Source organism: Natator depressus, chromosome 1, assembly GCF_965152275.1.
Source record: "Natator depressus isolate rNatDep1 chromosome 1, rNatDep2.hap1, whole genome shotgun sequence".
Taxonomy (NCBI): Eukaryota; Metazoa; Chordata; order Testudines; family Cheloniidae; genus Natator; species Natator depressus.
The window spans coordinates 135629696-135773874 of NC_134234.1; the positions used below are offsets into that span (position 1 = coordinate 135629696).

General features: G+C 43.2%; 1 long non-coding RNA gene across 1 annotated transcript; it reads right to left on the bottom strand.

Annotated features, from left to right (window-relative positions):
• Positions 1-25788: 25788 nt before the first annotated feature.
• Positions 25789-81135, bottom strand: LOC141983203 (uncharacterized). The gene is made up of 3 exons (XR_012638316.1): positions 81015-81135; positions 42126-42177; positions 25789-26431 (listed from the first exon to the last, which is right to left on the bottom strand). It is a non-coding gene; the product is annotated as an uncharacterized LOC141983203 (long non-coding RNA).
• Between the last annotated feature and the right edge of the window lie 63044 nt (positions 81136-144179).

Consider the following 144179-nt stretch of genomic DNA (forward strand, 5'->3'; position numbering starts at 1 on the left):
ACTTTCTCCTTCTCTGGGTTCAGGGTCCTTTTGGCTCCTTTTTTATATGGTTTTAATGTCTTCAATGTCTCAGTGCATGGAGCAGAGGGATCTAGGCCATTTAACATAGAAAATAAGTTGTATTTTGTCCTTTCTGCAATTTTCACAATGCTGCCATGGCAAAGTCAAAAGGATCCATTCATAAAGAAGAGAAAACACCCCCCCCCATTTATTTTGGGACCCAGAAGAAGGTCAGTAATCCGCTATTGGTCACAAAGAAAGACTGGACTGCAGGGTCTGGTTCACTGATGAGCTCCTGGGAGAGCACCTCTGTGATGTTCCTGTGGTGTTATCTGGACTGGTGATCTGCTAGGTCACTCCAATCCTCAACTCTGGGAGCCAGCCTTACCCTGCTCTGCTGTGAGAACCCCCACTCCCAGGCTATTCACGCACAGCCTCTAGCATGTGAGCTGCTTGGATTGTGCAACCGAATGACACTAGCCAATATCTCCGGTCCCAGACACAACCCTAGCTGCAACGCTGCAAGCTTATATGAGTTCGTCAATTTAACAAATACATTTATATGCACCAGGTTTGTTATCCCAAGGGGAGTCTCTGACATGCTTCAAACCAAATGCACTGCTTCAGGTGGAATAAACAAACGGATTTATTAACTATAAAAGGTAGATTTAAGTGATAATAAGTCAAAGCATAACAAGTCGGATTTGGTCAAATGAAATAAGAGCAAAACACATTCTAAGCTGATCTTAACACTTTCAGTGTTCTTACAAACTTAGATGCTTCTCACCACAGGCTGGCTGGTTGCCCTTCAGCCAGGCTTTCCGCTTTGATCAGTGCTTCAGTCGCTTGGTGGTGATGTCTGTAGATGGAGGTGGAAGAGAGAGAGGAAGAGCATGGCAAATGTCTCTCCCTTTTATCATGTTCTTTCTTCTCTCTTGGCTTTGCCCCCCACCCTTCAGGGTCAGGTGAACATACCTCATCGTAGTCCCTGACTGACCAAGGGAAGGGGGGGATGACTCACTCCAGAGTTCAACGGACCCTTTGTTGCTGCCTAGGCCAGTGTCCTTTGTTCCTGTGAGGCTGGTCTGGGTTTGTCCCATACATGCCCTGATGAGGTGTGAACTGCCCCTCTGTTCCTGGAGAGTTTTGCCTGGGCTTGTTTTAAGCCAGGAGGACACATTTTCAGCCTCATAACCATACACATGAAATTACAACCTATAACGTTACTATAACATCACTATAACAACTATGCTCAGTGCATCATGAGCCTTCCAAAGACACCCGACATGACAAACTTTGCATTGGATACCACACAATCATATTATAAGGATGAACATGGGGGTGCAGGGTGTTCCCCTGAGGTACAGAGTGTCACAACCTCAAACACGATTTGGACCTCAGTCAGTAACCACATTATGTCTCCAGGACCCTTCATTCCCCTTTTACCCTCATGTAGGAGCTAGCCTAGTGCAATCGCTCTGCTCTCCTGAGTAGCATTACCTCTCAGAGTGCAGCATAGAGTACTGAGATACAACAGAGTTAACAGAGTTCTACTGCTCTCTTATAACCTGATCGCCCACTCAGCCACTGGCATCCTTCCTGGCACACCTAGCCTTGGACTAGAGGAGCCCACAAAGCAGAGGCCACAAGCAAGCACCCCTGTGTATATGTGTGCAGCCATTCCTGAACTAGACACACTACAGCAAGCAACCCCAGAAAAGGAAGTCAGAGGAGAACTGGAGCCATGAACATCCGCACTCTACAGCCGTCTAAAGGACAGGGTGCATGCTGAATGCTGCTTCGGCATGCTACTGCAACAGGATGCTCTTTCTGTGCAATGGAAGACTCCAGGAGGCCTTGTGAGGACCAATACTTCTTGGGGCTCCACCTAGGGCAACATAACGCCATGTGTCAAGGTTCCTTCCCCACTCTGAACTCTAGGGTACAGATGTGGGGACCTGCATGAAAGACCCCCTAAGCTTATTCTTACCAGCTTAGGTTAAAACTTCCTCAAGGTACAAACTTTGCCTTGTCCTTGAACCCTATGCTGACACCACCAAGCGTGTTAAACAAAGAACAGGGAAAGAGCCCACTTGCAGATGTCTTCCCCCAAAATATCCCCCCAAGCCCTACACCCCTTCTCCTGGGGAAGGCTTGATAAAAATCCTCACCAATTTGCATAGGTGAACACAGACCCAAACCCTTGGATCTTAATAACAATGAAAAAGCAATCAGAATCTTAAAAGAAGAATTTTAATTAAAGAAAAAGTAAAAGAATCACCTCTGTAAAATCAGGATGGTAAATACCTTACAGGGTAATCAGATTCAAAACATAGAGAATCCCTCTAGGCAAAACCTTAAGTTACAAAAAGACACAAAAACAGGAATATACATTCCATTCAGCACAGCTTATTTACTAGCCATTTAAACAAAAGGAAATCTAGAGCATTTCTAGCTAGATTACTTACTAACAAGTTCTAATACTCCATTCCTGTTCTGTTCCCGGCAAAAGCATCACACAGACAGACAGACCCTTTGTTCCCCCCCACCCCGCCAGCTTTGAAAGTATCTTGTCTCCTCATTGGTCATTTTCGTCAGGTGCCAGCGAGGTTATCTTAGCTTCTTAACCCTTTACAGGTGAAAGGGTTTGGGCTCTCGCCAGGAGAGATTTTATAGTTCTGTCTACAGAAAGGTGGTTACCCATCCCTTTATATTTATGACACCATGGTATTCCAATGAGAGCAGTTATTAGCGGCCACCATCAAGCCTCGAATGCTGATGAATGTTAGGGGCTGGTGTATGCGTGTATTTCATTTTAGAGGAGACACTGAGTTAAGGTGCCATTCGCAGCTCAGCAAGTCCCCCAATTAAGTACTAAGCACCACTGGTACATTTTAGTGGGGGGAGCACTGCTGACAAATAGGTGAAAGAAAGAAATCAGCTACAGATATAAAGGCATCACCAGGACCCTTCGGAGAAGTGTGTATTATGCAGGCTGCACCAGGCTTGCCAGCATGGGTGGAGAAAGTGCTGACTTGGTGACAACAGGAATGAAGAAATTCTCATTCGCACTGGGGCTGAGCTAAGGGAGCAACAAAAGACAGATGTCAAAACATGATTTATCTTGCAACACAAGTTTGACAATCGTGCTGGAAGGCATGACTTTGAGGCTTCTTGTATTATATTTAAAGTGGAGAGTACAAAATGACAGGGAAGATATATATATGGAGCAGATGAAGAAAAACTGTCACCAAATACGAAATAAGTAATCAATAGAGATGGAACTTTGGAAGGTCACCATCAAACAGTAAATGAGCTCATGGCCTGAGACAAGACATAGCAGATTATTATGTGAACATAGTAGTTACACAATGATCAGCTGAACAAATGCAGAATGACTTTTAAAACTTTCAGTAGGCAATCTCAAAAAACATCCCTCTTTCTGAATCCCAGGAAATAGCAGCAAAAATAACCCAAGAGAAGGCAGAATGACCAAGTACCTCTGCAGCCTTCCTATGAGAAATTCCTCTCCTATCTTACCCACCCTCAGACAGATTTTTGAGTAAATAGATGGACCTTGCACTGTGCTTCGATGGTCAATAAATTTGGGTTATGGGGGACCAAGCAGAGGAGTGAATTGCAGAGCAGAAGGCCTCACTCTGGTGGAGCCCTGCCTCCAGTCCCGTGGAGTTCATATCCATGGACTGTCAGGGAAGGATGAAAGGTGGTCTCCTAGGTAGCCCAAATTCGGATTATGTGTCATGGAAGGTTGGGGTGTCGAGCGGGGTCACCCCTGTTTGCCCAATGAGGGGTTGACACGCCCATCACACACACATCCCTGCAAGTCAGGACCAGATAACAGCCCTCCCTCTTCTTCTTTCCCCTCTTTTTCTATCATTGACTACCTCATTTCACAGGGAAATAGCTTCCTGATTAGGTAGAGTATCGGGTGTTCTTCTCCTTTCTGCTCCTGAGAAAGCATCACTCCAAGGCCTATCTCTAAGGTGTTGGTCTGAAATATAAACCCCTTCAAAAAGTCTGGGCAGAAAAGGACTGGTTCTCAACTTAATCAATCCGTCCAGGTCTGGAAAGCGTTTTTGCAGTCCCTAGACCACTATTCCCTCCTAGGCTTGGAGTTTTTCTATCATGTCCAAAAGGGGAACTGCTAGGGTTGCAAAATCAGGTACAAAGCACCTATAGTAACCGGCCAGCCCAAGAAACTACCTCACTTGCTTCTTGGTTGAGTTTGTCAGGCAGTCCCTCAGTGCTTGGACCTTATTCATGAGTGGATGCAACCGACCCAGTCCCATCTTGTATCACAGGTACGTTACCTCCCTCTATCCTAGGTAGCATTTGGATGGTTTCACAGTTAGCCTGATTCCCCAAGGGCTTGCAACACCATGGTGAGATGTCTTTGATGGTCTTCCCAGCTGGTGCTGTATATCACTATGTCATCAATATAAGATGCTGTGTATTGGTCATGTGGCTGCAACAACTGATCCATAAGCCAATGGAAGGTAGCCATGGCCCCATGTAATCTGAAAGGCATAGTTGTAAACTGGAAAAGGCAGCATGGTGAAGGCTGTCTTCTCCCAGGAGGCCAGGGTCAGGGGAATTTGCCAGTACCCTTTTCTCAGATCCAGAATAGATATAAACTCAACATTCCCTAACTTCTCAAACAGCTCATCTATCTGGGGCATAGAGTAGGCGTTGAATCGGAAGATCACATTGACTTTCTGGAACTCTATGCAGAAGCTCATGGATCTGTCAGGTTTTGGAAGGAGGACAATGAGGCTCCTCCACTCACTGTGTGACTCTTTCATGACCCCAGCATTGCCTCAATCTCTTCCTGGATGGCTCCCCACATCATCCTGGGCAGTGGCTGGTGATGGTCTTGCACCTTCTGCCCTGGGCTGGTGGTTATATGAAGTTAGTCATATTTGTCGGTCCAGGGTGAGATGATAGTACGGCTGTATCTATCGCACAGGAGCTCAGTTGCTGCTGTTCCTATCCACTGAGCTCCTGTCCGATGGATACAGTTGTTGAGTGGGAGGGGTTCAACGCTACTGGCCCCAATTCTAGTTCAGCGGGGTAGAGAGCAATCAACAAGCCCTTCTGAGCCTTCCAGGCCTTTAAGAGGTTGACATGGTACACTCAGGTGCTTTGTCACCACCTGGGTAACCAAACTTCATAGTCTACTGGCCTGACATTTTGGATCACCCCTGCCAGTTGGCCAACATCTTGAACTCGGACAGGGGGAGCAACAATAGTACCTGGTCATGGAGGTCAAAGGTCTGTAGCTAGATCCCCTGGTTGTATCTTTGCTCCTGGGTCTCCTGGGCTTTTATCAAGTTCCCATTAAACCTGTCCATTTAACCATCAATTTAAGGGTGGTAGACGGATTTCTTTAGGGCACGAATGTTCAACAGCCTGCACAACTCCACCATTATTCAAGATGAAAAGTTGGCCCCCCCAATCCATTAGTACCTCCTTTGGCATCCTGACACAGGGGAATATTTTCAGGAGTTCTGTCGCTATGGCAGTCACAGTTATTGAATGCAACAGGATGGCTTCAGGGTATTGGGTCGCATAGTCTACCACTACCAATATGTGGTGGAACCCTGACCCTCATTTCTCTAAGGATTCCCATCAGGTCCATACTGTTCCTTTCAAAAGGCACTCCCACCACTGGGAGGGGGATCAGTGATGCCTTTATTTATCCATTTAGGGCCAGCACGTTGGCATTCTAGACAGGAGGCACAAAAATAACTCACTTCCTTGTGAATGCAGGGCCAGAAAACTTTATGGGCCACCCTCTGTAAAGTCTTCTCCTGCCCCAGGTGTCCAGCCCATGGCACTGAGTGAGATAGATGCATCAGATCCCGTTGGAACTTCCGGGATACCAGTAGCTGTTGCAGTACCTCTTGGGTTTGCAGATCCTTGGTCATCTGGTATAAGCAGTCATTGTGGACTTTGAAGTGGGGCCCTTGAGGTATCTGTTGATCGTTGCCCCCTTCCTCCTTGGTGTTGGTCATTTGTTCCCATGCACAACTCAGTGTTGGGTCTTCCCTCTGCTCCCTCATGAAATCTCCATTGACCATCAGACAATCATGTCCCACTTCCTTCGGTGCATCGCTCTCTACAGAGTGTGGTCCAGGGCCTTTGAACGGGTCAGGGGGCTCTCCTTCTGGCTCTTCATTCTGCTTTGGCCTAGGAGCGCCCTTAGCCATGGTCTTGGGTTTGTTTCCACTGGCAGTCAGATTCCCCACTCCTCCATGACCTCCCCAAACCATGCCGTCATGTCCCAGGACCAAGGGGTATGCTAGCATCTCTGCTGCTGCCCTGGCATGTTTCCTCATGATGACCAACATCTAGCTTTATCCTGGGGGTGGGATATGGCTGTACATCCCCGTGGATGCACTGCAGATATATCGGAGCCTGTGTCCAGCCGAGTGATTCACTAGTTTGGCCTGTACAATTATCTGGCTGCACCCCGAGTTGACCAGACATGTTACCAGGGTTCCATTTACCTGTATAGTGATCAGAAGCTTTGGCTGGCCTCTCTTCTGGACCCGCGAACCTGCCACACAGGCCTGGCCATAATTACAATCCATGAAGGTGCAATCACTTCTGAAGTGCCCCTCCTGGCCATACTCGTAACATCTGTCTCTCATTGTCTCCATTGTGGAGTTCTGTCATGACAATCCAGGCCCGTTGGGTGGGGTTTCATCACACTCATGGTCTTGTGCTGGGGTTGTCTCTGTGATCCACTGGTTGTCAGCAGTGTAGTACGGGTCCACGGTCCCAATGGCCTGGAAAGTCGACAGTTCCTCTGCAGCAGCCTGCAGCACACATCCTTCCTCCTCCTCAGGCAGCCCTGACTGAGCTGGGCTGCCTCCTTTTATCGGTCTCCTCCACCTGCAGAACACACAGGAGGAGCAAGGGGGCATGGTCTCCTGGGCCCACAGTAAATGGTCAGCCCTCATTTGCTCAGTGAGGGGTTGATACACCCTGTCACACTATGCACTTGGAAACAAAAAGGAAGAAAGTGCAGCCTACAAACTACAGGTACATTATGCTCAAATTGGCTTGCACCCTGAGCAGATAGGCTGCCTTATTCCACACTCAATGAAACAGAACATATTTCAGTAATCCAAAGACAGGGATATCTGAAACTATAAGGTTGTAATTTATTTCAAATCCCCGAATCGGACAGAAACATTTTCCAGGACTTTTTTAGTCTTGTGTATAAATGAAGCCAGGTAAAGTCCAGAACAGGTGGTTACAGAATGCTGGATGGTTCTCTGTAGGTTTATATTCTTTCTCCATATTACAAGGAACAAGACCGGGAGTCCAATTTTGTTTGTCCTCTTTACAATCATTGTAGAACCTAGGGCATAATAATTAGAAAGAACAAAGCCATCTGAGGTTTGTGCTACACTAGATGGAACTTCAGGTAACCCTCTATACTAATGATGTTATGCTTAGCATTAGAACACCAAATTTTTGAAATACTAATGCCCTGAATGAAGAAGAAAAATTTGGAATGAGTTTGGAGTTTAAAATACATATATATAAAAGAAGCTCTGAGAACAGATATAGCAGCTAGTGATAAGGTCAGTATGAAACATTCATTCTAATTTATCATAAGATAAAAATTCTCATAGGGGGTTGGGAATATAGATATCCCACCCCAATTAGAATATTTATTTGAATGGATTTATATTCTACTTCTTCATCTTAAAGATGACGTAGAAAGTTGGATGGATGTATTTGTTTCATGGTTAGGAAGAATCACTCCATTCAATGGAAGGGAATGCAAAGACTTTGTTGATGATCCAAAGGAATTTCTTAATTCAATGGAAATAACCAAGAGTCTTGGAATTCCCAAACATTAGAAGCTACTATTAAACTGAGCAATGATGGGCAATTATTGGCAGGATTTGAGCTTTGCAGTCGAATCATTGGATTGATGAAAGCAAAAACTCTGCTAGGACAACTGTTTTAAATACATACAAACAAATAGATTGACCCAGGAAATTATTTATTAATAATTCAATTACTAAACTTGGCAAATCTGGAATCCTGTGGATTCAAAATATGGTCTGACATCATTTCTATCCTTTATGGTGCATATGCAAAAACTAGCACTACAGTAGGTAGTTAGATGGCTGTCCTGCTGCCCATTCTCACACCCTTTGCAGGAAGGGTTTTTTTGGTTTATAGCCCAGGAAGCACAAGGACTATAGCTGTGCTCAGGTAGTGCTAAAAATAAGATTATTAACTTGCTTAACTAAGCACATGTTAAATGCTTTGCTGGAATGGGACCAGAGTGCTCAGCACCTTGCAGGATTGAGCCATCAGTACACGGCAGCACAAGAAGGGGTAGAAGAGGATACATCCCATTGCACAACCATGGAGCAGCTGGGCACAATCTAGCCCTTACTTTTGTAAGGTAATTAGCCAGTTTTAAAGGGCTACCACTGTGCAGGTCTTAAAAAGCAAAAGTAGTTGTGTGCTACAAACATTGTTTGCTGTGTGGATCAAAGTGATGGATGAGTAGATTTGATAACAAGGCTGAAAGGGAGTGCAAGGAAAGATCCTTGTGCACATCTCCTTTATATTCTTTGATGCTGCTTGAATATAAGAACGGAGTGTGACAGTTATTAGGGACACAGGGGCTTTCTTTGAGACTATTGGATCACCTGTATACATTTTACATGTATCTGTATGGGCTAGACTTTATATTTTAACTCTATGGAGGAGTTACAGGGGTTTCCCACAGGAACTAAAATCACTGGGGGATAGTTAATGCAAATCCCTAGGCAGGTAAACAAGTCTGGAGAAGACTTGCCCCCTAGGATAAATTGCATAGACTGATTTGAATTTGCTGAAGTAGGCTAACAAAGAACTGAGAACTATTAGAAAGTGACCAGCCTGGCACGGTGAGGGAGGTCACTGGAACTGGTTGATCCAGGAACTGATTGATCCAGGTTGGTTGATCCAGGAACTGATGACACTGTGACCAAGAGAGACACCCTGTGGGAAGGATTTGAAGTATTTTGTTACAAACAAGATCTTCGTTTAGAAGATGAGTGACTGCCAGTGCAAGTCTTTCTATCCATTTCAATCTGATTTAGATCAAGATATACAGATGGAAACTCAGTTTAAAACTTTTTTCTTTCTGTATGCGCATACTTTCCTGACCTTTTCCACTAAATATTCAAATTTAATTAATGGAATGGAGAATTATATTTTTCAATTAACAAGATCCAGTGGCTGGAAGTTGAAACCCGGGGTGGGTTGATTTAAACCAAAACTATTTAAATAATCAATTTTAATCATGATTTAAATCAACAAGCAGGAAACCTTGATTTAAATAATTGATTTTAATTGTGTTTACATTTGTATTTTTAGTTATTTTCCTAAAGAAAAGATGATTTTCATTGGTTTGTAATGATGACATTATATTGATTTGCAACTAAATTTAGTGTTTGCTCTAAATTTGGGGCTTCTTTTTGATAACCAGGAGGGTACACTATATCCGTATCTTGCCACCCAGGCAAGCTGGACTTAGTGACAGATAGTTGCTATACACCAAAGACAATAAAATATTCAGGTTATTCCCAGTCCAAAAGGACCAGTCACTTACCCCAGGTCAATTTGCACCTTAGATTTCATACCAAAGAAAATGATCGTAGCCAATCCTATAGTAAACTATCTAAGGATTTATTAACTAAGAAAAGAAATGGGAGTTATTACAAGGTTAAAGCAGGCAAGCATATAGACACAAATGAGTTACAGTCTGTAGTTCCAAAAGGTGACAGAGTTGTAGCAATTATCAGCTCTGAATCTCTTTTAGGGCTAACCCAGGTTGACCTTGGAGATCTCTGCTTCTGTTTTATAACTCGGACCTGCGAGAGTCCAAACAGCAAAAGAAATGAAAAATTTTCTTGTCAGTTATTTTTATTTCCTTCTTCTAGAATTCAAGGTGCTGGGATGAGCCCTTTTGCACTTAGCCTCTTCATGAGTCCAAGGGGCCATTAACAAAATCTTTGTATTGTGATGTCCGACAATGGTCCATTTAGTTCTGATAGGCCTTCTTGATGGGCAGGACATGATCCCTCCTGACTGGATTCACAGTTTCAGAGCAAAGATTTTTTTACAGTAACAAAGCAAAAACTTAAATATTACCATATAGCAGGTGATAAAGAAATTATAAATGAGATTAATGAATGCAGCATTTTACAAGAATTCCATAAAGTCTAAACACTAAATACATTTTTATAAGTCCAATACCCATCTTAACCATACTAACACACAGGTCAAACAAACTGGTTTCCAGCAATGATTTTTTCAGGGCTTGTCTGAGACCTAAAACCTTAGCAAGAGCTGGCATCTGGTCTGCCAGTATCACAACATGGATGGAAATTAAAATTCAATTAAAAATGCACAGAACAGCATTTTAATTTTTTTATTAACTAAATCTACCTTAAATATGCTGGATACATAAAAAAGTAAGTTTATCAAAACATGTTTTGCATTTAAAACGACTGCTTTATCAAACAAAGGATGTATTATCTGTTAGTGAATTGAACTGATTTTTTCTGGTCATTGTGTCCTTCAACATTTTAGAACTAGGAGACCTCATCCTCCACACTTAGTTTTCATTCATAGACTGGACGAGGTCATAGACAGGCTTTCATGCTTTTTCAGCTCCCAGCTGGTTTCTCCACTTTGAATGAACTAGTCATTGAAGTGAACTAGTTGAATGAACTGAACTGAAAAAAAAATCTCTCTGCACCTACAGAAGAGGGTACTGCTATCAAGACCTGGTTTAGCACCTCAACAAACTCTGGTTCCAGATGCTTAGCCAATGATTACTATCAGTTCAGTGGTATGACTTTCTTTAAAACTTGGCAGCAAACATGTACTGTTTAATATTATTTTTTGTAGACAACATGTCTTCCAATCTTCTCTCGCTCTGGCCATCCTTCGCCATGCTTGTCCATATCTCCTTGTTAGGAAATCATCCCACCTCTTTGGAGGCCGACCGTGTGGCCATTTCTGTTCTCACGGATACCACTTGGATATAGCTGTGGTCCATCTGTTGTCGCTGAGTCAGGCCACGTGTCCCGCCTACCACATTTTGCTGAGCCTGCTTTCAACAACATCTCGCACTCCAGACTGCTGCCTAATTATTTTGTTGGGGATGTGATCAAGGAGCAAAATGCCCAAAAATGTTCGTTCCATCGCCCTCTGTGTGACAGACAGTTGATGTTCTTCAATCTTTGTCAGCAACCATGTTTCACTGTCATATAACATTGCTGGAAGCACGGTTGAGTTAAAAAGATTTGCATGAGTTGTTCTGTTGATCTTTCCTTGGAGGGTGTCCTTAATATCATTAAATGCGCACCGTCCAAATTTTTTTCTGAGCGACAGTTCGCCTTTCTGATCGTGGCACATGTTGACCTCCTGGCCCAAATAAACGTATTTATCAACCTCTTGGATCTGCTCTCTTCCAAGCGTTATTCGGGTTCTTGGCAGAACATCTGATCTCATGTATTTTGTTTTCGACCGGTTCATTTTTAATCCGACTTGACTACTTTTCACATTCAGTTCTTTAAGCATTCTCTCAAGCTTGGCTGTATTTTCGGCTATCAGCACTATATTATCTGCGAACCTGAGATGGTTTAGCCACTCATCATTGATATTAATCCTGCCTTTCTGCTCTTATTTTTTGTATTTAATTTAAACAATTTTTGATAGATTATAATAAGATCAAGGCTTAACATCGGTTGTCAATTTCAAATTTTATTTTAAACAGTTCTTTTTAATAAATCTGCATTTAATTTAAATAATAAAACATTAAAGTCCAATTTCAATAAAAACAATCTGATTTTTAATATCAATATTTACTCACCCTGGTTATAACTAGACAAATTAAACTAGAAATAAAGCACAAATTTCTAATAATGAGATAACAACTTGCCTACAAATGTGGTAGATTACCCATGACTTGGAATCTTTAAATCAAGATTGGCTGTCTTTCTAGAACAGTGGTTTTCAACCCATGGTCCATGGACCACTGGGGGTCTGCAGATCATGGCTAAAGTTTCCAAAGAGGTTCGCACCTCCATTTGAAATTTTTAAGGGCCCGCAAATGAAAAAAGGTTAAAAACCAATGTTATAAAATATATGCTGTATTCTGACCACAAATTTTTAGGTTTGACGGTAGAGCTGAGCTGTTGGAGTCATGGCTGTGGAGATTTGTGAGGCAATGAAGACTGCAGTTTACCCACAGGTGATTGGCATTGTGATGGGGCGTCTGCTCCACTCTGGTGAAGAAAGGGTTAAAAGCAGCCCTGGGGAGGCTATTCAGCAGGCAGCCAATCAGGGCAGAGCAGGCACATAAATAAAGAGAGCTTCAGGACAGAGGAGTCAGTTCCCTTTTGGGAGCTCAGGGAGAAGAGACTCTGTCCCTAAAGGGCTGAGGGAACCGCCAGCACCCTGGACAGAGTAGTGCTGGGCTGGGCTGGGCTGGGTCGGGTCGGGTCGGGTCGGGTCGGGTCGGGTCGGGTCAGGGGAGCAAGAGGGAGCTCTTGTCTCACTGGCTGAAAGAATGAAGCCCTGATACAGGGGCAGGGAGGGTGCTAGGGCTACCTTGAACTGACCCAGGAATTGGACTGTGGGGGTTGAAGGATATGTAGTGTGTGGCTGCCACCCAGAGTATCCTTGGATTGGGACCCAGAGTAGTGGGTGGGCCTGGGTCTTTCTCCTCCTGCCCCTCACCCCCACTTGCCCCTGAGGGGAGTGGCCAGTAAAGGTCTGCAGTTTGCCACTGAGGCAAATGGCTAGAATCTTGGGTTGCAGTCAGCCATGGAAGTGAGTGGCTGGACGGAGGACTGCTATTATCTCGGAAGGGGGGAGAATGGAAAGGGGCACGGCTGGAGGGCTGTATCCTGAAGAGGACACCGTGATCCTTGAGGCGACAAGGGTCCAGAGCAGAAGTAACAGCAGGTGATACACCACCGGAGGAGAGCGCCCTGCAAAAAGTCTGAGCTAATTCCCAGAACAACTAGCAGAAGGTGCCACAGTGGTGAGTTGGAACTGTTACACGTGGTGGAGAATGTGGGCACATGGTCACCCCTGATACATGAGGAAGAGAAAGGACTGTGGACTATTGCCTGTTTAAGATGCTCAGAGTGGAGACCATGGGGATGGACTCTTATTGGAGAGCCTGGGTGGTCTGGCTTGTCGAGCAGCAATGGGGGTTGTACTGGCTGCTGTGGAAGGGGTTCCATGGTACTTACTGGAGGCCAGGCACCATGGGCTGGAGGCCAGTGTCTGGGCCAAGAAATTGTTTTGCCTGTGGGCGACCTGGACTCTTCAGAAGGGAGTGCCCATACCGGGATGGAGCGTGGAGGCCCCACCCAGAGACTAAGGAGGAGAAGCCTGATAGAGGCCTCTCTGTGAAGCAAACAGGAGGGCAACGGACATGTTGGGCCTGTAGGAAGCCAGGGCACCTGAAAAGGCAGTGCCTGTATGGGACTTGCAGGGCCCAGGCTAACCCCAAGGGAGGAGCTACGCCAGGGATAGGGGTGGAGAAGGCCGTGGCCAAGGGAAAGCATGAGGGGTGCTTCCAATGCCACCAAGAGGGCCATAGAAAATGTCATTTCCCCCTGAGACAGAATGGGGGGATGTCTGAGACACGGGCTTGGGCTGAGATTGGCCAAAAGAAAGTGGCAGTGAGGACTGGGACTCTCAGAGAAAGATCAGCTGGGGCAGAGTGGCCCCAGATAAAAAGGGGAACCCACACTGGCGTGGGATGGGCTATGGTGGGAAAACAAACAGAAGAGGGAACCCACACAGGAGCTGAGAAGGCTACAGCAGGGACCCAAACCCTGGAAGAGGGAAGCAGGTTGCTAGAGTTGGTGGATAACCTGCAGCAGCAAAGGGATTCCCTGAGGGCCCAGCTGAGAGGAAAGCTTGAGAGATAGAATGCACTCTGCCCTGCCCCCCGCCGGGAATTGTCTTAAGGGGGGAGGGTGTGTGATGGGGCCTCTGCCCCACATTGGTGAAGAAAGGGTTAAAAGCTGCCCTGGGGAGGCTGAGCAGCAGGCAACCAATCAGGACAGGGCAGGCCCATATATAAAGAGAGCTGCAGGGCAAAGGAGTCAGTTCCCTCTTGGGAGCTCAGGGAGAGGGGACAGTTCTGATGTGATAAGTGCAGCAGACAGCTACCAGTGCATAAAGGGGGGACAGGGTCAGGAAAAAAGGGTTCAGTACGTTGTGGGAATGGGGGTGGAGGACTATTGAAACTCAAGATATACATATCCCTTGCCCCCATTCATACTGCAAACTGGCACAGGATGGGGCCAGGCCACAGCTAGCATGTGGACTTACCCACATGCCTCAGGCATGCTAGCTTGCTTGCCCCCTGCTTACCTTGAGACATGTGCTTCAGAGGTTCCAGTGTGAACAATGGGGAGGTTATGGAACAAGTCCATGCATGGAAATGTGTACCATCTCTACTGTAGACATCCCCTAGAATGCAGCTGGGCAGGATACATTTTCTGAAGTTTGCCTATTGCTAATCTTTTTTTTTTTTTGAAGTTTGTCCCATTGTGTTGCTTGATTTCATTAAGTTTCTTAAAAATGTAACTTTTTTAAATTGTATGGTCGTAGTGTTTTGTTTTTTAATTGGTACCTAAGGTTAGGCTCCTGAGTCTCTTTAGGCACCTCAAGTGGCCTGACTTTTCTACTCTGCAGTTCCCATAATTATAGAAGCTTGACTTTGGAGACCCATTTTTTAAAATCTTGGCTATTAAGTTTTGGATTTTGACTTGTAGTATAATGTACCTTCTTGTTTGCCCAGTTTTAAATAGAGGGGATATACCTTTTTAATCCAGGGGTGTGTAGTTTATTTATGCTTTGGCAGACTTGCTAGACAATTGTAGTGTATTCATGTAAGAGGTCTGTCTCTTTAATTGCTCTGTTTACCTGTTTGTTCTAAACATTGGTCGGTGATACAAAACATCAGCAGGTTAGTGTGTTTAACAAACTCTCCTAAAGAGCATCAATAAACATTTTAAAAATATCTCCTTGAATACTAGGCCTGTGTGTCTGTTTATCTGTTTGCTTAGGTATCTATACCATGCTCTCTGTAGTACTGGAGTGGGGACAGACATATGAACCTTTAAATAGCTCTTGGAGAGTACTTGGAGAACTACATGACCTACCCAGTTCCTCATGAGACAATTTAGTTTCTTTCTCCCTTAATCAATACAGTGTAAATAGGGCCTTACCAAATTCATGGTCTGTTTTGTTCAATTTCACGGTCATAGGATTTTTAAAATCATAAATTTCATGGTGTCAGATATTTAAATCTGAAATTTCACAGTATTGGAATTGTGGGGGTCCCAACCCAAAACGGGATCGTGGCAATGCTATTGTGGGGGGGTGGGGTCGCAGTATTGCTACCCTTACTTCTGTGCTGCTGCCTTGAGAGCTGGGCAGCCAAAGGGCAGCTGCTGGGTGGGAACCCAGCTCTGAAGGCAGCACCACCAGCAGCAGAGCAAAAGTAAGGGTGGCAACACTATACCATGCCACCCTCACTTCTGTGGTGTGGCTGGCGGCAGCACTGCCTTCAGAGGGGGACTCCCAACCGACAGCCATGGAGCTTCCTGCAGCCTGGGGAAGTTCCCGGTAGGGTGCTAACCCTCCAGGATTGTTCTGGAGTCTCTAGGAATTAAAGATTTAATTAAAGGTAATGTCATGTGACGAAACCTCCAGGAATACATCCAACGAAAATTGGCAACCATCGTTCCCAGAGATGGGTCTGACTCAGCCTCGAGAGCAGACTGTGCAGAAGAAAAGGAAGTCCTATCCCTCCCCAGCCCATGCAGGACTAGCAGCTGGAGCCCAGCAAACAGTAGGAGCCCCTGGCTGGGGCACCTCCAGCCTTGCCTCTCCTTGGCTCCAGGCCCAGCCCTTGGGAGTTGAAGGGGCCTTGAGCTGGCTGCGGGGGTTTGTGTGTGTGAACACAGCAGCCCCCAACCCTGGTGCTCTCGGCAGGTACCCACTCTCACCCACCTGTAAGGCCAGCCCTGCCCCCACAAAAGTGATTACTGCCACCCTTACTTCTGTGCTGCTGCTGGTGGTGGCATTGCCTTCAGAGCTTGGCTCCCGGCCAGCAACTGTCACTCTCTGGCTGCCCAACTCTGTGAAATCTGATCTCCCCCATGAAATCTGGCTATTGTGGGGGAGACCAGATTTCACAGTCCGCGACACGTTTTTCATGGCTGTAAATTTGTTATGGCCCTAAGCATAAAGCAGTTTTTTACTTTGAAAATAAGAGTATTTTCAAGTACAGTAAACAAAGCAAAGAAAATCAATCCAGAATATACCTTGGATAATCAAGACAGAAGGCAATCACTTTAAGGCCATTAAGCAACAGCTGATGACAAAACTCTAGAATCAGGTAGGATCCATTCCATAATTATTACGTAAACAACAAAGGGAAGCCATTCACATATAATGTAGTGTTATGTATAAAATATCTTGGTGTACTGACAACCATTGACTGGATGGACGTATCCAAACTGGTGAACAAACTTCAGTAATATGGAAGATATTCAGACCGCCTAAGGACAGACTAGGGGAACTCCAAGGAAATGATGATGAAACTAACAATCTGTAAATTTATAAAGAGCATGCCTATACTACTTGAGAATGTTTGAAGAAAAATTGATTCTATGAATGTTTGAAGAAGGATTGACAGAGCTGTAATATTTATGACATGATTATCCTCCCTCTTTGTACTTTATACCCAACAAAAGCCTGAGATCCAAATGCACTGAACCCTAAAATGTAGCTCATGCCCAACTTTCTGGTACATTGTATCTGTAACTTAGCTATGCAAGCACAGCCCGTGAAGAAGAGTAATGACCTGGACAGGCCAGCGTATTGAGAATATCATTCTTTTCCAGTGGTCTTTGTGATGTATTGTCTGCCTCTTTCATTGAGCCTCCTGCTGCCATGGGAGTTCACACTATTCCTCCCAGAACAAGGTCCATTAGCAGCAGGGTTACTATTTATCAAAGACAATTTTTATACAGGCAATTTTCCAATTGTGTGCATCTAGTTTTATTTCTAAAATATGACAGTGTATATACACAAGTTACTGCCCTCAGGCTATTGGCAAGACATCAGTATGTTCCTTGACGTCACAAAGTTTGGGCACATTATATACAACATTGCAGAAAATATAGTGATTAAAATCCTGTTATCAAAAACTTTGTTCTCTGACGACAATGGTAGCAACTTCTTCCTCATTACAGTTGTCTTTCTGAAACTGATCTGTGACTCCCATTATTTAGTCTCAGATTCCTGATATCAGAAACTTGGACTTCATATTGGCAGTCATTTGACTGATATTTTAACATTTCTTTTCTTATAGACTGAAAGGTTTGGAGGAATCTGGTGGTATTAAATATCCTAGCAACATGTGGGACTTGACACTGAAAACATTTACCTTTGCTTTCATTTCCAAGAACACTAAAAATAGTTGAATAGACAAATGACCCAAGGAGAGAAATGTTCTGAATTCAATGTAATGATTCAGCCTTTCTTCAGTGATAGTTATGATAACATAAACTAGGCAGCAGTGTTTATAGTTGCTCACCATTGATCCCACATCTTATTCAGTGTCTTTTCCAGAATGTTGCACCTAGAGTCCTTGAGCCATAATGTAGTTTCCAACTCACTTAGCAGCAATTGTTCACGATCTTCCAACTCTATGTAGCAACTGCTAGGGTTTTTTTGATATGGTACTGTGCACAAAATCAGGTTATAAACTTCCAGTGCTAATTCTAGTGAACCAACATATGAAGGGCTGCAGCATGGTTGGTGGGCTGGTCTTTAGCCATTTCTGCAAAGACTTTTGGTCTCACTGTAAAAATTGCATATGTTAATAGTCTAAACACTTGCGTTTCCATTTTTCAACATCCCTAATAGGAGGCAAGAGGAATAAGGCTCATTCCTAGAGACTGTCAAAATTGAACTGGATGCCTTGAACACCTGCAAAAGGCTAAGTGCTCATAAATTACCATTGTTTACGACTCCTCTGAGCTCCTCTACCTGAATCTGGAAAATGTCAAGACTTATGAATCTTATAGGAGGGGCAGCTTTGCTTATAATTGTGTCTGTTAGTCTTCTTATTGTTTCTATCAATATCTGTTTCTTCAGATTGCCAGTAAGGGGCTTTTTCTCTCACAACGTCACTGGCTGGAATTTGTCAATGCTCTGAACAGTTCCTCCAGACCCTCCCCCCCACCCACTTCCTGTCATCGCTGAGAGAATAAACCGAGTCAAAATGCATCATGTATTTCCAAACTGTGGTATTCATAAGCTGTTAGGTAGGTCTGGTAACTCAAGCATGCTTATTTATTCATCAGTGGGTTATGTTATACTACTAATTGTGATATTGGGAACCGTACCTTTAATTGGTGTAGCTTCCCAGATGGGAAATCTGGGGAGGGGCACTTCAGAAGTCTATGTTGTGTTATACAGAGGCAGTTGGAACTATGTCATTGAATAAAGAGGCTTTTTTTTTTCTTCAAGTACTTTGGGCCCAGAGGCCTGAATCAAAAAAGGCACTTAGGCATTGCAACACTGAGCATAACGGCACCTAACTTTCAGGCACCTAGAAAATCACAGAAGCAACACTACAACCCAGTAAGCCTGAGCTCAGTGCCCTGGCTCCCTATACAATGAATGGGGACAGATAAGTGCTTTAGAAGGTAATCCTCCAAAAACAATACACTGGTGAGGGGTGCTGCCTAAGCTGGCCAATGGGAGATGCCACTGAAAGGGGTGTGTCTTAAGCCCCTCCCCTTTCTCAGCTATAGGTGCCTATTAAGGCCAATCTGCAAGGAGGTGCCTATTTCTATTTAGCAATCCACTACCAGGAACCCCTGTCCTGGATTCAGGAGGCTCAGGTGCCTAAGTAGTTTCTTGTGGGAATGAGTTAGGCACCTGCCACACTCCACAAAAAATGGCTGGAGGAGGTGGTAGCGCACGCCCAAAACTTTAGCTGGGGTTAGTGCACTCACCAGGGATGCGGGAGACCCAATTTCAATTCCCCCGTGCTGGAGGGGGAGAAGGAGCTTTGGGATATCCCACCTCTCAGGAGGGGGCTCTAACGCTGATTTGGGGAATATGGAGTTTAATTTAGGTGACACTTTTTTTTAACCACTACACCACTGGCTCTAACCACTGGGCTATGGGGATATTCTGATGTGGGTGCTCCCCCAGTCTCTCCTGGTGAAGCTGTTCCACTCTGGGTGAATAATGAAAGAGTAAGTGGAGCAGGGGGTCAGGATCTGGGGGTCTTTCACCTCCCAGGTCAGTGCCCTAAACCATCAGGCTACAGAGTCATTTGTTCTATTTCTCTGGCCCAATGGTTATTTAAGTATTTATCCACAGTGGAGCATCACTGGGCCAGAGAGAGACTGTAGTCCGGAGTTTAGGGCACTCATCTGGGAGGTGAGATACCCTGGGTCCAGTCACTCTGCTGCTCCAGTCACTCTTTCATTATTTACTTACAGTGGAACAGCTTCTACAGGAGAGACTGAGGGCGTGCTACATCAGAATATCCCATAGCTCAGTGGTCAGAGCACTCTTCTGGGGATGCCTGGTCAAATCCTTTGTCTCCTGCTCGCGGAGGGAGGAATAGAACCTGGGTCTTTCTCATCCCAGGTGAGTGGCTTAACCACTCGGCTAAAAGTTCTACACCAGGCACCAGCTCCTCCAGACAGATTTTGAATGGGATCCGATCTGGTAGGAAGCCTCTGAGCATGCCTAACAAATGGGTCTTTGCGTGAAAGATGGGTGTTCATCTGCCTATTTTCCCCCAGGTTGCGGATTGCTCTGCAGTTTAGGTGGAAGATGTCTGAAACCCTAGAGTGTGCATGCTCAGAGACAGCCTATTAAAACAGGAATGGGTAAGTATACTTAGTAGCTGCTGCATTCAGATTATCCTCCAGCCACTTCTGTGCCTCTGCATAACCAAGCCCCTCATAATTATAAGAGAAAAGTAATTAAAGGGGGGCGAGGGAAACCATGAAACTCTGAAATTCTGGGTGCAATCTGGGCTCCATTGAAGTCATTGGGAGTTCTGCCACTGTTTACGGTAGAGCCAGGATTGCACCCAAAGTATTCCCTGTTGACTGGAGACAAGTGAGAAAAATACATCTTTCTTTGTCCCTTACAATTATGCTTAGGTAGCTGGTTCTGGGCACTCTAATGAGAGAGAGAAAGAGAGGACTTTGCACTAAAACCTTGAGTTTAAAAAAAATCATGCTATCTGTAGCTGCATGTCACAAGACTGTAATATGTATATGAGATTGCATTTCTTGTGAGATGTAGGTTGCTATGGAATCCTTATTTCTCTTCATAGTTTAATTCTACAATGCAAATCACTCAAAGGGCTCTGGAAAGATAGAAATAGGAACTCACGATTTTCAGGCTGTTATATTAAAAATGTTTTAATATATATGTATATTAGAAATTAAATGTATCATATACCTACAAAAGACAGAATATGAGAAGTTTAGGTTAGCAATTTAATTCTCTCTTATCCCTAGATATCCCTTCCACATGCTTTATTGTTAATATGGATGTAGCAATTGGGTCCAGAGGCCTCAGTGAGGATCAGGGCCCCGTTATAATTGTCTTTGTAAGTGCTTCTACAATATCTTGGTGCTTGCCCTGCAGAATTTACAGTCTAAGACTAGAATATCTGAAGTCCTGTCTAGCTGTTATCCATTTCCTGCAGGCCCTATTGTACAAGTAAATCTTTAGGAGGACAGGATCATGACTTGACAGGCTTCTTTGGGGACAGTTTTCCATGAATAAAGAGCATGTGGAACAGGTGAAGGCACTTGTGGCAGGAGTGAATTTATGATAATCTGGCATCATTGGTGAATTGGAGGGCTTGAAATTGATTAAATAAGCTACAAGAGTAGATAAATAGGGAGGGCTGAATGAGGATGAGCCTTGGAGTAACAAAGTTGTGTTTGATGCTGAAGAGAATGGGGAGTTAAGGAGTGTGACAGGATCAGAGCAATGGGCCAAGAAGACTATCTGAGTAGCTGCATTTTTGAATGGGTCTGAGAGGAACATGGTAGTTGTCAGAAAGTCCATAGAGGAGGATGAGGTTGCAGTAGCCTAAATGAGAGATGAAGAGGCCTGGGCAGGAAATTTGCCAGTGCGGACAGAGAAAAAACTGGATTGCAGAGATGTTATGGAAGAAGAAACACCTAGATTTAGACAGGCTAGATTTGCAGGTCTGCATGAACAGGTGTTTATCTATGTTAAAACACCACCCCACCCCCCAGCATGCAGTCTGGGACTGTGGTGGGCCCGCTCTGCACTTCTGACTCTCCCCCCTCCCTTGCTCCTGCTTGCCCCCTTGCCCCTGCTTGCCAGGAGCCAATCAAAAAAAAAAAAAGGAACAAGAAGCTGCTACAAGCGACAAGCCAAAAACTAGCCAACAAGCAACTCACAAGCCAATTAAGTCAAAAACAAGCCCAATTTCTGCATTTTTTTTTTCCTTGCAGGTTTGGCATGTCTGCCCAGGACAACTGATTTGGGCAGGTAGGGCTCATGCTACAGGGCTAAAAATAAATGTAGACATTCAGACTTGGGCTGGTTAGCCCGCATTAGCCAAAGCCAGTTCCTTAACTGGTGTAAAGTGGCATAACTGTTGAAGTACACAGAGCTATGGTGACTGATCCTGGCTGAGGATCTGGCCATGAATCTTCATTATGAACATCTTCTACAGTAGTACTAGAGCAGTTACTCCAACGTGCAGGAAGCAACTGCCTGCAGCTACTGTGTGCTGTTGAACAGCCGCAAAATTGTAGCAGTGGTTCATAAAATTTGGAATATTTAGCATCAGGTCCGTTAAAATGCAGGATATATTCTCAGATCAAAGCAAAACAGAATACTACCCCAAAAAAGCCAGCAAAGGACTTCCTTGGTGGGTGAGAATCTGAGGATCTGACACTTGCTATTAGCTCAGCCAAACAAATTATGCTGAGATTGAGAAAAACACAAAAAATCCCACGTAAAATGACAATCTTAAACCTTGCTCAAACCAGAGATTAAGGGGGAGTTAGGGAGTTAGTCACCTACATGACAACTGTACCTTTGAAAATCTCCCCCTCTCCCCAGGAACAGTAAATTGAAACAATGCTGAATGCAAGTTTTCCTTCTCTTTATTTGAGGCTTAACCATACTCGGGACCAGTTTGGTATAACTGATTGCTGATACCCAGACCCAGTAACCATTTCATTTTTGTAGCATACACAAGGCCTGAGAGAATGATTCCAATCAGAATGATGGAATCCTGGTGGGTAAAGTATAGTAACTGAACACTGGCCAATTAGGTTTAATTGTAATTCTCTATGATTTTTTTATAAAGTAATGGAAAGGTCATCAGTAGAATTTTGTTTGTCTCTCCCCACTCACTCCTTAAGAGCTATGATCTCAGAAGGTCTCGTTGTGAAGCTCATCTCATTGCTGATCTCAGTGGATGTGATATAACTAAATTATCCTAGCTGTACAAAAGGAAAAGCTTTACAAGCAGGGAGAACACTGTGAATCACTCACAGAAACTGCTTCCTCTTTGGCCAATATTGGCCAAGGCACTAAGTGCTAAGCACAAAATAAAATCAGCCTGACCTGTGTCACTACACCTAAAGATGCCAGCATTCGTGTACGCAGGGCTTTATCTCTCAGATGTATCGTTGTCTGGTCACTCTCGCAAGAAAGATCAATTTACATTTGACTTCATTCGAGAGACTTTACAATTAAATTTACAGAGGCAGATCAAATTTGCTATTAAATGTATGAAGACACTGTGTTTCTGTTACAGATGAAAATCTTCCATAGGATCCACATCTCCCCAGCTCTGCTTCATGCAATTATTATCTTGTGGCTGGAAAGGATTGTGAGTCATTGCTTCACATGAAGTAGCTGTGCCCCAAGATATAAGTTTAACTGCTGACCGCACTCAAAAAAATAGATAATGGGCATACAAATCCCCCTCATGCACACAAGATTTTCTGTTTGGAATGTTGGACTATTTGTTCCTTTTGAGCTGGGCATCAAATCAAAGTGTCTAGAAATTACGTTGCCTATAAGTTCCAGCTCTCACTCCACATTGGACTTTTATCAATATATTTGGAACATGAGAATGTATATAAATAAGAAACTGCAGGCTTACAGAACATGCTGAATGTATGACAGCATAGCCTCCATTTCATGTGTATTCTGAAATGGAATGGTCAACTGCCCCAAATTCCAGAATCTCCATAACTTTTCTTCCACATTTAAGTAAAAATCTAACCCACTCAGGTCAGCCACTCTCCCTCTCCCCCAACTCAGTTTACAAACTCAAGTATATTTTTCTTTTCTCCTCTATATTGTTCAGTTTGTTCGACTGACCGGTTGAGAGTTGTTAGGGTCTGAGTGTTTGCCTGACTATCTGTGAAGCGCCTATCACAGTTATGGGTGGCATAAAATGCCCACCAAGTGCACATGAGTGATACGTATAATAAATCTTATTCTGATCAAGTTGATTATTTGCCAACATTTCCACAGACTGCTGAAGTATAGATGATTATTTTGGTCTGTGTGAGGTCCCCACTAATTCATTCTTACCCTAAGTATCAGCATTAAAATAAAGTTTCTAATTTTGTATTGGAAAAAACACAAAGATTGACAGAATACAATCGGAAATTAAAGAGAGCAAACTGAAAAAGCTAGAACAAAAGAGCACTGGATCAGAAGGTCTAATCCACTCCATTCTGCTCTGCTACTGGGTTCAGAGCTCCATTTTTTCTTTCCACTTTTAGTTCTGATAATTATGAATGATAATTGCAGTCCTTCTGGGTGGACTCCTGGGAGAAGGCAGTGTTGTGCAAAGAAGGAGCCTTGGTCTTGACAAGCCTACCTTGGCCCAGGGAAGGACTTCTTGTGAGCTGGATTTTCTGACCTATCTACTGATTGGTTTGGCTAAGTGCCCTATCTGGAGCAAACACCATGAAAGAAATGCTCTGGCCTCAGTTCCACACAGCCACTGCACGGTGGAAATCTAGGAGTGGTGACAGGCATGCTCTCTAGATGCCTAGGTTGACTCAGTGGGGAAGGCACAAGTCAGGGCTGCAGTAATCTGGATGACTGCAGGCTGCTGCTATCCTCCTCACAGAATGAGGTTTTATCTTCCTAGACAGACAAGCATTGAGTGGGCTGTGGGGTGTACTCTACAGTGAGCCAATTCTTAGTGCTTAATTTATTAGTAGAAATCAGGTGGGCTTCTGCTGAATACAGCCTTTATCAGTGGATGCCATTAAAAATGTTTTTCTTTGTGGAGATGCTCTGCAGCAAGTCAAGTATTTGTACATCACAGGATTGTATCATATGATGCAAGCAATGCTACAGAATAGAAGAGAGCTAATCAATTAACCAAGCTGGTTTTTAGCTGTTTGAATTAACTGAAATGACTTGCTCGTCTATTCAACACTTACAAGTATTTATGCGCTCAGCACTGACACACACACCTGAAACAGAAAGCTATGCTTTGCTACTAAAGGACCTGACTCACTCCACTTCTGTGCTAGTTAACTCTACTGAAATCAGTGGAGTTACTGGAGCAACACACAGGTGAATTAAGACAAAAGAGAGCAGCATGGCTTTGTTAAACACGTGGGGCTGGATTTTCATGTGGTTAGCACCCACCCCTGGAGTGAACATTCAAAAGAGCTCAATGCGTGAAATCTGTTCTGAGTAAGGGCTAGTCTACACTGGCAACGTTAAAGCACTGCTGCTGGGAGGAGAGTGCTGGGAGAGAGCACTCCCAGCGCTCTAAAAAAACCACCCCCACGAGGGGCGCGGCTCCCAGCACGAGTGCACTGTCCACACTGGCGCTTTACAGCACTGAAACTTGCTGCGCTCAGGGGGGTGTTTTTTCACACCCCTGAGCGAGAAAGTTGCCGTGCTGTAAAGTACCAGTGTAGACAAGCCCTAAGAGCTGAGCTTCTTTTGAAAACCTGGCCCCACCTGTGGGTGCTTCGCACTTGTGAAAATCTGACCCAAAGTGGCAACAGATCGTTCTGCTGAGAGATGACTGTTTTTTCAAATTCTGGCAGGCTGCTTCATCTGAAGTGTTAATAGCATGCAAATTGTTATGTTCAGAGTGTGTTGAGTGGAATTTAAGGTGCTTGTTAGTATAGCAGAAAGTTATTTCTGGTGCTACAATTTTGTACACTACCAGTGGTGTTTCAGAGAGATATGAAACCAGGCAATTTTGTTTGCTGCCGAAGTGTAGCCAAAAATAAAGCCTCCACCTCACTATGCAATAAATAAATGAAACCTTAATTATATTATTCATACTGCAGTAACCCAAAGTCTACTTAAGTTAAGACTACCAGATAAGCTTGAACGGGATCCAAAGGAGAAAAGGAAGAGCTTCTTTCATTTGCGTTTATCCTGAACGTTATGCCAGGATGTGTGTGTGTCAGGGCCAGATTAAGGCATAAACTAAGCAAGCTACAGTTTAGGGCCTCGCAATATGAGGGGCCGCTAAAAAAGGAAAAACTGACTCCATTTCAAATTTTATCAAAATCGGTTAATAAATAAAGGAGAGATGAGAAAAAGAAGATGCTCTCTAAATATAGACATTTGCATTCAAATATGACAAAAATATACATATCTGGCTACACAAATACACTTACCCTTCACTAATTGTTTGTTATTGACAGGCAGGAGGCCAGGGCTGAGAAAAAAACAATAATTGCACTTTTAAAATTAGTATTTGTAAGAGTAAGTCGGCTATCAGTCTCCTGAGGCAGCGTTTTGTTGGCCAGCTGCTACTGGCCTAATTAATAAAATTCTGACCGTGCCTTCCTAACTTTTGTAAATAAATAAATAATCTCACTGCCGATAAAACTGGGGAAAATGTGAGGTCGGAAACGGCAGTGTCATGAAGCAATCCTGCCACGCTCATATTCATAGTATGGGACTCGTCCTAAGAGTGATGTCATGCATAGATTGATGTCCTTGGCTGGTAATAGCCAGAAGGCTGCCATCTTTCGGTTACGGTCCAGCACGCTCAGCTGTATAGTGCCTTCGCTCCTGTTTTTCTTCGTTTTCTTAAGTGTTAGTGTGTTCTTTCTCCTTTTGATCTGTACATACGTACAATTGTGCTCACCGCTTTCTGCTTCATGCACTATCCATGCTTCACATGATTCAATTTGCAGGTGATCTCTTATGGACTTGGGTCAAGTGGATCTTGAGGAGGATAAATTTGTGTTAACTTTCCTCCATCAGTTTCGGGAACCTTCATAGTAAATATCAGAGCGTGCTGATGAAAGAATAAATAGAGGGTTTTGAGAGAAGTGAAGAAAGCTATACATATATATCAAAATATTCTGAGTACTTAGTTTGAAATAACTTGCTTACCATGTGCATATATGATTTATAGGCTATTAAAGCCTATAATATTCATTATATTTGCTTGAACATAGGCTAGTTTTTCTCACTTTCACAATGCCTGTCTAGAGATTGCCAGTCTTTTTTCTGGTAAATTCTTTCTTTCTCTTTCGTGCATATAGCTTGTTGTCACTCTGTGTGTCCAAGGTGTTTACTTGAGATTAATTAGTGGTCCTGGGGAAGACAGAGGATAGAGAAGAGAATACGAAGAGAGATGTCTGCCTAGAAAATGCTGCAAGAAAAACCATCTGCCCTAAGCATCCTGTGCATCGAATGTGACAAACTCCATAGCTTATCATTTGAGGACATCATCAATGACTTTGCTCTCCAAAAATCACAACAGAAAATGGTTTAAATTTCAGTGTTAAAATTAATGTGATGTGCAAATAGACATACTGCCGGTTGTACTGCTTCCATTAAGTAAGCTGGTCTGTGTAACTATAACTGCTTTTGTGTTGCTATAGATATACAATTTTCAGATCTACTAATTAAGAAATCATAGATGAAAATTTGTTAATTTGAAAAAATTTATAATGCAGACAGGCTTGCAAGATGTGTTTTATTTAGATTATTATTCTATTTTTACAATTTTGCCTTTGTATATATGCAAATATAAAGCTTTTGTGTTTATATATTCAATGTCCTTTCTGTGAAAATAATAAATTACTTTTTTATGGTATGGGGTCTCTTACCCTTGACATAGTTTAGGGCCTCAGAACGTCATAATCTGGCTCTGGTGTGTTTGTGTGTATACTGAGCAGAGCTATTAATGTGAATGAGGGTTTCAGATTTGATTTTCACAATGATAGCTAATTTCTCACATAAATGACTTGTGGAACATGGGTGCTCTTGAAAATTTTCCCCAACATGCATAAGCTGAGTGTGCAATTTATGTAAATTGTTCACTGATTCCAAACAACAAATAGAACAAGGCAAAAGAACTAACAAATAAGAAAGTAACTGTTCTGTCATGAAAGGAAAGGCCTAGTAATGGAATAGCAGATGTACTGCATGTCAAAAGAAGCACGTCAAAAAGGAAGTTTACAAGAAGTGGAAGATTGGAAAAATGACCAGGGAGGAGTATAAAAATATTGCTCAGGCATGCAGGAGTGAAATCAGGAAGGCCAAATCACACTTGGAGTTGCAGCTAGCAAGAGATGTTAAGAGTAACAAGAAGGGTTTCTTCAGATATGTTAGCGACAAGAAGAAAGTCAAGGAAAGTGTGGGCCCCTTACTGAATGACGGAGGCAATCTAGTGACAGAGGATGTGGAAAAAGCTAATGTACTCAGTGCTTTTTTTGCCTGTGTCTTCACGAACAAGGTCAGCTCCCAAACTACTGCACTGGGCAGCACAGCATGGGGAGGAGGTGACCAGCCCTCTGTGGAGAAAGAAGTGGTTCGGGACTATTTAGAAAAGCTGGACAAGCACAAGTCCATGGGACCAGATGCGCTGCATCCGAGAGTGCTAAAGGAGTTGGTGGATGTGATTGCGGAGCCATTGGCCATTATCTTTGAAAACTCATGGCGATTGGGGGAGGTCCCGGAAGACTGGACAAAGGCTAATGTAGTGCCCATCTTTAAAAAAGGGAAGGAGGATCCAGGGAACTACAGGCCAGTCAGCCTCACCTCAGTCCCTGGAAAAATCATGGAGCAGGTCTTCAAAGAATCAATTCTGAAGCACTTAGAGGAGAGGAAAGTGATCAGGAACAGTCAGCATGGATTCATGAAGGGCAAGTCATGCCTAACTAACCTAATTGCCTTTTATGATGAGATAACTGGCTCTGTGGATGCGGGGAAAGCAGTGGACATGTTATTCCTTGACTTTAGCAAAGCTTTTGACACGGTCTCCCACAGTATCCTTGCCAGCAAGTTAAAGAAGTATGGGCTGGATGAATGGACTAGAAGGTGGATAAAAGCTGGCTAGATCATTGGGCTCAACAGGTAGTGATCAATGGCTCCATGTCTAGTTGGCAGCCGGTATCAAGCGGAGTGCCCCAAGGATTGGTCCTGGGGCCAGTTGTGTTCAATATCTTCATCAATGATCTGGAGGATGGCGTGGACTGCACCCTCAGCAAGTTTGCAGATGACACTAAACTGGGAGGAGGGGTAGATATGCTGGAGGGTAGGGATAGGATACAGAGGGACCTAGACAAATTAGAGGATTGGGCCAAAAGTAATCTGATGAAGTTCAACAAGAACAAGTGCAGAGCCCTGCACTTAGGACTGAAGAATCCCATGCACTGCTAACAGACTAGGGACCGAATGGCTAGGCAGCAGTTCTGCGGAAAAGGACCTAGGGGTGACAGTGGACGAGAAGCTGGATATGAGTCAACAGTGTGCCCTTGCTGCCAGGAAGGCTAACAGCATTTTGGGCTGTATAAGTAAGAGCATTGCCAGCAGGTCGAGAGACGTGATCATTCCCCTCTATTCGATATTGGCGAGGCCTCATCTAGAGTACTGTGTCCGGTTTGGGGCCACACACTACAAGAAGGATTTGGAAAAATTGGAAAGAGTCCAGCGGAGGGCAACAAAAATGATTAGGGGGCTGGAACACATGACTTATGAGGAGAGGCTGAGGGAACTGGGATTGTTTAGTCTGCAGAAGAGAAGAATGAGGGGGAATTTGATAGCTGCTTTCAACTACCTGAAAGGGGGTTCCAAAGAGGATGGATCTAGACTGTTCTCAGTGGTGGTAGTTGATAGAACAAGGAGCAATGGCCTCAAGTTGCAGTGGGGGAGGTTTAGGTTGGATATTAGGAAAAACTTTTTCACTAGGAGGGTGGTGAAACACGGGAATGCGTTACCTAGGGAGGTGGTGGAATCTCCTTCCTTAGAGGTTTTTAAGGCCCGGCTTGACAAAGCCCTGGCTGGGATGATTTAGTTGGGGACTGGTCATGCTTTGAGCAGGGGGTTGGACTAGATGACCTCCTGAGGTCCCTTCCAACTCTGATATTCTATGATTCATGCATTGAGACACACTGGCAGAGCTGTGAGGAGAAGTGTACGGATTGCCTGTGTGACATTTTGACTATTTCTAGCTATAATGACTGAATGCACTCCAAAATTAAAATCAGAAACAAATTATTTTTGTGGGGAACACTGTTTTTTGTTGGGGGGTGGGAAGGAACCAAAGGAATGTTTCCTGAATATTATTAGCATTTTTGTATTCTGCAGATACAATAATAAAAAAGAGAAGCCACGGGATTCACTAATGGAATCTGTTGAGATTAGGTCTAGGGAAAATAGACAATTACTTGCAAAAAGAACTCCCTTTATTATACAATAAAGAAACATCAACACCACATGCTGAATCAAGAATTCTGTCTGGAAACCTAAACAATCCCTGAAGAAGCACCTTCTTTGTGTGCCAAATTGTGCCTGCTCAGAATGGGGTATGCTCAACTGGTGCAAATCATGTCTTTCCTTGCCTGTCCTTGGGCATTGCAATAATGCAGCTACACTGGTTGCTTCCTCCTGATGGCTGAACCAGGGCTATTATCCCAAGAACAGAACAGACCTGAGCACACATTTTCTATACCAATTTGTTGAAGCACTGGGGGTTGTTTGGGTTTTGGGGGTGCGGGGCATTCTGGGTCCTGTCCCAATGCACTGTGATGCATGGGTTCGCATCCCAGCAATCCCTGTGCTTCCGTCCACATTTGGCGCCATCTTTCAACGTTTTTTGTACTGCGAGCTCTGTCTTCCCTTTCAGTCTGCAGGAATGGAGCCTGAACTGCTGAGGAGTATGCTGACGAGTCTCGCCAGCACGCCACGTTTGGCAGTCGAATTATTCCTTATGATCCAAAGTGACAGTGAGGGCTCCGACGATGATATCGACTCGAGTAACTCATATGACACGAGTTTGCTTGTGGCACTCACGGACATGCTCACCACTGTGGAACGCTGCTTTTGGGCTCTGGAAACGAGCACTGAGTGGTGGATCACATCGTCATGCACGTCTGGGATGGCGAGCAGTGGCTGCAGAACTTTTGGATGAGAAAAGCCACTTTCGTGGGACTGTGTGAGGAGCTCGCCCCCACCCTGTGGCGCAAGGGCATGAGATTGAGAGATGGCCTGATGGTGGAGAAGCGGGTGGCTATTGCAATCTGGAAGCTGGCAACTCCAGACAGCTACCGATAGGTCACTAACCAGTTTGGAGTGGGAAAGTCGACTGTTGGAATTCTGTTGATGCAAGTTTGCAGGGCCATTAATCGCATCCTGCTCAGAAGAACTGTTACTCTGGGTAATGTGTGTGACATTGTGGATGGCTTTGCACAAATGGGTTTCCCTAACTGCAGAGGGGCGATAGATGGCACAGCTATTCCAATTCTGGCACCAGCCCACCTAGCCTCCGAGTACATTAACCAGTAATGTCTGGTGCCCTGCACGGGAGTGAAGTGCAGTGGTTCCAATGTTAGTAGGAATCTGTGTTTGCTACGCTGACTTGCAGTGCCTGTTTCTTTCCTGAGCTAAGGTATCTTTTACTTTATGCAATAATAAAGAATGCTTTCACCAAAAAATTCATTTATTGAAAAGAAACACAACTGCTTGGGACACAGAAGGGGCGAGGGGGTGGGGTGGGGAACGGTACAATCACAGATTTGCGTATGTCCTGTTATCATACTCAGCCTTCCTGTCTGGAGTGCTGTGCAATGAGTGCTGCACTTCAGGATGGCTATACTGCATGGTGATGGGGGGTGAGTGCAGTGGGTAAGGGTCGTAGTTTTCAGGGCTGGGTGGTGAAGCTACAGGCGTTGGAGGCAGCTGGTGGCGGTAAGAACCCGGATGTTGGGGAAAGTGGGTTGGAGGTGACATGGGGACACAAAGGAAAGAGTTTTGGGACAAGGGCTGCGGGGGGGGGGGCATGGTAGTGCTCCGCCTGCATGGCTACAAGCACCTGGATCGAGTCCGCTTGGCGCTCCATTGTGCTTATCAGCCGATCCGTGCTTTGCTGCCAGAGCACCGCGCTTTTGTGCCGGCACTCCTCATTCTGCTGGCAGATCCTCCTTTCACTGTCCCACCACTCCTGCACTTTTCGATTTTAATTACTTGAATGCTGCATTACTTCATGCAACATGTCTTCCTTGCTTCTACGTGGCCTTTTTTCTGATTCTTTGGAGCCTTTCGGCCGGTGATAACACGGACGGCTGAGATCTCAAGGTTGCATCTGTAAAGGCAAAATGCAACACTTAACAGAGGCAGCATTGTTCATACCAGACAGAGCAATGATTCCCCCGTACTTAAGGCCAAGCACAGTCTACACAATAGCATAATTTGCCCATCCCAAAGCAAGCGCACATAACCCATGGAAGCCCCGAAATGGTGAGTAAGCACAGGGTCAAGCGTGACTGACTGTTTCACGGCTGTACTGTCCTCTGGGTTTCTGTGCTTTGGGGAGAGCCAACAGTGGCAGGGGGCCCCCTATACTGAACACTGTCCCCACATTTTCCACAGGAGTTCATCCTGGATGATATCTTGCTTCCCAGGTCACCCTCAGCAGCGAGGGAGGGTCTTCTACTGCAATGCGGATTCTGGCCTGGTCCATAGGCAACTTGCCTGTGTGCAGCAATAGTCCCCCCGCCCCTCATGGCATAGTGGCGTGGACAAGTTAGCCTTACTGGGACAAGGAACACAGTGGCTCTCCCGAGAAATCTGCGCAAGCACATTGCCCAAGTCCTGAATGAGACCTCTGAAGAGATCATTGAGGCCAATTATCATGATGTGAGAGAGCACATCAGTGCCCTATTCTGCATCTGCATGCAGCCCTAACCCTCCTCACCCCAAGAGCCCGCGCCGAATAACTTCCTTCCCAAAATAAAAGCCACTTACCGGGAACCTCTTCTGGTGTTTGTCCTTCCCCAAGCACCGGCCGCCGTGACTGGCTACCTTCCTCCAGGCTTGAGAACAGCTCCTGGCTGCATGCATCTAGGGATTCCGGGGTTTCTTCCTCCGCCTCAGCACCCTTGCTTCCACTTTGCTGCTGCTCCTCCTCCTCCCGCCTTGTTGAACTGGGCTCTGAAGTGTCCATGGTGGTACTCGGAGTGGAGGTGGGGTTACCCCCAAATATCGCATCCATCGCTTTGTAGAAATGGCAGGTCGCAGGGGCAGCACTGGAGTGGCTGTTTGCCTCGCAGGCTTTGCGGTACACATTCCTCAGCTCCTTCACTTTAACCCTGCACGATCATGGCCTCTTTCCATCATGTCCCTTGATATCTGCCTGAAGGTATCGTAATTCCTCCAGCTGGAGCGCAGCTGGAACTGGACAGCTTCCCCCCCACAAACACTGATGAGGTCCAGCATCTCACCATTGCTCTACACTGGGGATCGCCTGGCGCGTGGAGGCATGGTCACCTGGAAAGATTCGCTGAGAGCACTTCACGCCTGGCTGAGCAAACAGGAAGGGGATTTTCAAAATTCCCAGAGAATTTAAAGGGCAGGTCTGACGGTTGGTCACCCGAGGGCAGGGCAGTAGAGTTCAAAGTGATGACCAGAGTGGCTAGAACAGGCATTGTGGGACACTTCTGGAGGCCGATCAGAGCGCACTAACAGACCAGGGCGTCCACGCTGGCCCGGCAGCATTCCAGCAGGGGTGCACAAAACGTTATTCCACTCGCTGAGGTGGAGTACCAGGAGCGCTCTAGCTGCGGAGTCAGAGCGCTCTACGTGCCTTGCCAGTGTGGACAGGTAGTGAGCTAGTGCACCCGGGGCTCCTTTAATGCGCTGTAACTCGCAAGTGTGGCCAAGTCCTGAGAGTGAGGAGAAGCACACAGCAGCTGGAAATCTCCCACTGCTCCTGGCAGAACCCAAACTGCACATTTCAGGCCCTGATCCTGCAAGCTGTGTGTGACTCCTGTGCCCATGCATAGCCCGGCTGACAATAGGGCTCCACATGGGCACTGGGGTGTGGAACCATTACAGGATCAGAACATAAATGTTGTCTGTGGTTGCTGACTTTACGTATATTTTATAAGGTACAAATATTCTGATGGTGATATTTCTGAGCTGCATTCAGTTCCATCGCAAGAACAACATGCTCTGTGTCTTCTTGATTCAAGCCAGCAGTACAAGTCCAGATGCTCCTCCAGGGTTAGAGAAATAGTAGACTGGATTTAATCCAACTGTAGAGTGAAGCAATAATATTCCTCATTATTTTTAATCAGTTTTCAAGTCTATTGGGGATAGACTTGTAAGCCATTCATTTAAAAGATAAGTAGGAAGGAGATATTAAATAAGATGCTTTGCTAGATACTTGAATTTAACTTGACAAATGAATGATTCAATCTCCTCCCACCAACAAATCTTTTAAATAAATATGGCTTCTTCATAGGAAATGGTTGATCAAGCCAAACCTCATCACATGTCAGGGCTTTTGATTCAAACTTGATTATCCATCTTGTTCATTCTTAAATAGGAGTGGGGTAATATTTGCAGGTCAGGGGAATTACCCACTTGTGGGAGACTCCAGCCCCATCTTGCTAAATGAGTAATTTAAACTGGTGTTTAACAATTCAAATACCATCTTAAATCAGCATTTCAGGACCTATACAACTTGAAGTGCTTAAAAAGAAAACTTCTTTTTCCTATTGAAAACTGTATTCTATAGGGCTATGGCTTTGCTGGAGGTTCTGGGTAAGGGGCAATCTGTAGTTAGAGACTGTCTCAGGAACAGAGTAGGAAGAGGATTATTGAGAGACACAATCAGGTCCCTGATTTGCCCTTGTTCTAGGCCAGGGGAAGTAATCTGAGCCAGTCCTATACCTCTTCACTCAGCCTACACTACAGTTGGAGGTGTGATTGCAGCATATGTAGAAATATCTACATATCCCTCTAGAAAACTTCCAAAACTTCTGAAGAAACAAACATTTTTGATACATTGTTTTCCACCAAAATTTTTTTTAAATTGTTCCTTTTCAAACCTAGTGGAATGAAATCAACTTTGACATTTTTCATGATTTGTTTTTTAGCATTTTTCAACCAGCTCTTCTAATTTCTAACTAAGAATGAAAGCATGTGCAAAGCAAACATGGCAATGGGATATTACAGGGTTTAAGGCAGTGCAGAAATTGAACCTAAAAATTCTTGTTTGAAGGTAACTCTTAACTGTTTCCAAGATTACCAGGGGACTAAAATAAACAAGCAGCAATCTATAACTTGTGTTTTTCCAAAACCCAAGCAGAACTCAGCCTTTGAGAGTCTTCTGTTCTGCTCTAAATCACACATCCACATTTTGTGAGTGGATTCTGCATCTAGCAAAATAAGTTCACCCTTGCTTACTTTGAACAGCAGGGTCAAAACAATTCACACTGCTCAGAAATGCAATCTAGAACTTGATTTGCCTGGCAAAAGGCAGAAATTACATTTGAAGTCAGTAATGTATCATTGTTTGTTTGTCAGGTTAAGGTGATAATAAATTGTGAAAATTAGTAGTGCCTACCAAGCAGCAAATGAATATTCAAAATTAATTACACTGATTCTGTGAATTGTAACCTTTCAGCCAAAGTGGGATGAAGAACAGAGAAAGGGAGTAGATGAAGGAAACTGAAGGTTGCCCCTAAAGAGCAATATAAATTGCTTCTACTGTTTATTGAACAGAATTTGCAGGAATGCAGTAAACTAATGAAGAGAAGGAGAAATTGTGCACAGAGGAAATTAAGATGAGACTGTCAATTTAAAATGATATCTGTGCTGTCCAGATCAAACAGTAGTTGACTTGAGTCTAGTAAGAATGAAGGCAAACAATAGCACAGAAAAGGGGGATCCTCTGGTGACAGGATGGAATGCACCAAGCCAAGGAGTGTGGGTCAGTACATGAATTTTGGATGGTGGTGGGCATTAGTAAAAATTTGGAGGGTTGTTGTGACTGGGTATAAAAGTCATTCCATGATCCTTGGCGAGATGTTTGCAGCAATGCTGTACTCCACTCTAGTGACTTCCCTGAGGAAGAGGTACTGCCAAGCTAGACATCAGCAAGCTTCTTTTGAGGGGTAACATGTCAACAAGAGGTTGCCGCTGGGAGTGCCTCCTTGAGATGAAGAAATCAGGTGTGACTGAATCTAGTTAGGCTCAGAACCTTAAAGATGGGTTCTGAATTTTAACCAGAAGCCTGAACCACCCATAGGAGCTGCCCTTTCTGAGTTGTCTGCCTTCGCTGGATTTCATCCTGCTTGTCTGGAGCTGACAGACTCCATGAGAAGAATGTAGCCAGACTCTCTGCTGGGTAGGGTTCTTCTGACTGAACTAGAACCTTGTAAACAGATCAGACCTCAGAGAGGCTGCCTTCATTTTACCTGGACCTCCTGTGAACTTTCTCTCTGGTTGCTCAGACCTTGGCTTTGCCACAGTGTTCATATAAGGCAACATTCCTGACTCCGCTGCTGTTCCTGATGCCACGTCTACACTACAGACTTTGACCGATGCACGTTATGCCCGCATAAAGCTGCAGCAGTTAGTGTATCACTTGTGCACGTGCACACTTGGCTCCTTGCGTCGGCGCTGCACCTACTCACCAGGAGTGCTTGTGTCAAAGCACCGTGCGTAGGTATCCCAGTCTGCAACCCGCCACTGTCCAAAGCCCTGTCTTTGGAGAAGCTTTGGCAATGTATGGTGGGGCAGAAACAAGTCACGCAGGGGCGACTGGTAGAAAGCAGCTTACATCAACTTAAGCTTGTATCATAGACCGTGCCTTGGAGTTATAAAGAGGGGGCATAAGGTGAGGCAGCAATAGCAAAAACTGTATTCGTAAAGTCTAACATAAAAATGAGCGAAGCAAGATCTGAGAAATGAGAAAACAAACTGTAAAGCTGGACTGTACACAACACTTCCACATGTACGGGAAAGCACGTCCAATACTTTCTTTTCTACACCTGTTGCTTCAGGCAGTCTTACAAATAGGCTCTTGCGGTCATGCTGAGACTCAGTGAAAGTAAAGGCCCCCCTCTTGGCATGCGATCAGCCCAGAGGAAACGGTGCTGGCTTTAGGCTGCTGACCTGGGAGGGCTGTAGATAATGTTGCGATGCCATTGGAGAGAGAATAATGCTGATAACCCGGTTTTGATGTAAGGGGAGCGATAAAAATATTGTTCACTGAATGGTTTGGTAGAATTTCAGAACGTTTAGAACATGGGAATCGAAAAGGCTTTTTGTTAATATGCAGCCTGTTCGTTGTTCATAAAACTGCTTCATCAGCAAACCCTTAAGCCGAATCACTTCACTGACAAGCTCCACTAGGGAATACAAAGACACCTGTACAACAGCCTTTCTTTTCTTTTTTGCCGACTGATTTTTATCCATGCGGCAAAGTGAGGGCCAGACCCTTAAGTCCCTGGGCTGATGCAATGGCAGGGCAAAAAAGCACCCTTAAAGGGACACCCAAGGAAGCAGAAGAATCTATGCCACCCATTTCCCCCTGTTCTGTGGATGTGGTGTGTCAGAGAGAGAGGGTACAATGGGCAGCACACAGCACACTGCCTGGTCCTGGATGAGGAGTTCTGCAACAGGGCTTAGAGGCACTTTTCCTGACCCCGTTTCAACTGCACTGAGCACAAACATTGCCACTGAGGACTGAGCCCGGGGGGGGGGGGGGGGAGGGGGCTGTGCTATCATGAGTCTTGTTTAGCTACTCAGAGAAGATTAATACAAAAAGCAAAGAGTGAAGTTCGTCTTTTGCTGGCTTCTCTCACAGGGCAAAAGAGAAACTATTTTGCGTTGCTGTTTCATGAGTTTTGCAGCCGCAGTTGTGGCTGAGTCCTACATAAGCCACGCCAGGGTGGAAGGCTCTCCCTTCCCCTCCCAATGCACATGTGGAAGGGTCAGTTGCAGTCTAGTACTTTGAGGATTATTCCCTCCTCCCCCCCCCACCTAAAATTTAACAAAATTGTAAATGATGGCTCATTTCCTATGGAAAGGTCTGAGCTCTGATTATCAGCAAACATGCAGTGTATTAAAAATCAGATGTGTGTTTGGACTGTGATTAAGCCCGTAGTGAAGCATGGAAAATGTCAAGAAATGCAATGACTTCTGGAGATTATGCACACAGGGAAAAGGAATTCTGAAGCAGTCTTGTAGGAATTATTTAAGCTCTCCTCAGCTGCCAAACTTTATTTAAAATGGGTCCTTGTTAGAGTTGGTTGGAAGGTTGTTGTTTTTTTGGACAAAATGGTTGTTTGTAAAAAATGGAACTTTTGGCAGGAAATGGTGAGTTTCAATTAAACTTTTGGTGGGAAACTTTCTCAGGTCTCAGAAAGAAAAGGAGTACTTGTGGCACCTTAGAGACTAACCAATTTATTTGAGCATAAGCTTTCGTGAGCTACAGCTCACTTCATCGGATGTATACTGTGGAAAGTGTAGAAGATCTTTTTATATGCACACAAAGCATGAAAAAATACCTCCTCCCACCCCACTCTCCTGCTGGTAATAGCTTATCTAAAGTGATGACTCTCCTTACAATGTGTATGATAATCAAGTTGGGCCATTTCCAGCACAAATCCAGATTTCCAGCAGGAGAGTGGGTTTGGGGGGGGGGGGCGGTGAGGAAACCTGGATTTGTGTTGGAAATGGCCCAACTTGATTATCATACACATTGTAAGGACAGTGATCACTTTAGATAAGCTATTACCAGCAGGAGAGTGGGGTGGGAGGAAGTATTTTTTCATGCTTTGTGTGTATATAAAAAGATCTTCTACACTTTCCACAGTATTCATCCGATGAAGTGAGCTGTAGTGCACGAAAGCTTATGCTCAAATAAATTGGTTAGTCTCTAAGGTGCCACAAGTACTCCTTTTCTTTTTTCTCAGGTCTGGGATGAAATTCCTGGTCTTGGAGAGAGAAAGATTCCCCAGAACAGCCACCAGCTCAGTTATTAGGGCTCAAGCTGGGATGTGAAAGACCTGGGTTCAAGTTCCTTCCCCATATCAGGCAGAGCTGGGAATTGAACCCAGGAGACTTCTACATCTCAGCTAAAAGAACAGGAGTACTTGTGGCACCTTAGAGACAAATGTATTTGAGCGTAAGCTTTCATGGGCTACAGCCCACTTCATCAGATGCATTGAATGGAACATATAGTAAGAAGATATATATATATACACACACACATACAGAGAACATGAAAAGGTGGAGTAAGAGGCTAATTCATTAAGATGAGCTATTATCAGCAGGAGAAAAAAACTTTTGTAGCTATAATCAAGAGGGCCCATTTAGACAGTTGACAAGAAGGTGTGAGGATACTTAACATGGGGAAATGGCTCAGCAGTTTCTGAGTTTTTGAGAAACTGCTGAGCTTGAATTAATATGCAAACTAGACACCATTCACTTGGGTTTGAATAGAGACTGGGAGTGGCTGGGTCATTACAAATATTGAATCCATTGCCCCATGTTAAGTATCCTCACACCTTCTTGTCAACTGTCTAAATGGGCCATCTTGATTATCACTACAAAAGTTTTTTTCTCCTGCTGATAACAGCTCATCTTAATTAATTAGCCACTTACTGTTTGTATGGCAACTTCCACCTTCTCTGTATGTGTGTGTGTGTGTATATATATATATATCTTCTTACTATATGTTCCATTCTATGCATCAGATGAAGTGGGCTGTAGCCCACGAAAGCTTATGCTCTAATAAATTTGTTAGTCTCTAAGGTGCCACAAGTACTCCTGTTCTTTTTGCAGATACAGACTAACACGGCTGCTACTCTGAAACCTACATCTCAGCTGACTGCCCTGACCTGTTTTGCGGTGGGGCTGCCTCTTGCCCCTATGAAAAATATGGAAAAGTCTTGGTTTTGTCCCATGCGGAATGGGAAATCTTTTGAAATCTCAAACATTTTCATGGGATGGGAAAATCTTTTCTCACCCAGCTCTAGTTATTTACATTTCAGTTAGTGTTAACCAACTGGAGGCACGCAATCCTACCCTGGATTAAATTTTCCTTTTGGCTCATCATTCTGTTTTCCTCCTTCATGTGTGTGAGGGGGATGAAGGGGTGGGAGTGGAAGGGGAAGGTGAACTCTGGAAAATATGGACAAAGTGAAATAAACATTGTAAATCAAGGTATAATTATAGGTCTTTCAGACAATTTCAGTTACACTATAGAGACAAAAATTCCATGCTATAAAAAGCATTTTGGATTTATAAATAGAGCAACTAAGACTTGTCCATATAAAGTTACTGAAAAATGGAATATTAAAAAAGCACATAGAATCATAGGTGTTGGACACTCTGGATTCTAAATACTGTAGATCTTTTATATCTCTGTGCCCATGCACGCTTGCTCTCTATTGTACATTAGTTAGTGTCTTTTCCAGGATAGTTTTAAATACCCCCAAAAGAATTGCAGTTGTAAAATCTAAATATCTGCACCATTAACAATCTGGTTTTTATTATCGGCTGGGTACTTACAGATAAATGTACTTGGCTTTGTACTCACAAATTAACTGCAGGTGCAAGAATGCAGGCACAAATTTTGCTGGCCAACCTGACCTTACAAAAGGAAGGCCACCACTTGGAAAATTTGCTCCCGAGCGTCAAATAAACGCAATCAAAGTACTCAATATCTGCCAATCTATGCATGGGAGTACTCGGGGTGATTATAACAAGGAGTCCTTGTGGCACCTTAGAGACTAACAAATTTATTTGGGCATAAGCTTTCGTGAGTTAGAACCCACTTAAATGAGTGTGAAAATGAGAGAGCTTTCTTTCACACTTCCAAATCCATTTGCATGCTCCAGACTTGATTTGCTCAGGCCATGCTTGAATATTTAGCCCTCTGAATCATTTTATACCTCTTAACATAGATGCTAATTTATAATAGGGCTAGCCCATCTCCCCAACTTTAGCAGAGCCCTGGCCTGATATTGCACGGTTTGAAGTCAATAGGAGCTTTGCCACTAATTTCAAATGAAGTAAGCTTGGACTCTCTGTGAGGCTGCAAAGGGAAAGGCCACTAACTCCAACTCAGGCAGCGCTGACATACCTCACTTTCTGCCCCTTACGATGTTTTGATGTTTTTTTTCCCCTCCAGTTAGCAGGACATTCTGCAGTATTTGGCTCTGAATAGATATCAACTACTTGACACCACTAGGATACTTTGGTCGTGAATTGACACACCCCAGCAGTCCTGTTTATCTAGCTACTCTATCAATAGCAAGACAAGGAGAGTGGGGTGGGAGGAGGTATTGTTTCATGGTCTCTGTGTATATAATGTCTTCTGCAGTTTCCACAGTATGCATCCGATGAAGTGAGCTGTAGCTCACGAAAGCTCATGCTCAAATAAATTGGTTAGTCTCTAAGGTGCCACAAGTACTCCTTTTCTTTTTGCGAATACAGACTAACACGGCTGTTACTCTGAAAATAGCAAGACTGTCAGCAAGCAATGTATGGAATGGGGAACTGCTCAGAAAAGCCAGACTCATGGAGTGAGGCAACCAAGGCACTCTTCCGTCTGTGCACATCACTGTATGCCAAGGTAAAGGCAAGACCTAACAGAAGCTCAGGCTTTCCTTCCATGTCTTAAGGCGGTTGCTGACCTGCAATGATCTCTAACAGCCTTGGTTGGGACTGAACCTGAGATCTCCAGGACTGAAGCATTGACCGCTACAGCTTGAGGTACAGGGCAAAGACCGCTAGGTCATGGCTGTTGCACACTTATCCTTTGTGGGTCAAGCGGGGGGGTTGTGTAACCCATGCTGATCACTCACACTTCATCTCACTACCCAGAGACTTTCAGGACAGACGTCACTAACTATCTCCCATGTGGTATTGGCCAAGCTGTTCTGGTACGCTGTACTGCAATGCTTTTGCTCTAACTTCTTTCCAATGATAACGCTGAGTGAATGATCCATGGACTAGCATCTTTCAGTGATTCCTCAGTGTCCTCCTCTTCCTGGCTCTTTCCATGGGGCTCACTCCTTGGCTCCCTCCTCTTCTCCCTGGATGATCTCATCTAATCACACAGCTTCACCTTCTGAAGTGACACCAGTGACACCAGTGACTCTCAGACCCGCTCCATTCCTCCCTTGTCTCCCCCCTCTTCCAATCTTCCCTCTTCCTGGATGCCCTGCCTTTGCCATGTGTCAAAGTGGGGATTTTGGTAATATTTTTATGATTCCCATGAGTGCCTCAGTTTCCTTCTGTGCTTTGCATTCTTATGAACAGGGTGTAAAGGATTAAAAGCTGCTCTTGGGGCAGAGCAGGGGACATGAGGAGGTTGTCATGTAACTGTCTGAAGTTGGATGAATGCAGTCATTAAAGGGCTGGGTGAAACTGACCCATATCAGTGGAGGATCCTGAAAGACAAGGGAAACCCCAATGGCTGGGACATTCATAGTTAGCCACTAACAGCAAGAGGAAGGGGGTTTTCCCCCCACCCCTCTGTGGGGAAGCAGCTGCTGTGACGGGGGAGAGGCTGGGAAGGATGGCCGTCTCTCCCCGGCAGCCGCAGCCCTGGAGCTGGGGAAAGTCACCTCTTTCTCTGGCCACCGCAGCCCTGTACATCCCAAATTCCCCCCACCCCCTCTTCTCACCCCACTGCCCCCTCCCACCTATCCCTATTCCCCCCAAGGCCACCACCTCACCTTACATGTGCGTCTTCTCCAGGGTCCAGGCACCGAATTAGCAGAGCCACACCTGCCAAAGTCTAGATATTAACATCACAGTGAACATGTCATAACATGTGTGGTCAATAACTATACACTTCATACTTAAGTATCTGAGCCATCTTATCCAGAGTTGCACATCTTATATGCATTGGCTCAAGGACTACATTTTCTGGCATATTCTGAACAGTGCTGAGCACACAGATTGTGCGCAGTGAATAACACAAATCATGACAATAATGGTTGACTTTATGGGCTCTGTGGATGCAATTTCTGTTCTTTGTTCTGGAATTGGCCTGGGGACAGCTGAAACCCTAAGAATTGGATGTATAATCATATCTGATACTCATATGACACTTTCTCATTCCTTCCTTTTCTCAAATTCAGAAAAAAAAATGGTTTTCAGTTAAAATCTAAAATTGCATGGCAGGCATTGCTGTACAACTCAGCCTGGGGCAGAACCTGCCACCCCTTGGCGATTAAGTGCTCTCCTCTCATCTGACTCACATTCTCTTTCTTTCTTCATCCAGCCTGACCTCTGTGCTGCTTTTGATACTGTCAATCATGACATTGTTCCCAATCATCTGGGACCGTGTGCTGGAGCCTCAGAGAACTGGCCTTCTTGGTTTTGCTCCCATCCATCAGAGGCCTCTTTTTTGCAGCATGAAAGCCAAGAGAAAGGCTGGTTCAGTTAATAGGGAGCTAGCCCTGAGAAACCTGGGTTCTACTGCCCCTCTCCCATGGACTTCCTGTATGACCTCAGGTCAGTGCCTTAGGGACAGAGTTTCAAAGGTTTTTAGGCACCCAAAGATGCAGCTAGGCATCTAATGTGGTTTACAAAGCACCAAACCTTCTAAGTGCTTTTCAAAATCCCATGGGGTGCCTAAATACCTTTGAAAATCTGGCTGTTAGTCTCTCTGTGCCTCAGTGCCCCACCTGTACAATGGGGATAACAGCACTGCTCTACCTCGCCAAGGGGCTGTGATGTGAGGTGCTCAGATACGACAGTGATGGGGCCACATGAGTACCACAGGCAGAGTGGGAATGTCTCTGTACCACTGCTAGCCCTTCCCTGGGTTTTGGCCCCTTACTTCACTTATGCCCTTCACATCTTCCTCTTTTCTGAATGTAACGATGGCTCAGCGGGCTTGGCTGTATTTCTTCTTAGTCCCCTGTGTTCTCTCTTCAAACCCCCTTACCCTGAGGGGTTCCTATTTTACAGGTTCATCTAAGGCAGTGGTGGGCAACCTGCAGCCCATCAGGGTAATCTGATTGTGAGCCAGAAGTCATTTTGTTGACATTGATCCTCTGCAGGCATGGCCCCCCGCAACTCCCAGTGGCTGTGGTTCCCCTTTCCCAGCCAGTGGGAGCTGGTTGCCCACCACTGATGTAAGGACTTCCAGATCCTTAATTTAATTACCAGCCTTTTCTTATCTTAATCACCCTGCCTCTGTTTGTAAACAAAACACTGACTCCCTGCCCCAAGGACACAACCTGGGAGAAGCACCTCTCTGCAGAACTCACATTCCACACTAATGCTGAGCAGTTAAGCCTGGGAGCCCACCTCCTGTATGAAACTCGGGGGCAGGCAGCAGCCACCCTCTGCCCTACCTAACTGATGCCCTTGCAGCTTGGCTATGATTGCACACTGGGGCTGGGCACAGCTTGAAGTAAAAAGATGCCATTCCTGCATAGTCTAAGGAGCAAGTTGTTTGCAAAGGCACCTGATCAGGTGTAGCATCAACTTTAGCTTCATTGCTATTTGAAGCAGGATCCTCTTTCCTCCAACCTAAAACCCCTTCAAGGGATAAATGTGAACAAGGAACTATGAGGTGGCCTGAGAATGCTGCCAAGGCATCTGGAGGCAGACGTGTAACTGGCAAAGATAATATTTCAACTTGAGTTGTTTGCTCAGACTCTCCAGTGAGCTCTCTTGTGTATGGCTTATTTGAAATGAATCATCTTAACTTGCTTTTATTTTGTAAGTATTGCTCCCAGCTGGCTTCCTTTCATGGATAGTGGGTTTCTTTTTCCTTCCAGGACTGTTAAAATTGAAGTGTGAGCAGAAACCACACCGCAGGTGATTGATTGAAAAAGACGAAAGAGCAAGAAAATGGAGTCTATAAGGGGCAGGTAAGAGGTGGGGCCATGGGCTCTTTCCTTTCTCCATTAGGCCACAGAGTGGAACTGCCTGTGCGGGGGGATGTCTGTGTCATCCTAATCTAATGCTTACTAGCAACATTTGTGACTTTTTTTGAAAAAAATGCAATGTTCTCTCAAGTGACGTTCCTCGTAAGTGACTGATAGATGTTCAAAACTACCGCTTCGTGAAGCATTTTCTCCTTGAGAATTTTTTTAGTTTAATAGTATTGCTGCTAGCATGGCCAGAATTTGCAGACTGTGTGGAAATAAGAGGAGAGACTACAAAATGCATCAGGTTGAATTGTTCTTTTTGCTGGGTGGCTTCTCCCTCTTCCTCTCCAGCTCAGCCTCCCCTGTTTCTTTCTCCTTCCCAGTCTACTGAGGCCTTTCCATGTGCTTCCTTGGCCTATTACTTCCTGCACTGGGGCCATGATGACTTTGCAAACTCCATGTTGAGGCCCATGTGGAGTTACAAAATCCTTGGGGTTCATAATGTATGGGTGGGTGAAATTCTAAATATTGCCCTGTCCCACTTCCCCAAAAACTACCCAAGGACACCAGTTCTCCCCATGATCAAACCAAATTTGAGCATCTAGGCCAATCTGACTCACAGAAATGATACATTTTAAAAAAATTAGGAAAATGTTAAAGTAGTAAGATCATTTCACATCTGAGCCATTGTATCACCCACATGCCTCATATGATTTGCCTGTACAGAAACATTCTACTCAAGCACGAAATCACTGCAGTGTAACCTCAGGCAGATTGTATCTAGATTTGTCAAAGTGAGCAGTTTAAAGCTGGCAAGTTGACTGAAGTGAGGTCAAAATCAGGATTGAAATAAGTCTTTTGAGTCATACCATGGGGAATGTAATGTTTCTCCATAATCTTTCAAGATAATATGTCAAGTCATGTTAACTTCCCAAGGCGTATCCATCTAGTTAAAAAAAGGCAGCTTTTTTCACTCTCCCGATTTCTTCTCAAAGTCTATAACAGTGTTTAAAATGTGTCCAGCACCTCATTAAAGAAATAACATGAAATGAAAAGAGCTACCCACAGATGTGGCCAGATGGGATTCTGTAACTTTTCCAGTTTATAGTGGGGTCAGGATAGGTTAGCATTCACGGCAGGGGACTGGGTATCAGGAGACCTGGGTTCTAATCCTCGCTCTGCTATTGACCTGCTGTATGGACTCAGGCAAATCCTCTTGGCTCCACATAGTTAAGTAATAGCACTAATTTCTAACCAAAGCAAACTAAAGTCGGTTCCTTGCATGGGGAAAGAGACATCTTTCTTTATTACAAGTATTCCCTGAATAAATAGTTTCTCTCTTCTCCCGCTCGCCCCCACCGTAATGCTGCCTCCCATGTGGTAGCACCAGAAGCTCTGAATGATGCCCTCGGACTAAGGGCTTCTCTATGCTGGCACTTTACAGCGCTGCAACTTGCTCACTCAGGGGCGTGAAAAAACACCCCCCTGAGGGCAGCAAGTTTCAGCACAGTACAGCGCCAGTGTGGACAGTGCCCCCCCCCTCGTGGGGGTGGGGGGTTTTAGAGCGCTGGGAGCGCTCTCTCCCAGCGCTCGGCCGCGACTACACAAGCCGCATTAAAGTGTTGCCGCACCAGCACTTTAACATTGCCAGCATAGATGAGCCCTGAGTTTATAATTTCCCAAGTGCTTACAACAGTACTATTTGATCATACTTTAGGCACAGGATAGCTTATCAGCTATTTGAAATTATCCTCCTATGATAGCCTCTGGGTCGCTGTTAGCAACTGAGAGCTCGGGCCTGTTCTACTGCTATTTGTCACCTGCAACGTTCAGTACAGGGAAAAAATAAGTCACAGCAATCACTGCCCTGAGCAGGGGCGGATTAGGGTCTTTCGCGGCCCTTGGGCCAGAGCAAGTGGAGGGCCCTCCTCACCCCTTCTGCCTGCAGTCCTCCTCCCTACCCCAGTGCTCCTGCCAGGGAAATGGGGTCAGGGCACGGGGGCTTGACCCACTCCCATCCGCCCGGCGCTCCTGCCGGGGAGCAGCAGGTCTCAGAGCCTGGGTCTACAGACTCTGGTTCGTGGGGCTCATGCTGTGGTGCTAAAAATAGCTGAGCCGGTGTTCAGGGTTGGGCTCTAAAGCCTAGAGTGAGGGATGGGCTTCAGAGCTCAAGCTGCAGCCCAAGCCCAAATGTCTACACTGCTATTTTTATCGTGAGCCCTGGTCTGTAGACCCGGGCTCTGAAACTCCCTGTCACAGGCTGCTGTATGCTTCGTAGGCACACCCTCTGAGACACCCAAAGATTAAGGCACTGGGACTCACTAACTACTGGGAAATGCTGGGCCATAATCCAAGTTTATTTTTAAAAAGAAAAATATTATGTAAAATCACCAGCTCTCACCCAGACAACTTGCTACCAGCCCACTGAGTGACTAGGGACAGCAGTATTCTTTCAACATCTCATGAGGCTATGAAATTGAAGAACACTGATAAGCTATGCCTTTGTCTTCCAAATGTTCCTTGCATAATGATAATTGCTTTGTCAGTAGAAGGGCTGGGATCCTGACTGACAGAATTGCAGCCTGTTGCATGCTCTAAAATGGAATCAAAATGAGAAATGGGTTGAGAAGGCTGTATTCAGCTTATGTTTAGGGTAGAGTTTGGGGATCTAATGCAAAGACAAATCAAGGCCAGAGCTCATAGAATCATAGAAAATTAGGGTCGGAAGAGATCTCTGCTCAAAGCAGAACCAACACCAATTAAATCCAGTTCAGCTTCTGAAATCCTGCAAGCTACTTGGGCAGCCTAATATCTGGCTTTCTCAGCTGAGTAAGAGGAAATTTCTCATAAAAATTCATCTCATTCAAGAGGGGCAAGCCCAGATGGCCAGCACCAATGGGCAACTTGCCGGCACTTCACCCACTCAGACTGTGGCCCCAGTATAAATCCAGACCAGATGCTGCTAAGGCTTTGAATACCTCAAGGTTGGAGCAGGTTACTAGCAAGGGTGGAGGAAGTGTTTAAGAGGAAGAGGGAGGCATTCTCCTATAAATCTACCTATGCCCAGCTAACAATACCATGCTGTGCATAGGCACCTGTGAGGTGTTGTACTCGAGGGGATTCATGTGTTTAAAGTCTATCATGTACATAAGTCTTTGCCAGATCTGAGCCTTATGCCCTGATTCAGAAAACACTTTGATGCACAAATAAAGCTGGAAACATTAGTGTACTTCCAGTGAAGTAAATGAGATTATGCTCATGCTTAAAGTTAAGTGTTGGCAGATTGGAAGCTCACTGAGGTAGGGATCGTAACTTCGCTGTTTTCTGTGAAGAGCCTACCACACCTCTGGAAGCTAACATTTAATAAATAATAGTAAAATATGTAATTATTTGTGTTATAACACAGCAACAGTTTTATACTTTGTGTTACATTTGCTTTATTAAAACTCTATTTGTATTTGATTCACAACCTGAGAGTATCCTTCAGTAATGTTTGTACTGAAAGATTTAATTTTTCTAAATTAAATGCCATAATAGAAGAAGAAGAAAAGAAAAATAAACTGTCTAGTGACTAGTAACAAATAAATAGCAAATTGTCTGTAGGAATCGGTTTGGACTCTTTATTTCCTGTTTATGGAACTTCTACTTTGATCAAACAATTTTCAGATGAATTCAGTTCACGGTTCAGAAAAACTTAATATAATCTACTTGGACATTGGAAAAGATAATCCCAACTATACATACAAAATGATGGGGTCTAAATTAGCTGTTACCACTCAAGAAAGAGATCTTGGGGTCACTGTGGATAGTTCTCTAAAAATATCTGTTCATTGTGCAGCAGCAGTCAAAAAAGCTAAAAACATTACCCATTAGGAAAGGGATAGATAATAAAACAGAAAATATCATAATGCCATTATATAAATCCATGCTTTTCACACACCTCGAAGCATGAGTACTGCATGCAGTTCTGGTCGCCCTATCACAAAAAGATATTAGAATTGGGAAAAGTACAGACAATGGTAACAAAAATAATTAGGGGGCTAGAACACCTTATATATGAGGACCGATTTAAAAGACTGGGGCTGTTCATCTTAGAAAAGAGATGACTAACGGAGGATATGATAGAGATTTATAAAATCATGAATGGTGTGGAGAAAGTGAATAGGGAAGTGTTATTTACCCATTCACATTACACACAAACCACAAGTCACCCAGTGAAATTAATAGGCAGCAGGTTTAAAACAAATATAAGGAAGTACTTCTTCATATAACACCCAGTCAACCTGTGGAACTCATTGCCAGGGGATGTTGTGAAGTATAACAGAATTAGGTAAGTTCATGGATAGGGCCATGAATGGCTATTAGCCAAGCTGGTCAGGGACACAACCCCATGCTCTGGGTGCCCCTAAACCTCTGACTGCCAGAAGCTGGGACTAGACTACAGGGGATGGATCACTCAGTAAACTGCCCTGTTCTGTTCCTTCCCTCTGAAGCATCTGGTCCTGGAGTCCTGTAATTACATGCAAATCTATGTTTTCATTTAAAAAAAGTAGTGAGGCCAAGATCCACAAAGGTATTCAGGCTCCTAACTTCCATCGAAATCAAGTAAGTTTAAGTACTAACAAGTTCATCACTTAAACAGTGTTAAAGCAGTCACTTATCTAGAGAGCAGTGAAAATGCTTCTGTTAATATTCATTTTCTTATAGTGTAAGTTTAGACTTCAAATGCCCAGTTATTCTGCCTGCACAAATACATTACTCAAAAGCTGGTCTTTAATCCCTAACCTTCAAAGGGTCCAGTCCTGTATTGCTTGCACACTCCAAACTTCCATGGACTTAAATGGGAGTTCAGGGCACATCAAGAATGTGGTAGCAAGATCAAAGTAAATGGTTAAATATGAAATGGCACAAACTCAGATGACTTCAGAGAATGTGTACTAAAGGTTAGCTTTATATTATATCTGTGTCACTGATTACTGGGCTTAATGATAAAAATTTAAAGCACTATCAGAACGCTCTTTTTCCTCATTCTGTTTTGTAAATCCACCTGCATGTGAACATACAGTATCTTCTGCCTCTCTTGAAGAAATGATCTGATACAAGCTTCACACCTCTTTGTGTCGGCTGATGTTGATCAGATTTACAATGAGGGTATGTAATATTGTGGCTCTTCACAATCAAGCATCTCACAGAATCATTATGTTTCCAGGATGAAAAATGCATAACGTCAACCACAATCATTTCTGCCCCTTCAAGTTTTTTTCCTCTATTATGTTATGCAGTGTGAATGTGCTAGCAGAAGATGGAAAGGAAAAATATCTGAACATCTAATATATATCCCATCAACACTCATCTGGAGAGAGACTGATGTGTGTAAATTACAGTACGGGAGAGATGGTTTTCTCTTTCTGAACATTTCACATTTCGCAGCTGACAAGATTTCTGTTTTATGCATATTGCCTTAGGTATTACAATAGAAGCCGCAACTATTTTGATTCTAGCTCTCAGTTGCCAATAATTTGCCCAAAAGGTGAAAGTTTTGAAAGATTTTTCAGCCGGTCTCTTCCCAAAGGTGTTATATGAAAAATAAAGTGCTCAGCCTTTCTTGAGGATGAAGGGAGTGAAAAGAAAGGAGAGCTTTCCCATTGTAAAAAAAACGCAGTGAGACATGAAAAATGAATTTTGGAGTAGCAATAGCCATCATTCAGACATACTTTTCAATACTCTAGTTTTTACTAGAATCGGTCAAATTATGAGGAGTTGAACATCTCCATGAGGTGCAAGCACAGCGGACTTTTTTCACTCAGCTTGTAAAGAATGCAGCTAGGAAAGGTGGTGCTGCGTATGCTTGCATGGCTAACTTAGCTGCACAATGAACCGTTGAGTACACATGTTTATGAGCGCCTTAGGAGCAAGCTGGAGCCCTACTCTAAAGCATCTTAGGAGCACCACAACTGGGGAATACTTAATTCAAGAACTATCTTCCAAAAGTTTGATATTTCCAAAATGTCATTCATCTGAAATGATTTGATTTAGATTTTATTTGAAGAATGTTTAGCTCATGCGTTGCTTGCAAACTAGTTTGCCATGACTTCTGCTGGGTGTATTCACGCTACATAATTTGCTATTTATGCAATTCATGGTCCTACACACTTGTGTGACAGGGGCCCTCACTGTGGATTTTCCAATTCGAAAAGGATTTCTCACTAAGCAGCAGCAATTCAGCATTGCAAGTTGCCAGAGAGTGATTGCCACCTGCTTCTCTATTGTCAGTGCAGCTCTCATTCTGGTGTTCCTGCGCTGGAGGGCTGGGCTGAGCTCAGCCCACAGATCCAGAAATAGAAGAGGAGTACTTGTGGCACCTTAGAGACTACAGCCCACTTCATCGGATGCATAGAATGGAACATATAGTAAGAAGATATATACATACAGAGAAGGTGAAAGTTGCCATACAAACTGTAAGAGGCTAATTAATAAGATGAGCTGTTATCAGCAGGAGAAAAACACTTTTGTAGTGATAATCAAGATGGCCCATTTAGACAGTTGACAAGAAGGTGTGAGGATACTTAACATGGGAAAACAGATTCAACATGTGTAATCACCCAGCCACTCCCAGTCTCAAATTAATTGTATCTAGTTTGCATATTAATTCAAGCCCAGCAGTTTCTCGTTGAAGTCTGTTTTTGAAGCTTTTCTGTTGCAAAATTGCCACCCTTAAGTCTTTTACTGAGTGGCCAGAAAGGTTGAAGTGTTCTCCTACCGGTTTTTGAATGTTATGATTCCTGATGTCAGATTTGTGTCCGTTTATTCTTTTGCGTAGAGACTGTCCAGTTTGACCAATGTACATGGCAGAGGGGCATTGCTGGCACATGATGGCATATATCACATTGGTAGATGTGCAGGTGAACGAGCCTCTGATGTCGTGGCTAATGTGATTAGGTCCTATGATGGTGTCACCTGAATAAATATGTGGACAGAGTTGGCATCGGGCTTTGTTGCAAGGATAGGTTCCTGGGTTGGTGTTTTTGTTGTGTGGTGTGTGGTTGCTGGAGAGTATTTGCTTCAGGTTGGGGGGCTGTCTGTAAGCGAGGACTGGTCTGTCTTCCAAGAACTGTGAGAGTGAGGGATCAGGAGTGGCAAGACTGAAAAAAGGAACACACTCTCAAGAATGGGCAACCCTGGTTCAGTGTACTTTTTCTTTTCTCATGGCTGGCTGTGGCTGGGTGAGATAAACACCGCTGCAGACTTTTCGTCTAGCGCCGTGACCTTGGACTGGGGCCAGCATCTTATCATCGGACTGAGTTTGCTAGCTGCAGTGTTGAGTTAACCCGTTCTCTGCTCTCTTCCTCCTTCCCACTTTGGGCTCTCGCAGCCTGCAAAGGAATCTTCCACTCCCCACTCACACTTCTGACCTTCCCCAAAATGCTTTGCGATGCTTGCAACAGCGTTAGCAACATGCAGTGCTGATCGGCTTTCCCAGGGAACCCGCTGAGGGGGGCGGGCCGTAGGAGTGTGACAACACAAGTTATGTTCGCATACAGCCACTGAAGTTTGTATGTCACTCAGGCGCATGCATACGTGGCTGCTTGCGTTGGCACTGCATCTACTCACCAGGGGTACTTCTGTGCACCACAAGTAGGTATCCCCAGGTTCCATGTGCCACTGTCCAGCACAAGGCCTTTGGGGAAATTTTTGCAATGTGTTGTGAGACAGAAATGACTAGCCAGGGATCTCCAGCCCATAATTTTCATGCCTTTTTTTAAAAAAAAATCCCACAAACCTGCATGGCACTTTTTGATCTCTGCTATCCCTGGCAGAAGCATGGAGCCAGCAGAGCTCTGGACTATTCTCATGAATGTTGTAAATGCAAGACATGATTTTCCTGTATTTGCAGACCCTCAACAATGGGGTAAATGATGATTCCTTCATGGATAGTTTGCTGAGAGGCACCGTGAAAAACAATTCAAGGTGGTGGGTGGCATTAATGGAGTAGCTGCAGATGGTGGAACATTTCTTCTGGGCCCGAGAGACCTGCACTGACTGATGGGAACACATTGTGACGCAGGTTAGGGAAAACAAGCAGTGGCTGCAAAAGGTCACAGCAGGATTGTCTGGCTATGTGGACTCTTTCCTCAGGCCCTACACTACCAGCACTCCCAGCTATCTTCGAGACACCACTGACTTCCTGAGGAAACTACAGTCCCTCAGTGATCTTCCTGAAAACACCATGCTGGCCACTATGGATGTAGAAGCCCTCTACACCAACATTCCACACAAAGATGGACTGCAAGCCATCAGGAACAGTATCCCCGATAATGTCACGGCAAACCTGGTGGCTGAACTTTGTGACTTTGTCCTCACCCACAACTATTTCACATTTGGGGACAATGTATACCTTCAAATCAGCGGCACTGCTATGGGTACCCGCATGGCCCCACAGCATGCCAACATTTTTATGGCTGACTTAGAACAACGCTTCCTCAGCTCTCGTCCCCTATTGCCCCTACTCTACTTGCGCTACATTGATGACTTCTTCATCATCTGGACCCATGGAAAAGAAGCCCTTGAGGAATTCCACCATGATTTCAACAATTTCCATCCCACCATCAATCTCAGCCTGGACCAGTCCACACAAGATATCCACTTCCTGGACACTACGGTGCTAATAAGCGATGGTCACATAAACACCACCCTATACCGGAAACCTACTGACCGCTATGCCTACCTACATGCCTCCAGCTTTCATCCAGACCACACCACATGATCCATTGTCTACAGCCAAGCTCTACGATACAACCGCATTTGCTCCAACCCTCAGACAGAGACAAACACTACAAGATCTCTATCAAGCATTCTTAGAACTACAATACCCACCTGCTGAAGTGAAGAAATAGATTGACAGAGCCAGAAGAGTACCCAGAAGTTACTTACTACAGGACAGGCCCAACAAAGAAAATAACAGAACGCCACTAGCCATCACCTTCAGCCCCCAACTAAAACCTCTCCAATGCATCATCAAGGATCTACAACCTATCCTGAAGGACGACCCATCACTCTCACAGATCTTGGGAGATGGGCCAGTCCTTGCTTACAGACAGCCCCCCAACCTGAAGCAAATACTCTCCAGCAACCACACACCACACAACAGAACCACTAACCCAGGAACCTATCCTTGCAACAAAGCCCGTTGCCAACTGTGTCCACATATCTATTCAGGGGACACCATCAGAGGGCCTAATCACATCAGCCACACTATCAGAGGCTCGTTCACCTGCACATCTACCAATGTGATGTATGCCATCATGTGCCAGCAATGCCCCTCTGCCATGTACATTGGCCAAAGCAGACAGTCTCTTCGTAAAAGAATAAATGGACATAAATCAGACGTCAAGAATTATAACATTCAAAAACCAGTCGGAGAACACTTCAATCTCTTTGGTCACTCGATTACAGACCTAAAAGTGGCAATTCTTCAACAAAAAAACTTCAAAAACAGACTCCAGCGAGAGCCTGCTGAATTGAAATTAATTTGCAAACTGGATACAATTAACTTAGGCTTGAATAAAGACTGGGAGTGGATGGGTCATTACATAAAATAAAACTATTTCGCCATGTTTATTTCCACCCTCCACCCCCCACTGTTCCTCAGACATTCTTGTCAACTTGTCAAATGGCCCACCTTGATTATCACTACAAAAGGTTTCTTCCCCCTTCCTCCCCCCCACTCTCCTGCTGGTAATAGCTCACCTTATCTGATCACTCTTGTTACAGTGTGTATGGTAACACCCATTGTTTCATGTTCTCTGTGTATATAAATCTCCCCACTGTATTTTCCACTGAATGCATCCGATGAAGTGAGCTGTAGCTCACGAAAGCTTATGCGCAAATAAATTTGTTAGTCTCTAAGGTGCCACAAGTACTCCTTTTCTTTTTGCGGATACAGACTAACACGGCTGCTACTCTGAAACTCAACAAGCAGAGCTCTTAACATTTCCCTCTGCAAGACCTCTCCCTTTCCTCTTTTCTCCGTTGCTGTAGACCATCCTCCCTGTCACTCAGGCTCATAACCTGGGCATCATCATCATCAAGTCTGCCCTCTGTCTAGCTCCTCACATCCTGACCATGTATAAATCCTGGCACTTCTTCCTGTGTAAGATTTCTAAGATCCAGCATTTCTTCTCTTCTTTCTCCTTCATTCACACAGCAAAATCTGTCTAGACCTTCATCTTTCATCACAGTTATTGTCACGTTCTCCTTTCTGGCCTTGACAAATCGCATCTTCCCACACCTATATCCATTTAAAACGATGTTGCATTTTATCATTTTCCTGGCTTGCTGCTTCAACCACATCACCTGTCTTTGCATCCCTCCACTACTACCCCTTTTCCTCCACATTAAACTCATACTACTTGTCTTGCTTTTTAAGGACCTTTGTGGCTTATCTCTACCCTACCTAACATCTCTTATGCTTTCAAGACATCAAGCCCACCTTGTTCCACCAGTGATGCCAGGTTTGATCACCTGCTTAAAATTTTTCCTACTAGCACATTGGTGCTTTTTCCCCTGCCTCCCCTGGCAGAAGATCCCCATAACTATCCACATAGCCACTTCATTGTTCTCCTTAAAATTCCTCCTTTAAATTTCTTCTCTGCCATGATGCATACAAAAAATGTGACTGGATAGGCAGCCAGTTTGCTGTGGCCACTGTTTTTCATGATGACCAGTATTATGTCTCACTGTTTCTTTGTGCTCATGTCTCAGTCTCGGTCTGTCTGTATCCACCTACCTGTTGTCTATATTTGTATATCTTGTCCCTCTCCTCAAGAACTTGCAATCAATTTCTTTGTTAGCACGATGGAGCCCTGGCCTCTAGGCACTATTGTAATACTAATAATACGTAATTACATTACCTAGCGTGACACTTTTAAATGTCAGGTTTCAGTACAGTAGCAAAGAATATATTCACCTACAGTAACAAAGTAATGTACCTCTTTAATATTTCATGATCTGTGTCAAATATAAATGAATGGCTGGTGATAATCTTTGTACTACAAGAGAATGTAATGCAGGAAAGAGTCAAAGGGTCACCTTTCCTTTGAAAAGGTGAAATGAGAAGATTATATATAAAAATGGTCATGGATCTCATTTCTTTTAATACTTCCCAAAAATTAGATACTTGAAACACATACTATTGCTTCCAGAAGTGCCACCAAAGCAACTGAATCTACCAGATGAATATTGAAATCTGTCACTTGGGACTATGCAGCTATTTTTCCACCTACAATAGGGGTAATTTTTCTTTGATGTTCGTGAATAAAAGACCATGTAATTTTTCCTTTTGACGTGCTCTGAGTGCTCCATGTCATTGAAAAGACTCTGATAATCATAGTCCTGGCCCAGGAAATCATTAATCTACAATGTTTTTACGTACAGTTTGACACAGTAATTGTCACTCTTTGGACTGTAAAAGTCTCATGCTTAGGTAGCATGACACAAAATCAGCTTAACTGTTGAGAAGGAAAGGTAAGATTGAGTTATTTGATAGGATGCTGTGAGGCTTGCAGTATTTGCCATCTATTCAAATATAAGGCCTGTGCCTTCAATGCAGTGTCACTAAAAATGAATTTGGTTTATCTAAACGGGCAGGGGGAGGAGGTGGGAAGGGACACACTCAAAGTCCTGGTGTTTCATAAAAGAATACTTAGATAATTCTTTTTAGCAAAACCAGAGTAATTATAGGTGAAAAGATACAGAAAGACTCATAGGCCCAGATCCTCAAAGGTATTTAGACACCTAGGTTCCTTTGAAATTCATGAGAGTTCGGTGCCTAAATTTTTTGAGGAACTGGGCCATTTTGACCTGAGTGGGCTTTGAATAAGGTTTTTAATTGAAAACAGAAGCTTGGGAACATGAATATTTTAATAATTCTATTGCTGTGAGGAAGATACACAGAGCTGTTATTTTTCATTTAGATTTTTGTTGCTGAATTTACCTTTGATCTGTAATACGTGTAACTTTTCTGTCAGGGGGTGGCAGCAGCAACAAGGGCTGGGTTCAATATCTAAAGGGTCCTCTTAACATTACAAAATAGAACTAGTTCGAGCCCCAACCGAGCCATCTGGGAAAATTAAACACCAACCATGGGTGCCTCTCAGAGGCAATACTTCCTCACTCGCAAGCATTGTGTCTGTGTATAACAGAAGAAAACGTTTATTAATTTGGGAAAACACTGCAACAATGATTCAAAAGCATGCAAACCATCATTAAACACCCACCTCACAGCACACTGGGCAGTGTCCTTTGCCTCAGTTTCCCACCTGGCAGTGCAAAAGTCCAATGTACAAATGTCCCTTTAACAGAGTGCTCCACTTTCCCTCTGCCACTCATAGTTGGGTTGTCCAAAGTCAGTGAAGTCCCAACATTCAGGAGTGTGTTCACGTGGGTTCACTTCCCATCCTTAAAAGAGAAGGGGTCAAGCAAAGCCTCTGCTGGTGCTGCTGTTATCTCTGCTGCCTTTGGCACTGCTTTCCGTGTGCCGCCACAATGCTGTGTTCTGAGATTCCACCACTTATGCCAGTTCTTACTGGTTTCACCAGGCAATAGGGAACCTCACTACTACCTCTGCACTGCCTTTCATTGCAACACTGTCCCCACACCAGCACTAGGCTCAGCCCCTAGCCCTGGTCATGAGTGACTTCAGCTCCAGTAATCAATGGGCAGAAATGAGGACTCTCAACTGAGTCTGATCAGCTCTGGCTTTAAACACTGGCAGTACCTAGGACTCTAAACAAAACTCCAACCTCTATTTGGATTTGGCATCCCAACCCCGTTTAGCAAGTCAGGTTAAATTTAGGGTGGCCCCCTCAATCAGGGAATTCTAAGTACAGTTCTGCTGCCTTTTACTCATACAGTAAGGATAAAAACATTTCATTACCCCTGCATTTAAAGTGAATTTTAACCCAAAACAGCCAAAATTGAGCACTTTGACAAAGCACGTCTGTCTGCTGGTCACCTGGGCACAGTAAGTGTGTCTATGCAAAATACGTCTGCTCCTGAGGTATTTTCCCCCGCCTCATCACTAGATGTCAGCGGAAACCTCATTCAGACCCTGCTTACATAGGTTATGTTCTTAGTTTTCTGTCCTCTTTACTGGCATCTGCAAACAGTGAAATGTTCAGATTCAGGGAACCTGCTATTTATGTAGGTTTATGCAGGTAAATTTTAAAATGGAGCGATTAAGGCCAGACGGCGGGTAATGCTCAGCAGAGGAATGAGGACAGCCATTAACATCACAAGAGGAAGCAGATCAGCAGGGGCAACTGAGCATTTTCATAGTTATGTACTAGGAGAATTCATGTTCCTCATGTAGTTATGGCAGAGGGAAGCGGGAACCTCTCCCAGAATAGATAGGGGCTGGGCACAATAAACAGGGCTGAAAGATAGGGAGGCCTGTGTTGGCCGGTATGCAGTTTGACTTCAGTGTACACTGTGGCAGTAGAAAGAGAACACGGCTAGCATTGACAGGTGACTTGGAACGGGTATGCATTCGGCAGTGGTTCTCTACATAGGCATGGCGCCCTGCCCCACCACCACCAATCACACTCTACAATGTGTGTATAACAAAGTAACTGTACCTAATATAGGTTTTGTTATCTTTTCAATGCAGTTATTTCTGCCCTCATAGATGAAGCCATGGGGATGGCAAGGATGCCTAGAACTGAGGTAAGTTTTGTTGAGGTAAAGTGGAATATGCTCTCCTCAGACATCCTGAAGTACTTCTGGTGCTGACCTACACTTTCTATAGAAGTAAGGATGATATGGACCAATACCTTTTTTTGGGGTGGATGGTGGAATTTTTAGGTGGACTCTGACCGATGAAAATTTAACAGGTGTTTCTGAGGTGGCTCTCCCAAAAAGCACAGACTTCAAGCCCTAAGCCCTAAAATGTATCCTCTGTTTGGTTCTTTATAGTCCATCTAACTTGAATTTATTGCCAAACTCCTGATCACAGGAACACTCACAAACATTCGGTATTGTGTTCAGTTTATCACCATTGGGATTACTGTCAAATATTCTGGCCAAATGAAGTAAATTATACACCTATGTAACTAGTTAAGGAAGGTCAACCAATTTAAAAGGTGGTTTTTATATGCTACATGATGCAGCTTCACAGCTCTAACATTAAATGCACATTAGTCACCGTTCTGGCCTTAAACCTACATTTAATGGATTTGTTTTTTTTCCTCTAGTCGCTTCATTTCAGTGCAGTCCACAACAGACTTTATTCCTTTTTATCCACCACCTTTGTATGTAGCTAAATTAAACCACTGGTCAGTTGTGATGTTGACTAACACTTACCTCTATGGTGAGGTATCTGCTAAAATAAAAGAAAAAACACCCAGTACTTTGGACATTTGCTACCTGATGTCTAAGCCTAAAATTACACTTTCTGCAGTAATGTCTCATAAATGGAGCTCAGATAAAATCTAGGAGTTTATATTATATGATGTCCTGAAGGGTTGCAATTTCAAAGCATGAACAGTTTTATTGCTAACCTCACAAAGCTAGATTTAACACTCCTGTGTTAAGCCTAAATAATGATCTTTCCTTCCAGAAGCAGAGGGGAGTATAAACTAGTGGATATGGCCATGCTTGTGAAAGAAGGGAGAGCCTGGTACTAGATGCTTCAGAGGATGGTGCAAGAAACAATATAATTGACAATTGCAGTATAAGTGACCAAATGCCAGTTTCTTAATTCTCTTAATTAGTGGTTTATCATATGCTCTGAAACAAGAGGATTTATGCTGTAGCTGCTTTTTTAAGCTTTCTTATTATTCATACTGTCCACCCTACATATTAATCTTTCTTGGAACCATTGGAAGGAATATTAAGGTTGACACCATTTAATAAAGGCTTGTCTACCAGTGAAATCATTCCTGATTCACTGTTTCTGATTTATTTTGGAATAAGTACGTCCATACATGGAGTTAGCATGCCAATAAGAGCGTCTTATTCTGAATTATCTTAATCCTTTTTGAGGATTAAGCTAATTAGGATAAGGCACTCTTACTCTGGAATAAGAGAATCCACACCTGGAATGAGTTAGGAGTAGTTAATCTGCTTTATATTCACGCCCTACTTTATTCCATATTGTCTTTCATGTGTAGACAAGCCCTAAAATAGCTCTTTTGTAAGAACTGTATCCCATGTGGTGCTTAATCAAATGCTGCTCTCAGACCAACCTCTGCAAATACAAAATGATTTCAAAACAGGGAGCCAGATTTTGCCTTCAAGTACTCAATATAATCCCTAGTGATTGTCCCTGACTTTCACTGTTAACACCAAAGTTCCTGTTTTTCTGTTTCATTACCTTAATATTACATGAATGTAATCCCCCTCACCCCACACATTTTGTCTTAAAAGCATAATAAAAAGTCTAAGCCCATAAGAGCTGACATGGCAAATCATATCTGTGTGCTTAAAAACTTTGTCCAAAAATGATACAGAACAACTTTTACATTAGTTACTTTGCCAACAAAATCATTACTTTTTCCCCATGATACCCAGAGACACTTAATCCCAACATGACTAGAGATTTTCATTTTCACATAAGAGATTGTTTCAGCATTGCTATAAACATTCCTGCTAGTGAAATGAATGTTGCCATTACAATCATAGCAAAGAGAGAGAATCCTACTATCTTCCCATTTGAAGACACATTAACTTCTCTGTTGTGACTACCAGTGCTTCTATTTAATGAGAAATCACTTTGATTGACAACTGTATACAGGATATTGAGCTGAAGTGTTTGTTCATTGACTTTAGTGCAGCAGGAAAAATACTTATTGCCCTTCTTATCCTGTTAAATAATGATTATGTCATATTTTATAATACATTATTGCAACTATCATTTTTTCTTTATCTGTGATGTTTCTTGGTACTAAAAATTAAAGGGGCCTCCTCCCAGATTGTAGTTTTTATTTCACTTGTGTCAGGTATCTAGAGAGATGAAGGATGATCATGTGGTTAGGGTGTTAACCTGGGACATGGGAGACTCAAGGTCAATTCGCTGCAATGCTACAGATTTCCTCTGTAACCTTAGACAAGTCACGGAGGGCTTGTTTACACTACCGCTTAAGTCTATGTAACTTATGTCACTCAGGGGCGTGAAAAAGCCACCAACCTAAGTGCTGTCCACCCCGGTGCTAAGTCAGCGGGAGATGCTCTCCCGCCAACAGAGCTTCCACCTATCGCTGAGGTGGAGTAATTATGCCAATGGGAGAGCTCTCCTGTTGGCATAGCACATGTTCACCAGACGTGGTGCAGCTGCGCTGATGTAGCACATGTGACAAAGTTCCTCCTCTACCTTGGTGGGTCTTGCACTTATTGGCAGATTTGCTCGCCTTGGAGCTTCACGGCAGCCCTCAGTTTGGCCATTTTCGTGAACCCACAGTCCAGGTCAACTCCTCCTGTATCTGACCAGGAGTTGGGAGGTTTGGGGGGAACCAGGGCCCGCCCTCTACTCCGGGTTCCAGCCCAGGGCCCTGTGGAATGCAGCTGTCTAGAGTGCCTTCTGGAACAGCTGTGCGACAGCTACAACTCCCTGGGCTACTTCCCCATGGCCTCCTCCCAACACCTTCTTTATCCTCAACATAGGACCTTCCTCCTGGTGTCTGATAATGCTTGTACTCCTCAGTCCTCCAACAGTATGCGTTCTCGCTCTCAGCTCCTAGCACCTCTTGCTCCCAGCTCCTTACACGCGCACCACAAACTGAAGGGAGCTCCTTTTTTAAACCCAGGTGCCCTGATTAGCCTGCCTCAATTGATTCTAGCAGCTTCTTGATAGGCTGATTAGAACACCTGCAGCCAATCTGTCTTAATTGTCTCCAGAAGGTTCCTGATTGTTCTGGAACCTTCCCTGTTACCTTACCCAGGAAAAAGGGACCTACTTAACCTGGGGCTAAAACATCTGCCTTCTATTACTCTCCTGTAGCCATCTGGCCCGACCCTGTCATACACAGTGTGTAGACAAGCCCTTAGTCTCACTACGTCAGTTCCCCACCTGTAAAAATGGAGGGAAGCAAAGTTCAATAACTTTTAATGCATATTAAGAGTAAATATCCAGTACTGGAAACAGACACTCTGAATTCCTTGAGCTATTTATGGGGGTTAGCTGGATCTTGCAGGCCAAATCCTGCTTGACTCATTCACAGTAGCAGTCTCTTTGAAGACAATGAAGCAGACAAGCTGTTTGTTTGGCCCTACTCCTGTATAATGGTAGAGAATAAAAACCTCAAGGAAGAAAATAAAAAGAATAGCAGGGACAAAAGGTGTCTGAACAGTGATATTGACTTTTCCTTTCCAATGGATTCTCCTCTCTCAAACCAACTTAAATCAGAGAATGGACATAGAGCATTCTGTAAACAGATCGACAGCTTTGCAGCACACGGGTCCATTTTTGATGGTCAACTTTATGCTTATATTTAGTTCCAAACAATCAGTAACCAGACTTTATGTTACTGAGTGAGTCTGGTGAATTGGGAAGCAGGACCAGATTATGCAGAAAAGCTTGTTAGAAAAAGTAATATCTGAGTTCAAAGACACTAATTATATTCTAATTTTCACCATAACAGTCACAGTGCATGCACCAAAGCTACTACTCGCACCTTCTGCCTAATCCCAAAAGACAACTTTTTATTGGGGCTTCCCTGCAGTCTCCACAGTTACCCCTGCAAATGGTGGGCACACACAGATTCAGCAGTCTGACATTAACCAAGGTACAATCTAGACTGTTGAACAGCTGTCTCCTCTCAATTCTCCACCCTGGGGTGCCTTTTACACTGCTTCACTGCGAGAACAACTACTCCTGGTCTGCTCACACACAGTCATGAGCCTGTAAATTACTCCCAGCTGCATTATATGTGTGTTATAACCAGCCACTCATGAATTACATTACAGGGCAACACAAGCAAACTCTCAGTCCCAGACATTTCCCCCAGAAATGTGCATTTCGTACTACCCAGCTCTTTCTTCTGGACAATACAAGCTCTTAGAAAGTCTGTCATTATCTTAATAGAAAATGATATGCACAAATCCTGTTATCTCAAATAGAGGTTCCCAACCACTTCAACAAAACACACTGGTTTAGATAAAACAATAAAACAAGTTTACTACAGGAAAAAAGATTTTAAGTGATGACAAGTAATGAGGCATAAAAGTCAGGATTTGGTTACAAGAAAATAAAAAATAAAAATGCAACTAATATTTAACGTAACAAGCTGGGTGAATTCAAAGTAAAATGTCTCACTCAATCTCACCATGTGCTTTTGCAGTCCCGCTGGCTGGAATCTTTTCAGCAAGGACACCTCCCCCACTTCAAAGCTGTCTCTTTTCTTCAGGTGTTGTGGCTGACATGGATATAGAGAAAGGGAGGAATAATTTGGGGCATATGTTCCCATTTTTTATAATTTTATTCCTCTTGGAGAATGATCTGCAGCTGGGATTTGAAAGTGTGTTGGGACAGGAACTTCCAGCTGTTCCTTTGCCAAGATGTAAATTTCTCACTCACACCCTTCTTCCTGCCAAAGAATGGCCACTTAACCATTTGATTTTGTTGACACCTCGCTGAGGCATCAGTTTGCATTTTGTCTCTGAGGAACTGGTTTGAAGCTGTTTCCACAGACTTGGAACATGTCTTATCCAGTAGAACTTTTTAACATTACATACAATTTTGCCACACATATTTGACCAGGGCAATAATGTTCAGTGGAATACGAGTTTTCACATGATACCTCCCTAGACATACATTGTACTAAATTTATCATAGTCTTGTAAAAAAAAAGGTGAACATAGGGATATAGACTATCACAAGCAGCACTTTGCAGATGCAGATACCTGAGCCCACTCTTCAAAAAGTCACACTCTCAATTTTGAACCATTGAGACCAGTGTGTTTTGTGGGTGCAAATGCTAACACATACATGTGCATATGTGCAAAGTACGCAAGATGGCTTATACAGTTTTGTATAAACAAATATGAAGCCAAAGGAATTAAAACTTACATCTGTGACTGAATGGACCCCTGTATTTACACCCTACACACCATTGTAATAATCTTTGCATAAAATACACCTTGTGAGGTATCGTTTGAAAACTAATAACTCACTGGCCAATAATATCATGGTGAAATATATGTAGAAACATTTTAGGTAAAGTTGTGAACATAAGCTGAAATGTGATTACCAGACAAGTCTGGGGAGTGGATAATACTTTCTCAAATACAAAGGATGAGCTGATGCCTCTAGCCAGGTGTCAAAGGTGATGGGCAATCACCTATCGAGTCACCATTCTTTGGCAAGGAAGAAGGGCAGGAAGAAACTGATCTGCATTTTAGCAAACAACAGCATGAAACCTCTTCCAGCATGAGACTCCTTGTCTTCATCCTCACAGTGGGAATGAACATTGTTTTCAGGGTTACCCCTAGATAATTATTTCAAAGGGGGACTAGACTATAAAGTGAGGGCAAAACACCTCAAGTATCTCTCCCTATCTGTCTCTCTTTCTTTTTCACCTAAGACAACAAAAGAAGTAGCCATTTGACTTTGGGGGAGATCCTGACCTTAAATTTGGTCCACCCTGTTGCTGGGGGCATGTGGTAGGAATTGTATCTTGAAGCAAGTCTAGTTAGTTAAGCTTTGGCACTGGAAAGTGTTTCATCTTTCTTTCTCTTGTAACCATTTCTGAGGTTAATGCCTTGTACGTGTACTCACTTAAAATCTCTCTGTGTAGTTAAATAAACTTGTTTTATTCTTTAATCGAAACTAATCCAGTGTTGTGGTTAAACTGGGCTGTGTGGTCACGCTATTTAAAGTAGCAAACTGGTGGACATTGATCCCTTACAGGGCCAACAGACCTAAAATATCTGAACTATCCGCAAAAGGGCTGGACAGTGCAGAACACATTCTGGGGTGGAATCTGGGACTGGAGTGTGTTGGGGTCATCCTGCAAGTAGTAACCAAGGCTGGTGGAAGCCAGGGAGCGTGACTGGAGCGTGCTCGCAGGCTGCAGCTACACATAGACTCTCCAGGTCAGTGCTTAATTTGTAATGAAAGAGGTGCCAGGGCTCAAGCAATTTTTTTACTTTCATAACTGACATGGCAAGACCAGAGGTGTGGGGGCTATGAACTGCCAAGACTGGAGGTGCAGGGGCTCAGCCCTGACAAGCTCTGGCACAAATTAAGCACTGCTCAGGGTGTGACCTGCATGCTGTTTGACTGTTTGTGCAAAGCCTACATTGGGAGCTGCAGCAGCAAAGAATTGTGAGGCACCCCAGCTTGCAGGGCAGGTGGTAACAACCCCTCACTGATCTGGATTGCGCCTTGGAAGGTCATAACACCCTAAGGCACTCAAAAGATTCTTGACCCTTCCCTCATCTAACTGGCAGACAACCTGAGGTGAAATTTGACACAGAGAATACCGTAGATTATATCCCCTGCTAATCAGAACTTCACTGCCAGGTATTGGTCTCAGTCCTTTAAAATGTATCTTTGCTCAGAAAGGGCAATATAGCAATTCCTTTCTGCAAATATAGCAATTCCTTTCTGCACCAATTGATTTCCTTGTTTTGTCAATCAGACACATTATGGACCCAATTCATCATCACTCCATTACACCAATTTAATGCCAGAGAGGGGAATCAGGTCCTAAATATTTAATGACAAAATGATTTTTTTAGTATTCACATTGCAGAGCTAGTTAAAGTTTGGAACAGTGAAGCTATGCTTGATGCTGTCTCATGCATCAACAAGTAGCCCAAAGCAGTAAGCCTGGCACAGAAAAACCTTTGAGACTTGCAAGACAAGGAGTATGCTGATTTGGGCCCACATTTGCCAGTGAATTCTGATTGCATGATATTTATATTGGTGAAGCTGTAAAATGCAGAATATGCAGAGTTTCATGTTCAGACTTTAGGTCCATGAGAGCCCTAGCAAGCCTTTCCTGTAAAAACGGAGCAAATTTGATATGGACGCTATTAATGGGTAATAAAACTTGCAAAGATTCTCATGTTCCATGTTTAAGACCAGAAACCAGCACTCGCAGTGCCCTCAGTCCACCAAAGCACTTAAGAATATAAGCAGTGCCATTGAGAGTCTTTTCACTGACTTCTGTGGGTATTGGATCTGAGTTACATCAGTTCAAGCACTGATAGCAGAAGAGATCCCTCAAACTCCTATTTGGTTTATGAACAAGGAAAGGTCTGATTCTCCTCTCATTTACACTGGAGTAAATCCACTAAGGCCAATAGATTTCCACCTGGTGTGAGAGAAGAATCAGGCCTCAGACCTTCTGAGTCTGAGAAATCTGCTCTGCCTTACACCTTAACTTTCTTTTTATTTGTGTTTGACATTTCTGAGGCTAAGTTTTGTTTCTGATGATTAATCTCTGATAGTGGGCTGATGAGATGAGAAGATCCTGTATAGAATGCCTGTAACTGTATGAAAAATTGAGATGGAAAACTCCACTGATAGCTAGTTAGTGGGACAAGTGAAGTTGCTCGCTGCGAGGTGATACATTAGTGCATCAATAAGACTAGATTTTACACAATGATTAAACCCAAAATAATTCATCACTACTGTTTGTGTTTATCAAGTCTAAAACAGATGACTGCTCTCAGGGCAAATGACTTCTCTCCCTGCAATGAAAACAAAAATAAATAGCTGAATCCAATACTCCCTACACATCAGAAATTTCCAAAACATCTCCAAGCATTTGCCTTCTCATTAACTCTGTTAAGCCTACTGACTATGGAGTGTCACTGTTGCAAATTTTGAATGATGCAAGAAATGAAAAATACCTGCTTTTTTTTTTGTGGACTGGTTTAGACAAATTAAGAATCAATGTAACTCTTCCCTGAATATTAAATGAAAATCTGTCAAGCTCTTTTTTTTGTCAGGAACATTCACTGGGTTTTAACACAAGATAAAACTTCCTTATGCTCAGCTAGGACTGGAACTAGGAGTACCAAAATCATACAGGCAAAACAAGAAGACAGACCCCATGTATTGATCCTGGGAACAAACAACAGCAAATAAAAGCTCTGAGCCTTTTCACCTCGCAAGCCAACCCGTGTGAATGCTCAGGGTATTGTCACTAGCTGCCTGAGCACTGAAAACCAAGATCTGGCGATTGTTACATTTGTCATACCATTGCTTGTGCCGGTTCCTAATAGAGCTACACGTGACCAGGACAAAGTAAGAGACTCGATCAACTGGAGGGAAGTGGGAGAGAGAAAATTTTCTGTCTACACTTCTTTACGTTGGCAAGGTGTTCAAACACTGTGATGTATATCGATCTGGACAGACAGAAAGCCCTCCACTTACTTGTCACACCCATTGTGTGACAGTGAATGGTGTAGTAAGACGTGTCTATATAAGTATTTGTGGTTTAAAAACATATATTCTAGTTTACCTTATCATTTTTTCTTTCCTAACTGGAGTGAGAGGCTTTGAGTCTCATCTCACCTCCATTCCTGTAAATCAGGAGTAACTCCACTGAAGTCCAGAGTTACAGTGGTGTAAGAATTGGGTATGGTCACTACAATATCTTCAATCCCCTCTTTCACAGACAGAGTGAGGGGAGACTATCCTACCACCTGGCGAGTCCCTCCTGGTGTCTAGTGGCAGAGGTAAGGGTACGTAGGACACAACTGAATAAAGGTGGCTAATGAGGCTTTCTACTCATGTCCAAAGTATAAGTTTGCATTTTCCCCCTTATTATTTTGTCACATATGTACAACAAAGAGCACATAACTGCAGTTACTGCATAGCTCTTCCAAAGGATTATGATTAGTTTCACAAAGAAGCAGAGGTCCTGATTCTCCACTGCCTTACATTGGTGTAACTCTATTGAAGTCAAAATGCAAAACTCTAACACAGTAGAGTAGCAAACTCCAGGTTCTCAAAAAATGCTATTTTCATACAGCTATTAAAAGTGGGAGTGTATCATGTTACGAGCCTTGCAACTGAAGTTATAGCTATGACAAACAACTTATCTTCTGTGGCTGTCTTCACTGACAAAAAAGGGGTGTGGCTTTTGGTCTGCATTTTGTTGTTGTCGTTGTTGTTTTATTATGGGATAATTAATGGGGGTTAGCTCTCCTGCTGTAAAAGTCTAATGGAGACAAGGCACTGCAGTTTTACCATGAGGTAAATGAGGTAAGGTGAACCACAGGATGGGGCTATAGCACTGACCCACCGAAGCTATTTCATGGTAAACATTGCAAGTGTGTTGTCTCCACCTAGGACGTTACAGACTGAGAGCTAGCCGGCATTAGTATCTCACTGCGTTTATTTTAAAAAAATTGAAACCACCAGCTTTGTGTCAGTGAAGGCAAAGCATGTATTGATCCAAGAGTTAATAACAGCCTACTGGAGTGCCTGAGAAGATAAGCCATGTCATGCAAGACTGGAATCCTAATAAAAGCTTGTGGGGATGAGTCCTGTCTAGGTTCCTTCCCCACTCTGAACTCTAGGGTACAGATGTGGGGACCTGCATGAAAACCCCCCTAAGCTTATTCCTACCAGCTTAGGTTAATTGATTCACCTTAATGGGCCATCAACACGACTGATTGTCTTGATGTAAATCTGTCTTGTGAGTGTTATTCAGGAACCCAACACCTTTGAGACACAAACCATAGGAAATATTCATAACTTCAGATACAATGATAATACATGCATATAAACAGAATACCACTGGAAAAGTTATAATCTATTGAACAATGATATCTTAGGAGGCATACTTTGCATAAGATTTATCACAACGGTCTACAGTGTTGATACATCAGTGGTGATTCGTGTAAATAGTGTCATCTTTTTTTTAATACAGAGTCACAGACAATAGATGGACTGTCTTTTTAAATAGTGTAAAATAACTGATGATGGCTGAAGTGGAAAGCATGGAAACACTTTTTTTCCATTATAAAAATCTGTCCATCCTTTTTCGGAACAGCTCCAATACTGAGATGACTGGCATATGAAAATACGTATTGTTCAAAAGAAGTGACTTGAAGTGCTCTGGCTGAACAGAGATGTATGAAGTGACTTACCCAAAGGCACACAGTAGGTCAGTGGTACAGCTGGGAACAGACCTCCACTGAGGGCACGTCTACACTGGCAACGTTAAAGTGCTGCCGCAGTAGCGCTTTAACGTGGCTTGCGTAGTTGCGGCAGAGCGCGAGGAGAAGCTCTCTCCCAGCACTCTAAAAAAAATCCCCCCACAAGGGGAATAGCTCTCAGCGCTGGTGCACGGTCTGCACTGGCACTTGACAGCGCAGAAACTGGCAGTGCTCAGGGGGGTGTTTTTTCACACCCCGGCGCGAGAAAGTTGCAGCACTGTAAAGTGCCAGTGTAGACAAGCCATGACTCTCTGTCCAGTACCTTATTTCTATACCACACAGCCTTCCCTTCAGTGAGTTTTCCTAGAGCGAGTACTTCATGGTTGGGCCAAAGATAAATGGGAGTGTTGAGAAAAATAAGTAAGTTTCAATTAATATGTAGGGGACACACCTTGCCTCGTGAATTAGCCAGTCCAGTTGCTTGAACCATTTCTCATTCATTAATATTGATAAAAAATTCCATGAGTGGTTTCAATCTGGCATTCAGCCCATTCTAGCACTGACAGTGTCCTTGTTAGAGAATACTTAACAATGGATGTACCATCTGGTGCGATGCTATGCTGCTTCAAACATATTGACTGAAGTAGAATTAAGTGCCACTTCTCATACAGGAGCCATCAGGTCTTAATGATCTAAAATAATGTTTTGGCTGATTAACACACAATGTTCTAAACTTCTTTCATTCAGACATGTTTCTTAGCAGATTCATTTGTTTCAGTGAGTAGTTGTGTTTTGGGTATGGCTTTTCCCCCCCATTTTCATTGTGCGTTGCTGCAAGCCTCATTATGTTTATGTCACTGGGCAAGTAAACCACAGTCGGGGGTAAAATCCTTCTCTATTTTGATGCAATCCAAATGCAAACTGTCTGTCTCTGAAGATAGCTGTTGATTCTTCTTTTACTACTTGGATCTTTCACAGACATTAAAAACTATTAACTGAATTCTAAAATCCTTACTCAGTCCTTATTGAGGCAATTCTAACTGAAACAAAAGAAGTTTCGGAAAATAAAAACTTATGGCTTGATTGTACCTTTTAGACATGGCCCCTAGTAAGGGGTAGTGAATAATTGCCCCATCTCCTGGGGAGCAAAGGTAAGTGCACCGAGGCTGAACACCCACTGCCCCATTCTTTCTTGGCGTGCACCTCACACCCCAGGCACAGATGGCTGGCCAGCTCTGTAGTCCTGCTGTAGAAGGGGGAGGCAGAGTGCTGGTTCCACTTCTTCTGGGGCCGTGTGATGCCTCAGGAGACAGTAGAGAAGGAGCAGTTCCTCTGCTCCCCAATTTTGCTTGGCCCTTCCACAGGCCACAAAGGCACAGAGGTTCCTCATGCTGTTGACGCAAAAGGCATGAGGCAGAATCTGGCCTGAGAAAGCATTTCAGGATTCAGCCCTGGATGAACAAAACTGGACAAGAAGCACCTGTGAAGCATCGGGCTCTGGCCCCTGTCGGAAGACAGGATACTGGGCTAGATGGACCATTGGTTTGATCCAGTATGGCCATTCTTATGTTCTTAAAATTCAAAGGATGTTTGGCTCTGGGGTGGGGCGGGGAGGGGGGGGTTGGTGCCATGCTATCCCAAGTTGAGTCTACTTCATTAACATTTTGACTCCTGACAGGAAAAAAAACAAATGTGTAATATTCTGAGATCAGCTGCTGACATTTTCAGCAAGAGTGCAGAGCTGGAGTTTTGCCAGCCCTAAACTGAATGTGAATCTCAAAGTTCTGCTCCTATTATTAAATTTGGTATGCCTGAATGGGTCCAGAATTAGGCAAATCACATTCATCTGTCTGTTTATAATTGTGCTTATGGTGCAGTGATAATTGCACTACAGCTTCGGTTGTGTTATAGAGCTCAATTTTAACATGCAATTTAAAGCTTTATTTTGTAAAAATCTCATTGAAATGGAAAAAATCAAAACATAGAATATAACCCTTGAACACTATTTGAATTTTTCATTGTGCTTTGACACAGAGCAAATCAGAGTTTAAAAATCACTGCTTTGGGGCTATTTCCTGCCCCCCATTAGATTGTCTCACTTCCGCTTGCAAGAAATCTAAGACATGCTGGGATCTGTCCTTTGGCCTATACAGTTTCTCCTCATATGCCAAAGTCCAAGAATATCAGTTATACATTGGGAGTGTTTTCTAAAGAAATATTTTATAATTTTTTAGCCATCACAGAAAATGTGTGCCAAGGCAAACCCACTGAATTGTAATTTGTCTACAGATCTGCCATGGCCCAAACATCATCACTCACTTCCAGGGGAGGCTTTGAAGAAAAAAAGAAAAAAAAAAAAGACAGACCCACCAGCTTCATCAAACCTGCACTCTAGCTCACAACATTAATACTGCTGAGATCATTAAGGCAAAATAACTGTCTGAATGCATGGAATGTAGAACTGGGTGAATAATAGGGTTTTTGGTTTGCTGTCAACGAAAAACAAAAGTTTTGTTTCAAGTCAAACTGAAAATGAAATTTTTTGGTGAATCAAAAAGTCAAAAACTTTCTGACTAGGGTCGAAACAAAACATTTTGTTTTAATCTAACCTGTTTTTTTTTTATGATGACTTTGGACATTTTTACAAAAACAAAGGACTACATTCACAAAACACCAGGGGAGGGTGGGGGAGGTTATTAGCATGATTTCCTTTATATCCTTTAACCCAGTGGTTAGAGCAGTCATCTGGAAGATGCATGTTTAATCCCACCCTGCCCTTCTGCCTGATGTGGAGAAGGGACTTATGCCTGGGTCTCCTCTATTGCAGGAGAGTGTCCCAATCCCAGGGCTATTCAGGTGGGGGTCTCTCTTAGTGTCTCCTGGTGAAGCTGTTCCACTGTGTATAAATAGTCATTGGAGCAGGGATTTGAAGTTGGGTTTTCTGCAGCCTAAGTGAATGCCCTAAGCACCAGGCTTCAGAGACATTCTCATGAATGCCTATGACTTGTCATTTTGAATTACAATGGCTAGTAATTGATCCAGGGAAAGAGACCTTGTCTGCTGGGTTCTCTGCCAGATGAACTGCATAAACGCTGATGATGCCTAAGTAGTGGTGTGGGACTTAGTCCCCTCATGCAAAGCACATAGAGAATGATTGTGTATTTGGTGAGAAGATAATTTGGGGTCACATTTAGGAAGAACCACTAGTTTATCCATCTTAAATGTTTTGCTTCTGCGGCAGAGAAATTATAGACTTCACATAAGTTACCAAAGCTTACAAGCAATCTAAAGGCTAAAACCTCTGAGGGAGAACTCAATGAGAGAGCTGCTTATAATGTTAAAGAGGCAAATAGGAGGTTTAGTGCCAGAGGAATATGTATGGTGTTTGGTGGTTTCCCTCACTCAACTGGTTTGAAGACTTTTTAATAATGTCATTGTAAGAAGAAAGTATTACATAAGCCAGCGGGTCTGTGAAGATTCTGTTGAGGGATAAAGCTAGAGGTAAAACAAATTTGAAGATTGACATGGTTAACCAATAATTTATGCTCAAAATAAAGAACATAGGCATGGAAGAAGAGTTACAACTACTGGAGAAACAATGTATTTCTTAAATAGTCACCTTTGGAAAATGGAACTTGGGCTTCTAAGTCACCTGGGTGCTTTTTGAAAATTCTATCCAGTGTTGTCTTTTACTTCTGACCTATTTCCAGGGAGACATCATGTACTGATGGGGAAAGCTGAGGCACAAAGAGATTGAGTGACCTTTCTTAAGGTCATTTAGCAAGTCTATGGCAGACCTGAGAATAAAAATCACCAATGCTCCCTGCACCAGTGAGCTTAGGATCAAAACTGAGTGGAAGCTGAAAGAAAGAAAGAAAGAAAGAAAGAAAGAAAGAAAGAAAGAAAGAAAGAAAGAAAGAAAGAAAGAAAGAGATTCAAAGCAGAAATGCTTTGATTTCTGTTCACTTACCAAGACACTTGAGTGTATCTTTATGCTGCTAAACTCCTGCAGAAATCCTTGAAAGCTGTAACAAATTTTTCCCCCCACAAATTCAAACTGTCAAATAAACCCCTTTAAATTCCATTGGAAAATCTTACAAAATTCAAAGGTGTTTCTATAGAGATAGATCCTTAACTTTTTTTAAAAAAAGGAGTTCTCATCCATTTAAGTATGTTTTGAACCACTCGTTTTATTTTTGACAATGACAATTCAGCAGCAACTAGACAACATATCCCCTTACTGGCAGAAATTTAAAGGAATAAACAAACTACAGGTCCAATTCAAAAGTGCTTGCTCATTCCTTACTCATACAAAACTCTCATTGCATTGACTTAGGAAGTAGAAAGAGGATTTCAGAACTGAATTCAATTTTTAAAGTTTTTCTCTTACCCTTTACTGTGTGCAACGCTCAAACTTGAAAAAAATATTTATTTTCCTACCAATTTTGATTTTTCTCCTCTTTGTCTCTAATGAGGAAGAATCAATATGGCCATTTAAAAATATTCTGCAGGAAGGATGCTGATGTCAGCAGAAATGTGCACACGTCTGGAAGACATTTTCAGTATTTCATTGTTATTATAAATATTTTGATGTACAGTATTGCACAAAAATAACTTTTATTTTTAATTTCTTGACAAGTGACTGGTGGCAGTTATTGTTTTTTTCATAGGCTGGAGGTCACTTTCTGAACACAGACATAAAATTATCACTATAAAACTCAAATTTTATTATGCTCTGGACAATACTTTTTGGCTCCAAATATGCTGTTAATTTGGTTGTCATCGGCTAAGCTTCTAAATTCAAAAGTCACAGGTTAATGTGTTTCTTAGCCAGTAGGTGAACTGTGTCAGAAATTATGATCACACGAATAAATGAAAAACAATCAGTTTTTGCAGTCACTTGTGTTCCCTGTAACCATGTCATTCTTGCCCAGAACATTGTGGAATACTAGCTGGGGTCCCTGGGAGTGTTTAAAAGTAATTCTTATTTTCATGTCTGAATCACTTTGATGAAATTGGTTTGTGGCTTTTCCGTATTTTAAATAAATGTTTTTGTGATCACAGTGTCCCCATTGACCAGTAGCTGGGCTGGGGATCATATGAGTCACTGAAGGGAATTGTTTTGTTTTTATCCAAGAATTGTAATCTCAGTCTTGTTCTCTTCCTTGAGCTACTAACGGCTGTTTTAATTGTACAGAGCTCTTATAACCCTTCTGTGTGCTAATGTACTTTCAGTTGGTTTAAAGATGAGGTACAGGCTGACACACAGTGCTATGCTAAGTATGATTTTACCTGTAGCATTTTATTATTAGAAAGATATTTCAAAATGTAAAATCAAACCTTTTTTTGACCAGTGTCCTTTGATCTGACCAAGTCTGCATTTCTGATTACATTTACAGTCTGTACATGATGTATTTCTGTAGGGTGAATAACACTAATATTCAAAAAAAATTATAAGCCCAATTATTTTAATATGCTTATTATTTCCATGGAATATGTCTTCATTTTTACATAATTTTTGTTTCCTGATTCCAAGGGCCTGCACTCTGTGTGTGCACCCCACCACACCCCTGACCATACCAGCCCTGAATGCTAATGTTTTACAGCTGCTTTATGGTGTGCAAGTGACTACGCAAAGTTCAGAGACTCAGATCAAGAGAATCATCCATAATTCCTTGTCTGCTATCCCATTAGACTACAGAATATGAAGGCATGGTAGAGATTGAATTGCAAAGGTAACTTCTGGCCCCTAACCACTCGTAAGCCACTCAATACATAGAGTGGATAGGGAGAAAACTTCCATGACAATACAACAAGACACTAGAACTGTGGTTTAAACTAGGCCGCAAGTCTGTTAAGTAACATCTGGGAACTATCCATCAATAACTCATGCAGTGCAGATCATCTTTCCTATTGTAATCCATTCCACCTGGTGGAGGGCTGGCATCAGCCCCACACCCCATTAACCTGGTACGTACATGGTCACTGAGATCCTACTCCCCTTTTATGAAGGTTAAAGGGTTGGGATGTGGGATTGTCTCTTCACTGTACCAGACACTAGGAGCCCCAACTCCATTCCCATCCTTTAGGAGATGCCTTCTCCTAATCCCCTTCCAATTCTAGTTTAAGAGGGAACTGGACTGCTACTGAACAAAGCACCTGCACTGAGCACCTGCCAACTTGCAACAACATGATTTTTACAGCTTAACGTACTCACTGGGTCCCTGGGCTGCTGAGAGGAAGGCAAATAACCCCACTCTGCCCAGGTCAATCGGGTAGTGAGGGAAAAATTCCTTCCCAACCTCCCAAAGGGTGACTAGCGTGATGTCCACAGCACGGCCCCCAAACCTGGTCCTACTTTAGTCCCAAAGGGGGGGGGGAAACTTTTCTTCCTGAGGCTGACTGGAGCCCCCAGGCACGGGGAGGAGTTCATCAGCCCTCACCTTGGAGGCACAGGAGCCAACAGACTTATGCCACACTTTCTGTCCAAATAATCAACCAGAGAGCCCCCCTCCTCAAGCCCACTGGGAGGTGGAGTGCACCTGAAGACAGTGCATTCCTTAAAGGGACCAAGGGTTTTCTTTCCTCTGCTGGCCAAGACAAAGGCCCTCTCCCCACCACCACCACCTGTGAGGCTGCAGGGAGGTGACATTTCTTTGTTTTCCCAGGTGCCGAAATGTTTCCAATAACTATGATTTTTGGAAATGACCTTTTTGTATCCTAGGCTCATTGCCCCCCAAAAAAGCAGATTTTGTGGATGTTCACATTTCTGTCTTAACTCATTTAAAGGGGACCTGCAAAGGGAGCAAAACGTCGTTGTGGGGGGTGGGGTCAGATTCTTTTTGTTATTGTTTTTAAGAGGTGATGGGGTGAGGGATTGATTTGTTTAGTTTTTACATTAAAAATTCAGGTCCTATCTAATCTGGAAGACTGTGATAACTGGACAATTAGCACAATGACATAAGAACCAAGAGAGTAAAAGACAGAGCAGTTCAGAGGGGAAGGGATCAGTGGCCTTGGAACAATTTTTATAGTGGGGATGCTGACAGCCACTGAACCAAATTGTAAACCCTGTATACAATGGAAACCACTTCAAGCCAGGTGGTGTGGCAGCACCCCAGCACCCCTGGAAGGGATTTTATAGTCAGATTCCATAAACAGTTGGTTTTGTATTTATCAGCACCTGCTTAATTTCAGTGACCCAGTAACACTTCGAATAAAGGAAGACTTAAAGACGCAACACCTTCACTCTTTCAATAAGGAAGTTTGCAAGCACCATAAACATCCCTGAGACTTCAAGGTCCACCAGAAAAAACAGAAAAACAAACAAACTTGACATTCCAGATACTTCTAAGCAAATAATCCCCTTTCAGGTCTTCACATCATGACTTATTTATGTCATAAAGAAGTAAAAGGGGCATGACTTTAAAAAAATAAGTCCTTTGCAAGTTACATTAAAGATTTTTCAGACCTTTTCCATGTCTCAGTGTACTGGTTAGCTGTTGTAGAAAGAATCGTGCATAAAGAGACTCCCCTCCTCTTCCCCCGTGCGCCCCCCTCCCCCCCCGTCTTTGGGCTGACACTCTTTAAAAAAAAAAAAAACCACCCAAGACCATTCTCTCTGATAAATGATTATTGGCAATGTCACTGAGAGTTAGAGTACATCACATCTTCTCATGTCTACATCTGTTTTGATGAATGTGTGTTCTGGGAAGGCAATTAGATAGCAGATAGTAACTTTTCATAGTGTCATACAAATGTGTAAACTTGCTAGATAAACATTGGCTGATATAAGAAAATAGCTTTAGGGTATATTTTGTAGTATCAGCCTTTCATTTCTTATCAGAGAAACTGGGCAGATAACTGTCCTCAGAAGCTCAAATCACAGTTATAAATATAATAAATAAAACCTTTATTTATTATTATTTCTTTCACACCGAGTTACAATACAATAGTTACCCAACTGGAAAAACAATCAAGCTCATCTACAAATGCAACAAAGGGACACCTTGTTGAAGCTTTCACACAATAAACCAGTCTGGACTGAGTTTTGTATTAATTCAATACACAATATAAATATGAGATGAAGTTTAAATCCCTTTAGCTATACAGTTTCTGGAGCAGTAAAATTTATGTGGCATAAAGAAAACTATAACTGGTCAGGAATTTTTTGACTAGAGATTTTCTGTCAAAAATGCTGATTCTTCAAAACTGAAACTTTCAAGGGGAAAGGGTCAGCTTCAATAAATCTTGAATTTCCCCAGGCCAGAAAAACCCTTTCCTGCCCATCTCTAGTTAATAAAAACACAATTGGAACACCGACTCAAGAACTGAAGAGTGTATTTCCCCACCCAGAACCTAAGACGTGTAGGCACCAATTCAGTAAAGCCATTGGGTCTAGTGTTTTAAAGGTAGGTAGGCATCTATGAGGATTTTCAGGAGTGCCTAGACACCTAACTCCCATTGAAATCGATTGGAGTTCAGTGCCTAAGGGCTTTTGAAAAGCCCACCATGTGCCTATCTGCTTCTCTTTCTAAATCTGGCCCTTAGTCCTTGTCTCAGGAAGATATCCCTATTCAGGACAGTGCTGCAACATATTTCCATGCTTATATAAGGGGACTGTTGCCCCCTTACTAACATTCAGTGGGGGTGTTTTGGTTGGCTAGCTCCCAGTCCTAAAAGGGGAAGAGTCGATGGGGAATCAGGACCCTGAGACTGACAGCCCCCAGGAACAATGGGGAGAGGCCAATGCTCCACGTCAGCCTGAATGACAGGGAGAGCAGGCTAATCAGGGAGTCAGGAGGCCAGGGAGGTCCCGTCCTCCCTGAGAGCTAGAATTGCCTGGGTCAGACAGAGTGGGGTCAAGCTAAGGAAAAAGCAGGGGCCCAAGCTAAGCTGAGGAGCAGAGCTGGGCCAGATCCAGAGGGACCAGACCCTGTCCTGGGAGCAGAGCTGCAGCCCCAAAGTCAGAGGCACAGCCCAGAGAGAGCAGAGCTGCAGCCCCAAAGCCAGAGGCACAGCCCAGAGAGAGCAGACCCTGTCCTGGGAGCAGAGCTGCAGCAACTAGTGCCAGAGGGGCCAGAAAAGCAGCCCAGGAAGCAGGTCAGTGCTGGGAGCAGAGTCACAGAAGCAGCCTGCAGAGCAGACCTGTTCTGGGAGCAGAGGTGCAGCGAGCAGAGCCAGAGGGGCCAAGGAAGCAGCCCAGGGAGCTGGAGGCAGAGCAGCAGCAGCAGCAGCAGCAGTGCTGAGACCGAGTGGTGGAGCTGGGGCTGGAGCAGTCCGGAGCTGGGTGCGGTGAGCAGCTGGGGAGAGCGAGGGGGACCCTGGGCAGTGGGCCCAGCACAGGGAGACGCCTCAGCCAAGAGGCTTTGCAGGCCAGGCTTGGATCGTAACCCCGACAGGGCGGGGGCGACACTGGGAAGAAGGGTCCTACCACTTAGAGCCTGAGAGCATGTGGCCACCACCAGAGCAAGTGTCCAACCCACAGCATCCCTGCAGCACAGCCAGGGGCTGGGCAGGAGGCCTGGGACTTACAAGGAACAGACTGTGAACTGCCCTGACGTTCCAGAGACACTGTTTGTGATGTTCCCTGCCACAGAGCGGGGTGATGTGTTTCCTTGAACCTTTCCCATTTTTCCTTATTCTTTTTAAAATTAATTGTTGATTAAATAACTTGCATTTGCTTTAACTTGTATGTAATGGTCAGTGGGTCAGAGAAGTGCCCAGTGCAGAGAGAGTACCCCGGAGTAGGGACACCCTAGCTCCTGTCCTAGGTGACCACAGCAGGGTTGGGGGTTGAGCCCCCCAGGAATCCTGGGCCCAGCCTTGTTGGGGTTACGAGGACTCTGGCAGACAGGAGAGTGGAAGGGGAGTCCTCAAGGGCAGGGAGGCCACTGGGTAAAGGAAGTGGGAGCGAGGACTCAGATCCTTTCGCTAGCCCACTTCACCAAGGTAGTGCAGAAGCCAGGAAAGTTCCCCACAACAGCGAGACTATTCCCCCGCTTACACTTACAGCCCTGATTCCAAAAGTGCTTAAGTCCTATAAAAGTCAATGGGATTTAAGCACATGCTTAACAAATTGTGGCCAAAATACAGACTCGATGCATGCTTTTGAAATTGTACATATAAAGAAGCTGTGCAAGTGGTGTATTTGTAGAGTAAGAGTGCAGGCAGCTTTGGAACACTGATATTTGGACATGAGGCATACTGTAATATGTTTATGGAAAGAGTTCACCTAAGGATTAATTCACTGGTTATCACTAGTGATGAGTGAACCGGGTAGAATAAAATAAGGACTGACCTAACTTTTTACTGTAAAGGAGAAGCAAAGTAAAGCCAAACTTCCTGAGACTCAATGAAAAAATGTGATTCATTTTTTAAAACTTTTTTAAAAATTAGCTTGGTACTCAGACTAGAAGTCATTTAGCACCATTGGCTAAATGAGACAAAAGCACCATTTGCCCTCTTTTGAATGAAAAAAATATTCCAATATGTGTATAAAAAAGGAGCAGGAAGCTGGCAGGGTGTTCTTTGTGAAGGCTTGGAGACTCTCCAACTTGCTTCCCCCCGATCTGAAATAACCTGCATTTGGTAAGCTTCTGTGCTGCAAAAGACATGTTTGAGTAGGCTTTGGGAGAGAGCTGAGGGTGTGCTTCCTAGATGATAAAGGGATGGAAAGGAGTCTCTGTGGGTGCCTGTCTGGCTACGTTCCTGCTGGAAAAATTATTCTAGTGATGCTGGGATTTCATCATATCATGGTAAAGATGTTAGGGATCCTAGACCTGTGGATAAGCAGGTTTTTTAAATAGCTTTAATAGAAATTAACATTTTATTTTCTTTGGCTCTCAAAGTCACCTGAACAGTGCTCGTATTACATTAGTCCTACATAAATCTAGCTTTTGGTACAATGTGCAGCTTGGAGATGGGAGGGTTAGTTTCAGCTACTAACATTTGGTATCGTCTCATCATCTGAAATATTTAATAGAAATATGGAATATACACATGACGGCCTAAGCCTATGTATGCCCCCAAACTGCAAATTACAAAGCCAGAGTCTGTAGTGTATTGATAGGCTTGGAAGGATTAGATTTGTGTCAGTAAATGTTGATTTCACTGAACACAAACAAACTGATGGAAAAAGATTTCCATGAACGATGACTGAAATTTACAGATAGGCAAAGTAAGAAAAATGCTGCTTAAGAATTTCTTAGAGTTTGTTTTAAGGCTATTTTGTATATTTTGACATGTGACATAGACAATTTGTGTTTTAATGGTTATAAAGCTTTCGTTTTTTGAAGTTCAACATCTACTGTCATTGAATAACTATTGTCTGACACTGCACCATAATTTCCCACAACTGTGAAAATGTAAATAGATAAAAATAAAATTATAAATAGACATTGATTCTATCCATCAAAATTATAAAAAAAAATAAAAAATTGAATTCTGCCAAATCTATGTATTGAGAACTGTGTTGGAATTGCAAGCTATTACTTTAAGAATCGGGGGTGGGGGTTCCTAGTCCTGCTTGCAGGCTAGGGAGCTCTGTCGTAAAGCATCTAGGAGCAGTGGTCAGTCTCCAGCCAGCCAACCTCTAGTAAGATGGAGTGAGGTGTGCCTCTTTTTAGGGAGCAGCCTGCTTTGTCTCTCTGGTTTTGGATTCTTGTGAGTTATTGTTCTGAATTCTAAGAAATAACGTGTGATGTTGCAACCTTTCAGCAAGAGATTTGGGTTTTATCTTACTTCTCTGTGCATACACTGTGAACATAACAGAGCCACACCCCTAAGATATAGGAGGAGAGGGCTTTGGGTTCAGTCCTTACTAGAGCTAGGGGTGAAATCTGGATTCAAACTCCCCCCAAGATTTGAGGGTATTCAGGTACAGAGTTTTGGATCAGCTGGCTACAGCAATAGGGATCATATATGGTTCCAAATGTTCTCAAGGTTTGAGAGTACTCAGATCTAGAGTTTCCAGGCACACTGTGACAGGGACACACACCTCTTGCAAGTGCCTCCTGTCAGCTGCGTGTGATGCTGCAATCTCTCCCCCACCTTTCTGGCACCCCCTGTAGGTTGTTGGCCTCACAATGTGGGTCTTCAGTGGCTCAGCCCTCCAGCTAAGTCACACAGTTAATAGACGGATGGAAGAACCTCTTCCAGGGTAACAGAGTTCAACAAATGATTGGCTCTCTCCAGATTCTTCAGCCCCATCTCTGGGCCTGGTCAGCCCTCACCAGGGTTTTCAGCCCTGTCTCTGGGCCTGTTTACATTCCAGCCCCTTTCTCGTGCTTTTAGTAAAGAATCTTGTCCCCTTTTCAGGACTCAGGCCACTTCCCCACTGGCCAGTGGGGGACCCTGGCCCGCCCACTACTCTGAGTCCCAACCCAGGGATATTGTAAGCAGGAGCTAGAGCCTGCTTCCCTTAATAGTTGCTGCTCCTGCAGCATTCCCCGGACTGCTTCCCACTCAGTCCCATCGTCTTCATCCATTAGCTCAGGGTTATAATCATTGGTTCTCCCTGCCTTATCCCTGCTTGGGCAGGGTTTCTTCCAGGCCTCTTTGCCTGGAGAGTTTCACAATTTTCTAGCCCTTCCCTCACCCTTCTGGTCCCAGCCAGGAACTGACCTGCTCAGGCCCTTCAGCTCCTTTTATCTGAGCCTGCTGCTCTCTGATTGCTTGCTTCCTTGCAGCCTTTCTAGGCAGGCCTGGAGGACCCACCTTCACTGCTCTTTTCTGGGGGAGGGTATGGTAGGACTGCAAGACCTCCAGTAGAGGGCCTTAAAAGGCCTGGCATACCTCGTCACACACGGAGAATATAACCAGGTATTCATGATGTTGCTTTGTTCTGCCAAAGTAAGAACATGATGATATGTTAAAGTATATATAAAATTCCTGTGAATGGATTTATAATAAACAGTGCAAAGTGTCAGTTCCCAGCAAGCGAAATAACATTGCATGACATAAATTATATACTGTTGGGTTTCAACCAGCCAAAAGTAAATTGCAGGCTGTCTAGGCCTAACAACAGAAAAAGGCACACTAGGTATGATAAACTTCCTGGGGAAATTTCTGCCAAATTTGGCCGCAGAGTATAGTACTGAGGACACTATAAAGCTAACCCAGCATGGCCAGGAGCAGGAGTCAGTGGAGCTGAGGCCTATTTTAAGCAGCGAGCCAGCGCCAATGTTCTTGGCGCTGAAGAAAAGAACCAGCTGAGGGTGGCCGTGGCGTGCACCGTGGCAGGAGAGCGAAGATGTTTGGCTTTGCTGTGGCATATGCTCGGCAACTGACTGGCTGGAAACTTGAAATAAGCTCAGACTGAAAGAGAGAATGGGCAGGAGCGTACAAGAAAATCCTGGGCCTGACTCTGCCGTGCCGGCCACTCTGCGTGGTGATGTACAAAGTAGGTGTGCCAACCTTGGTGGTACCGCTCCATCGCACAGTGGGGTATTGGGCTGTAATCCAACCTTTACTGCCTTCCTTGAAGTCAGCTTATTACAGTCTCTTTAGTTCAGTCACAACTACTCATTCCCCACTTATTTCTTGTTCCTCATCAAAGGAAAACTTTCTTTCTGGCCCTGCTCACAATCCTAGAGAACCCAGTACTTCTTCCTTCCATCAGAGTGTCCTGCATTCCCCACTCACTCAAAAATCCAGATGTTTCCTCCTCATTCTGCTATCCGATTATTGACATTCTTTTCCAGGTACCACAACCTATCATCAGAACCTGTCATCAGCTGGTTGTCTGAAGCTTAGAGTCTGGCTTCTGTTGAAAATGACAAACTAGAAGGCTTTGTTCCCACCAGTCATAATGCAAAAAAGGAAACGAGAGTGGGACCAGCTGGAACACCATTGACTTAAAGGAATATTCCTCCCCTTCACTGTAACTGGAAGGTGCAGAACCTGTTTGGGAGTATCCACAATGGAGGGAAGAAACAGAAAAACTTCTCTGTGGTCCCCATTTCAACATGTTGGAGACCCTGGGTGGAGGGCAGTGGTAGGATGGATGATGAGGCAGGAAAGCTGGAGAGGTTTGGAAAGGAGAATAGTGAAGAAGCAAAGGGGATACAAATAGGAAGCTGGATTTCAGTTGCCTAAATGGAACTCATTTGACAGCCTAACTGCAAACCCTAACTCATTTTACTGAGTTCTTAGCAATATAATAAACATAAATCCCATGCTGAGCAGACATGGAATTCTAGCAGCAGACAGACAATGATGCCACATATTCCAGGCATGAATTTGAAAAATGTGGGTAAACTTAGCCTGTCAGAATCAGACAAATATATTTTATATGCACTAGACAGGATCCGTTGAGTATGGGTATTTGCAAAGTAATGCATTAGAAAAGTTTCCAGAGGCTTCTGGTCACATCAAGAACAACATGATAGCTGCCTGCTGTTTCAGAACACAGGTCCCCTGACCATTTGGAAATGACATATAGAACTAGAAATTACATAAACATTATCCCAAAGTGACTATGAGTTCCAGAAATAAAAGAACATATTTCTGCACTGTATTTGATTCAGTGTCTGGGTGGCTTCTGCTGAAAGTATGAAAAGTAGCCTTTTCTCCCCCAAGATAGTAGCCTTTTCTTCCCCAAGATCAATAGCTACTAAAGAACTGAGTGAAATTCTGAAGAATTTTAGGGAAAAGATTAGGGGACTAAATTCAGAGATTATGCAAACAGTGGCAGGCACCCCACAGTACCTCTCAACCTTACAAGGCCCAAATCTATGATATGATGTGTGATAGGGACCCAAAATGAGAGGGGTGCACAAATTATTTATGCAGAAAACTTGAAATGTTGTGAGATTTCTTCCTTGTATAACCTCTGTTTCATTATTTTATTTTTGATGTAAATAATTTTCACCAATAAATGAAAAGACAACATTTGTTTAGCGTAGAGGAAAGTTCAGGACTAAAATGAGTGATGTCCCTTCAGAATGAGGGACATGTCATCAGAGGTATATCTCTTACTTTATCTTATGTTGTCTTGGTGTTTGCTTTCCCTGCTGCCACCCTCTTTCCCATTATATCAGCATATGAATAACACCCAATTACTAAAATGTAATTTAGGTGATCTTTGAATTTGGCCCAGTGATTACCAAAAGGAATCTGCAGGTGCCTTAAAAATTTTCAAGGGACAAAACCAGATTTAATTGCTAAGACTGATGAGAAGGTAGAATAACAAGCAAAAGAGCTGATGACACAGAAGACAGGGAAATCATCAGGGAAAGAACCATTACTTCTTTATTGGAGAAATCATCTATCTGGCTTGCTTTCTATAGAGTGCTTCTCATCATATCTAGACTGGGTACCATGGTATCTAAGCATGTTAGTCATGAATGACCTAGGCAATAGCATATATAAAAATAATTTGAGGATATGATAATCCTGAAAGTGTACAAAACTATGAAAAAGTAAAATAAACACCTTTTCAAGAGTCTGGATTTTTGTTGAAAAGTTCTCCTTGAACACACACATGACCTGCAGAGACTTCAGCAAAAACTGAGAGACTCCCCAGCTCCCTCACCTGCTGCTACGAGATTTCAGAATGAAAGAAAAAGGTCTAACCCCTGCATGGAAGTAAGGAAGCAACTACAGGTGATTGAAAAATGATAATAATTTTTTGTGGAATTTTCTTCATTTTTCTACATTTTCTATCAAAAAAAGACTCCCCAGCTCCCTCACCTGCTGCTGCGAGATTTCAGAATGAAAGAAAAAGGTCTAACCCCTGCATGGAAATAAGGAAGCAACTACAGGTGATTGAAAAATAATAATCATTTTTTGTGGAATTTTCTTCATTTTTCTACATTTTCTATCAAAAAAAGACTCCCCAGCTCCCTCACCTGCTGCTGCGAGATTTCAGAATGAAAGAAAAAGGTCTAACCCCTGCATGGAAATAAGGAAGCAACTACAGGTGATTGAAAAATAATAATCATTTTTTGTGGAATTTTCTTCATTTTTCTACATTTTCTATCAAAAAAAGACTCCCCAGCTCCCTCACCTGCTGCTGTGAGATTTCAGAATGAAAGAAAAAGGTCTAACCCCTGCATGGAAGTAAGGAAGCAGGTGATTGAAAAATGATAATAATTTTTTTGTGGAATTTTCTTCATTTTTCTACATTTTCTATCAAAAAAAGTTTGTTGGTTTTTGACAAAAAATGAAACTGAAAACTGTTTTAAAAATCCAGAAAATATGGGGGCTTTATTTCCCCCTATCCTTCCCTTGTTTCCTAGATGCAAAATTCCTTGTGCCTTGAAAGCTGCCATTCTTCCCCTGTGCGTCTTCTCTCCCCATTGATGGCCTGCCTCCCTCTTGTGCCTCTCCTCCAGATCCCACCCATCTCTAACTAACTCACAATCTCCCTATATACAAGCAAAAACTAATATGATGTGAAACTTCTATGTAACACAGCAACCACAGGCAAAATAAAGCAGAAATTTTAACCAAAAGACTGCAAAGAAATAGTGATACGACTTTGTACCTGATGGTATCAATGTAAACTTAACTTGTTGTTTTACTGTTTTTAATACTATTTCTATGACATTTGACAAGCTTTCATCTGCCTGGATAAAGGGTCGTCAGTATTTGTATTTGTTAGAGATAGTGTTCCAAGGGGTGGGGGCGGGGGAGGGTTACACATCCCTTCAGCCCTCAGACTGAAATGAGAATTGGCTCATTTTTCATTCTCACTGAATCAGTGGCATTTCTAAGAGTTAGCACCTGGGATTGTTGCTATGCTATTAATGGATTAGTTTGGCTGATTAGTGACTCACTGTCCTAATCAACCCACACACCTTTGCCAGCCACTAGCTTCTATTAGGGTCACTGTTGAGATGTTGATATTTAAACACTGCAGATGACAAATAAAATTTTCAAAACTTGGTGTCTAAAATTAGGCCCTAAATCTATATTTAGGCTGCTAGAAAAGGCCACAGTTCTGTAAGGTACTCAAGCATGTGAATAGCTTCATTGGACGTTGAGCACCAAAAGTTGCACATTAGCAGATACCATTTTATAAGTAACTGAAAATGAAGGAGACCTATCTGAGCAGTATCAACTTAGAGCTGGTTGGAAATTTTCCAACTAAATGTTTTCCCCTCAGAAAATTCTGATTTCATCAAAATTGAAACATTTTGTGGGAATATGTCACTTTGATGAAATTTCATAGGAAACCTGCCCAGTTTCTTGCCCGCCCACTTTCCCAGCAGCTCTCGTGGTGGGAAGTTAGGGCTTTCCAGGCCCCTTGGCAGAAGGCAGCTTGGAAGACAGGGTCTCCCGCAGCTTCTCGGCTCCTTAGCAGCTCACCAGCTGGGCTGCTGCACAGCTGGGACTCCCAGGAAGTATGGAAGCACATTTTGTTTCTGAAATACTGAAACATTCAGACTTCAGGAACATTTCCGTATTTCCAGACTTCCAGTTATATGAAAAAATTCAAACTGCTGGATTTCTGTCCCAATTTGGGATTTCAACCCAAACCACCACCACCAACACCACCCTCCCGCCCCCTGCCAAAAAAAAAAAAAAAAACTATCAGCCAGCTCTACTTAGAATTGATCAGCCTTTAGGTTGGCCAACTGGAATATACCACCCCAAGCCCTCAGAGGTGCTGGAACTCACTTTGCTTATGGAAAGAAATAATCAATGCAGAAGTCTGCTTTTGGGGAAAAAAGTGTTCCTGTTGAGGCACCAGTCATGGAAGGACTATAGGGCATTTTTATGAACCACCACTAGGTGAGTCACAGAATTGCCTTTTCTATTTCCTTCAGGATTCCTCAGGTCTAGAACCCTGATGCCTGGGGAAGAAATATCCAAACCACAAAGGCATCTATTTATATCTAATTAAATTAAATAACTAAGCAAATGCATAAAATAAAATATATAAATCAAATTAAGAGTTAATATCAAATCAAATGAATCTAATTATCAGGTTGATAAACCATGTCAAATAAACCAACAATTCCTTACAGGCTGTATGTAATAATTTGGAAAGGCAGGAGTCTTGTTTAGATATGAGCCCCCAATCAACAGGGCATTATCAGTTTCAATGACAACTGATGTATTTACGTTACAGCCAAATGGCTAATGTAGGGAGGATCAAATCACACCCAACATTGACACGACAGCTCTGATGCCAATTAAGGCAACATCCCCAAATTATTGGTGGTTAGGTAATAGCCAGTCTTTTCCCCTGCCCACAACATAACTGCAGACTATGTGGCTCTGGGAAGAAGGATAAAGGAGTCTGAGGCACAAGTCATGTTCTCGTCCATCCTCCCTGTTGAAGGAAAAGGCCCAGGTAGGGACCCTCGAATTGTGGAAGTAAATGTGTGGTTACACTGGTGGTGTTGGAGAGAGGGCTTTGGATTCTTTGACCATGGGATGATGTTCCAGGAAGAAGATTTGCTAAGAAGAGATGGGATCCACCTAACGAAGAGAGGGAAGAGCATCTTCACAGGCAGGCTTGCTAACCTACTGAGGAGGGCTTTAAACTAGGCTTACTGGGGGATGGAGACGTAAGCCCTGAGGGAATTGGGATACCGGGAGGAAACACAAGGAGGGGGGTGCAACAGTGGAGGCCTCCTGATTAATCCTGAGAAAGTAGGGCAATCAGCTAGTTATCTTAGGTGCCTGTACACAAATGCAAGAAGCATGGGAAACAAGCAGGAAGAATTGGAAGTCCTGGAACAATCAAGTAACTATGATGTGATCGGAATAACAGAGACTTGGTGCACTGTCACTGAAGGGGTATAAACTGTTCAGGAAGGACAGGCACGGGAGAAAAGGTGGAGGAGTTGCACTGTATGAAAGAGAGCAGTATGACTGCACAGAGCTCCAGTATGAAACGGGTGAAAAGCCTGTTGAGAGTCTTTGGGTTAAGTTTTGAGGTAAGAGCAACAAGGGTGGTGTCGTGGTGGGCATCTGCTATAGACCACCAGACCAGGAGGATGAGGTAGATGAGGCTTTCTTTGGACAACTAACAGAAGTTTCCAGATCACAGGCCCTGGTTCTCATGGGAGACTTCAGTCACCCTGACATCTGCTGGGAGAGTAATACAGCAGTGCACAGACAATTCAGGAAGTTTTTGGAGAGTGTTGCGGACAACTTCCTGGTGCAAGTGCAGGAGGAACCAACTAGGGGCCGTGCTCCTCTTGACCTGCTGCTCACAAACAGGGAAGTAGAAGTGAATGGCAACTTGGGTAGAGTGACCATGAGATGGTAGAGTTCAGGATCCTGAAAAAAGGAAAAAAGGAGAGCAGCTGAATATGAACCCTGGACATCAGAAAAGCAGACTGACTCCCTCAGGGAACTGATGGGCAGGATCCCCTGGGAGGCTAATATGAGGGGGAAAGGAGTCCAGGAGAGCTGGCTGTATTTTAAAGAAGCCTTATTGAGGGCACAGGAACAAACCATCCTGATGTGTAGAAAGAATAGCAAATATGGCGGGCGACCAGCTTGGCTTAACAGTGAAATCTTCAGTGAGCTTAAACACAAAAAGGAAGCTTACAAGAAGTGGAAATTTGGACCGATGACTAGGGAGGAGTATAAAAATATTGCTCAAGCATGCAAGGGTGTAATCAGGAAGGCCAAAGCACAATTGGAGTTGCAGCTAGCAAGGGATGTGAAGGGTAACAGGTATGTTAGCAACAAGAAGGTAAGGGAAAGTGTGGGCCCCTTCCTGAATGGGGGAGGCAACTTAGTGACAGATGATGTGGAAAAAGCTGAAGTACTCAATGCTTTTTTTGCCTTTGTCTTCACAGACAAGCTCAGCTCCCAGACTGCTGCACTGGGCAGCACAGTATGGGGAGGAGGTGAGCAGCCCTCAGTGGTGAAAGAACAGATTAAGGACTATTTAGAAAAGCTGGACATGCACAAGTCCAGGGGGCCAGATGCAATGCATCCGAGGGTGCTGAGGGAGTTGGCTGATGTGATTGCAGAGCCATTGGCCATTATCTTTGAAAATTCGTGGCAATCAAGGGAGGTTCCAGACATTTGGAAAAAGGCAAATACAAAAAAAGGGAAAAAGGAGAATCTGGGGAACTACAGACTGGTCAGCCTCACCTCTGTCCCCAGAAAAATCATGGAGTGGGTCCTCAAGGAATCCATTTTGAAGCACTTGGAAGAGAGGAAGGTGATCAGGAACAGTCAACATGGATTCACCAACGGCAATTCATGCCTGACCAACCCAATTGCCTTCTGTGATGAGATAACTGGCTCTGAGGATATGGGAAAAGCAGTGGACATGATGTACCTTGACTTCAGCAAAGCTTTTGATACAGTCTCCCACAGTATTCTTGCCAGCAAGTTAAAGAAGTATGGATTGGATGAATGGAGTATAAGGTGGATAGAAAGCTGGCCAGATCATCGGACTCAACAGGTAGTGATCAAAGGCTCGATGTCTAATTGGCAGCCAGTATCAAGTGGAGTGCCCCTCTTGGAGTGGAGTGCCAGTCCTGGAGCCGGTTTTGTACAACATCTTTATTAATGATCTGGATGATGGGATTAATTGCACCCTCATCACGTTTGTGAATGACACTAAGCTGGGGGGAGAGGTAGATACACTGGAGGGTAGGGATAGGGTCCAGAGTGACCTAGACAAATTGGAGGAATGGGCCAAAAGAAATCTGATGAGGTTCAACAAGGATAAGTTGAACCTATCCACACAGGAAAAACCTCTGACCTGGGTTTGGAGGTAAGCCGCTGCTAGCTGGCCCAGATGTGGCAGTGGGTTAGCATGCAGGTTCCACTTTAGAAGTGGATGGAATCCACCCACTAGGCAGTGAGACACAAGCCAACTCACTTGAGTGCCAATCCCTTTCCCATAATTCCCCTTGAAGCACAGACAAGGTTTCCTGCAATTGACAGTTGACTGGGAAAAAATCCTAGAGCACCTGGCAAAAAGAAGAAGATTTAATACATCCCCAGATGCACACAGAGAAGTGCAGAATCATTGAGGACAGAGTTCACAGGTGGTGCTTTGCTATGGGAACGCTCACACCTGAGATAGGCTAGCCCAGGTGCCATTCAACCAGGTTAACTGTGCAGTGTAGACAGCCTCTGTTTTTGACCCAAAATTCCATCCTCCACCAGAAGACCTTCCCAACAAAATTTTGGTTAAAACTGATACACTTCCGTGAAAAGTTTTGTGGTTTGACAAATCAACATTTTCTGATTAAAAGATGTTTTGTCATAAAAATCTCCCTACCAGCTCTAATTTCCATCACACCAGTCATGCTATTTTCTCCAGCTCACAAACACAAGTACAGAGCTTTAAATTTCAGTCTGTCACCCTCAAATACTCTTCAGGGACCTTGGCTACTTTTCCTTGCCACAACAGATTTTACCTCTCTATCTTCCCTCTTTGATTTTGAAGCACTCTCTCCTTCCTGCTTGGGGAACACACACACATTTTCCCTGATCCCTGCTGAGGCTACATCCTGGTTTTTCCTGCTTTTGTACAGACCATAAAACCTTTGATAATTGTTGTCATTTTATTTCTGTGGGTAACCTAGCTGTAACTGCCAAATCCCAGACTGTGATCATGAAACAGAGGACTTAACGTCTCATCAGCAAGCAACTAAGGCCCTGCTCCTGCAAGCAGTTACTTATACGCTTAACGTTACTTGCAAGAGCAGTCCCATTGACTTACATGGAACTGAAAAGTCATATGTTTAAAGTTAAATGCTTGCATAATTGGGGCTAGACTTGTTACTGAATTCAAACAGCCATTGCCTAGTCAGGAAAATTGAATGCTGGGCTCTCATAGTAACCAAGTTAAGCGTATGCACTTGGAGAGCTTCAGCTTCCTTCAGCACGTTAGGGCGCTGGCCTGCTCTGATCTGTTTCCTAGATGATATGTGCCTGTCCCTGATTGGTGGTTAAAACAATTCCTGTGTGAGCCATAACCTAGTTTCAGACATAACCTATTCTCAGTCTGTGTCAAGGACTCCCACTGACCTCAACGAACACTCCGTACATGAAAAGGACCTACAGACGAGAAGCTACCAGGCTCAGGTCCTGCCCTCAGGGAATAATCCAAACTCAACATCTTTCCACTGACTTCAGTGCTCATTGGATCAAGCCCTCATCGACAATGATGCAACTACACTGACTAAAGTAAAGTTGCCGGGGTGCAGCTCCGAGCAAAATTTGGCCCATTTTAAAAAGGGACAGCTCCCTTTTTTTTAATTATTTCTCTTTAGAGGGTAAAATAGGATTAATACACAGCAGAGACACTTCTAGGTTAAATCACAACTGCTAAGTTACTGTCATGGTCAGGCTTTGTATTCCAAACATGGGGGATATGAACATGAGTTGACACTAGAGGGGACAAGTCAGAAAGTTAAAATGAGAGTTTTCTTCTGTTTAGAGGAAGAGAAGAAAATCATGTTATCGAATTTTTGGCTGTGAGGGGATCAGAGTAAACAGCTGATTTGTCTTCAAAGTAACAGTGCTTTTGAGAGAAATGAAGGAAGTTGCTGTAAAATCTTATCTTAAAATGACACATAGGGCAACCCACGGTGTTAAAAACACTTGGATAAAATTATTTGATCATGACGTTGTCTGAAGGGGGAAAAAAAGGTACAGACATCCCTGAAAATGTTGCTTTATTATTTATATTTAAATAATGCCCTTTATTCTCCAACATGCGCATAAATGATCAGCCATGGATTCACTGTGTGACCCTAGACAAATTATAGATCCTGTTCACCTGTTTCTCCATCTGTAAAACTGGGGGCATGTCTACACTAAAAACTTTAGTCAACTTAATATTAGGTCAACTTAATTACTGCGATGATGCATGCCCACACTACCCTCCTTGGGTCGGTGGTGCACGTCCTCACCAGGAGCACTTCCACTGTCCTAAGAGGGGCAATGTAGAGAGCTGAGATCCCAGCTTCTCCCCGCAGCCCCAGCTGGGAGCAGGGGCAGAAGCCATTGAGGGGCTTCTTGCCCCTGGGGTATGGGGTCCAGCAGCCCTGGCTTCCCCACCGGCCCCCGCTGGGAGCCAGGCAGCCTTGTCTATTTTATGGCTCCATGCTGGAGCCGTAAAATTGACAAGGCAGACAACCTTCCAACCTTCCCAGAAAGGTGTGGAGGTGTGAAGCCCGCCCAGACTTCTCCCCCCGGCCTCCCATCAGGAGCAGGGACCAGCTGCCTTGGGCAGGGACCATTCTCACCCTAGCTCCCAGCCCAGAGTGGGATCCAGACACCCAACTCTCCACGGGAGCAGTTGGGGGGGCAGTTGGGCTCTAGCTGCCCGGCTTTTTTGTCAATTTCACAGCTCTGATATAAGTAATAGTGTCTACACAGACCCTGCTTCTCTCTAACTACACCGATATAAGCCCTATGCCTCTTGTGGAGAAGCTGCCTTACGTTGACCTAACTGTGTAATGTAGACCAGACCCCAGGGATAATAATGCTTAGCCAACTTTTTCACAGATTCCAAAGCCAGAAGGGACTGTTGTGATCATCTAGTTTGACCTCCTGTGTAACACAGGCCATAGAACTTCCCCAGAATAATTCACAAAGTATATCTTTTAGATATTGTTAAGGGCTTTGAGATCTGCAGACAATAAGCACTATATAAGTACTAAGTACTCTTAATTATAAATCAATATTTTCATAATGTGACAGCTGTATATAAGTGCTTCCTGCTGGCCAAATCTCAGAACTAAATATTACTCCTGGGGGAATTCTGCGCCACTGCGTCTTCACAGAATTCATGTCCCCTGCAGATTTCTTTGCTTCCCCTCAGAAAAATGACGGACGGGGAAGCAAGGGGAAGCTGAAAGAGCAGTCATGAGCCTCCCCTGAACAGCACAGGCACGTCGTTTCAGGCACCAGGAGCAGCTGGCAGAGAGGTAAATCACTGTGGGGGCAAGGCTGGGTATGCCCCGGCTGGTGGCTCCTACCCAGCCCAGTGCCTGCTGAGACCCCACACTTGAACCCTCACCCCAACAAGTCCCACTCCCCCTACACCACCTTGATGAGCCCCCCACACCTGGACCCCCACCCCACCAAGCCCCACTCGCCCAGTAACTGGACCCCCACACTGAGTCCCCCACAACTAACCCCCCCCCGCCAAGCCCTATCCCTCCACACCCAGAACCCCCTGGCTGAGCTCCAAGCACCTTTACCTGGATCCCCATGCAGAGTCCCATTCACCCTGCACTCGGAACCTCCCACCAATGAGCCCCTGTGCATCTGGATCCCCCACACACCTGAACCCCCCACTCAGCCACCCAAGCCCAGATTGCCCCACAGAGAACCCTCTCAACTCACACTTGGATCCCCCAACACTAAGCCCCTCCGCATGTGGATCCTGCTGTGCTGAGCCTGCCTGTCCACACCTGGTGTGGATGGGCAGGGACCCGGGGTGTTTCTGGGGAGGCCTAGCCCTTACGCTGTGTCAGGGCTGGGTGCAGCCTCACTGCTGAATCCATGTGCTGGGACAGGAGGCTGCAGGTTGATCTCCCATCTCTGTGCAGCCAGTCTGTGCTCCCAATGCCATCCTGAAGCTGCCACATTAATTTGACAAACAAAATTTGCAGAATTTTAAAATATTGTGTGCAGAATTTTTCAAGGGGGGGCGGGACAGTATTCCCTCAGGAGTACCATATGTGCTACCCTGCAAGAAGGCCCTCTCTCTGCCTTCTGGACATTGTTTAGATTCCAACTCTTCCCAAAAAGAAATTTTGAGGACTCCTGATGGGGAGTGGGGTAGAATGGCATTCTTAGGCATGAGACATTCTTAGAGCTCAGTTGGAACAGATATTTTGTGGGCATTAGGAGGTGCAAGAAACAACCCAGGCTTAAAACCCATAGGGCCAAATTCAGCACTAACCTTAGTGAAGTTTCTCCAGGGATGGATATGGCTCATATGTCCTCTTTTTTTTTTCTTTTCCTCTTAAACACAAGTAATGATTTGATGCCTAACAAAGAACTAGAGAAATTGACACAGGCAGATAGGGAGATAGAAAGAAAGCCAAAGAGAGCCTAAAATGGTTGCGTTCTGTGGCAAATCTACAGAAGATAGCAGACACAAGAGAATGTAGACTCCAGAAGGCAGAATGCCAAATTTTCTACTCAAGCCTGTTTCTGAAGCCATAAGATTTTCTTTATAGGGCTAGAAATTATCTGCAATATTTTGAGCTGAGGTTCAAAATGCAGATCAAAATTTTGTATCTAGGGCCTCTCGCTATAAAGGTCCAAGTCAGACGTTCAAACTCCAGTAACCCTCAGTTCAGTGGGAAGTTTAAAATCTGGGCCCAAACGATGATCTGAATGGGGGTTTATCTCCTATTTCTTGTATACAGCTGTTTTATTGCTGTGCTCCTCCTCTCCCTTGCTTCTACTCCTATATTCTTCTCTTCCTCCTGCACTTAGGACTTGTCTTCACTGCAACCGTCAGTTCAAGTTAGTACTCTGCTGGATCTCCCCTAGCTCAAGTGAGAGTGATATTTACTGCGAAATAACATTCAAGCTATACCCAGAGACTGACTTAGCCGCTGATGAGTTGTTGTAACTCAAGATGCCACACCCCCAGTGCATTAATAGTAGACCTGGGCAGAGACAGGTCATTCTGCTTCATGGCGGGTTTCAGGACTTTGAAATTTGGTTTCACTCCAATTAGGAACAAAAACCAAAACCTTCAAAATTCTCCAGAAAGGGAAAGCCCTAGGATCCATGACTCCTGAGCAGTCTGGCTGGGTGGCTACCCTGGAGCCAGACTCTGGAAACCCCGCGGTCCCAGGCTCAGATACACTCAGGCTGCTAAGGAGCTGGGTGGGTAAACTGGCAGGAAACCAGGCAGGTTTCCATTAGAAGTTTCGAAAGCTGCCTGCATCTCAGAGAAATTTCATCAGCAGCAAATAGTCTCCACAGAACATTTTGATTTCAACGATTCAGTAAATTCTGATGAAAAACTATCTCATGGTAATTTTTCCGACCAGTTCTAATGACCAGCAGGAGCATCAGCAGCACTTGTGCTCTAACCCCCTCCCCCCAGCAGGCGATGTAGCTCCAACTTAAATCTCCACTTAACCTGAGCTAGAGATTTGTGTGCGTGGGTGGGAGCCAGGTTAGCGGTCAAACTTGAGCTATACCATGAGCTAATAAGTAATTGAAGACAAGCGCTTAGAGTGGTTTCCTCTTCCTTGTTTCCCCTCTCAGCCCCAGATTGGGTTGCCACCCTCCTGCCAACCTAAATTCAGATTGTTGTGTCTTCTCTTGATGATCTTAATGCTGCTGGAGGCAATGCAAGAAAGGCAGGGGGCAGCACAGAGGCAGAGCCTCTCCAGGAGCGGGACTGCACTTGGCCTCATTTAGTCATTTTCTCTGGCCTGCAGGCTCAGGAGGAAGGAGAAGGGAATGAACCTGTAAACTTTCCAGGGATGGTGGGGGAAGAAGAGTACCCTATGTATTCCTCTTCCTCCTAGAGAAATATACTGTTACGGTTAGTACTTTTGTGAGGAGGCAGGGCCATGTTTCCCAAGTTCTCACCTTCCTTGCCCTCACCGACCTGCTCTCAATGACTGGACTCCCGCAGGCAACCCAGAGAGGGCAGGCACTGCTTGCTTTCCCTACTCAGGAGCAACTGCCTCTGTAGTCCCAGTTTCAGTGCCCGTCCAGGGTAGGTAAGAGGAAGCCACAACTACTTGAATAATGAAAAGAGCTATGGGAGATAGCATGGGTGCTCTAAGCAACTGGAAAAAGAAAATAGCTTGGCGTCATGTGCCAACTCAGGGGCTGAATGCTGACTCTGTTAACTCTCTTTTGCAAGACTGAAGACCTTGATTAGACATTTTCTGGAACAGATTGCCAAAAAAGGAGAAAGAGCATTCTTCGGCACTGGTGGCAGGTTAACTATTAAACCAAACAAAAACAAAAATCCCAAGCGGCAGATCCTCAGCTGCTGTACATAGCAAAGCTCCACTGACTTCAGTGAAACGACACCAACTGAGGATCTGGCCTTAACTGGAATTTTAATCTTTGTATCACCAAGGGTTCCCATAGCACCCATCACCATAGCATTTAATTCCTTAGATAGTACGCATTAAAACAGTAATTACAAACAAGCCGGCCCTGTGCTTATTAAGTGGCTACCCGTCTGCCAGCTCCTTTCAGATGCTATTATGAGACCTAGAGTACTTGACATTTAATTCACTGTAATATAGCAACTGAAATAATCAAAATGTGGAATTTTAAAATCAAAGGTCCTTGATTATGTAAAAGAGATGATAAACTTGGCATGACATTTTATGACTCCTGTAAAGGGCAGGTGAGATCATACCTAGGGAGTGGCTCAGAGGACAAATACGCAAGAATTTAATATAGAAAGTAGAAAGTAGCCATAGTACTCCTACAAAGCCCCTACTCCTTCTCCACATTCACAATTCAGTTACTTACACATCCCTCTGGCTGCGTTATAGATATCCAAGAGATAGGGAAAGTGTCCAGTTGTTTGCAGCAACAGCATTGCTGGTGGAAAAGGGAAAGTCAGGATGGGCCTCTGCTAGAATTCAGGTGGTAGGATGTTTAAGGCTCTCTGCATGGCGATTAAGTGGGGACATGGCTAGATGATACTTCAGATACCTTAAAACTGTTCTAGAGAACAACAAGCTCAAACACAGCAAAGCATGAACGGACTCCAGTGATTGTTTATAGCTTCCCCATGCCAGTCCACATAGGTAAGGAGTCTACTCACCACTCCAGATATGTACTTTTCTCTCCATAGCAGTGATGCAAAGCAGCATTATGTGATCAGCAAAGAGTGCCTCTTCCCAGAGGGAGAGCCCAGCCAGATATGAGGGAGGTAGCATTATTCCTCCATTAGCTAAGAGGAAGAAATGAGCATGCTCAGTGTGCTCCCCACTCAGTATCCTCCTGACATAGCAAGCAAGATTTTTCTTGGTTGACTGTAGGTTAGTCAGCCAGGAAAGAATTTGAAATGAGACAGGATGCTCAGTGGTGAAATCTTCCCATCAAGAGGGGTTTACTATTTATATCACATCCACTTGGACCTAATCCAATGGCCATTGAATTCAATGGAAGTCTCCTTTGACTTTGGTGGGCACTGGATCAAGCCTTTGGTTTATGCTGTTGCCCTACTACAGCACTGGAATTTGCTAGTGCAGACCCCCTGCTCCCATGTGGAATCCCACTGACTTCACAGACCAGGGACAAGGGAGACCTGTGTGCAGACATTCATACTAGTAGTCTCCAGTTCACATGGTCAGCGTTCGTACATTTATGGTTGAAGTGGATGGAGCAAACGCACAGTAATAGATGGGCAGCATGTTTTCTTCTGGCTGATTATTTTACTAAGTTCAGTAGCCTTGTGATGTTTAATTAGCCCCATACTCTCCCAGGGCTAGCCAACAGAGTACATCATGGTTACTCTAATTTGAAGAAACTATGGTACAGTACATATAGTGTAACAGAACTAGAAAAGTGTTCCATTCACCAGGAAATACACTGGATTATATAGAAAGTGTTTTCTGCAGTACCCGCATAGACAGAAAACAATATTAGAAATGGAGATAAAACTAACTGAGAAACCAATTCTTAACGTTACAGGAAAAAACTCCATTAAAGTTCAAGCTAAAATATAGTGAAATGCAATAATCTCAAACCTTGTGATTAGAGAATTCAGTAACAGAACATAATTGTAAGGGGCAAATACTTATCCATGAACACAGTCCAGGTAAATGAACTGCATCATCTGGGTTCTGTAGAGGAGGAAAGCTCTTCCCTGGGTTGCAGTAATCTCTGTGCATGCCTCTCCATGGAGGATTACATGTCAAAGATCCACCACCATAATCTATTCTGAAATTCCAACTCTATGTCTATGCACAACAAACCCACCCAGAGCTGTGCTCCACACCACATGGGAGTGTAGCTCCCCGCTGCGGTTTCCTCAGCTCCTCATCACTTATGTTCATGGCACACAAACAGAAGTTAGAGTATTTTATGTTTCCATCTTTCTAGAAAGTTGCAATGTAACACTGCTCTATTTCTTAGAATCCAGAGCCTTAACACAGAAGAGCCAAAACCAGAGACAGAAAACAGGTTGATCTCTAAAGCAGAAAGGCACCACTCACCCCACCTTGCTTTAGGCTGGCTTTTTGCAGACTGATTGCTGCTACACCCAGATCATGCGCTTCCCTGCAGAGCTCCCTAGCTTGCAGTAGGACCAGGAAAATATCATGAGAATTTAAAGTGATAGACTACAATTTTAACAGTTTTTAATACACCATAGTCACTTCCACCCGGTCTTATACCTCAGCCAAAAATTATTCCCCCGCGAGAAGAACTATGCTGTAATCGAGAAGGAAGCACTCGCCGTGAAGTGGGCGCCTGTGACGCCCTACGGTACTACCTCCTTGGGGCTCTGTTTACACTAGTCATGGACCATGCCCCTCTCCAATGGTTAACAAGAATGAAAAACAACAATCAATTACTGCGGTGGTATCTGGCCTTACAGCCCTATGCTTTCACCATCCGGGATAGGGCTGGTAAGGACCATGCGAACGCAGACTTCCTGCCCCGCCTAGGAGGGACGGAAGAGCCTGGCCCCAACGAGCGGGAGCCAGACTTGGGGGCAGGGTGTGTAGTGAGCCGGTGTGGCTACCTGCCACCCCGGAGAGGGACGAGCCCATCCGGAGGCCGGGGTGAGCAGAGCTAGGGAGCTCTGAGCCCGCCCCTCAGAGGGTCAGGTGGTGACCCAGAAGTATTGTTATACCAATAAAATAAAAACCAGCAGGATCTTATTACAGGGGAAAAGGCAAAATGCCACATTTATTGTGAATACAGAAAGAATCATAGTAAGCAGTTAGTTATAGCTATAATATTCCATTCAATTTCATATTTATTCACACATTCATTCACACACACACACACACACACACACACACTGGTTCTGCAAGGTTGTTGTCATGGTTACCAGCCTTAGAGTTGCTCATGCCAAGCCACTGGCCAGGTGGCCTGGACATGAGAGGGAGCAGGGCCTTGTCAGATGCACATCTGATGCTCCTGGAAGTTGGTTTGCAGAATCAGACCCCAAAGTTCTCACTTTCTAGAGTCCATTTTTATAGGAATTTCTTCCTATGCCAGTCTATGGGAATTGCTTCATCATGCTGTTGCTGAATCAGTCAGCAGATGGCACATTCCTGACGGCTCCGTGCTGCCAGATGTTATCTTGTTCTTCGGTTCTCCCATCCTTGAGGCTGTTGGGTGGATTCCAGTCTGCCCTCCGGGGGTCCTCTGGTTGTTTCCACTTGACGCCTTCTTCGGCCGATCGACACTGGATTCGTAGGCTGGCACCTCCCTGATCATTCAGTTATTATCCACACCAAGCATCCATCCACATACACCCTCTATCTCTATTTTAATCACAATTGTTAACAAAGTAAGATAAATACAACAAAAGGGCGGGGAGTCTCTGGGCACTGTTTCTGTTGTTACAGAGTATTGCTTTGTCTCTCTCTCTGTGAGTAGTTGTTGTTACAAAGTATTGCTTTGAGAACAGACTCTGTTTTAGGATGTACTAACACAATTAGCAGCTTGCAAGTTTCACACAGAGAGGGAGAGAAACAGTAAAAATAAGAAACCAAAAACCAAGAGGCCTCTTAATTAGTAATACCCTGGAATTTAAACTATGGGGAATCAAACTCATTTGTGATTTTAATACAGAACTTCTTTAATATGATCCAACAGTATAAAGGCTCGCCCTCAAAGCTCACTAGAGGGCCAGCCAGACACCTCCAGCCTAGCCCGCAACTGGGAAGCCCCTGCGGCCCAAGGTGCACGCCAGGACTGGCCCGACCTGCCCTGTGCCCGCTACCTGGAGGAGTTGCCAGGCCTGCCACTCACCCGCTAGCCCAAGAAACCCATGGTGCTGGACCCCCCCAGCCATGACTCAGGTACCACAAGAGGGGGAGTCAGGAAGTAGCCCGGGGGCAGCCGACCCTAATCTGGCTGTAGCATTGCCAGAGCCCATATCAGTGTGTTGCAACCAGGATCCCCACTGACACAAGAGCGGATCTTCTACAACTGTTAGGGACGCGGGCTGGGACGCAGTGGAGTGGGAGGGCCTGTGTCCCCCCTGCCACCCAACTCGTGGGTGGCAGTCTCCCCCTCTCCCAGACCGTTTGGAGGCCTGGGCTCACTACTGTTTATACAGTCACTGCTCAGCCCTGCCTGAGGGCCTGAGCTCCTGACTCATTATTGCCCCCCCCCCCCCCCCCCAACCTAGGCCCTGGTGTAACTGTACTTATTTTCTGCCTCCACAAGAGCGGCCAGGGAAGACTTCCATGGCCAAACTAATTCCCCAATCCTCAGCTATGTGCAGTGACCCAGAGAGGGTCGAACCCTGGCTAGCCCCTTTACAGGCATATTAAAATATGTCACCTCCCATTGGTCAGGTAGGTAAGTAAGTACCTGAAGTGGTATCCACACCAAGAGTGTGAGAGATATCCACACCGAATGTGTGTGTGTGTGTGTGTCAGAGAGAGAGAGGCCAATTTCTGTGCTTACTATATTTTAGGTGCAACCTTGGAAAAGATTACAATAAATCTAGTATATGTCATTGGTTTAAATCTTATGAGAATACTTATCTGCCTATGTAAAATTCTCTGGCTGATATGTCTTTTGTGATGAACAACTAAATATTTTCTTTTCAGTGAGACAAGAAATAGGATTTAATCTATCAATCCCTAGAACTTTCCTTGTTAAAGGCTGAGAAGTGATCTATCTAGTATTTAGAGAACAAAGAATAGCAAATAGGAAAATGGTCAATTGGATAATACATGGAGGTGAGATCTAAAATACACATATTTTGTACTTTCAAGAAAGTGATGAATGGTACCTCAGCCAAGATACTACTCAGAAAGCAATCTTAATTCCACTTGCACAGCACATGTTTCTAGACTTCTGACAGATATTTATCAACTCAAACAAAGTTAAATATACATCATTTCTCACAGCTAGTTGCAGGAAGTAGCAACAGTAAAAAAACAAATGATAACCTGCCAAAACTTTTCTTCTGTGAAATCTAAAGCAGAATAGAAGGATTGCTGCCTTACAGGAAAATTCAAACAAACACAGGCTACCTCTAAAAATTATATACTGATTAACCACTGAATTGCTAAGTCTCTTATTCTTGGGTGATACAGGTCTGAGAGGAGAATCGGGCCCATAGGCTTTAGGACTACATAATATTACATAAATCTCATTCTCTACATGTTTTCTGCATATATACAAACACGAAAAATAGCCTTAAAACAGTAATTCTTCCAATGCTCTGCCTCTTCATACTATTTATTATTCATTCGCCTTTCCTATGATGGCCCTTTTAAGGACAGTCTCTAGGGCCAGCATGCAGACGTTACTCTTTCAGCCCAGCATCAAGGCATTTAGAGGGGTGTAGCTCCCAGAAAGATCATGGGAGTTATAGGCTATAAGAAAGCTCATTTGCTTTTTCTGTATCTCTAATCACTGAGCTCTAGAACTCCCTTTGTCTGATTTATCGACATTACCAGTGTAACTTTAATTCCACAAGTTGACTTTCAAAGAATTTTCTCTAGAAACCTGAACAGGATTTCAACAAGCATATCAGCAAGAGTATCTCAGAACTGCTGTATGCTTGGAGTCAATAATGGGATATCTTACCCATCAGTAAGAGCTGTTAATGGCTGAGGACTGAAAAGAATCTCATTTAATGATCAATTCAAAAGGAAAGAAGTGCCAACTCCAATTTCATTTAAACCTGTGTGGTTATGAAGGATTTAAAAGGGACCTGAAAATGTTCTCCCAGCATTATGAAAGAGTGTATTCTGAGAAATAGACTACTGAGGCTTAAGCTAAATCAGATTCAGTCCTTCAGGGAGGATATAACCACATGAAGATACTGTGCTCCTTCCCACACTAATATAATTGATTGTACATTATGTACAATGGTTTGTCTGTCTTTTAAATAAGTGGCTTAACTTGGAAGCTCTTTACATTATACAACACAGAAATGAGAATGCTTTATATGTGGCTCTTGACTCATGCCAGTGGGAAGACTGTTAGCAAAAGAAAATCTTGTAAAAACATCTTAAGGTAAATTTAGAGCTAATGAAAAGTTCTGGCCTGACAGCTCTAGAGAATGAAATCCTTTATTTATCCACAGAACGAGTACAAGAGAGTAATCATGCAAGTTTCCCCACACTGCCCTCCAACACTGTTTCCTCCTTCTACCCGCCACCAGCCCCGATCTCAGGTGACCACATCTGAGGGGAGCAGATAGTCTCAAGTCCATGCCTATTCAAATTTTGGTCTCCCTACTGTCAAAAAGAATGTTGTTTGCAGTGATGGTTTTGTGAGGTGGAATCCTGTCCCACAATGAACTAGACTGGAGTATCAACAGCCTGCTCCTATTCAAGTTAATAGAAAAACCCATGGACTTAATTCAACAAAGACCACTGAAAAGCCACAAGATGGTGGCAACAGGTTATCATTCCAACACCAACAATGTGGACCATATTTAAGCTGCAGCCCTTGAGGTGAAAAGCTCTATATCCCATTATCAAAAAACCAACCAGGCCCCCAGATGATGTTTGTAATGCTGATCATTTTGTGTTTCTTAAAACATCCACAAAAGGGAAAATGCACACTTAGAAGTTGATCAGCAAGAGAACTTTCAATGGTAACCCAGGTGCTAACTCACAAGACTTTCCTCTGGGTAACTAGCATGATTTAAAAGCCAACCTGAGAACTTGATTTCTACTATAGAGTTGACACCAGTAATATGACCATGGTCATCCATCTCTGCCATTTTCGCCTCTGTTTCTGGCTTCTCTTGACTCGGTCTTTGTAGCCATTGTCACATAGTTTTGAGCGCAACATACAATGGTCGGTGCCTGTGCAAATAATGCATTCTCCTATTGTCACTACATCATTAAGATGAACGAAATATGTACAAAATTCTACAATGATCTCTACTCCTCACATATCAATGTCCAGCATACACTGTCAAAGCAGCAGGCTACGGAAGAAGTTCCCGATGTTATGTGAGAAGAAATCGAATATGCAGTTTGTAATATAAAGAAAGGGAAGAGCCCAGGAGTGGATGATATTTGGCCAGAATATCTCAAAGCAGGGGAAGATACTCTCTTCAAAGCGTTGGCACAACGGTTCACCATCTACATCAATAGCAAGTGTGTTACAGAGGCATGGAAGAAATCAAAAATACTACTGATGAAGAAAGGCGATCCAGAAGAATTGAGCAACTAACATTTGATCACACTCCTCTCACAAGCGTATAAGGTCTTCACCCGCATCATACTCAGATTAAGAAGGATCTTGAAATGCATGAAAGTAGAGAACAAGCTGGTTTCCGCTCAGGGTATTTGAAAATTGATCGCATCCACTTAGTTTGGCAGCTCATCTAAAAATGCAAGGAATACAAAGTACCATTGTGCCTTGCATTTGTTGACTACAAAAAAAGCATTCTAATCAGTGGATTAATGCTGTACTCAATGAAATCAGAATTGACCCGAGGTACATTGACCTGCTGGAAGAAATTAACCGCAATTGTTCGACAGAGATAACATTATTGAGTGTCCCATGCACTATTATTGTACGTAGAGGAGCCAGACGAGGCGACACAATTTCAACGAAGCTGTTTGCAGCAGTACTGGAGTCGCTGTTCAAGAAATTGAACTGGGAAGAAGGAATTAGAATTGACGGAAAACAGTTAACGCATCTTCTCTTCGCTGACAACTGTGTAATATTGGAAAAGGACACAGTAGAACTGGAGAACAAATTGCCGCAACTGCAAACACTCTCACAGGATATCAGGTTGGAAGTGAACATGTCAAAGATGAAGTGGATGTGGAATGAGCATTGTACAGCAGGAATTATCACTGTAAATGGGAAAGTAATAGAGGAGGTCGACAAATATATTTACCTGGGTCAGCAGCTGAACAGCGACAACTCATTCGAAGGGGAATGCAATAGGACAAGAAAGGCAGGGTGGGCAAGGTTTAACAAAATAAAGACGTCTCTATCGGATGATGAACTGCCCGGGAAGAAAAGGAAAGAACTGCCTAACTCCACTGTTCTGCCAGCAATGTGGCAGAACGAAGCGGAAAGCTAGTCAACGACGAAAGTGGAGGAAGAAAAATTCACTGTCACCCAGAGAGCAACGGAATGGCGAATGTGTAAGATATGGCTCCATGATCATATACTGAATGAGGAGATCAGAAGGTGTACAGAGGTGACCGATGTAGTGCAGGCGATGTACGATGTGAAGCAGAGATGGGCAGGTCATGTAGTCCACAGGCAAGACAAAAGGTGGACAACTCGCATCAGTGACTGGATCCCCAGAGACCACAAATGACCACTGGGCAGACCAAAAACTCGCTGGGCCAATCCCACGATAAAACTCTTTAGCCAGAAATTGAAAGAATATGCTCGCAACAAAATGGAATGGTATGGCATTGACTTGTGTTCATGGAGAGACAGATGAGGACAAGCCAGACAAAGGTGACCCATCTGTGACCCAGTCATATCATTTGACTATTGGCATACTTAAAGTTATGCAAATGCTTAAGTGCTGGCTGGATTAGGGCCTAGCTTTCCTTTTAATGTTTCTCAAGAGAGTATAAGGTGTTGGCTGTATCTGATCATTTTGGAAGACTTGAGTGGTGAAGGGTCAAAGATCCTTCAGACAGTGCTTCACCATTTTGAGCTAAGATATTGGACTCCAGACACACTTGTCTAAGGAATAGTCTGTTGTGAAGGACTGATGTGATAATGGTAAAATGATCATTAATCTGGAGAAGTGGGTACTCCCTTTTGACTTCTTAATAATTGTCCCTTTAAAGGATTTTTTCATATTTTATAGATTCTGGATCACTATTTAGGCTATCTTAACTGGATAACTATGATACCTTACTTACAAATACTCACATTTTATCTTCATGTGGCTTTGTGTATGAGTAATTCCCTTTCTCTATGGAAAAAGTAAAATAGCTCTGGACAAACACAAATATGAGGAGATTATAAAGATTCAATTTGAGGTTCTGGTTTGACACCTACTGCTTGTACTTTCTCCAGTGTTGTTATAAATGAATTTTATCGGCTCTGAGAGTCATATCAGAATGTGATCTCTTTTCTGGCAAAGGAAAATATCTTTGTCCTAAGATAGCAGCTGCTATCTTAAATTACCTAAACAGCATTTTGTTCAAGCCCTTGAAGTACCTTTTTGACCCAGGCACCTGGAGCTGAAAAGGTGTTTCTTATATCCTGTGAGCCTTTTAAAATCAATTTCCAACTTTTTCCTTTCAAATGTTAATACATGTGTAAGGTTTATTTCCGCTTAGTTCAATGTGCTGAGCTTAGATTTAACAACGTTAGGTAAACGTTAACAGTCAGAAAATATTTTTTTCATGCCAAAGCTATGTGTAACTTAGTCACTTTATTTAGTAAAAAATAATAAATGATGACACTTAAATTAGACTTATTTAGCAGTAAGCCCTAAGTAATTCCTACAATAACACACTTGGCTGACTCACCACTTTGTTACTCCAGTTCTACTCCTGTGGCAAATCAGGCCTGTGTATCTGAGACTTCGGTATTACTAATTGAAGAGCCATGCTATCAGCCAAGAACAGAAATAATCATTAAAAAACCCTCCCCAAATAAGACAGGTCTTTTACTAACTAAATGGGGTACAGAACGAAGAGGTAAAGGACAATTGTAAGACTGTCAGAACAAAAGAATTGAGATGAACAATAAGCATCTCATCTCATATAAAAATTTCAAATAGCTAAGTTTAGCTAGTAATCACATCTAGTTGTCTTGTCGATAGGTCCATGCACTTTTGGTAGGGTGGATGAAAGAGGATTATTGTTGGTGGATAATGGTGGTATCCATTATTCATTTCAGTGGTAGAACATAAGGTCAAAGTTTCCTTTCTGCAGATAAAGAAATCCAGTATTCTCAAACACCAGGCAGTTTATTACCTTGATAGACACGAACACTTGATAGATAACCACAATTTCATAAAATAAGACATTGTTTGTGATATATATCATTTTTCCCTTCAGTCTGATACAATATAGCTCTGGTATAATATCAATATTAAAATTGGAAGAATGTCATTCTCTACCAATGAGAGCCTACTGTTTCCAGGCATTTATTGTGTACACAAACTGTAAAACCTGTCCTTCAGATGCGAGGCACCAAACTCGCATTGGAGTCGAGTTAGGCACTTAGGCACTTTTGAAAATCCCACAAAGAGCCTGTCTGCATCTTTAGGCACCTAAATATCTTTGAAAATCTGACCCTAAGTGCCTGAGTCATTTTTGAAAATGGAACTTTATATCCTAAGGCACTTAGGCACCTTTGAACCCTCTTTATTTTTTGTAAAATTCTACATAATAGACAAAGAGCTCGTTTTTTAATTCCTTGTCCACTTACCTCCAAGATTCTCACTCCACCCAAATTTAACATTGCCTAAATGTTCAAGTTATCTTTATTTTTTGAAATGTGCTTTGCCTGATTCCCCACTGCATTTCCCCTGTTTTAAGCCACTGTAACTCAGTTTAAAATCAGGGAAGTTACACCAGCATACCATTTACACTGATGGCTATAGGCTTGTAACAGAGAAGAATGTAAACTTCAGGTTCTGTCATGCTCATCAGTTTTCAAGCAGAGCTGTGCAATGAAAATGGTATGGCCTTAAATATTATGGACCTTAATTACTTTAAAAACATGTGGCAGAATGCTGCCAGAATTGCAGGAAGATCCTAATAGCATAGTATCTGTGTATGCACTTCCAATCTTCCCTTATGAAATTATCCCAGCAATGGTTACTCCCTAAACCTGCCAGGCTGGTTGGCAAGAACGGGCACTGAAGTTAGAGATCTGATAAAATCTCAATAGATTTAGACCAAGAATGCACAGCAGTGATTTTTCAAGGACTTAAACATTTTGGATCTGATCCTGCAAAGATTTTACACACTTCATTTTGTATGCTGTGAGCAGTAATCCCATTTCCTGCAATGGGATTACTGACAGTGCACCAAATTAAGCGTGTGTGTAAATTGTTGAAGGAGCCAGGTCTTTATTTGTACTTCCCCTTCTACCTCCCCAAACACATCGCTACACACTTCAGTGCAGTTAGTTAGAATTTATAATGCAAAAAATTATAGTTTATTCACTTTCTAATGCTAAAGGCTAACAGAATTTTCCCCTCACGCTTTTCAGTCAAATTCAACTTCAAGCAAAGATCAAGCACAGAAAAAAGTTCAGCCCCAAAACATGAGCATTTTAGGAAGTTCACAGCATGTTATAACCTCCTCTTTTTCATAATAGAGAATGTTGTGCAACCTTAACTATGCAAGTCAAATAAGGCATATTACCCTGTGTGACAGCATTATCTTAAACATGACCATTACCCTCACTGCTAATGTTGTTATACTCTGTGCATTTTGTTCTTTGTTTGTAAGCTCTTTGAGGCAGAGGACTGTATCTTCAGCTGCGTTTGAACAAAGCTGAGCCCAATGCAGTGCTGATCCTGATTGAGACATATAAGTGCTATGTATAAATAAACAGTAGCAGTCACTTCAGAATCTGAGTACTTGTCTCCAGAATACATTGATGGGCCCAAGTCTATATTTCTTGTGTACCTCAAGCTCCCACTGCAGTCGGTGGAAATTTGGGCTATGCAAAGAATGATGCTAGAATCTCACGCCGATCTCAAGGTATGTGGATTCAGCGAACACTATATGCAAGGTCAGACCAATGCAAGAACCACAAACCTGGTTTCATGTGGGGAAGACAAGATTGTCCATGACAATTGCAGGCTGTGGTATCCTTGCTTTGCATTGTTCTCATTTTTCACATAAGGTGTTAATGCATCTTGCTTCAAAGCAGTTAAAGGAGATGTGACAAATCTGCTGCACTTTGCTCTGTCACGGGCTCTTGCTCCCCAGTTGCTGGGGCCAACCCTGTTACACTAATAAAAATGATACCAACAGGATCTTGTAAGAGGGACAAGGCAAATTGCCACGTTTATTGTAAATACAACAAAATATTCCTATATGCAATTTCTATATAGATCCATTCACACACACAGACATTCACACACGGGTTCTACACAAAGGTTGTTATAGTTACCAGCCTAGATGTTGCTCGTGCCAAGTCACTGGCCAGGCGGCCTGGACACGAGAGTGGAGCCGAGTCGTTGTCAGATGCGCATCCGATGCTCCTGGAGGGTGATCGTAGAACCAGACAAAGAACACAGTCCCTGGACCCAATTTTTATAGGTCTCTGGTTCAATACAAGTCTATGGAAGTTGCTTCATCATGTTGAATTTACAATTGAGATGACCATCGATCAGCTCAGTCAGCAGGTGGTATATCCATGATGGCTCCATGATGGCTAGGTGTTATCTTCTTGTTCTTCCTTGATGTGTTTTGGGTGGATTCTGGTTCGCCCTCCGGGGGTCATCCAGTTATCTCCACTTTGCATATTCTTCGGCCCATCGATATCAAGGTTGAAATTCTTAGGATTAGGCTGGTACCATTTACTAACCAATTATTTCCGTGCTTCAGGGTCTCAATTCCATGCACTCATCATTCATTCTTTTACTTAACAACACAATCTATTACCAACAGGAGCTTATGCTCAAATAAATTGGTTAGTCTCTAAGGTGCCACAGGTACTCCTTTTCTTCATAGAAATGAGATGCCCCAGACCAAACCAGCGGATGTTCGATCTGCAGTGCTGTCATGCCCAAACAAAAGTGGCAGATTTACTCATTAGGGAGCTTTTTTTCTGGTAGATGCCTGTGCACAGATTGCTCACTCGATTGCCGACATCGAGGTAAATGATCACTTTACTCATGCAGTTAGTAGTTTTCGTTTCACAATCAGCCAAAAGAAAACTGAAATGCAAATACCACCCTACTGTTGAGCATTCGAAAGGACTGAAAGTATACAGGCAGACTATTTTTTCCTTCACCATGAAATGTTGCTAATGGAAGGAGTCTCTTCTCAAAGAGATTTAGATCAAATAACGTATTTTATTATGCATTGTGCTAGACTGCACAGATGGAAAAACTGTATGTGGAAGGAAGACTACATATCTCATATTTTAATTCATAATGGGCTAGCATATTTTCAGACCATATTTCTATGAATCCAGGTCCAACTCTCATGTGAATATTTATAACTCCAAAATTATACCCAGTCTTGATTTAATGATGGCAAGTGATGGAATCCACCAACTCATAACAGGGTACGCATATTTTAAGGGTATGGCATCAAGGAGAGAAAGGAAAAGGGGATTTAACTAGGAATAAGGGGATTGAATGTAGGCCACGTATCAGAAAAGCTACCTCACTCTGACATCTATTCAATTGGAGAATATTTTCCAAAGGAAGTGGTGAAGTCTTCCATTGTGTGGAATTTTTAAAATTGGATTGGCCATAACACTAACGAATGTACAATTGGGAACAATCTTACATAGACAGGGGCATACTTCACTGAACCAGTCTCTTCATTTCTAGGTTCTATGGGTACCTTGCCGTAGTTTTAAAAGCTGTTTTGAGCCTTTGGGGTACACATGAATCATGGATTCAATTTTTTCTCAATAGCCATGAGAGCTAGAAACTTGTGGAGATTCTCATGTAATCAGAGGATTCCAGGAGCTCACGCTTTAATACAAACACCAAATATGTCAAAATAAAAATCACAAGAATTACCCCCCTCTCCACACCCTCCCAACTGTCACCCAGTCCCCGCACACACACACATACACACTGCTTCAACACCTCCCAAATCCCCCTGGACTGCTCCAACCTTCCCATTCTCTACCTCTGCACCAAGAGTTATAGCAATCTGAAAATGTTACGAGCAGCTTATGTTAGGGTCCATGTATCCCTGGCCAATTGACCCAGTGTGATGGGTTGCTCTGCTCACCATTGAGCGACGACACCCCCTGACGGTGCTGGGGATTAGCTCAGTCAGGCTGATACTCCTTCCAGCAGGTACACCCCGTCAGTTTCTCCTCTGCAGCCCCTCTCTCGCTTCAGGAATGGCAGCATCCTCTTCATGACTCAGCTCTCCAGCCAGGTCACCGTTGTGGTTTCCCCTTCCCCACTGCCTCACAGTGCCACTCCCACAGTGGCTGGCAGGGTAATCTGGGCCCATCCTCTACTCCGGGTTCCAGCTCAGGGACCATCTACACAGCAGCCAAGGTTGTTTCCTGCACCTTGCTACCTTTCCCTGAGCCACCTCCATACCTCCTATAGCCCTTCCCACTCCTCTGGGTTTGCCAGTCTCTTCAATCCCTCCTCCCAGAGAGTATCTTTAGGCAACTTGTCTCTGCAGCCTCCCGCCGCTCGCTCGCTCGCTCGCTCGCTCGCTCGCTCGCTCGCTTGCTTGCTTGCTTGCTTGCTTGCTTGCTTGCTTCTCCCAGGGAGTGACTGCAGACTTCTTCCTGCTGCCTCTTCTGCTTTCAATTTCCTGTCTTTTGTACATGCCCCACCTGTCCCTCACAGGTGAGCTTCTCTCAAATTAGCTGCCTCGAGCCTAAAACTCGCCCCCCCCCTTGCCATCTAATTAGCTGATTTTGCCCACCTGGCCCAATTCAACTTTTGCAGGGCCAGTGTGGGGACCACACCTCATCATACCCAGTGAATTTCTTTCCTTTGTTTGTGCTTATTCCCATTGTAATGCTAAATTCCTTGACAATACTTCAAAAGTAAAATCAGAGCCTGCGTGTGGGTTTTAGAGCACTTGGAAATATCAGTCTTAAAGCAAAAATGTGGGTGTCAGGGCAAAAGTTCCAAAAGGAGCCACTGCAGAACAACCTAGGCAGAGAGCAAAGAACATGCACAACCCCCATTCTCTGAATGCCAAACGTAGGACTTCAGATCCCCGTGCATGAGTGTAGTCCAGGTTCAATAGCAACAGCACACTACCTGAGCCACTTATTTAGTGCAACAGATTGTCTGCAAACCTTCTAGCTTCAACAGGGCCCTAGTTGTGGTCCACCTGCACATTTCACTCTTTGGTTCAGTGGTTTGGGTTGACCCACTGAGGGGAAGCTTTACTCTCAATAACCTTTTCAATATTCCTTCCCAAAAAGGACAATGGATACCATGGACTAGCTGAGATAAATCCCAACAGGGTAAGATCAGTTTGGGGAGGGTCAGATCATCAGCTTGAGCCCCAGGTGTGGGCAAAACAAAAACAAAAAAACAACAGCATAAGAACCAGCTGATTTTTGTAAATGTGATTTTTGGAAAGAGCTGTAGCTTGGGAAACCCTTGCTGAAATGACCCCAAAATCAGGACAAGTAACTACCCTACACCGTTAAGAAACTCAGCAAATTTCAAGAGAATCCAAGTGAGCATGTGGCTTTTGGAGCACGTACAATAGTAATCTTTTAAACAGTGAGTGAGTCTCAACCTTTAATTGTAGCAGAGCTGCCCCTCCCCTATACTACCACAAAAAGATGACGAATCTGCATTGTCAAATCTAACAACACACTGCATTGTGTTCTGTTACAGGCACATTCAAACCATTAATTCAGATCTATGAGAAAAGGAAATGCTGGCAACCAGCTAGTTAATGAAACCCTCATCTGTCAAACCATCAGATGAAGAAGTTTATAAATTCAGAACAATTTGTTGTTCTGTTTTCATCAGATTAAGTGTATAACTACTCATATCTGTGTGTATTGGGTTTAATCTTCGTTTACAGCTGGTAGATCTTCTCTCAGGCATTCGCCTTGCTGGAAGGCTGATATTTATACCCAGATAAAAATGTACAAACCACTTAAAAGATACTTATTCATAAAAGAACACAGACAGTCTAAAATCCCTCTCTTTACAATTTCCCTCCTAGATCAATGGAAGGAGAAGGGCAGGCCAAATTCTATACTCACTTACGACTCAATCTAATTCCCACTGAAGCCAAAAGTTCCATTCACTTCAGGGAAGGGCAGATTGAATCTTTATATCTTGTACAGCCCCGCTGATGCTAATGAATAATGATATAATTCTGTCATGGTGGTCACCACTGTCACGGAACCATGAATTTTGCCATTAATTTTAATGCTACCATAAAAGGTCACCACGGTCACAGACCTGTGACTTCTGCCATTTATATGGACCCTTACACTAATAAGGGTTGTCATCTAGGTGTGTGCTGGCCCCTCAGTAGCTGTGCCCGAGTACATCCCTAAGAAGCAGAGGATGGCAAATGGTCAGGGCAATGCAGGAGCGTGTGGGGAGGAGAAAAGGAGGAGGTCAGAGCTGTGAAGTAGGGATGTTGGTGGGGCTTTGGCTCTGCACCCCCCCCCCAAGCCTCTCCACATTCATATCTCCTATTTCGGTCTCCCCTTCACAGATGCCCCCACTCACTCCATGCATGAGTGAAGCTACAGTTTTCAATTGTTTGCTGAAATAAATTTAACTAATATAAGAGGATGTTTTATCACAATTTAAAATTAAATTACCTTTCACAAATAAATACTGAAATGAATTCTTCTTTTTTCATTTTGCGTTTATTTACTTTCTAATTCACAAAATTCCAGTCATTCACCATGGGTCTCTCAGTCATAGTTGTATCAAATCACAGAGGTTCTGCAGTACTTGTTCAATTACATTCCTAGTTTAAAACAATACTGAACACCACTTTGAGACTGAATGGAACAAAGCAAGATGTTGGCCATTACTAGGTGGAACATAAGACCAGGCATTTGCTAAACTTAATGCACCCTGGCAGCTGACATGTGGACAGAGGCAGGCCTGTCCAAAATGCTGAAACAGTGTAAGATGCTTCTAAGTAGAAATTAAGACGAATTAAAACATCTTGTTTTGTTGCTCAAAGTCAAAATCACAGAATCATAGAAATGTAAGGTTGGAAGGGACCTCAAGAAGTCGTCAAGTCCAGCCCCCTGCACTGAGGCAGGACCAAGTAAATCTTGACTGTCGCTCACAGGTGTTTGTCCAACTTGTTTTTAAAAACCTCCAATGATGAGAACTCTACAACCTCCCTTGGAAGCCTATTCCAGAGCTTAGCTACCCTTATAGTTAGAAAGTTTTTCCTAATATCTAACCTAAATCTCTCTTGCTGCAAATTAAACCCATTACTTCGTGCCCTACCTTCAGTGGACAAGTGGGTCAAGTAGCATTTCATCACCATTCTGAAGTTATACATTGAAATGGGTCCATCAGCTCTTCACATGAGCACAGCGGGGGACATTAGGCCCTTCTGACCAACTGTATCCCCAAGCAGTGGGCAAACATTGCAACTATTAGTATGTGCAGGAGATAACTCGGCTGGCTGAGTGTCTCCTTACACTGTGTCTTTCTCCTGAATTCTCACACTTCCCCCTGGATAATATCCCAGTTTTCCCATGGTGACAGAACAGGAACCTCAAAATACAGTAAAAGGATCATTTTAATAAGACTTTGAGGGTGTTGAGAGGAGAATCAGGATTATGCATAGCTTTACATATACTATACCCCAGTCTAGACCACCTCGTGCATGAAAACAGAGCCCTGAATGGGTACCCTGGCACCACATGCTGAAAATGTCATATGTGCTTCTCTCCCATATTCCTGCTGAAATAACTGCTTGTATGGGTATTTGTGCAGCTAAGAACATTTGACAATATAGACCTTCATTAATTAACCCTGACAGTTTACCACTTTAACAGATGAGAGACACGAGGTACAGAGTAGTTAAGTTATATGCCCAAAGACACTGGCACAGCCGGGACTAGCCTGCGGGGTGAAATCATGACCCCATTTAAGTCAATGGCAAAATTCCTCTTGACTTCACCAGGGCCAAGATTTCACCCCATGAGTCAAGAACCTCAGTCACCTGCTCTGATCAGTAGATATAATCCCACAAGGTTTACTTACTTTAGAGATAACTACCTCCCAAAATAAACCATGAATGACAATTATCCTTGCTCATTATGACATCAATGCAGCATGGGACCTATCCTCATTCATTCGCACAACACATGACTTAGCCACCGGACTCTAGGAGAGGAGCACTGAGTTGTGGATTGCTAGCAGAGACAGACACCTCCCTGAAGCCCAGACTTAGTTGCCTATCTCCATGAGAGGGGCGGGGCTTAAAACAGACCCTCCCATTGGCTAGGAGGGAGGAGAAGCCGAGGCGGCGTGTTCAGGGGAGCAGGCGAAGCGGAGGTGAGCTAGGGTGGTGGGGTTGCGGGGGGGGAGCCGCTGGAAGCAATGCGGGGGGGGGGGAATGCGGCACACCCAGGGGAGGCGGTGGAGCCGAGGATTTGGGGAACGGGTTGGGAAGGGGCGGAGTTGGGGCAGAGCTGGGGGCAGGGGGGGCAAGAAAGAAAAGTGTGGGCAGCCAAAAATTTTTTTGCTTGGGGCGGCAAAATTCCTAGAGTCGGCCCTGTTCTGAAGGTAAGGCTTTTTGGATTATTTTTTTAATCCATAGGATATTACTGAGAAGCAAATGGACATAGTACATTAAATAGCTTAAGCATTTCCATGAATTAACAATAAATATATTCGAAACACTGTCATGCCCATGACAAAAGGAAAAAAAGGACCTACAGCTTCATTGTTTTAATACCCAATTATTTTACTTGCCAATTATCCAAAAGCCATATAAAAAATTAATTCAGCTTAACGAAGTGGGAGACAAGATAGAAATATGAACATCAGAGTATCTGTCTGGTTTCTAATTGGCAGAGATCCATGTAAACAAGTGAACATAAGTCTAAATCCCATCGAAACAAATGCAAACTCCGGCCTATCTTAATTGTTATTGCATTCCCTTCTGTACTCGCTCAACAACTGTTTGCACTTGATTAATTTTTTTAAAAGAGAGTTATATCTGTGAGAGCAGAACATGAACAGCATAGTTTTTATACCAAGGCCAAATTATTAAGGATTTTTGGCTTGTCAGAATTCAAGTAGCTCCTCGGAACCTCATTGATAGAGAGGTCACATGGCAATACATTCCTGCAGTTTGCCCTGCAGCATAAGAGCAAGTTTGTCCCTGATGATCAGAGACTCCTTGTCAGAACAGTGCTCAATTTCCAAGACAAAAACAATAATGTTGCTGTCAGCCAGGACCACATGAACATATAGATCTTTATAGCTGTCCATAAGGTTCAAGTTGGGTAGTGACCAGGTGAAGAAACTAAGGGAATGAAATGCAGGTTTGAGCCAGTGATTATAGAATCTGTTTATATTAGATTATACTGAACATCAGGATGTGTTCACCATAGGTATGCCAATCAGCACTGCCTTTGAGACAGTCTAAAGGAAATTCCTTTTTGATGTTTTTTAATAGATTGGGCATAATGAAAGATCAGAAGAAAAATTTAAACTCGGTTTCTTGTGACAGCAGTGGTTGCAAACATCTGAACATGAATTTCCAAATCATATCAGTGCCTGCATCAGTTAAATGGAAATCTCCCATAATTAGGTAATATAGTTTGGTCTTTTCTAGTTCAGACCATTCTAGATAATAACCCTTTTAAGACTGAGGTTTAAAAATAGAGGCTTCCAAGTTCTTTTGGTCCTTTGGCAAAGTCTTCTTGCCAAGATATACAGCTCAAATACCTGCAAATAGTGGGATACAGAAGAGGTTTTTCCACCGATCTCAACATTCTGTAAGGCTCTGCATATTCAATTTTTCTCAAAGCTAAAGCATACTGGTAATCTCCTGATTATTATATGAAATGGAGAGCAAATTGTGTCTAGTGATTCTCTTTGGATTGGGGTGGATTTAAATAAGTAATTAAACTTGAGAACTGTGTGTGGGATTGTCACACTCCAACATGTTGATCCAGCAAGTTGTTCCATGCAGGCTGACCCATGATGTCACTGGGGCTCCAAAGATACAGTGGTCTGCCGGTGCAGAACAACTCGCAGGGTGAAGGCCTAACTGAAGACACGATGCAGGAAGGAAGATAACTATAGGATGGACTAAGGGAGTCAGAACCATGGTTACATTAATGAGGCTACGTGGTTACACAGCAAAAGTACACAGCACAATACAGCAAAGATGAGACTTGCATAAATGAATTAATGCCCCAACTCCTTTCTTTAGGATATTGCAGCAGATGTGGGACTTCAGCAAGGGTGGGATTTGTATAGATGAGGAAACTGAGGCACAGAGAAATCAAGTGTTTTGTCAAAAGATCACATAGTGAGTCAAGCTGGGAAGAGACACTTAGAATCAGCACTTAGGCTCTGTCTACACGACGAGATGAGGATGTGATCCCCAGCTCCTGCAGACAGACTTGTGCTATCTCTCATCCGAGCTAGCAGGCTAAAACCAGTAGTGTGGCCGCGGTAACATGGGCAGCGGTGGCACAGGCTAACCACCCCACGTACAAACCTGCCCGAACCCCACGGTACATAGCACCAGTGGCTAGCCTGTGCTGCAGCTGCTGCCCGTGCTACAGAAGCGACACTGTTATTATCAGATGAGAATTAGCATGAGTAAGTCTACAGGAGTTGAGAATCACACCCCTAGCTCATAGTGTAGACATAGCCTAAAATTCCACTGTGCTAGGTGTGTTGGAAATAATGTTCATCAATGGATTAGACTAGCTAAGTGGACAGCCCAAATCCAATGGCACCCAGGCCTGAGACTTAAACACAAAAAGTACCCTTCCTTCCACATATGATGACTGTCTTTGGATAAAGTATTCTCATCAACTGACCTTGTATCAGAGCTCCAGTATTAAAGTAAACGTACTGCCTGTGTGGCTAGCTTGGAAAATGCAATTAATGTCTCAGGAATGTACTCTGAAAATGTCATTCTCTTGAACACTTGAGTGAGAAACGATGCAAATGAAATACGTTCCAGTTAGTGTATTCTCTTTTCACATTTACATGAAAGGCGCTAACAGGGCTGTATAAGTGTTATGCTGCGGTGTAAAACTACTCAAAACGTATCTCAGGAGCTGCACTGGCAACACAGCACACAGCAACATCCAGACAGCTTAATACAATTCAGGAAGGCCTGACTGAAGTACAGAATACCAGAAAATAAGCAGCTGATGACTGAATTCTATTGCTTTCTTTCCAAATCGATCAAAGAAAGATGTCAGAGTATTGCTCATACTGAGTGCTTTGATGCACTGCAGTATGTACCTTCACTTTTTAAAGTACAGATGCAATCTGGCATCTCCAAGCTGACCAGTGGCCACCAATGTTAGTGGTGGAATATTTGATTGTTGCTGTGGAATATATTCAAACAGCCAGGGAGGTGGTAGGGATATCCTTTTTTCTAATTAGCGCACTGTTTGTGCTCATTTAGTTCACTCTAATTCAAATCCATTTTTTTGAATAATCACTTTGTTTCTTTTTTGCTACATGTCTTCCTTTGTCCTCTTAGCACTCCAGTCACTTCCATCTACAAGTATTTATTTTGAGGTGTGTAAGATCAGACTAAAAAGTTTGTTGGCCAAGAACAAAAAGAAATCATTAATATATGCTGTGATGTACTATGGCCCATGGCTTCATCCCCTCCCATATGCTATAGAGGAAAAAACCTGTTTTCTTCATAGCTTTCAAGAGATCCGCATTGTACCACTCAACTGCATTGTCCAAACATAGGCAGCATGCTGCCACATGCTTTCTTTGACCTGCAGCAGCTCTATGGAAAATAAGCCAGACCAGTCTTTTGCATCCATACCTCTCCTTGGGATGGCTGGATCCCACTACAATGCTCCCATGGCGGTAGCTAACTGGTGTTCTTTTCCTATGGCTTCTTCCCCTCTCTCACTCACTCACCTCCAATGCACTTTCCTTGTTAGGTGCCTGCTCTGAGTCTCTGCTTCTCAGATGTTTTATCTAAGCAATGGTGTGAGCGGTGTGACAAAGCTCTGTCCTTGCCTCCGTGGGTCCCGCGTTTCCTGGCGGATTTCGCTAGCCTCAGAGGCTCACTGTGACCCTCCATGTAACCCTTCTTTCTCTCGAGACAAGGGTCACAGTCTACTGAGCCATTTTCATCATAAGCCAGCAAGGGAGGTGAGGAGAAGTTATCCTTCCTTGCACAGTCTCTGTTGTCTCCCAGTCTCAGTGATTAATCAGGGGGCAAAGGTTGGGGGGGGAAAGCCTGGGCCCACCCTCTACTCCGGGCTTCAGCCCAGGGACCCTAATAGTATCAGCTATGGTAGCTGACCTTTTAGAAACATGACATGTACAATTCCCTGGGCTACTTCCCCCACAGCAGCCCTCACTTCCTCAAGCTCCACTTCACCCTTACTTCAGGGCCTCCTTTCTTGTGCCTGATATGGTGTGTACTACTCAGCCTCTCCAACAGCACAACTTCCTCCCACAGCTCCTGACATGCACCCCCACCTGACTGACTGGGCGGCTTTTAACTACTTTCAGCCAGCCCCTGATTGGCTTCAGGTGTCCCAATCAACCTAGCCTTCTCCCTGCCTTCTGGAAAGTCCTTAATTGGCCCCAGGTGTCTTAACTGACCTGCAGCAACTGCCATTTCACTTATCCTGGTACCAGGGATTTGTTTAGCCTGGAGCTAATATATCTATCTCCCACTACTTTTCTATAGCCATCTGGCCTTGCTCCGTCACAGCGGGCAAACTGCCTCAGATAAAAGAGCCACTGCTCCAAACCTTCATGGAAATCAATCCTATATCAAATGGGTATTTGACATCTCAGAAAGGTTTTTTTTCCACATCGAGAGAGAGAGTAAATAAAATATTTTTGCATGCCTCTGCACCTCCACCTCAGATGGCTAATGAAAGTGACAAACCAATGGCAGGAAAGACTTCTGCAATATTTTCATCCCAGTGAGAAGCAGGAAATACTCTCACACAGAAGCCTGTTCTCCTGAGATTTTTCAGCTCCATTTTGCAGACCCCAGAGACCTGAGAAGTTCTAATAAGTGCCCGAACATTTTGGTGCTTATTCATAATGAACCTCCGATCCTTTTGGGATTCACCCACTACTCATTCTTCCTATTTCTGCTCCCAGCCTCACAGGCTCTTCTCTTCTCCCACCCAGCTTCTGTGTGGGTGTCCCCAAGACCTGTCTTTCGATTTCCAGGCCCTCTGTGCCTCCAAATATTGCAGCTCACTTAGACTTATCTCATTATTGCTCACCGTATATACTCCATCCCATGCTTCATGCGTCCATGTTACTGCTTGTCCACCCACCATATTACAAACCAGATGTACTCCAGGGGAAATGGGGCCACCCCTTCCAGAAGCTGTGATGCATGAACCATTGGAGCTACAACAAGCATTTTGTGCTGTCACACGTCTGTAAAACACTACTGCTGGTAAAGTTGCTTAATACACTGGGACACTCAAATGTAGTTCTCTGGCTGAGGATGTATGCACATGCACTACACCACGGCAGGAAGCCCTGGCTGCCTGGTCTGGTGTGGAGCTTGCCAAAGAAGTTTATAGTCACAGTGACCTATTGACTGATTAGTGTGTTTAATATCCCATGTAGGTGGGGTTGTGGCACCTGTCCCCAGTGCTTAAAGTGGTTGGGGTCTGTCATCACCCCCACAGCTGCCCACCCCCCTGCCCAGCACTTCATTCTGCCCCCAACCCTCAGATCAATTCTGCCCCCACATCAGTTCTGTTGGCCCCTGAGGGGAGGTGGGTAGAGTTCTGCCTGCTTCCTGCAACGGCTCCAATTAGCTGCTCTTCCCTAGCAGGCAGGGAAGTGGGGAAAGCAGCCAGTCAGAGGGAGCTTTCCCCAGGAAGGGCTGCAATGTGTGACCTCTCAGCAACCCTGCTTGATTCTTAGCATTTTTCTCCTGGGTCCTTGATCTCTGGTGACCCAGAACACTTTAAGCTCTGCCTGTTCCCAACCACATGTAGCCCTACTCTCCAGCCTGTTCACAGCTGCATACTTTTGCCATGATTGAATCTGCAAGAAATTAAATCATTCTCCCTGTGTAGAGTAGGGGTTTAGCCCTAAGTGTTGGAGATGTGATAGGCCAGAAGGTGGCAGCAGTCACATGCATCCTATGATCTTAAAAATTGTACGTCCTAGAGGAGAAAAACTGATAGGGTTACTTTGTTCTGGAGGTATTAATTACCACACAGACTTCAATTAACCCTGAAATGGATATTCTGTGCATTGTAAGCGGGTGTCAGTAACGCTGTCCTGTGTTAAAATACTTCTATTACAAAGTTGAACTATCAGCAGTCAGAGGGCAGCATACAGAATTTGCATAAATACCTTCATACAAGGGTAGGCATACCGCAAGATTATCTTCCAGCATTTAACTTCAGCTAAGGAAACTTCACTGGAGAGATACTGTCACTTTGTGACAAGATATGTTAGTGGAGGGTTGTTTTAAAGGTGGATGATGGTTTGAGTCCTCAACTCGATCTTCTCTCTTATTTTCTTTATTTTCTGTCCTTCCAAATTATATTTTCATGCCCTAAATGTACTAGCTTCTTCCCAAATAAATGAGGTACTTTCCACTTGAAGGGTTTACAACCTAAATATGAGACAATAAGAAACTAATTAGTATAATCAATAGTTATAAAGTACTTAACTTAGGTTAGTCACATATATTTTAAGACTACCAAGCTATGTATTACACTACAACCATTTTCACATTCAGTGGATCTTAAGCCAGAGTCCAGGGGGGTTCTGTTGGCGTACACACCAGAGTGGGACACCTACCCTTTTACGGAGCACAACACTCATTCCCTTGCGCTGGCTCAGCTCTTCAGGCCTGATGTTGGGCTGGGCCATGTCTCCCTGCACACTCTTCCCCCATCCTAACCCTAACCCTAATGCAGGGGTGACTCTAAGCTGTTCCTTATTGTTACTAATTCAGGAAAGCATCCCTATTTGGAAAAGCACAGAGACATGTACTTAATTTTAAGCACATTCTTTAGTCCCATTAAGTCCATGAGAGTTAAGCACATGCTTAAGGGCTCCCTTGAATAGGGATAAACTTAAGCAGTATCTTTTGAAATTTAGATTGTAAACTCCTTGGGCCGGAACTTTGTCTGTCAAAGCACCCAGAAAACTCTTGCAACTATATTGATGCTAGAGTGAAAGTACTCTAAGAACCCCTGATCTAGTGTAGATGGTTCTGTTTATTTCTTTTTGAATATCACTACCAAAGCACAGAGCATGTAATGCCTTCCACTGTTTTTACTTTAAATAAAGATTTTGTAAAGAGTATATTTTCTATTCGATATCTGCCTCACATAAAATAAAACGTAGATGCTGCCAAATAATTGTTACACTTCTCTGTTAGTCAGTCACTGGTCTGTGTTGTGCTCAATGCACTTGCCATAATACTCTCTTTTAACTACATAAAGCCTTTTTTAACCACAATCATTTTAAATCCCACAGGATACTGTGAAAGATCAGGCTAATGTTGGAACTGCAAATTCACCAATACCAAATACCTACCTGGGGAACAAGTATTTAATAATTGGCTCTTCAATCTAGTGGCGGACCGTAGGACACAATCCAATGGCTGGAAGTTGAAGCTAGACAAATTCAGACTGGACAGAAGGCATACATTTTTTAACAGTGTGGGTAATTAACCATGAGAACAATTTACCAAGGGTCATGGTGGATTCTCCATCACTGGCCATTTTTAATCCAAGATTGGATGTTTTTCTAAAAGATGTGCTCTAGGAATTCTTTTGGGGAAGTTCTATGGTCTGGGTTACACAGCAGGTCAGATTAGATGGTCACAATGGTCCCTTCTGGCCTTGGAATCTATAAAGAAGGAGAATAGGCAGCTCTGAAACCTGAACTAGTCAGACAGCACAAAGCCCCATGACAGAGCAGAGGAAGTAGAATTCAGTAAATTTTCTGTATGTTCCTATGTGTGGCTATCATTACATTTTCCTCCCCAGTCTTTTTTCAGAGAGCAGCAGATGGACTGTACAGTACATAGTGAGTACCCTGTGAGTACAAGAGGAGTACCATGGGCTTTCACCTTTGAGGATTCTGGAAAGAAAAGCATGAGGCCGAAAACATTTCACATTCATCTTATGTCAACCACTGAAGCACCATCCGGAAGTGCACTAACAAGTACTCTCCCTCGCCCTGGGCATCTGCTGGTAGAACGGTATGACCATTGAGCAGGGGTGAGGGAAGTGTTCCTATGCCCTTGTCCCTCTACTCTCTTATTTTCATCCTGGGAATTGAAGGGAAAGTTTTTTGCAAATTCTTTTTCGTTTTAAGAAATTCTAAAAAAGTAGTAGGCAAACTGTGGTCAGTTTGTTAAATATTCTTAACAGATTTCAAAGTGCATCATCTTCCCACCTTTATCTCAAAATTGAAATTGAGAAATTAGGACAAAATCATTAAGGTGTTTTGTTAACAACCAGCTGCATACATTCCAGGACTGTAATTTACAGCTCTTATTCAAAGGTATCAGAGTAGCAGCCGTGTTAGTCTGTATTCGCAAAAAGAAAAGGAGGACTTGTGGCACCTTAGAGACTAACCAAAAGGTAGTTTGTCACAATCTGACAGAGGAAATCAATTACAGTAAAATTCCATCACATATTCAATAAGACTGAAATATAGTAAACCCTTGCCATAACTGCTGTATAATGTATTCAAATTGCAAGGGGCATAACTAGCCCCAGACTCAACATGTATTTCCATCAAAGAGTAAAGGTATCATTCCCTAACCGCTGTGGTCTTTTAAAAAAATTATATTAGGTTTTTTTCCATGTGTTTCATTTGTTATATTCTTTAGAGTGCTGAAATAATGCTTTACATACTGCCCACGTCAGACACAGCAGTAAACACCAGCTTTTAGAGGAAAGTACAGACAGATTCAAATCTACCTTCTTCTAGCCTGTAGTTTATTTTCTACACAGTCCATTTATTGTATCTACATCCTTTTCAAGAGCGGAAAGGGTTGTCATACATGTTTTATTAAATCTAATGTGTGACTTTGTCAGATCTGGTCTCCATTACTGAAAAAACTATATTGCCAACCTCAAGCATTAATATATCATGAGATGGCATAAAAACTAAGAGATTTTAAAAAAATAATAAATATAGGGTACCTTTTATTTGCTTTCTGGCTTTTGAGCCTTGATGTTATGCTCAGGTCACCTTTTCAAGCTTTTCGCCATACCTGAGGGGTCAGATTTTGTTTGTTTTATAATGAAAGCTTAGATTCTCTCACAGTCACATGAATCCAGGAGCTGGAGCTTTAATAAGAATACCAAATACCATGAAACTCATGATAAAATCATGGGCAGTAGCAATCCTGCCCTGCAATAAATGCTCAAGTTTATTGATACTGAAAACTGTTCAAACTCTTAACAGAACAGAAGCAGTGTTGTTTAGTAGAGTGAATACAGGATTTAGGGTCAAGCACCCCTGAGTTCTAATCTCTGCTCTGCTGTCTGGCTTGGCACAAGTCACTGTGGCCTACATTTTCAAGCTCATAAGTTAGACACCTAAATCTACATTTAGAGCATGTAAATGAGTGGCCAAATTTTTCAAGGTGCTGAAAACCTACAGCTTCCATTGGAGCCACATAAGAAATGTGAGTAGCAGTGACAGGATGGGTGAGGTAATATATTTTATTGGACCAACTTCTATTGGTGAAAGAGACAAGGTTTTGAACTAGACAGAGCTCTTCTTCAGGTCAATAGCAGTTCAGTTAAAACTCAAAAAACATGCAAAAGCCAGGGTTATGCATCTGGAAAGGTATGTGTGTCCGCAAGTCTCCGATTTGAACACATGCCTTAGTGGGGTTTTTTTAAATGTGAACTTTATCTTTAAAATAAATATTTCAAATAGATATAAAATGTGAGCTGTTGCAATAGACAGGTTGTAGTGCTAAGAATGCTCCTTTGGGGATGTAGACTATGGCCTGGTCTACACTACGAGTTTATGTCGGATTTAGCAGCGTTAAATCGAATTAACCCTGCACCCGTCCACACAACGAAGCCATTTTTTTGACATAAAGGGCTCTTAAAACCGATTTCTGTACTCCTCCCCAACGAGAGATTGTGGAGTTCCCTATCTCTGAGGAAGGGATCAATGCTATTTAACTGATAAGTAATGTTCACTCTCAGTCCAGCAGTTCTTATTCCAGACCCTCTGGAGAATCCTTCCTTTTATTTAATGGCTCTATCTCCTTATTTCCTCTTGTGTTGTTGCCTTATGTATTTATCAACTCTTGCTACTAGTACTTACCTCACACTGTCTGTATCTTCAGAGATATAGGAAGGCTAAACATTATTATACAAAGCCTTTGCACCCTTACTCTCATTCTTTGTTTTTGTTTATTTGTTTTAATTTCCTTTCATGCACTTTTTGACATCTCTTTCTGTCTCTGTCGATGGCACTATGGGCGACTTTCACCAGCTGAGGATTTGGCCCTGAAAATTTAGATACTTATTTGTACAGCTTGAGTAGGCTTTTTAGATAGGGAACAAGGTCCCCGCCTTGAGGATCTTACTAATTTAATTATTTTGCTTTTTAAAAAGAGAGGACAATTTGAGGGTACTGTGTTTTTAACAGTAACGGCATGACTCCTGTAACTAGCTTTGTGCTGGCACAAGGGCCACTCATGAGAAGTAACTCGCAGGACTGGAGCCTTAAGTTTCTTTTATTCCTATTCTAGTCAAATCAAATCTTTTAGGAAAGGTTTTTTTTTTATTTTGACTGTATAGAATTTTTATATAGGAGATATTTGAGAAGAAGAACTTCTCTCCTTTGGTTCATTTCTTTTGTTCACTAAGGTTCTGATCAAAAGCCCAGTGAAGTCAATAGAAAGACTGGCACTGATCTCAGTGAGCACTTGCTCAGGCCCAAAAGTTTCTTTTCATGATCTTCTTGTGTAAAGGATTTTACAATCATATTAATTATTTATAAATACTAAATGGTGCAAGTGTTAAAAGGTGAGTCAAGTACTTTTCAGTTTTGACAATATTTACACCCTGATTCCATTTTCTTATTTTTGTTTAATTATTTTTAGTTGCTAGGTTATTCAAGTGTTGAGCATCAGGACTCCTGGGTTTTTAGAGTTTTATGGTCTTATCCAGGCCTGCCACCAATTTCCACCCAAACGCACCCACAATCAGTGTTGTTAAAACATCACTGTTATGTACTCCTTGCACAAGGTATATTGCAGAGCTGCTACGAGAAGCTTGCCTTCTGTACCAGATATGAACTGGCTACAGAACTTCCATTATGGTGAGAGATACAAGGGATGTGTTCTTTTTAAGATACTTTAATGCACTGCCAGGTATAGTACTTACCTGCTCAGGTAAAATATGTTACACACACTGCCACCTTGTGGCTGACTATTATAATAGAGTTTTAGCCTTCCATGACATCCCCGCCTCCGCTCCCCTTTGAGTTTTACATTCCTGTGTTTCTCAGCAGCGTGCAGAGCTATCCATTGCCTATCTGCCCTCTCACCCATACATATTGTTATTGGCAGGAACAGTAGCAATCTGTGTAAAACTGTACTCTTCGTCCCTGGCTGTAGACCTAGAGAGCCTGAGGGCTTGGCGCACAGCAGACTTGTGAGGGGGCCAGCAGTAGGGCAGAAGTACACACCACAATTTTCCGAGCTGCTTCCTTCTCCTCCAGTGTATACCAGGGAGGAGGAGAGTGAATTTGACCCTTGATAGCTCTTGTTCCTTTTCAATATTATTTCAAACCGAATTCTCTTCACACTAGTCATCTGGGGGCTATACAGACGGAGAGCTGAGTTATGCAACAGACGGAGGAGCTTTCTTTTGTAAGTTTCTAGCTCACGCCATCCTTCTATCAAATGTTTTTCCATTCTTTTCTCGGCTCATATCGGTGTGATGTTTGCTTTTGGTGATATTGTTTTCTTTTCCTACTGTCCTTAAAGTTACATTGTGAACAACAGTTGATGCCTATTCATGTATGGTCATTTATTTATGAGGTTTCCCAAGGATAACCCTGCTTCCTTCAAATTAATGTCTTGGGAATGCTTTTGAATCTTAGTCAAATAAGTAAATTTCTCCTCTGCCTACCAAAACAACATGACAGTGCATTTATTCACAAATCCCATTTCACAATCCCATTTTCATCCCATTTCAAAGATGTTATTGACTCAACAGGATGTGAATGAACCTATATTGTATCCTCACAGTTACACACATGCCTAACTTTATGCATGTGCTTAACACCTGTTGAACTTAGCTTGAAGTCAAGCAGGAATTAAAGGACTTTGATGAATCGGGGCCTCAATTCATAGAGCAGAGAAGAGGTCATTGTTGTGATGGAGAGTTGTTCGAGCATATTGCCCAGATGTTTGCTAAGAAGTCATTATGTAAGTGAGGCCTTTTCCCTGTAATTGTTTGAGCACTCTCCCCTCCCCAGTGCAGAGCCTCACTTTCATGCTGGTTTCAGTTTTTTCCAACTGTGTGCTTTGCTTGCTTTATTGTTCTTGCTGCACAAAACTGAAACCAACATGAAAGTGAGGCATCACTCATATAATGACTGGGTCCAGAAATATTGCAACGTGGCTCTAATATTAAAGTTGAATCATTTAACTCAGGTTTAATATATGTGATCCAACTAATAATCTATGGCCTTTCCATTATTTCATATAATTAATAGTAAATTATGGCAAGACTATTACCATTCTTTAATTATTACCAGAGTTTTTTATTATTATGATGTAAATCTTGCTTTGGATAGCTCTGGGAGATCATTGCCTGTAAAATGGATGAAAGCAGCATGCTTTACCTAGCACTAACTGAAGATTTACAGTCATCTTTACAGTCAGTGCAGAATGCATCTGCCCATCTCCTGAGGAGAATGGATTAGTGAGAGCACTGGGTGACGGGCAATTTCTGGGTCAAGTTCAAGTTGCTGATTACCTCTTGCAAATCTCTAGAGGCCCAACTATCTCAGAGATCACAGCTTCCTTTTGATCCCTGTAGCCGGGCAAGACTCACCCCTGCGGCTCCTCCTGCTGGTCGTCCAGGGAATTAGCTCACCAGCCTCCGGAGCGCCCTCTGTCGGCCGGTGTCTCGCCTGTCACTGGCCCCCCGTGTCCCTCTTGGACCCCAGTTCCCCTTTCCCTTGGGTCCTGCCCCATGGAAGTACCCCCACAGTCTCTGGATCTCCCCTCCCCGGGGAGCCCCCCAACCCTCCCAGTATATGGCTACTGCCAGTCACCACCTAGCCCCTGTTTCCTGAGGCAGACTGCAGTATAATTGCCACTCATCACCGGCAAGGAGGGTTTGGACCTGCTGCCTCCGCCTACCCTTGGGCTGCCCCCTGCAACTCCAGTACCTATCCGGCCTTACACTAGGCCTGCAGCCTGGGGGGTTTCCAGGCCGGAGCTCCCCAGCTCCTCTGGCCTTCCCCCAGCCCTGCTCCGGTCTAGGTACCCTACTCAGCTAGCAACAGCCAGGTCCCTCTCTCTCAAAAGGCTAGAGAGAGAATCTCTATGCTCCTGGCCCACTGCCCTCTTATAAGGGCCAGCTGGGCCCTGGTGGGGCGTGGCCCCAGCTGTGCCTTTTTCCCCAATCAGCCTGGGCTGCTTGCCCCAGCCACAGCCATCCCCTGGGCTATTTTTAAGCCCTTCAGGGCAGGAGCGGGTGACCACCCCGCTACAATCCCATATGACAACAGCATTTATCGCTGGAATGCTTAAGCTAACTGTTCTACACAAGAAGCTCCAAGAAGCTGAAGAGCCCTCACCTCAGAAATTCATTCCCATCAGAAAAGTGTCTAAACCAGGGAGTGCAGCACAAAACCCTTCTGTCCAGACTGTTCACTGCCACTTCTCCTACAACCAGCATTAGGCCCACTAACATTGTTTGTCCCCCCATCTTTACTCTTTAAAGTTGGTTTTGCTCTTTAGTGGAAGGCCATGCTCCATATGGGCCCAGTTCCTAATGCTGAGTGCCCTCGACTCCCATCTTCACTCAGTACCTCACAAAATTGAACGCTACATTGAAGAAGTGTTTTACATGCCATGTAGAGTTCTTCCGGAAACTATATAGATGGATGCTTTATTTGCAACAAATAAAGGTATAAAAAGTTCTCACTAGTGTAACTCAATCCTCCTTACTAATTTTATAGAAGAGCTAACTCTATAAGACATACAGAGCCTGCACAGTGAGCAAATCTTTTCTCCTGAGTTTAAGTCATCTGAGAATTTATATTTTTGTCCTTGTCTTTTATTTCTCAGGGTTTGGGCTCCTGCATAATATTCACGTCTGGCCACTCTTCTGGAGCGTTAGCTTTTAGTTTAAATTCATGACTACATAAAGTTAGTAGATGATGATTTAATAATACAGTTATCCAGGACAATTTTTTGTTACTGTTGTTTGTTTCAATGTCAGCAAGGAAATAAAGAATTTTGCTTCCTTTAATAAATTTCCAGCTATTTCCCCAGCTATAGCTAAACACTAAGCCAGCCTCAGTGGCATAATTGTTTATTTCTCCACATTAAAACACGTGCCAAATAGAAAAGATAAAAAAAATTAAGACTAAAGAAGTTAAAATTTTAAACAAATCTTCACTAAGTTAATTCTAATGCTTGGCCACAGTGTGAGGACACTGTAACATCAATCATGAACTCGGCTGAAGGAGACACACACAGTAAGTGAGGCTGAGGCAGATCCATTGGTAGCATTGAGGGCCTAGTAGTTCAACTCTGGACTTCTCTAATGGAGAATGATGAGTCACTTGTTCACTTCCTTTAAATAAACCTCCAAAGGCTAATAATCTTTTCAGGAAAGATTTACATTTAAACTACTTTATGAAGACTTTTAAGTTAGTTCTCGCCACAGGAAAACTACCAGAGTGAGATACAATTGCCCTGGTTAGGCTTGATCTTTAATCAAAAAGAGTACCCTCTACAGACTGCAAGATATCAACTCATTTCATTCCATTGTGCTTCCAAAATTCAGACATAATTTTTGGCTAACAGGGTTATAAATATTAGCATCATTAATCCACCAAGATTGGTCTGGGTTCATCAAAAGGCAAATATGCAATTAACCACGTCAGTCATCACAAAATGTACTTTTATTTATATATCAATTGGAAATATATTTCTTTTGAAAGAAGTTTGCTGCTTCTGGCTATGGGAAAACCTGAACCTGATAGGCATTTATCAGTTCCTCTTTAGTTTAAAACATCTAAAATCTATCTTTTTGCTGTTGGGGTTGTTTTTAAACTACACTTAAGCATGTGCTTAAATGCTTTGCAAAATAGGAATGGGATTACTCACATGCTTGAAGTCAAGCACGTCCAGTGAGTTCAAAAAAGAACGAGATAAGTTCATGGAGGATAGGTCCACCAATGGCTATTAGCGAAGATGGTCAGGAATGCAACCCCATCCCCTGCATGTCCCTAACATCTGATTGCCAGAAGCTGGGACTGGACAACAAGGGATGGATCACCCAAAATTGCCCTGTTCTGTTCATTCCCTCTGAAGCACCTGACACTGGCCACTGTCAGAGACAGCTAGATGGACCATTGATCAGTAATGAGGGTCACTCACTTCTTGAATGCCTCATACTGGCTGGGTGTGCCCAGTCTTTTCCTTACCCCTTAGGCCCCATGCAGACTGCCAGCCAACCTTGATGTCTGTTCAGTGGTTTGGCCCTCCAGCCGAGTCACAGTCCAAATGAACCCCTTCCAGAGTATTAAAGAGTCCAATAACTAACAGTCTAGCCCTTGCTAGGTTCTTCAGCCCCAGTTCTGAGTCCTTTAAATTCAGCCCTTTGTTCAGGCTACCAGATATGGTCTGGCCCGTTCTTGGGGTTTACACCACTTTACCTGTGGCCAGTGGGGAATCCAGGCCCACCCACTTCCTCAGGTTCCAACCCAGGACCCTACACACAGCAGCTACAGCCTGCTCAATTTCACTTTATTGATGCTTCTTCCCTGGGCTTCTGCCTACCTGCCCTCTTTTAGTTTCACCCTTATCTCAGGGTTAAGGTTCTTAGCTCCTCTCTCTCTCTGCAAATCCAGCTTAAGTAAATGCAGCCAGAAACAAACTCTAGCTCTCCTTCAAACTCCTTTGACCTCAGGAGAACGGAGCATAGTGAAGCACCAACCTAACCCTTAGTAGGTCAGTTCCCAGCCAGGGACTGACCTACTAAGCACCTCCAGCTCCTTTTATCTGAGCCTGCTGGGCTCTGATTGGCTGCTTCTGTGAGGCCTTTCTAGGCAACCCTGGAGAGCCCACCCCCACTGCTCCTTTCCTGTCACTTTGCTGTTTTCTGGGGCAGGGTGTAGTAGGACCACAGGGCCTCCCATAGGGAGCCACAAAGGCCAAGTACACGCAGTCATCCTCCCGTTAAGAGTACCAGGGCATGTTGTTGGGGCAACTGCATAAAACGAGGTAAGATGTCACTCTTAAGCTCTCTGATTAAGCACATAGCATCTAGTATCTGTTTGCTCACACTCCAGTGTACTTGCACACACTACATGGTGTTAGAAAGAGGCAGGATCTACCTTCAGAAAGAAGAGAATCAAAGAGAAAAGAATGATCTGTTGTGAGAGGGGACCGTTTGAATTTCTCACTCTCAAAGACTGGAGCAGACCTAGAAGAGACTGGAACTAAACTGAAAGACCAGATAAGGATCCAAGAAGGACTGAGAGGGAAGGGAAAGATCCCAGAGAAGAGAAGACAAGGGGTGGGGGAAGGAGAAATGGCATGGAAAAATAAGCTCTATTAAGAGCTGCAACAAGGACTTCTTGAAACAGGGGCAGTGAGAGAGCAAACAAACTGCCTTAAAGGGGCAAAAGCAGCAGAAATAATGAATTAATAGAGTCTCAAAAGGATCAAGGACAATGGAGCTGGTGGTTCCCATAACGCCCCCCCCCCCCCCAGGTGCCTTAGCGTGGCTGAAAAATCAACATGGCCAAAATGGAAATGCCATTTTGAGCAGTTTCATGTGGCATTGGGACTTGTAAATAAGAGTGTGGAACAATACGTTCATTTCCTGACATTCATCAAGGGAGACAATTCACATGACATTCTGATGACATAAGTTAGGGTTGCCCTCAGATCAGAAGATTGGATATGAAATAAAGAAAAAATTCATTGTGTATTTCATTGGGAAACATGAGCTACTCTCCGAGAATAATCAAATAGAAGCTGCACTAGCCCAGAGAAAAGAAGAACATGGAGCGAGGCTAGAACCATGCGTGCAAACTATATAAGAGGCCGCAGAGTAGAAGTAACAGTTGTGCTCAGATAGGTCATGCTGGAATTCCTGAATTAGGAAAGTACAATGAGCAGAAGATACTAAGACCTGAAAGAAGAGATCCTTTCCCTGGATGCAAAGGCCACCGTAGTGATGGTTACCAAAATGGCAATCAATCCCAGATGATGCCAGTAGCTGGGAAACCTGAAAAACAATCATAAGAAGAGGAAGGTTCCACAGTGGAAATAACTGAGTTGTCAATGGCTGATCGTGGCACTACTGGAAAAGGCAGAAGAGATAGGCGGCCACAAGAGGCCAGACCATGGAACTTTTAATGCCCATAAAAGACTCCAAAATTTGTCTCCTTTTTTAACTAGAAGGAAAAGGATAATAGGATTGTACTGGAAAATCTATTTCTGTCTGCAGTAAGCATTTGCCCAGTATGGCCTCATCTGTGATATGTGACGTGTTATATTTTATTTCCATCATCCCTGGGAAAGATTTTAGCAGGTGCCTTGTCCATATTTGCAATAGTGAGCTTAATTGCTTTTTCATGTGGGCAGGGAATAGCTCAAATCAAATGATAAGAGGGCCTCGAGACCCACTAATAGTACAGTTTTACAGAGGCAGTCAGCCCATTGCATCTCTTTATGCCACATGAGTGACTGGCAACAGTAAAACTCTTGAGCTTTATGCAACAAAAATATAAAATAACCTGCAGGATAAACCTAGGACTACAGTGATATACACATGAATATGATTCAGGTTTGATGCCTTTCCAATTACCCCCTCAAACTCCGAATTCTCCAGGATATGTCCTATACATTCAGCTGACTGGCCTTTTCTGATATATAGACTTAAACATAATTATTTCTAAATCCTCCCCATGCTGTAGCACCATTGACTAAAATGGGCAACCATTACTTATTACATTCAGAGATTTGGGGGAGAGGGGGGTGAGATTTCAAGGTATTAAGGTTGATATTTTCAAAACCACCTAAAGGCTCTGGGAGTCCAATTCCCCAAAAAATTAACTGTTTTTGGCACCCAGATCCTTAGGCAGCTTTGAACATCTCAGCCTGAAAGCACTGCCATTTATATGGAAACACTGGAAAACCGTGAGTTGTCAATGATTTCAAGGAATTTTACATGATAGCTGGAAAAATGTTTCAAACAGAAATGCCTTAATAGTTACAGAATAAAGTCATAAATTTATAGATCGGAAATTTGCATAGAAAAGTAGATACTCTAGTCACTGGCTCTTTTAATCTGTAGTTCTAATACATCATAATTTGTTTGCTGGATTTTTGCTTTTGACAGGCAATGGGGAATTTTGTATCTACTTTAATGTACTATTTTGGTTTTCTTAGAGGCTTGATGTGAATTTATTGCTCATGAATGGTAGAAGATGGATAAGGTGACCATACATTCCATTTTGACCGGGACAGTCCCCTTTTTTAAGGCTTCTCCTGGCTGTCCCGATTTTTTTAGCAAAAGCAAAGGGGACAAATGTCCACTTTTGTCAAAAAAGTGATGTGCAGAGGAATGCGCAGGGGGCTGCCTGCATGCAGGGGGGATGTGGGACAGGCAGGGCAAGCCTCTTGGAAATATGGTCAGCCTATCTGTGTCACTGCTCACCCAAGCCCTGCCTCCCATGCCAGGGTGGGGGGCCGTGGGCCAACCCCGCGTGATGTCCCATTTTCCCTTTGGGAAGTATGGTCACCCTGCCTAGTGTGTGAGTCTCTGCTCACTCAAGCCCTGCCTGCCCCCTGTGCCAGGGGGCTCGGGATAGCCCTGTGTGGTGTCCTGTTTTCCCTTTGGGAAATATGGTCATCCTAAAGATGGAGGTCTCTGGCAAATGAAGTCCTCAACTGATTCATAGGGGCATCAGTCTTGCAAAGTACTGAGCACACTAGCGATGATCCTGCAAAGCATAAGCATGTGCTTAACTTTATGCCCATGAGTCATCCCAGAGCTTCCAATAGAACTGTTCCCCAGCTTAAAGCTGAGCATATGCTTAAATGCTGTGCTGGATCAGGGCCAGAGCACTCAGCACCTTGATGGCTGGAGCTCAGAGCTGGTACAGGACAGTAGCAGCAGTGCTGGCTTACCCAGTAGGCCCTGCCAGCATGCCTCAGCTTGAACTAATATCTTTTATTGATCCAACTTCTGTTGGTGAATGAGACAAGCTTTCAAGCCCCACAGAGCTCTTCTTCACGTCTGGGAAAGATACTCCCCGCGGCACAGCAAAATGTAAGGTGGAAGATTGTTTAGCATAAGTAATTAGCACATATTGTAAGGGACCATTCAAGGTAGAGTTTTGGCCAATGACAAACATTTATAACAATTGGGATATTTTCAGTAATGTCCTTGATACAATTTTTTAACATTGATAAAATATAAAAAAAGCGTGGAATATTTCTCAAAAATCCAAATTGTATAGTTTCAATGTGTTGCAAAAAGTGTCATTTTTTAAAAGGACGTTTCTTGACCAAACCACCCCCCTCTCCAAAACCCCCAACAACTCTGCATTCAAAAACTTTGATCAGCTCTAGTTTTGAACTCTCAGTGGTGAAAGTGCTCCATATCCACTTACCAATCCCAAACCATCCAACTCCCACTTTACTCTTTAAAACATACATTCCCTCTAGATAGGATAGGTCTAGTAAATTATAATTAATAAAAAAAGCTACTGGAAAAATACTAGCATGAATTAAACATGGCTTTAAAGTGCTGCTCAGCAACTACATTCAAAATGTACAGTATTTTCTATCTGTTAAAATGTGTCATTTTTATTAGTGTATAATAGTTGGTAATTAAATGTACACAGCTGCATCAGACAGGATACCTGTTTTTAAAGGGTTCACTATCAAAGGAAAGAACCCATCTTATTATCTATTCCCTGAGTTGCTCAATATTTTTAGCAAGCTCTTTAATATAGTTCCTTTGGATTTTATTAAAGTACCGATTTTAAGAATTATTTGATTGCTAGGTATGTTATATTTTGCTTCTGCAATGAGAGCAAAATTAGGCTCAATTCTGCAAATGCTTAACTTCACTGCTATGAGTAGTCCTGCTGATTTCTTGGTGTGTATTAGAAGCCAGTAATTCAAGACGTAAATGCAAGTCCAATGGCACATAACATCCAGTGCATGGGTGGTACCATACAGTAATTGATCTGTTATCAGTCTTTTGGATTAATGTTATATTCAAAAATCTAATGATTCAGATTTCTTCTACTGCATTTGACTGAGTGAAAAGATACAATTATGGATCAGCAATGTTTGTGATAACTCCTCTGTAGGTCTAAAAATAATAATTTAAGGACTATTGTACAATGATTTTTAAAATATTATATATTTTTGCACTTTCTTCCCCCTATTTTAAGACAGAAACATAACAATGCACAGAAACAAGAATATTTTAGTAGATGACAATGATATGAAACAAATGACTGTAAAGACAATAGTCAAGGCACTCATCCTGCAAAGACTTGTAAATCTTTGGGCCCAAAACTCTAAAAGTTTGAGGGAATAAACACGATATAAAGAAGTTAACAGAAACTCAAAATCAGCTGAAACCTAATAAAATCTTAAGATGCTTAAAATAGCCAGAGAATGAATACCATTTTTGATATGCTTGTCAATCCACCAAAATCTCTTTATATCCAACTTCTAGACAAACAGTGTTGAGGCAAATATTAACTTCTTGTCTACTGAAATCTTTCCAATAATACAATGTAAATTACAGGGGATTGAAATAGGACTAGCTGAAAATCTTTTCAACTCTTTATCCATATTGATGGCGTAAGCTCTCTGGGATAGGAACTAGATACATCTTGTCATATGTTCACACATTACTGGAGACTCTAGGCACAACAATATTATCCAAGATAAATAATAAACAAATTTTAAAACTAAGTATCTTACTGGCTAGATGCCTTGAAATTAGGCCAAGATTTTCAAGAATAGGAGCCTAATGTTAAGCTGCTAAATCCTTATTTAACCTCTTTGCTAAATGACTTGATGTTCAGAAATCAGCACCTAGCAGCTCCCACAGAAATCCCTAGATCAGGTCCTTTGTTTAGGAGCTTAACTAGCAGTGCTAATTTTTGAAAATCTTGGTCTTAGCTACTTCCTGAGGGCCCAGTTCTGCTTTTCTTGAAGACAGTGAAATCAGTGAAAGCTTTGCAGTTGTCTTTGATCAGAGCAGGAAATGGGATTTCTGCCATTGAATTCAGTGGGAGCAAGAATGGGCAAATTGATGGTGAGGGTACTGATCTAACAGGTGCACAAGTCTAATCCCATTGTTTCTGTACATCCAAAACTTGTTCCCTCATGCACATGGTTCTTTTGATGCTCATGCTCTGATCCAAATTGCTCTGTTGGGAGGAAAAATTCATGGTCTATAATCCCACTGATTTTGTGACAAGTCTGTGTTCAGGCCTGCTTCCTAGAATACTTTTTTCAACACCCATAAACCTAGAACACCCGCTCGTGAAGATGATATTCAAAGCTAGATGTTGACAGGCCTATCATATAAAAGTTATCTAAATTTTCAGTTTCTCCCTGTTGAGCTACTTGCAGAAAAAAATGACTCTACATGAGTCTGGGTAAAAGAATCAGGCCCAAAGGTTTAAGCACTTGGGGTGAAATGTGGGACCCATCAAATTCAGTAGGAATTTCACCAAGATACTGAAACCTATCAGAATAGAAAAAGTCATTTGGTTTGTTTACTCCTCATTGAGCCCAAATTCATCAACAAAAATGTTTCTTAATTGATGCTGAGGGATTGAATAAGTGGTTAGTGGGATAACTGAATTATAAATATGACAAATGATCAGTTAAAGAGGGCTTGCCAGGTTGGCGTAAGTACAGGGTTAGACATTTTATTGCTGATACAGAACAGAAGAAAGATTGCAGGGCTTCATTAATGAACACTTAACATTACGAAAGAAGGATTTATCTTACACCTGCATAAGTCTTCTCCCTCACTTTGGGCAAATAAACTTCTTTTATTGTTTGTATTATGCTGTTTTCTGGCCTTAATAACAAACCAATTAAGTTATTCACCCCTCTTTAAATAATAAAAAGTACTTCAAACAAGTCAAATTAATGTAGAAATCTTATCATAACCAGCTCAATTTCAAACTGCTTGGAATTCATTCCTTCTTCTGAGTAGGTTGCCAGATAAACTGTATAATGTTCTTCTTTTAATGCCGTAGGTCTTTTTAAATGTTCTAAGGCCTGATTCTCATGTACACCACGGCCCCATTTTTCTACCACTCTGGTAGTGCAAAGCAGTTTTAAAGTGGGAGTAAGCACACTGGGGCCTGGTATTGTTGGCAGACTAGGTATTGTTCACAAGGAGAGAGGAAAGTATAAGGCTACAGAATAAGATAAAAGGATCGAAACATAAAGCAGCAGAGTCCAGGACAACTTGAATGATTCCTTCCTTCCAGCATTTTAGACCCTTTCTCCCACACACAGAATACATTCTCTGAATGTCAGGCAGTTTGGGTAACTCTCTTCAAAAACCTTTTGCCAAGTAGTCTACACGTCTGCCATGACCCTTTAAAAATAATCCTCCATATTATATTTTTTCACCTTGTCTAAAGAACTGGAGAAACAAACAAATTCCGTTAATGAACTGTAAGTCAAATGCAAGCAGTTTATGTCAACTCCAGTATTTAATTCTCATTTAAATCAATTCCATTATGTTTAGGAATAACTGATTTCCCTTTACAATTTCAGCACTGAGTCCCTTTCAAATTAGAATTGCCCCTGATCAGTGCTGATACCCTGCACTTGAAAAGCACTCAGTAGTCATGATTTATTCATTTTGGAGGAGGAGGCAGCTATGAAAGTGCACTTGCAAAGAATGCATCCTTCGACATTACCCTGTACAATGGCATCAAAGGCTAGATGACATATGCTTTCAGGAGAAAATTGACTCCTGGTGGTGTAGACTTGTGCAGGGCCCTCTACAACACTTAACCCCAGAACAGAGGCTGTGCAGAGAGATTACCCAGCAGTAGAGCACCCTCTGTGCGTTGTGTGCAACTGGTCTCCACGTTGGCCTGTAATTAGCCAGCATGCAAGCTCAATTTGGTTGTGGCCAGGAGGTTATTAATTTGCAAGAGGGTGAATTTATTGAATCACAAGCCTATCTCTTCACTCACACATTTGCTTGAGAGTAAGCAACACATGAGAGGTGTTTCCTTTAAGGTTCGACTGAGGGAGGTGATTTCTATATTTTCCCTTTCCATGTATTATTTTTGCTGCCGGTGTTAGCTCTGGGCCTGGGAGGAGTGTTGATTAGCATTTTCTACTAGTGTCGAGGTGTTTCTCTGTTATTTGTTATATAGTCAACTATGTAAATACAAGTTTAAGTAATGCTATACATAAAAAATACGGGGAAGGGGTTGGTTTTCATTCTGCCCAATGAATGTGCGCCACTTCCGTTAGATTCTGATACAGCTAAGCAGTTAAGTATTTGTCTAACTCTAAGCCCTTACGGCTTCCCATTGAAGTCATTGGGACTACTCACAGTAGTGAGATGCTCAGATACTATGGTAATAGTGGCAATATAAGGACAGACAGCAGTGTGGGAAAGCATCATTAAATCAACATATCTCACTCATCTACCTTCTGGGGAGAAAAAAAAGGAGAATATAAGAACAAAGCCTATCTGAGGCAAGGAGAAATGAATACACTGCTGTATCTTTCTTTATATTAAACAACAACTTTGTGGGAGGAGGGGGGTTGCCTTAAGACCTACTTTCAGCCAAAGTGCTCAAATAAGTCTGAACAAGCATCTGAACATCTGAATGCTTTTCAAAATCTGCACATCATATGTTACTACCATAGTACTCTTGTTATATAACCTTTCTTCCCCTTTCGGTTCCCCGAAGTGGGTATAATGATTGAGAACACCAGTGTTGCAGGATTTTTCTGGTCCTTAATGATTCCTGGAATGTCTCAAGGTGCTTCCATCTCAGACTAAGACATTTTTTACAAGAGGCTAATCAATATTTCACTTGCTATTATCTCCAAGAAAAAAATTCTATTAACTTAAAGTTAAGCAGCCCTATCACGCCATCCATTTATTTTAAAGCATCCCCATTGACCTCATCAGAGAGATCTGCACAATATGATTGTTATAGTAGGTAACAAAGATTAGACGAATACTAGGAATATGAGAATTAAAAATACCTAACTCTTAATAAGCATGGGCATTATAAGCTAGCAAAAACAGACACCAGAAAGTTAACATTAGACATTTTTAACTAAATTTACCCATTTCTGATTTCAGCCATCTTTGCCACAAGAATGGACTATTTGGAGAACAATACTTTTTAGGAGGACAGTAAAAAGCAGGCAGTAAAATGTACATATGTGTTTGGTACCTCAAATGTTTAATTGTTTCACATATTGAAGTTACATGGAATATGAACTTAATGTCAATATTTTGATGAAGCTTCACTATAGAACAATACATTTAAAAATGCTACAGAGTTAGTAGAATATTAAAATGTTACTGTGCATATGACTTGTAATTATTTAACTTTGACACTGCAAGAGCACCCAAAGGCTCCAGTCAGGAACAAAGCCCCATTGTACACAGCACTGCACCCCCAGGAGTGCTTACAATCTAGGAATACTTACAGTCTAAGGCCTTGGGTCCTGCTAGCTGACAACGGGGCTGTATGTGGGCACAGGGATCTGTTTACTTGGATCTGCTTGCTGGGGAAGACAAACAGCAAGAGAAAGGTAATATAGAATAAAATGCCAAAGGTACATCTCATCAATGTGGGTGTTGGTTTGTTTTTTTTTAATTTCCCCAAACCATCCCCATCACTGCCATCATTTCAGTCTTCCCTGATGCCACAGTCAGTTTTTCCACCACAGCTGCCCTCAAGTCTCTCCTCCATCCTGCCTATCCAACAGAGTTGAATTAGGCACTGTATAGGGGAGGAAAAACCCTACCAGCCAGTCAAATAGTGCCTGATGTTACGGAGAAGCAGAACATCTATAGGACAGGCGGCTGATACCTTCCCTGAGCATATAGTGCAGCTCCTGCTGCTCTTTCTCTTGTTCCCATCCCTGTCATCCAGGAAGAGAGAGCTCTCTCACTCTTCACAGGGAAGGATGGGGGCAGTACTCTTAAAGCTAATCCCTGCCTTTAGAATCTTAATTAAATAAGAACTTTAACCACGGTTACGGAGCAGGCAGCATCAGTTTACAACAAATGGATAATAAATGATGGTAATAGCATTAAACATTGAAAGAATCATTTCTAGTGTAGCATTAACGGGGCATGCAACTTGCTAATGAGTGTTAATTAATATGTTAATGACCTATGACTACAATGTACAATCCCACATTATTCTGCAAATCTCTGTTGCCGAGTCTGCACTCTTTTTGCGCATGGAACACCTGCTGTTGTCAGTGGGAAAATCCACATGCAAATGTACCGTGAGAGGTGCAAGCTGGTCACAGAGGCTAATTTGTTAACATGATGTTCTTGTTGTTGGTTTTCATTCTTTTCTTTTCTTTTCAATTTTGTGTGTGAATTTACTTCTCGGGAAGTTTGCCAGTTCTCTCATCTGGAGACTGTGGGTAAAGCAATAGAGTGGGTCTCAGGAGTTCTGGGTTCAGTTCCTCGCTCTACTTGTATGACCATGGAAACAAAAAACACCTAATCTGCTCATGCTTCAAATCCCCATCTCTGAAATGGAGATAACAATCCCTACCTACCTGTCAGGGGTGTTGCGATGATACGTTCAATACTGTTTGTGAGATGCTCGGACTATGGCAGTGCAGGCCTAGACAGATAGGCCCAGGCTGGAGACTTAACAGCGCAAACTATCCTGTGCAGCCCTACCAGCATGCCAGAGCCCTGACCTGGATTAGACGCCCCTTTGAGGTTATGGGTCAAATGCCATTAGAGTTTGTCAACATGGAGTTTTTGCAACAACAACAACAAAAAAAGTCACAATTTTCTCACCAGCAATCATCTTCAAGTCCATTCCACCTTAGAACTCCCTGCTGAGACTTGCAATGAGGATGTGAATTAGCACCAATTACAGTGGCAGCTTTAGTGACATGAACACCTGGGCATGCTGGGAATTGGACTGATTTGGTTTTTAGGTTTTTCCACGTCAGTAACTTTCCCCCGCACCCTGTAACACACGTTCAGGAGATACTAAGACAACCGCAGTGTTTGTCACCGGTAATGTCTAAAATAAGATTGAAAATGAAAACTCTGTCACAGGGACCTTTCCAGTCCCTGCACACTTTTGGAGCTCTTTGCAAACAGTGCTGGGATTTCAGGTTTGCTAATGAATTTCCGTTGCTAAATAATAAATGCTTCAAGGCAGAACAAATCTGTAGTCAGAGGGTAAAATTGTGCTCCGTTACGCTGATGTGAATCCCTGTAATTCCTCTGAAGGCTGCATTGTGTTCATTATTTCTGGGAGGGGTTTCTGGAGATAGCTGGGGTTTGAAAGAGTAAGAGATCAGAAGTAAATGCAAGTAGAGAAGAGCACTAATCTAGGTGGCTATATAAGAAACAAACCTTGTTAGATAAATCTGGTAGGTCTTTGGGGAGGTGCCATAGCCATTGGTTCCCTATTCCTGTCAGACTTCATGGCCAATGCGATTTCTCTCTGCCCCTACGGCCATAGTCAGTGGCTGGGTGGCACTTCTGGGGGGGTGGTCTCTCTCGTGTCCCAGAGTAACTGTAATTTTCTTCCCAACTGCCTCTTACCAGGGTTCAGAATGTTGTTTCCAAGAAAATATCCCAGTGACTTTACTTCAGAACAATCCAAGTTTCGAACCGGCTCATTTCTAACTGAGGCCAACACAGTGGCAGGGTCATAGCCTGCCCCCTCCATTATACTCCCAATTATACTCCTCTCTGTGTGACGGTCCTGTTCAATTGCACTAGCAAACTGAGCAAGACCCTCACGCAGAGAAGAGCATACTGCACGCAATTAAAGGGGACAGTAACAGGCATACTCCCCTGGGGGAAATCAGAGAGGCCTGCTCTCAGCACCACATGTCTCTCTGTACTCCTCTGAGGATGAGGCAGCTCCAAGCACAATTGAGCGCTATATAATTGATCAAATAATGCATCACAAGTTACCCGACTAATGGAAAAAATCATTTTTGACATATTCAAGACTGTCAGTATTTTAAAAAGCCAAATCTAGGCATGATAAAAGCATTCAATTAAAGACAGGCATGGAAGTGAACTGTATGGAGTAAAAACAGGAATTCATCGTTTAACACAAAATAAATGAGAGAGCAGGCGGTGGGGAAAATTCAAGTTATTTCATTATGCAGCAAATAGAATGAATATTTATTAGCAAAGGAAAAGAGCAGTGTACTATTAAATAAATGTAACCCAGGTGGACTAATAATGAGCAAAATCTATTAAGCTGCCTTACTCCTAAATTACACTGACATTTTTCTTTAATACATCTTGCCCTATAGTGGATTTGATAGTGTTTCAGTTTAAGCTCCTTTTTGCCCCTCTAATAAAATATTTCCATGGGAACATTAAGTAAATAGCTTGTTGATATTAGCCTTCTCCAATATACTCAATAAATCCCAATTTAATACTCAAAGTCAGACGCTTCTATAGTTAAGTATAAAATCTAATTTGCTCGGATTCCATTGTTAATGGTTTACATTTTATTGTTATTCTGTAAAGTGCATACACTTTGCAAACTTAAAAATATGATTATGTATGCTCTCTCAGGCATGTCAAAAGGAGCTTTAGCTTGGTAAAGAACGGATCTATTTCAGAATGAGTCCAGTATCATATACACTCGTAAAGTATCCCTCCAACCACAGTTCAGATACTTTTCCTAACATATTCTGAAGAATCCAAGTCTTTTGGCTCATTATAATTCACCTGGAAATCTTGTGGGAATTAACTTTCCTTGCAAGATTTCCAATACTTCCTATTTCCATATGGTTTGAAAATACCACGAAAACAGTTTTTCCTGCAGTGTATCAAAATGTACCCTTTTAGTCTTCTCTGGAACCAAATAGCGTTGAGGTGAAGAATAATATGAATGGGATGATAATAGTTCTAATCAGTTCCAAATCCAAACCAGGATGAACTAAAAGCAACAGCCTGGTTTATTCTTTCTCTCAGCCCATCTCACCTGCTGCTCTCATTTGTTCCATTCAGTTGCTCAATCTGTTTCATACTTTCTCAGAGCTTTCAGCAAAGCATTTAAACACAGGGAAACAGAGCAAAATGGGCCAGTTCTTCCCTTCTCTTATCTGCTTCAGTTTGCAAATGGCATGTTCCCCTCTGTCCACTCTCCCACCTAAAACCAGGCCTGTAGCTTTTCCCCTTTCTCTTACAAAATATTTCATGACTGTTTACTGAACACAAAGGAAATTATCACCCAAAATTAGCCACCTGAGCTAATTCTTCCCCAGGCACTTTATAAAGTACACCTGAGAGGGCAATGCAGCCTACTCTGGCCTTTGACATCGTTTAAAAGTGCTAAGATGGTATCAGTTATACTGAATAGACTCAGTACAGTTTTCAAAGGCTCGCAGCTTGGTTAAATCAACACCAGTTTTCCGCAAAGGCACTTTTTGTCACAGAGGACTATTTTTTTTGCCAAATTTCAGCTTCCTGTTAGGGATGAGAGCTGTTTAAAAGACAATCATTATGGCAAAAGTATATTTTTTGCCATTTCCTGCTACTCAAAAAAGGTGAAACGGGTTTAACGCAAACATTTTAAAAATAAATTTACCTTCAGGCAGACTTGGCCTGGAAATATTCAGTGCAATAGATAAGTGAAAATTTTAGAAAGTCATGAGCACCTTGTAACATGGAAACAGTTACGCAACTTTCACTCGTGCAGCTGTTGGTGCACCCTCTATGATTTACATGTATGTCTCTGCACATTATAGATGGAGCAGCAACAATAATGTAATTATTTTTATGTTTAAATATTTTATGGCTGCTGAGCACAAAGAGAGTAATTATGCGGGAGAGCCAAAGAGAGATTGCACTTCCCCAGACCCCTATCCTATCCATTCCAATGGTCCCAAGCTAAAGGCAGAAGCACAAACACAGAATCAGCCTCTTCCAGGCCTCATTGTAACTGTTTCCCAGCCTAAGATCAGCGTCTTCTGCTCTGCTTTGTGACTATAATGCTGTTTCTGCCACTGAGTCATACTCCTAACACTGTCTGTTAACAGACAATATTTGCCTCTCTCCTTTGTGAAAATTGAACATTTATTCCTACCCTATTTTTCCTGTCAGTATCCACTGGATCACCCTTGTCCACATGTTTGTTGGAACCCAGCCAGTGCGGACCACCCTAGGGCCTGGTTGGGGAATATTGGTGAGGATCAGTGTATGGGAGCTTGAGTGCTGGAAGGCACTTAAAGAGTTAATACAGCAGGTCTTACCACACCCAGAAGCAGTGCTGACTCTTGGTATCAATTCCACGTTGTTATTAATAAAGTGCTTACCACTGTTGTAACTGCATATTTTCGCCTTTGCTCCTTGTTCCTGTGTTGTTCCCCCTCCCACCAGACAGGTCAAACTGCCACGGCCACGCTATACTTGTTCTGTGAATAATGAAAGGACTTCATTTACTGGAAATATCAGTCCATCCCCTTTCACAAGCCTTAAATGTCACTTAGCTTTTTTTAAAAAAAGAAAAGCTCAGTTGGACAGAATTGAAATAAATTACCTTAAAATATGTGGAATATCATAAATCCTGTTGCAGACTGCATTCCTTCTTATCATTCTTGACACAGAATCTAAGGTTATAGTACATCACCAGCAAGACAGATATTATTTTTCGGAGAGAGCTACCCTGGTAGCTATTGACAGGAGGGTTCCTGTTAGAGCGGTACCTAGGGTGACCAGACAGCAAGTGTGAAAAATCAGGATGGGGGTGAGGGGTAATAGGCTCCTATATCAGAAAAAGCCCCAAACATTGGGACTGTCCCTATAAAATAGGGCCATCCGGTCACCCGAGCGGTACCAGAAAATGATTTGATCAGTATACAACCGTTGCAATAACTTCAGGCCTCTAACACGGGGAGAGTGCACCAATAAACTGTTATTACTCTGAAGGGACACATAGTGTGGGTTTGTTGTTTTTCCTGTAATTTTATCTTGTTAAGATTGTATATTTTGGATAACACACAACAGGAAAATTGATGCTTTATATTTGAATGCAAAAGAAAGTTGCCTATTAGTTGACTTTAATTAAGAGATGTTTCAAAGTATAAAGTAAGAAATGTGAATGCTAAACTGAGTTATGTGTTGTTGTTGTTATTTCTTTGATGGCAGTAGCAGCAGTAGTACCGGTCATAGATCAGGATCCCACTGAGCTTGGTGCTGTACGAACACAGAACAAAAAAGATAGTCCCTGCCCCAAAGAGTGTTAGCTATTCCTGTGCTCAGTGCTACAAGGGTGAGGTTTTCAAAAAACGTTTACCTTCAATGGGAGCGGGAGCAGGCTTCGGCATAACACCTTGGATTCAAAGTGCTAGGTAGGGGTAACAGAAGGACACAATTGCATTAAAAATAGCAATAGCCAACAACTGGTGGTCA